The sequence below is a fragment of the Pongo pygmaeus genome, chromosome 3, assembly GCF_028885625.2.
Source record: "Pongo pygmaeus isolate AG05252 chromosome 3, NHGRI_mPonPyg2-v2.0_pri, whole genome shotgun sequence".
Lineage (NCBI taxonomy): Eukaryota > Metazoa > Chordata > Mammalia > Primates > Hominidae > Pongo > Pongo pygmaeus.
Genome location: NC_072376.2, coordinates 196,987,349 through 197,131,527, shown reverse-complemented (window position 1 = coordinate 197,131,527; position 144,179 = coordinate 196,987,349). Strand labels below are relative to the sequence as shown.

The following is a 144,179-nucleotide window of genomic DNA, read 5'->3' as shown; positions in this document are numbered from 1 at the left end:
TAACTCCAACACATTCTAATTCCAACTGGTCCAATTATTAAAATCAGAGAAACGTATTGCAGTTTTATGTTTTTCAATTTATAAAATAAGAAAAATAATATTGACCTCTTTTACCCCTGTACTAAAAGTGTGAACAGAGTTTTACAGACACAACCTGCTAGTTAATTGCTTAATAATCTTGCATTGATTTATGCCACTGTAGCAATTTTATGCTGGTTTTTCCAGTATCAGAGCAGAGGTGTGGCTATTCTGTTAAAATGACCTTTATGCAAGTTCCAACTTTAAACAACTCTGCTTACCAGTATTTGCAAACTGAAACATCCCATTAAAACCAAAGCAAACATCCAGGGGAGGATGTTGTATATATATAAACTTTACTTGAAGAGATTTTCATTTTCTCCCATAAAGTGTAACAATAGTAAATCCCATTGTTTGACAATCACTATACAGTAAATATTTATACTAATTTCTCATGTACTCAAACAAGCCAAAAATTTTTTAAAGTTCCACACTCTTGAACTTCCCCATAATGTTTCTGATTTAATGGCAAGATTATAAGCTGTAAAGATTAGGAGGATCTTATAAAGCATCCAGTCCTTCTCACCTCTCAGCATTTTCTATGATTTTCTGTAAATTTTTTTTTTTTTTTGAGATGGAGTTTTGCTCTTGTCACCCAGGCTGGAGTGCTATGGCTCAATCTTGGCTCACTGCAACCTCTGCCTCCCGGGTTCAAGGGATTCTCCTGCCTCAGCCTACCAAGCAGCTGGGATTACAGGCACCCACCACCAAGCCCAGCTAATTTTTGTAATTTTAGTAGAAACGGGGTTTCACCATGTTGGCCAGCCTGGTCTCGAACTCCTGACCTCAGGTGATCCACCCACCTCAGCCTCCCAAAGTGCTGGGATTACTGGCGTGAGCCACTGCACCCAGCCTGATTTTTGGAAATTTTTAATAATAAAGCTTAAAAGCTATTTTTTCCACCTTGGTGGCTACAAGTAGAATTTTTTTAATTAACATTAAATCAAGAAGTTCTCACTCTCAGTTAATTAAGCTTTTTTGATGCCCAAAGTATATAGAAGTCTCTTTAAATCTCATTTAAATGACATCACATGAACTATTTCTTCTTACTCTTGCTGTAGATTGATGCTTTCTGAGACATTTAGAAGCATAAATAGAGTTGCCAAATAAAATACCAGACACCCAGTTAAATTTGAATTTCAAATAAACAATGATTTGAATTTCAGATAAACAATGAAAATATTTTTAATATAAATATGTCCCAAATATTGCTTGGGATATACTTATACTAAATTTCTTTTCATGATTTATCTATTCATAAAACTCAAATTTAACTGGGTATCCTGTGTTTTATAAAACAGCTTTAAAATACTCATGGATTATAAAATTCCACCACGTTTAGTGTGCAGTTCAATGGAGTTTAGTATATTCACAGAGTTACTCGACCATTACCACAATCTAATTTTAAAACATTGTTATCACCCAAAAAGACACCTGTGACTGTTATCAAGTCACTCCCCATCCCTGCTGCGTCATTCTGCAGCCCTGAATGGCCAATAGTTTATTTTCTGTCTTTATAGACTTTCCCATTCTGGACATTTCACATACATGGACTCAGGCGGTATGTGGTCTTTTTTGTGACTGGCCTCTTTCACTTAGCAGGCTTCCACGGCTCACCCATGTTGTAGCATGTGTCGGCGTGTGCTGCACTTCTATTTGCGAAGCCTGGCACCCCTAATCATAGGCAGACAGAACAGAACCCTTTTGCCTACAAGAAGGCCGAGGACTGATCTTTACCACCAGACTCAGAGCCAAACTTCCCGGAAGCTGCTTCCATATCTCTTCCCTCTCCTTTGCACTCTCGGAGTTTCTCATTCTGGATTTGGAGACCTGGGCTCAAGAAAAGCCCCAAGGAAACAGCACTGGGGCGGTTAGTGGAGAAGTCGCTGGGAGGCCGAGGGAAAGGGTGGAGAAAGGCGGGCGCCCCAGTTCAGGACCTGAAGCGGCCTGGGTTAATAAGCGGTCCGCCTTCCATACTGCCCTGGGGTTTTGGGGGTGGCTTCTGCCCTCCTCTTTTAGATCTCCCCTTGATGTCAGCTGTCGCCAGATTTTCCCTCTATGGAATGTTAGGGAGGAAGGGTAAGTTACACGGTGGGACTACCTCACCATCCGGGCTTGATTTCGAATCCGCCACCGTTGCTCTTTCCCTGCCCTGTCCCCAGCCTTCCCCACGCCCCGTCCCCAGCCTTCCCCACGCCCCGTCCCCAGCCTTCCCCACGCCCCGTCCCCAGCCTTCCCCACGCCCCAGCCCAGACTCCCCACCGAAGCTCCCTCCCTGCGGATGTCAGCGACTCTCACGGATGTGGCCATGAAGACCCACGGTCCCGCCTTTGATCCTGACAGCGCCTCCTGCTCACGGTCTTGGGAACTGCAGCCCACGCACAACCAGCCACCGCTGTCACCGCGCCAGGACGTTGCTTTCAGGTTCAGGAGGACAGCTTTAAAACCTCAGCAAACAGCTCACCCAAATGATTTCTTTGTTTTTTGTTTGTTTGCTTATTTGGTTTTTTTTCTTCGTGTGACTTGACTTTTTGCTTTCCTCAGAGTTAGAGACATTCACTGTCTTCGCCTGGGCAGAAGGTAGGTGGCTTTGCTCCTGAGGAGGCAGGCGAGAGGCCTTGCCTGGCAGAGATTTGAGGTGCAAGGCCAGCCTCCCCTTCTGCCTTGTGTGACAGGACACTTGGTGCGGGCTCGGCAGAATCCAGGACACCGCCCCACACCCTCCACTTGTAAAACATGTATTTCAAATTCCATGTCGCTTTCCGTTTAAGCCTTCCGCAAAGCCATAGCCAGCATCCCCAGCTCCCCCGGGACCCTCACTCTAACATATCTGTCTCCCGCAGAGAAAGTAACCTGCTCTCACCCCAAACTACATGCTCAGCTGATGGAGTGCATTGCTATCAAACTAAAAGAAAAAAAAAAAAAAAGAAAAGAAACCACTAACTATAGGTCTTATAAACTCTTTTATTTTTTTCCCCCGAGATGGAGTCTTGCTCTGTCACCCTGGCTGGAGTGCAGTGGCACAATCTGAGGTCAGCTTTCATGCAATGCTTATCGAATGCACTTCATGGGAGTCCCGGCTTGGCTAACTTGTTCCCAAACTTCAGTTTGTTTGTTTGCTTGCTTTTTTGAGACAGGGTCTTACTCTGTTGTCCAGGCTGGAGTGCAGTGGCGCGATCTTGGCTCATTGCAGTCTTTGCCTCCCGGGTTCAAGCGATTCTCCTGCCTCGGCCTCCTGAGTAGCTGGGACTCCAGGCGCCTGCCACCATGCCTGGCCAATTTTTTTTATAGAGACAGGGTTTCACCATGTTGGCCAGGCTGTTCTCGAACTCCTAGCCTCAAGCGATCCGCCCGTCTCAGCCTCCCAAAGTGCTGGGATTACAAGCGCAAGGCACTGTGCCCAGCCCCAAACTGTAGTTTCTTAAGGTGTTGTGTTTTTAGTTTCCAATCCACTTCAGATTCCAAACATTTGTGGTTCCCAGGGAGCGGGCTGTCATGCTTTGTGGCTTGGCAGCCTGGAGGCAGCATTCTCACCTGTCAGCATTCTAGAAGTAAATGAAAGACTGAGGAGTAGGATCCACGGTGGCTGAGTTTGGGCTAAAGGAAGTGTAGTTTCTTCTGTGCCGTGGGAACAAGACCAGCAAGCCATGCCACGCATCTGACCCCACGGGGCCACAGAAGCCTCGAGGTTCTGCAGAGAGGGGCTGCCGTCCCGCGTTCATCTCTCCCCAGCCACAGGACTCTACCCTCAGCTTACTCCTCAGAGTCCTGCCCGATTAAGTGAAGAAAACGCTAGCATTTCAAAAGAGTTCATCAGGTTCACAAATTAACAACCACAAAATATATTGGGACTACATGCATATTGTATGGGTAAAAATGAAAAAACCCAAAAACTTAAAAGTGAGAAATGCATAGAAAACAAGACACAAAGACACTGAATTATCTAGATTTACCTTCTTTTTCTTTTTTTTTTTTTTGAGACGGAGTCTTGATCTTGTCACCCAGGCTGGAGTGCAGTGGCTCAATCTCGGCTCACTGGAACTTCCGCCTCCCAGGTTCAAGCAATTCTCCTGCCTCAGCCTCTTGAGTATCTGAGATTACAGGCGCCCGCCACCACACCCCGATACTTTTTTTTTTTTTTTTTTTTTGTACTTTTAGTAGAGACGGGGTTTTGCCGTGTTGGCCAGGCTGGTGTTCAACTCCTGACCTCACGTGATCCACCCGCCTCGGCCTCCCAAAGTGCTGGGATTACAGGCGTGAGCCACCGTGCCCGGCCGATTTACTTTCTATCCATGGACCCATATGTAAAGATATATATATGCATATATGTATCTCAGTAATTTCCAAACATATTATAATGAACCCTTATGTAGTTATCTCAGTAATTCCTGAACATATTTCCCTCAAAAGCCCACTTGTAAGGCACAAATTACAGTTATTTTACCAATCTACCCATCAATCGTTGTACACTGAACATGCCTACAGTTCGTAAGGCACTGTGAAACTAGTACCTGAATTAAAAGTACTAAATGCATTTCTTGCAAGTACATGTAATTCTAAACTATCTCAAAATAAAAATTTTAATTAAGGCCAGTGCAGTGGCTCATACCTGTAAGTCCCAGCACTTTGGGAGGCCAAGGTGGGTGGATCACTTGAGCCCAGGACTTTGAGACCAGCCTGGGCAACACAGTGAAACCTCACCTCTACAAAAAATGCAAAAATTAGCTGAGCGTAGTGTGCGAGCCTGTAGTCCCAGTTATTCAGGAGGCTGAGGCCAGGGGATCGCTTGAGCCCAGGAGGTTGAGGCTGCAGTCAACTATGATTGTACCACTTCACTTCAGCCCTTCACTCAGTGACACAGAGAGACCCTGTCTACAAAAAATTGTTTTTAACTAACAAATACCGAATTCCAACATTTTAAAGAAACCAGTGGCCTCATAAATAAACAGTGAATTCTCATAGCAAAAATTCCTGAGGAAGATAATGGCTCACTAATCCCTCCTATTTGGTAGAATGTTCTAACTTGGGCTCCGCTCACTGAACCAAAAAGAGAAGATCATTTCAGCTGTGTATCATTTACTGGACAGATCGTATGAGACAGTAAATCTTGGATATGGAGTGATTGGGGGGACTCCCCCAAAGCACCTCTGTTGGATATTACTGCGTCATATGCTGCATAATGACAGGATATGTTCTGAGAAATGTGTCTTTAGGCAATGCCGTTGTTGTATGAACATGGCAGTGTGCACTTATACCCCTAGTTGGTACAGCCCACTACACTCCTGGGCGATACGGTGGAGCCTATTGCTCCTAGCTACAAATCTGCACAGCATGTGACTGTACTGAATACCACAGGCAATCATAACACAACGGTATGTATTTGTGTGTCTAAACTTAGAAAAGGTACAGTAAACATACAGTATTATAATCTCACGGGACCATTATTGGATACGAAGTCTGTGGTTAATCAAAATGTGGTTATGTGGTGCATGACTGTACATGTGTGTTCACAAGCATATATACACGTATACGCCTACACAAATGCCAACACATATGTGTACACACAGACCCCTTCTCCCGCTTTTTACTAAAATTAACTCCTCTAATTTATCTGTAGAGCTCTTTCAGCTTGAAAATCCCAGGAAAGGCCGGGCGCAATGGCTCATGCGTGTAATCCCAGCACTTTGGGAGGCCAAGATGGGCAGATCACCTGAGGTCAGGAGTTTGAGACCAGCCTGGCCAATGTCATGAAACCCTGTCTCTAGTAAAAATACAAAAATCAGCCAGGCCTGGTGGCGGGCACCTGTAATCCCAGCTACTTGGGAGGGGGCTGAGGCAGGAGAATTGCTTGAATCCCAGAGGCGGAGATTGCAGTGAGCCCAGATTGCACCACTGCACTCCAGCCTGGGCGACAGAGCAAGACTCTGTCTCAAAAAAAATAAGTAAATAAAAATTAAAAAAATCCCAGGAAGCTGTGTCAGGCTAGTCGGGGTCCCGCTCCACCTTGAGGAAACAGAACGCAGGACAGGGCAGATCCTTTAGAAACAGGACCCTCTGCCCGCCGGGCGCGGTGGCTCACACCCGTAAACCCAGCACTTTGGGAGGCCGAGGCAGGCGGATCACAAGGTCAAGAAATCAAAACCATCCTGGCTAACACGGTGAAACCCTGTCTCTACTAAAAAATACAAAAATTAGCCAGGCGTGGTGGCAGGCACCTGTAGTCCCAGCTACTCAGGAGGCTGAGGCAGGAGAATGGTGTGAACCCGGGAGGCGGAGCTTGCAGTGAGCCGAGATCGCACCACTGCACTCCAGCCTGGGCGACAGAACGAGACTTCCTCTCAAAAAAAAAAAAAAAAAAAACAAAAAAACAAAAAAAAAAACACTAAAGCTAAATTCCACAACTATAGCAAACATGGAGTTCTGGTTCCTAACTCACAGAAATTTAGAAATGAGAGAGAGGCTCTACGCTAACCCAAATGGCCACAGCAACAAGAAAGGACAAGTTATAGCCATAAATGGAAAGAAAACAGACAAACTCTAGTATGCCAATCCAAGAACCAGAGAGCATGGGTGCTTAAAACCTTGTCACAGACCTCTGTGCCAGATGACTGACAGCCTAGGTCTATAAAGGAAGTGCGACTGGAATTGGTATCTTTGATTTCAAAAAACTGAAAAGTGAGCAAAGACATTTGGAAATATTTTTGGCCAAAGGGTCAAAGAAAAATAATTTGTGCCTTCTAGAAAATTGGCTATCTAGAGCAAGTCGTCAAGGAATGTGGGCAATTGAGATATGTACTGGGCTGAATGAAGACTGTCCCCTCCCACCAAATTCATGTCCAGCTGGAGCCTGTAAATGTGACCTTATTTGGAAATAGGGTCATTGCAGATGTATTCCAGTTATGATGAAGCCATACTGGATTAGGACGGGCCCTCATCTAACTACTGATGTCCCCATAAGAAGAGGGAAATTTGGAAACATCACATAGAGGGAAGACAGCTGAGATTGTGGTTATGCTGCCAAAAGCCAAGGAACACCAAGAATGGCCAGCAACTATCAGAAGCTAGGAGGAGTCCAGGAAGGATTGCCCACAAGAACCTTCAGAGAGACTGTGGACACTTTGACTTCAGACTTCTGGCCGCCAGAACTGTAAGAGAATAAATTTATGTGTTGAAAGTCACCACATAAAAGGTACTTAGTTTTGGCAGCCCCTAGGAGACTAAGACAGCAAGGTGCTATTCTGCCTGGTTCATTCAATTAATTCTGACAGTTGCTTTTGAAAAAAGTAGATTTTGTTTGTTGAGTGGTTACCATTCTAAGCACTTTTCATGGGTCAACTCACTTAATCCTTACAATAACCCTCTGAGCTGATATTACTGTTATCAGATGAGAATATTTTCATCTATTTTTGAAACACTGTTGTGACAGATGAGAACACAAGGCAGAAGGGAGTTGAGGAACTTGCTCAAGTCCACTCAGCTAGTACATTTTGGAAAAAGAAATTGACTCAGGCAGGCTGACTGCAGATGACGCTCCACTGCCCATGTGACACACTTTGCAGCCTAAGTCATCTAGATTTGTTGTTTCCAAAGAGCAAATGATCCAGATAATTCCCTTCGCATCCTTGTGGATAATTCAGGTCAAAAGTTAGCACAACAAAATATAGTGGATTTTATGGCTCATTGGTGATTCTCTCCTGCTATCTTCATATGGTGCTTGTCATTCATTCCCTGACCATGCCAGGCCCTCTCATTCACTGGTGCCTTTAAAATAGTTATGCCTATTTCCTGGAATGTTATTCCTGGCTTTGGCATTTTAAAATTGCATCTTATCTTTCAGGTCACAGCTCACAGGCAATGGTGTGGTTAAAAGCATATGCATCTAACAACAGAACTTCAAAATACATAAAGCAAAACTAACACAGCTTAAAGGAAACTTGAGCAAATCCACAATTATAGTTGGCGATGTTAACATGCCTCTCTTAGTAATACAACCAGCAGACAGAAAATCAGCAAGGATTTAGAAGAATTGAACAATACTATCAATCAACTGGATCTAGCTGACGTTTATAGAACACTCCACCCAACAACAAAATACACATTATTTTCAACTGCATAGGAAATATTTACCAAGATAGACTATATCCTGAGTCATTAAACAAACATTTACAATTTTAAAGAATTTGTGCGTTAATTGTATAGATCAAAGGGAAGAAAAATAAGAAAAAATAAAATAAAATAATCTGTGGCTGGGTGCAGTGGCTTATACCTGTAATCTTAGAGCTTTGGGAGGTCAAGGTGAGAGGATCACTTGAGACCAGGAGTTCGAGATCAACCTGGGCAACAAAGTGAGACCTCATCTCTATAAAATTTTTAAAAATTAGTTGGGAGTAGTGGTGTGTGCTTGTAGTCCCAGCTACTTAGGAGGGTGAGGTGGGAGGATTGCTTGAGCCCAGGAGTTTGAGGTTACAGTGAGCTATGATCACACCACTGCGTTCCAGCCTGGGTGACAGAGTGAGACCCTGTAATCCCAACACTTTGGGAGGCCAAGGTGGGCGGATCACCTGAGGTCAGGAGTTCGAGACCAGCCTGACCAACATGGTGAAACCCTGTCTCTACTAAAAAATACAAAAACCAGCCGGGCATGGTGGCAGGTGACTGTAATCCCAGCTACTCGGGAGCCTGAGGTAGGGGAACTGCTTGAACCCGGGAGGTGGAGGTTGCAGTGAGCCAAGATTGCGCCATTGAACTCCAGCCTGGGTGACAGAGCTAGACTCCATCTCAAAAAAAAAAAAAAAAATTAAAAAATGAAGGTAAAAGAATAGAAGTCATACAACATATGTTCTTATGTTCTTGGACCATAATGGAATTAAACTAGAAATCAATAACAGAAAGATACCGGGAAAATCCTCAGACTGTTGGAAATAAAATAATTCACTTAATCCATAAAATACCCATGTGAGGTGGATATTATTGTTATCTTCATGTTAGAGATGAGAAGGTGAGGCAGAGAGAAACTGAGGAACTTGCCCAGGTTCACTCGGCTAGTGAGAGCTGGCGTCAGAAATTGGACTCAGGCAGGCTGGGTCCCGATCACACTCTGCTGTCCCTCTGACACATGTTGGAGCCTAACTTATCCAAACCAGTGCTTCCACAGATCAGATGATCCAGGTAATTCACTTGGCTTCATTTGGGACAATTCAGGACACTTTTACTAGTTATGAAATTCATGTTGACAGGTTTTTCCTCCCCCTATAAGCACTTTAAAGATGGTTTTCCATTATCTTCTGCCTTGTTTCTGATCTTTGTTCTCCTCTATGTAATGTGTCTTTTTACTTTGGCTGCTTTATCTCTGTTTTTTAGCAGTTTGCTGATGATTTGCCTAATGGTAATTTTCTTTAAATTTATCCTGTTTGGGATGTGCTGAGCTTTGTGGGTCTACAAGTTGAATTACTTTTTCTCAGTCTTGGAAATTCTGCCATCATTTTCCTCAAATAAATATTCTGCCACATTCTCTCTCTCTGCTTCTTGTAAGATTCTAATTACATGTTAGATATTGTCCCACAATTATTGAGGCTCTGCTCATTAAAAAATATATATTTTTGCTCAATGTGCTTCAGCTTGAATGATTTCTTTTCATCTGTCTTCAAATTCATGTCCTTTCTCCTGAAGTTAAGCCTATACAATTTTTAAAATTTTTTCAGGTATGTATTATTCCATCCTAGAAGATCCATTTGGTTCTTTTAAAGAATCTCTTAGCAGCCATTAGACTATAACCTCCATAAGGGCAGAGCTTTTTATCCATTTTGTTCATTGCATTATCCCTGTTCCCTAGAACTGGCATAATATCTGTTCACGGACGAACGTGTGACTCCATCTCCCTGGCTGTGACTGATGGGCTAAGGAACATGTGGATGTAGTAATGATTTGGGAACAAATGAGAGTGGCCCAGCTCTTCTTCTGTTCACTTCAAGGCCTGATGATCTCAAAGTCCACCAATCCTTCTCCTCCTGAAAATCTGTATTTCAGATGATGCCGATTGCCTTAGTTCGGGTTCCAAAGAAGCAGACCTTAAGAACCCCAACACCAAGATTCAAGTGCAAGTAGATTAGATTATTTTGGAAAGGATCCCAGGAAATATCTATTGGTAAGCTGGGAACTGAGACAGGGTAAGAAGGGCAGCTGATAAAGGAGGTATTATCAAAAGTGTCATTAAGTGGACAACTGGAGCCTAATCCCAGTGTAGAATTCTGAGAGTCAATGCAGGGTTTTCCCTCATGACACGAAAGGGAGCTGCGGCTTTTATACACCCATTCCCATCAGTCACTGGTTGATGGCTGCTGGGGTTGGGGTGAGAGAGTTAATTTTCCCATGCTTTTGAAACTGACCCATGGATAGTTTTTAAGATAAACATAGAAATTGACCCTTCTGGTCTTAAAAAGCTTGAAACTTACATTTGTTTTCTGTGAGTTCCTTCCTCAGGAAATGACCTTCAGACCTTTCAAAAAAAAAAGTTATCAAAGAATTGAAACTCACCAGTTACCCACATCCAGACAACGAGATGCCAGGCCCCTCACTCCTCATGGGATTGCTTCCTTGCCCCTCCCGTTACTGTTTTCTCACACATTGTTATATTCCTTCCCTGCTATATACACCTCTAGTTTTAGTCAATCAGGGAGATGGATTTGAGCCTGAGCTCCCACCTCCTCAGCTGTAGCACCTGATTAAAGCCCTCTTCCTTGGTAATACTGTTGTCTCAGTGATAGGCTTTCTGTGCGGTGAGCAGCAGGACCTAGACTGAGCCCCCCAGTGTTTCTGTAACACTTTCAGTCTGTCATGTTAGTGTTGCTGGAGAGAACAGGAGCCAGAGATTTGACCTCAGGCAGTCAGAAGCCTTGCTAGTGCACTGCAGTGAGCCATAAGTTGATATGGATAGGGAACTTTCATCAGGTGCTATGCTGATTTGCCCTGAGAACAAGTATCCAGTAAGACAAATACTTAATGCAGTGCTAGGCCCACATAATTATTAGCCTAGAATGGTAGCTAAATCACAGATTTGGGAGTCAACCCAACTTGGGTTCAGTTATTATATCTTCTATCAACCTGCCTTGTGACCCTAACAAAATTACTTAATTTCTTTGAGCTTTGGTTCCCTCACTTAGAAAAAGGTGTAATGCAGAAGAACGATGGAGAGTCAATAACAGATGCCTGGCACCCAGTCAACACTAGGAAGGAAAGCATGTGCATGGCTTCCTGGCATCCCTTCTCCTGGCTGTGAGCCAAAGCAATAAATGATGGAATTTCAGGCATCAGTGAGCCAGGAGGGATTTGTATGAAGGGCATGAGGAAAAGAGAAGACAATTTTCTGGCATTCCTGAATTACAATGTGGAGGGAACACCTCTTTGCCCTGCTTCCTGGTTTCCAGCTTGAGTACCCAGGAGAGTGGGGTACTATTTACAAAAAGGGAGAGACTGGAGAGAGAAGATGCTTCAGTGCAAGGGTGACTAAGTAATTCAAATATTGGGATATTTAGTCCATTAGAGGTCAAAACTCTGAATATTGCCCTAGATTTTGATAAAATACTAGCTCAAATTAAGCATTCTTTGCAAATGTATTTATACTTTAATGTACATCACTAGATTTGAGTTAGAAACTTGAGTTTAAACTCCAGCTCTGCCATTTATTAGCTATAAATGGACAAATTATTTAACTCTTATAGACCTCAGTTTCCTGGTCCACAAAATGAAATTATGCCTGCTCTGTCTCATAAAGGGATTAAGTGAACTGTGAAGTGCTACTATAAAAACATGACAATGTTACTTATTACTGTATCATAAAGACATGAGCACTGTTACCAATCACATTCCAAAGGATTTCCACAGGCTTCCAGTCCAGGTAAGACCATTACCAGTTTTTCCAAATATCCACAGCAATAGGATGACAACATTTAAACAACTCTCAGACAGTATTTTTAATAAAATTAGATGACAAAAGTTTCCCCAGGAACTCCAGAATAACTGTGAGGAGGATCAAACCACCACTATCAACAAAACTGGCTTGGAACCCTTGCAGTGTTAACACCTGTGTGAAGAACCTAAGGGAAGAAAGGAAGGGGAATTCTGATGGGGCTAAAAGCCAGTGAAAGCAGCTCTCCAAGACAAACAAACGCAACACAACCAACCTTGACTTGTAGCGTTGGCTGGGGTTTGTGGTCTAAATACTCCCAATACAGCTCATGTCACTGGCTGCAGATCTGAAGCCAGCAGCACATGATCACCTCTTTTGGGCCAAAGTAAGCTAAGAATTGAGTCAGCCTGAGAGTCTCGTAACACAGCCCTTGCCAACAGCAACTCACCCTACATGAGTGGGCTCTGCTCAGAGGAAACTAGTGAGAGGTGACAGCGTGCTGGTAGCCCTCGCTCCCTCTCGGCGCCTCCTCGGCCTCGGCGCCCACTCTGGCCGAGCTTGAGGAGCCCTTCAGCCCGCCCCTGCACTGTGGGAGCCCCTCTCTGGGTTGGCCCCCTCTGCTTGCGGGGAGGTGTGGAGGGAGAGGCCCGGGCGGGAACCAGGGCTGCGCGGAGCGCTCGCGGGCCAGTGCGAGTTCCAGGTGGGCGTGGGCTCGTCGGGCCCTGCACTAGGAGCGGCCTGCCAGACACCAGCCCCGGGCAGTGAGGGGCTTAGCACCCGGGCCAGCAGCTGCGGAGGGGGCGCCAGTTCCCCCAGTACTGCCAGTGGGCCCGTGCCACGCTCAAATTCTCACCCAGCCTCCGCGGCCTCTGCATGGGGAAGGGCTCGGGACCTGCAGCCGGCCATGCCCGAGCTCGCCCCCGCCCCGCGGTGGGCTCCCGCAGGGCCCAAGCCTCCCCTACAGGTATAGCCTGCTGCCCGGTCCCAACAACCGCCCAAGGGCTGAGGAGTGCAGGCACGTGGCATGGGACTGGTGGGCAGCTCTGCCTGCCGCCCTGGCGCAGGATCCCCTAGGCAAAGCCAGCTGGGCTCCTGAGTGGGTGGGGACTTGGAGAACTTTTATTTCTAGCTGCAGGATTGTAAATGCACCAATCAGCACCCTGTGTCTAGCTCAAGGTTTGTGAATGCACCAATCAGTGCTCTGTGTCTAGCTAATCTAGTTGGGACTTGGAGAACCTTTATGTCTAGCTAAAGGATTGTAAATACACCAATCAGCACTCTGTGTCTAGCTCAACGTTTGTAAACACACCAGTCAGCACCCTGTATCTAGCTCAAGGTTTGTAAACGCAGCAATCAGTGCTCCGTGTCTAGTTAATCTAGTGGGGACTTGGAGAACTTTTATGTCTAGCTAGAGGATTGTAAATACACCAATCAGTACTCCGTGTCTAGCTCAGGGATTGTAAACGCACCAATCAGCACTCTGTCAAAACGGACCAATCAGCTTTCTGTAAAATGTGCCAATCAGCAGGACGTGGGTGGGGTCAGATAAGGGAATAAAGGCAGGCTGTCCGAGCCAGCAGTGGCACCTGCTTGGGTCCCTTTCCACACTGTGGAAGCTTTGTTCTTTCACTCTTTGCAATAAATTTTGCTGCTGCTCACTCTTTGGGTCCGCACTGTCTTTATGAGCTGTAACACTCATCGCGAAAGTCCGCAGCTTCACTACTGAGCCAGTGAGACCATGAACCCACCTGGAGGAACGAACAACTCCAGACGCGCCACCTTAAGAGCTGTAACACTCACCGCGAAGGTCTGAGGCTTTACTCCTGAAGCCAGCGAGACCACAAACCCACCAGAAGGAGAAAACTCTGAACACGTCCGAACATCAGATGGAACACACTCCGGGCACACCATCTTTAAGAACTGTAACACTCACCATGAGGGTCCGTGGCTTCATTCTTGAAGTCAGTGAGACCAAGAACCCACCAATTCCGGACACACTAGGATGACCTAGGTCCTGGAGGACCTCAGATGTACTCAACAAAAATTCTCTGCTAGGAGGGAAAGAACCTACCCTAAATTGAAAAAAAAAAGAAGACTTCTGGTAGTAGAATCTAAATTGATCAGATCAAGGCATCAGGTATAAAGAGAAAGACGATACAAAGGAGAAAGATCTCATAGCTGTGGAGGTGCAGACAGAGAATGGCCACTTTTGGGAAAACTTTGAAATAACAAGAGAGAAGGGAGTTTTCAAGCCAGAAAGCTACCTGGGCCTGTCTCCTACTCTCTATGTGACAATACTGTCCTCAAATTACAGGAAAAAACTGTCTCATATAAGTATAAACATTATGGCCAGGCATGGTGGCTCAAGCCTGTAATCCCAGCACTTTGGGAGGCCGAGGTAGGCAGATCACCTGAAGTCAGGAGTTTGAGACCACCCTGGCCAAAAGGGCAAAATCTTGTCTCTACTAAAAAAAAAACACAAAAATTAGCCAGGCGCAGTGGTGCACGCCTGTAATCCCAGCTACTACAGAGGCTGAGGCAGGAGAATCACTTGAAACAGGAGGCAGAGGTTGCAGTGAGCCGAGATCACATCACTGCACTCCAGCCTGGGCAACAGAGTAAGACTCTGTCTCAAAAAAAAAAAAGAAAAAAGAAAAACTGAAAAAAAATATTGATTGTGCTAACAGATAAAAATGCACAGGAAGGGCAAGAAAAATATGTCCACAAAGCAAATGAAAAATGTGTCCTAATATAAAATGAACCCAAAGTAATTCTAAAAACTGCAGAAACTACAGAAACATATCATAAATACATTAAAAATTAGCTGAACAATAGAAATGTGTCAAAAGAACTCAGAAAAAAATTAGAAAATAATATTTTATAAATTAAGACTAAGCTAGAAGTTACACGAGAGCAACAGACATTACAGAAAGCATAGCAGGGACATTGAGATTAGAAAGGGGGAACCAAATATCAAACGGGACATTTTTTGGTTGTTGTCTCTTGTTTGTTTCTGAGACACGGTCTCCCTCTGTCACCCAGGCTGGTGTACAGTAACGCTATCACGGCTCACTGCAGCCTCAATCTCTCGGCCTCGAGCAATCCCCCTGCCTCGGTGAAACCCTGTCCCTACGAAAAATACAAAAATTAGCCAGGCATGATGGTGGCAGACTCCTGTAGTCCCAGCTACTCGGGAGGCTGAGGCAGGACAATTGGTTGAACTCCGGAGGCAGAGGTTGCAGTGAGCTGAGATGGTGCCACTGCACTCCAGCCTGGGCAACAGAGCGAGACTCCATCCCAAAAAATAAATAAAAATAAATAAATGAATAAACAAACAAACAAACATGCAAGACCTCAGATAATATTGTTCCCACATGCCTTTCCAAGAAATCTATGAAAATGAGCTCCAAACAACCATTCAAAATAATCATAAGAAGCTTCAGCACAAAGTCTTTGCTGAGCCTTAAATATATTTATCCATAGAACTAAGAAAAAATAATGAGAATAAAAATGGAAGAAGGGTAGGCCCTGCATGGTGGCTCACGCATGTAATCCCGGTACATTGGGAGGCCAAGGCAGGAGGATTACTTGAGTCCAGGAGTTCAAGATCAGCCTGGGCAATATAGTGAAATCTTGTCTCTACCAAAATTTTCTCTTTTAAATTAGCCGAGTGTGGTGGCACATGCCTGTAATCCAATTTACTTGGGAGGCTGAGGTAGGAGGGTAGCTTGAACCCAGGAGGCAGAAATTGCAGTGAACCATGATCACACCACTGCACTCCAGCCTGGGTGACAAAGCAAGACTCTGTCTCAAAAAAAAGAAAAAAAAAGGAAGAAGGTATTTCAATATTATATACTCTGAAAATATGGAAATAATAGAACTAATAAAAAATTGAGTTTGGGATGAACGAAGTACTTGGAAAGTAGAATAAGCTCAGTAAGTAACTTGCAGATATTAACTGTGAGTAAAAGGCTATCACTTTAATTTGGAAGCTGGATGAGAAAGAGTAGAGGAAAGAGTGGGTATTAGTTAATTTCATTATTACCCATAGTTGGGAGCAAATAGACAGTGTATTAAAAAAGGGACTCAAAGCTCTTATACAAAGATATGAATACCAAGATAACAATTAGAACAAAAATACAAACCTTCCTAAATATTAAGACATACCAAAAATTTTAAATCTACATTGTAAAAGAACATATATTAAGAGAGATATATGACATAGCTATCAAAAAGTAGTATAATAGAACTGAGACCTTTTGTATAAGAAAAGAGAAATAAATATAATTAGACATTTGCCTAAATTTGCAAAACAAAAATAAAAACAAAGGACGCAAAAACCAAAAACCAATAAAAATGGTTCCCTGTGGGAGTGGAGGTTAGAACACTACAGACAGCTGGGAGGCAAGCAAGGCTTCAGTGAAACTTACCAAGTGGTGTCATTTAGAAACTTCAGGAACATTACATGGTTCACTTGGTCAAAAAAATAAAATTAAATCACCAATTAAAAACAAAGCAAAACCAAAAATGGAAAACAAACTGAAATATAGCTGCCGTACATATAAAGCTGGTAGCACAAGCAGACAGAGAAAGGAATTATTTAAGTGAAACCATTAAGTGAATTAATAAGGTGAATTAACAAATTAAGTGAAATTATTAAGTGAAACAGAATTTTACTGTATATCCTTAGAGATGTATAATCTAAGGACACAAAGCCCCATAGAAATCTGAAATGCAGTTAATAGCATTTTAGTAATAATAGTATTTTTATTTTAAAACTATTTTAGGTGTTTGTAGAATAAAGCCAATAAGTAATTGCGTTATTGTCATTAGGAACTAAGATTGTCAATGATATAAGAAAAGAGATTAATTTTTCAATTTTTTTTTTTTTTTGAGACGAAGTCCAGCTCTGTCTCCCAGGCTGGAGTGCAGTGGCACGATTTCAGCTCACTGCAAACTTGCCTCTCGGGTTCAATTGATTCTCCTGCCTCAGCCTCCTGAGGAGCTGGGATTACAAGCACGTGACATGACGCCTGGCTAATTTTTATTTTCAGTAGAGACGGGGTTTCACTGTGTTGGTCAGGATGGTCTCGAACTCCTGACTTCAGGTGATCTGCCCACCTTGGCCTCCCAAAGTGCTGGGATTATAGGCGTGAGCCACCGTGCCTGGCCGATAAATTTAATTTTTTAAAAGTAAATACTCTGTAATCTTAAATCTGAATTGGAAATATCAGTATGAACTTTTATGAAAGTAAAAGGCATTTCTGAAAATTCCTTTGGAATTTCACATAAAATATATAACAGACTTAAAAATAAAACAAAAGCTATGAGACTTTCAGAAAAAAAAAATAGAAGAAAATCTTTGGGCTCTAGAGCTGGTTGAAGAGTTCTTAGGCTCAACCCTAAAAATAAATCCATAAAAGGAAAAAATGATAAATTGGACCACATCAAAATTAAAATCTTTTGCTCCGTTCTCCTCAAAGATGATGAAAAGACAGGTTACAGACTGAGAGGAAAAAAAAATATGCAAACAACATGTCAAAGAACTGGTATCTAGAATATATAAAGAACTCTCAAAATTCAACAGTGTCGAAATTCCAGTTAGAAAATGGAACAACGATGTTTTCACTGAAAAGGATATACAGATGGCAAATAAGCACATGAAAAGATGTTCAACACCACTAGCTGTCAAGGGAATGCAAATTACAACCATAGTGAGCTACAGGTATCATTACACACTTATCCAAATGGCTAAAATAAAAAACGGTCACAATGCCAAATGGTAGCAAGGATGCAGAGACACTGAATCGCTCATGTATTATGGGTGGAAATGTAAAATGGTACAGCCACTCTGGAAAACAATTTAGTAGTTTATTGTAAACTGAAGCACATCATTACCATAAGACCCAGTAACTGCACTCTTAGAAATTTATTTCAGACAAATGAAAACTATGTTCACAAAAACCTGTAAACAAATATTTATTGCAGTTCTGTTCATAGTATTTAAAAACTAGAGACAACCTACATGTCCTTCAATTTGTGAATAGATAGATAAGTTGTGGTCCATCCATCATGCAGTAGTAATCAACAATAAAAAGAAACAGGTTAGGCCAGGCGCGGTGGCTCGTGCCTGTAATCCCAGCACTTTGGGAGGCCGAGGTGGGCAGATAACTTGAGGTCCAGAGTTCAACACCAGCGTGGCCAACATGGCAAAACACCAACCCTACTAAAAAAAAAAATCATAAAAATTAGCTGAGCAGGGTGGCCCGCACCTGTAATCCCAGCTACTCTGGAGGCTGAGGTGGGAGAATCGCTTGAACCTGAGAGGCGGAAGTTTCGTGAGCCGAGATCTTGCCACTGCACCCCCGCCTGGGCAATAGAGGGATATTCCTTCCCACCCACCTCCAAAAAAGAAAAAAAAAAAAATGGATCGGGTTAATCTCTGGGGAATTATGCTGAGTGAAAAATGCTAATCCCCAAAGTTACATATTGTATTATCCTAGTTATATAACTTTTTTCAAATTATAAAATGAAAGAAATGGAGAGCAGATTATCTGTTGCCGGAGATGAGGAACTATGTGAGGGTGGCGGTGGGGGTGCGGCGGGCAATGGTTAACAACACATGGAATCCTCATAGAAATGGATCTTTTCTGTATCTTTTTTTTTTTCTTAGAAAAAAAAATAGGTCTCACTATGTTGCAGGCTGCTCTCAAAAACTTCTAGCCTCAAGCAATCTTCCCACCTTGGTCTCCCAAAGGGCTGGGATTATAGGTATGAGCCACCGTGCCTGGCCTATTCTGTATCTTCACTATGGTGGTGGATATATCAACCACAGTGATATATCCTAGAATATATTGCCTAGGTGATAAAATTGCCTAGAACTAAATACACACACACACACCAAGTGAAAGTGGGGAAATCTGATTAAGACTGGTGGATTGTATCGGTGTCAATATTCGATTGTGATCTTGTACTCCAGTTTTGCAAGGTACAAAAGATATCCCTGTAATATTTCTTACAAATGAATGTGAATCTATAATTACCTCAATATAAAAAGTTTAATTTAGTTTTTAAAAACTGCAGTGCTCTGGGTTAATCTATGTTCTTAAATCAATATTCAATTCAACATAAAGGAAATTTCACTGATGACAACGATGACAAAGCTGGAGGTGGCAGTGCTGATGATGCTGTCATTTGCTGAGCTGTCGCTGTGGGCTCCAAGATAGCTGAGACCTTGTCTGTGTCATTCACTGCTATACCCCAAACACTAGAGCCTCCTGAACCGTTGTTTGTTAGACAGCACTAAGCAAATAATTGTTGAATAAATAAATGAACAATTCTGCAAGATTTTTATTTTTTATTATTATTACCTATTATCATGTTTCAGATGAGAAAACTGGAATTCAAAAAGTTTAAGTAGGCTGGGCGCGGTGGCTCACGCTTGTAATCCCTGCGCTTTGGGAGGCCCAGGCGGACGGATCACCTGAGGTCAGGAGTTTGAGACTAGTCTAGCCAACATGGTAAAACCCTGTCTCTACTAAAAATACAAAAATTAGTCGGGCATGGTGGTGCACACCTGTAATCCCAGCTACTCAGGAGGCTGAGGCAGGACGATCGCTTGAACCTGTGGGGTGGAGGTTGCAGTGAGCCAAGATCGTGCCACTGCACTCCAGCCTGAGCAACAGAACAGGACTCTGTCTCAAAAAAAAAAAAAAAAAAAAAAAAAAAAAAAAAAAAAAAAAAGTTTAAGTAATACCCCAACGTCAAACAACTTACAAGCAGAGAAGCCAAGATTGACTCATCACCATCTGTGCTATTAATAACTAATCACAGTCTCCCAAAATGCTAACATAGCTTCCAATAAACCAAAACGAATATTCTTTAACAATAATCACTTTAACTGCCTAACATCTCTCCACTGAACCTCCGGATGGTTCTTTAGTTCTTATTTATAGAACGGCATCACCAGCCCTCCTCCCACGCCCTATTGTTCTCTGAGCGTCATTGTGAGAGAGTGTTATTAGTGCTTCATGTGTGTGCAGAAAAGCTACCAATGACTAAAGCATTTTTAAAGCATGTTAGCCACTTTGGCAATGTCCATTAATTTCTGAGAATACACTTAGGAATCTTACCCTATGGGTTTGAATTACTCCAATTTAAGTTGGCCATGTAAACTGCAAATAAGATCGGGCATGGGGGCTCATGCCTGTAATCCAAGCACTTTGGGAGACCAAGGTGGGAGGATAGCTTGAGCCCAAGAATTTGAGACCAGCCTGGGCAACAGAGTGAGACAAGAATAAAAACTAAGAAAGTAGCCAGGTGTATTGACACTTGCCTGTAGTCCCAGCTACTCAGGAGGCTGAGGCAGGAAGATCACTTGAGTGCAGGAGTTTGAGGCTACAGTGAGCTATGCACTGCTGCACTTTAGCCTAGGTAACAGCATGAGACCCTGTCTCTAAAAAATACAAATTAAAAATCTGCAAATGAGTCTAGTGTCAGGCATGAGAGACAGTTTAAAAATAATAGGTCTGGCTGTTTGGGGGACAACTACTAGAAAATGAACACTCTTGATGCAAAGAATAAAAACTGGAAGAAAATTCTCCAAAAAGTTCAAGGTCTTCATCATTCAGTAATGGCTGGCGAATTATTTTCATTTTCTTATTTATATTTTTCTGCATTTTCCAAATTTTCTACTATAAGTATATATTCCTTCTATAAATAATATAGTAAAAATAAGAAGATGAATGGCCTAGGTCAAAAATTTTGCAAACACTGTTTCAAATTGCAAAAAGAATTCAGGGCCCAGAGTGGTGGCTCACGCCTGTAATCCCAGCACTTTGGAAGGCCTTGGTGGGCCAATCACTTGAGTTTAGGAGTTCAAGACCAGCCTGGCCAACATGGTGAAACCCCATCTCTTCAAAAAATACAAAAATTATCTGGGCATAGTGGCGTGTGCCTATAATCCCACCTACTCAGGAGGCTGAGGCAGGAGAATCGCTTGAACATGGGAGGCGGAGGTTGCAGAGAGCCAAGATTGCGTCATGTACTCCAGCCTGGGCGACAGAGTGAGACTCCGTCAAAAGAAAAGAGAAAGAAAGGAAAAGGAAAAAAAAAGGAAAGGAAAGAAGAAAAGGAGAAGAAGTAAGGAAGAAGGAAGGAAGGAAGGAGGAAGGAGGAAGGAAGGAAGGACATTCAAGATCAAGATATTCTGGAATAAACTTATCTTAGCCCAGGTTCTCTGGAAACCAGAACCAAGGACAAGGCATTTGTGCTTATGCTTTACTAGGGAGAGCAATCCCAAAACGTATCAGTGAAGGAAGGAGGGAAGGAAGAAGGAGAAAAGAGGAAAGAAAAAAGGGGGAAGGGGGAAAAGAGGAAGGAGAAAAGGAAGGGGAAGGAGGAAGCGGGGAAGGAGGAAGCAGGGAAGGAAGGAGGGAGAGCAAATACAAGCGCATTGCTGAGCTCCTCACAAAGCCGTGATTTTTCTGCCTTACAGGATGTCTCCGGAGAGGCTGACTAAACTATAACAGTATCATGAAACAGTCCACGAAGGAAGGCTGACTTTATCCACTGACTCCTGTCTGCCATTGACTGAAGTTTGTCTCACAGGACACCAACTCCTCGTCCCCTTATCTGGGCGGTCTCTGCAGGCAGCCACCGGGAAACCGGATCCCAAGCCGTGGTGACAGCCTCCCTTGCCACCTGCAGCCTGCAACTTCCGGGGCCTGGCGAGGTGAGCAGGAGGGCAAATGTGGGCTCCGAGAGGTACAGGAGCCGAGGAATGTCCCGCAGGAGGGCAGAGGAGAGGCAGGCAGCGGGGTGCTATCCGATGGCGAACTCCCTGAGCACCCCGGCAGCCAGAAGCCAAGTGTGCAGGTGCAGCTCCACGTGCCATTGCTGGCATCATGAGGTGCGGATGCAGCTCAACAGGCCTCCCTCCCAAGAAGGCAGAAACGCCGTCTCTGGACAAGTGGGTTGTTAGGGGTCATGGACAGTCCAGCCGCTCCTGCAGTCCTGCTCGGATGGGCCCTCAGTACATGTGGTCAATGAGGGTGGCTTTTCGGGGCTTCAGGGGAGAGTCTGAGGCCCAAGGCTCTGTGTGTCTGTGACGGGTACGCAATCACTTCCCGGCACCTTGCTTTCAATGAGAAAATAAAGTTCATCCTGTGGTTTGCTGCAGAGAAAATAAGAGCAAATCTTTCAGGTAGATTTCACTGAGAGGCAGAAATTACACGTGGCCTGTGGGGATGCGCGGGGCTGCCCAGGCTCACCGGTGTAGCCTGTGATCACCCAGGGCCTCTGCCCAGCGAGCAGCAGTCACAGACTTGGGGGCAGATGGAGCCGTGCGGCGTGGCAGCCCCGGCCCCGGTGCTTACAGTTACTTATGTCAGCATGGAAGACCAGGACTCATGCGCAGGGAATACAATTTTCTCACAAATAGGCGTCTGGACACACAAACAAAACAGAAGGTGAGGGAGACTCAGTCACATCTATCAGGGCCATCGTCCAGCGTCTGGTACAACTGTCCTGGTTATAGGGCTCGGGCAGGTGACTCAATTCCCATTTTTGTGATTGATGAAATACCATAAGGGGTTTCTGAGGAAGTTTCCAAAAAGCAAAATCTTCTTATTGTCTGCATCATACTTTATTTGAAGAGCCCTCCAAAGACGCCATCTTCTACTGTCTCCAGAAGAAAAGATGTCAGCTGGGGTTTTCCCTGGTGGGAGGACAAAGAAACATGGCTTGGGAAAAAACAGAAAAACTTCTGTAAAGGGATTTAGGGCTAGAGCGCCCACGGTGAATGAACAACATGGGCCATCAGCCTGCAGTGTCTGGTAGAACTCTCATTCTTACACTTTGACAGAAATTCTCGGTACCCTTAGGCACGTTATGTAGGCCACGGCACATCTCCAACTTACCTGGAACTAGCCATGAGAATAAAGGGTGCACTCAGAATCACTGTGCTTCGGTTTCCGCTTTCTCTTTTCTCTTTTTTTTTGTTGTTGAGACGGAGTCTCACTCTGTTGCCCAGGCTGGAGTGCAGTGGTGTGATCTCAGCTCACAGCAACCTCTGCCTCCCGGGTTCAAGTGATTCTCCTGCCTCAGCCTCCCTAGTAGCTGCAACTACAGGCGTGCACCACCACGCCCAGCTAATTTTTATATTTTTAGTAGAGACAGGGTTTCACCATGCTGGCCAGGATGGTCTCGATCTCTTGACCTTGTGATCTGCCCACCTCAGCCTCCCAAAGTGCTGGGATTAAAGGCATGAGCCGATTTCTGCTTTCAAAAGCACCAGGACTTTGCTGTGACGGGACTTGGAAGCTTCCAGGTATTAGGGCATTAGATATGATTATGGCCAGTGATTTTACAGGCATTCATATGGGCCCATTATTTATTTATTTATTGAAACAGGGTCTCATTCTGTTGCCCAGGATAGAGTGCAGCGGCATGATCTCAGCTCACTGCAACATCCGCCTCCCGGGTTCAAGCAATTCTCCTGCCTCCGCCTCCCCAGTAGCTGGGATTACAGGCATGTGCCATGACGCGTGGCTACTTTTTGTATTTTTAGAAGACATGGGGTTTCACCATGTTGGCCAGGCTGGTCTCAAATTCCTCACCTCAGGTGGTCCACCCGCCTTGGCCTCCCAAAGTGCTGGGATTACAGGCGTAAGCCACTGTGCCCGGTCTGGGCCTCTGTGGTTTGATTCTGAACAAATGACAAATGGACATGGGGTGGGGTGAGGGAGGAGTTCTCAAATGTAGATGTAAATGTGGAAAATGAAGAAGAAAAGCCAGGTGCAGTGGCTCACGCCTGTCATCCCAGCACCTTGGGAGGCTGAAGCGAGGGAACTGCCTGAGGCCAGGAGTTTGAGACCAGCCTAGGGAACATAGCAAGACCCTGAAGTAAATAAATGGATAAATAAATAAAAAGATAATGAGAAAGAAATGACAAGAAATAGGAAAGAAAAAAAAGAGGAATCTGAAACTGAGGAATAAATCATTTCTAAAGAGTAGGCCCAAATTTACCTATATGTGCAACAAATATTCTTCTCTTCTAATGCCCCATGGATGGTTCTGGGGGAGCTGAAGATGAGGTGGTGAATACAACATGTCTGTTTGGCACTTGCCGTCTAATGGTTCTGCTGGAAGGTCCATTTAGGAAGTTGTGGCAAAACTGAAGCTATCCCCTCCGGTTTAGTTAAGACTCTGAAACTCTTTAGGTCACTTGGCAGCATCCCCTAAGCCAGAGGCCTAAGTCTAGATCTGTCTCCTGCAATCTAAAGGCTGAGACACTTCAGAGTGTCTGCTGTGAGAACCCCTCCTGGCTACATTAGACTGGAAATGTGAAAAGAACCGACTCAGTGAACATGCCAAGCCACAGATCAGTCACTGACATCCTCAGGAACCTTCTAGGTTAGAGAAAAGCATCATGGCTATAATTCCAGCCATAGCTCATCTGCTTCTTCCTGGAGTAGCCATCAGACAAGAGCAGATCTTTATCTTATGCAGAGTAGAAGCTTGCCAGGAATCCACCTCGGGTGCCTTCAGTGTCATACTGGTATCACTAGATGTGCCTTCGACAGAGAAAAAGGGTGTATACAAGAATTTTTGCAAAAATTTCTAGAAATCATATCCAGGTATCAGTGTGTGTAGCAAAGAGTGGATGTCTGATATACTACCTTCTAGCCCCAAAACATTTTCAAAAGAATGGTGCTGGAATGAGATAGCTAGACATATACTCAAATGCATTGATGCCTCCAAAACAACCAAAAATCACATGTGAAACCTGCATCTCAGCATGGCCACGAGGTGCCGAAAGATTGAAGAGGAGGGGTAGTGGATTAAGCATGACATTGTAATTTGGGAGAATTGGGTTCTTACCTGGCTCTACTGCTGACTAGCTGTGTGACTTTGGGCAAGTCACTTCAGTTCTCTCCAGCATCTGAGCACCTCTCATCAGTTCCACTGCCACTCCTCTCTCCAGGCCCCTGGGATCACCGTAATGTCTCCTCCACCTTTGTACCCTGACAGTCCAGGATCAACACAGCAGCCAGAGTGATCCTGTGAAAGCTAAGTCAGAGCGCGTCACTCCTTTGCTCAAACCTCCCAGTGGTTCCCTATTCAGAGAAAAAGCCAAGTCTGTGCAATGAATGGCCTGGAAGGTCCAGCAAGATCCGACACCTCTGTGATCTCATCGCCTTGCTCACTCTGCTCCCCACACTGCTCTGGAAATTCCTGTTGGGCATGCCCCTGCTTCGGGACCTTGGAACTAACTCTTCTCTGTGCCTAGAGCCTGCTTTCTCCAACCACCTCAAAGCTAATGTCTTCTTCTACTTCAAGTCTTTGCTTAAATGCTAGTTTTTTGGTGAGTCCTGCTCTGACCTCCTATTTAACAATGTAATCCCAACTCACCCTGCTCTACTTCTTTTTTGCCGGGGGTTGGGTGGGGAAAAACAGGGTCTCGCTCTGTCACACGGGCTGGAGTCCAGTGGCGTAATCATGGCTTGTTACAGCCTCAACCACCCAGGCAGCAGTGATCCTCCCATCTGAGTCTCCCGAGTAGCTGGGACTACAGGCATGTGCCACCACACCCACCTAATTTTTGTATTTTTTGTGTACAGATGGTATCTTGCTATGTTGCCCAGGCTGGTCTGGAACGCCTAGGCTCAATCAGTCTACCCACCTCAGCCTCCAAAGTGCCAGGATTACAGGTGTGAGCTACCATGCTTGGCACCCTGCTGTATTTCTTTTTTCATAGCATGTATCACCTTCTAAAATACTTTCTAATGTTTATCTATTATATTTGTGGTTTATTATCCATCCTAAAAGACCCATGAGGAGGGGAGTCTTGGTGTATTTTGTTCACCAATGTACTTGAACTGGCTTAAGAGAGCACCTGACACATTTTTAGTGTTCAATAAACATCTGTTAAGTGGCTGGGTGCAGTGGCTCACACCTATAATCTAAGCACTTTGGGAGGCCGCAGCAGGTGGATTGACTGAGCTTAGGAGTTCAAGAAACCCTGTCACTACTAAAATACAAAAAAAAAAAAAAAAAAAAAAAAACAGCCGGGTGTGGCGGCATGCACCTGTAGCCCCAGCTAATCAGGAGGCTGAGGCAGGAGAATTACTTGAACCTGGGAGGCGGAGGTTACAGTGAGCAGAGACTGCGCCACTGCACTCCAGCCTGGCGACAGAGCGAGACTCTGTCTCAAAAACAAACAAATATCTGTTAAGTGAAAGAAAGAATGAACAGTTCAGAGTACAGTAAGAAAAGTCTCCATCCACATGCAAACCTGATTCCGGATGAGATGGTTACAAATGCCCAGCCAGTTTCCCACTCTGTCTTCCCAGGTAGCGGAAAGGTGTATGTGAGCAGATGCCGGACCGGGTCAACTTCCAGGGAAAGCTGCCCCTCTGTAAGTAAGGAACGTTTGTTTCTGGTGCGAGACCCCAACCGAGGTTCCAACAGCCTCGGTGGGATTTGTGCTGGGGTCAGAGACCAGTGAATGACGGATGGACCGATACTGGGTTGCTGTCAATCACAAGATGTCTGCCAGCCCCTCCCTCTCCTTACATACACAGTTTGGAGGCGTTCACTCATGCCATCCCCTTCGACTGAACAGAATCCAGTGGAGAGTTGTACAGAAGGCAGAACAAGCTACTCTTTGGCAAAATGGTATTCTTAGCATTGGCCAAACTGGGAATGTGCCCTTAAACAGCTCCTGTTAAGGTCTGGGATCTAGGCCGGGCGTGGTGGCTCATGCCTGTAATCCCAGCACTTTTGAGAGGCCGAGGCGGGTGGATCACTTGAGGTCAGGAATTCAAGACCAGCCTGGCTAACATGGTGAAAATGTCTCTACTAAAAATACAAAAAAATTAGCCAGGCACAATGGCTCACACCTATAATCCCAGCACTTTGGGAGGCAGATGCAAGCAGATCGCTTGAGGTCAGGAGTTTGAGACCAGCCTGGCCAACATGGCGAGACCCCATTCTCTACTGAAAATACAAAAAACTAGGCGTGGCGGTGGGCACCTGTAATCCTAGCTACTGGGGAGGTTGAGGTGGGAGAATCACTTGAACCCAGGAAGCAGAGGTTGCAGTGAGCCAAGATCGCACCACTGCCCACCAGCCTGGGTGATGGAGTGAGACTGTCTCAAAGAAAAAAAAATTCTGTTAAGGTCGGGATCTCTCCATATCTGTCTCACAAATAGAGAAAGCCAATTCTACAAGAATTGGCTGCTTTTAATTCCATTTTTAGCATTCGGGAAGTACATATTTTTAAAAATTCTGCTTGATCAGTGAATAAATCCTTATTTAACTGCACCAAATAATATGATCATTGGCAGAACACTTAGAACCATATCCTGTAGCTATCCAGGACATAGTTCCCTGAAGATAGCCCGCTACACTTCTGAGTACTCTGGTGGAGAGCTTTCTCCCTGCTGACTGACTCAATAAGGCAGCTGACCTTGGGCCTCTATACTATTTGGATTCTCTCTAGTCACTGTATCCAGTTCAATCACTGAGTTAAACCAGTAAGTGGTTGTTGACTGTAGCATTTCACAGAACTGTTTTTAGTAACAAGACAGCCCAGATTGCACTTTTGAGCAACTAAGTCATCCCCTGGCCATTGATGGCTGTGTCCACCCCATCTGAGCCCCTGCGTTGGGCACTAGGGAGAAAAAGAGATACAGGACAAAGAGCTAGTTGAGAGACAGAACACAGCCTTTTAAAAGGTGCAAGATGAGCTGGGTGCAGTGGCTCATGCCTGTAATCCCAGTGTGTCCGGAATTGGTGGGTTCTTGGTCTCACTGACTTCAAGAATGAAGCCACAGACCCTCGTGGTGAGTGTTATAGTTCTTAAAGATGGTGTGTTGTAGGGAAAAGAAAGATCAGACTGTTACTGTGTCTATATAGAAAGGAAAGACATAAGAGACTCCATTTTGAAAAGACCTGTACTTTAAACAATTGTTTTGCTGAGATATTAATTTGTAGCTTTGCCCCAACCACTTTGACCCAACCTGGAGCTCACAAAAAAGTGTGTTGTATGAAATCAAGGTTTAAGGGATCTAGGGCTGTGCAGGACGTGCCTTGTTAACAAAATGTTTACAAGCAGTATACTTGGTAAAAGTCATCGCCGTTCTCTAGTCTCAATAAACCAGGGGCACAATGCACTGCGGAAAGCCGCAGGTACCTCTGCCCTTGAAAGCGGGGTATTGTCCAAGGTTTCTCCCCATGTGATAGTCTGAAATATGGCCTTGAGGATTAGAAAAACCTGACCGTCCCCCAGCCCGACACCCGTAAAGGGTCTGTGCTGAGGTGGATTAGTAAAAGAGGAAAGCCTCTTGCAGCTGAGATGGAGGAACGCCACTGTCTCTTGCCTGCCCCTGCAAACTGAATGTCTCGGTATAAAACCCGATTGTACATTTGTTCAATTCTGAGATCAGAGAAAAACCACCCTATGGTGGGAGGCGAGACATGTTTGCAGCAATGCTGCCTTGTTATTCTTTACTCCACTGAGATGTTTGGGTGGAGAGAAACATAAATCTGGCTTACGTGCACGTCCAGTCATAGTACCTTCCCTTGAACTTAATTATGACATAGATTTTATTGCTCACATGTTTGTTGCTGACTTTCTCCTTATTATCACCCTGCTCTCCTACTACATTCCTTTTTACTGAACTAATGAAAATAATAGAAACTGAGGGAACTCAAGAGACCAGTACCAGTGCAGGTCGCCTGGGCCCACTGTTGTTACTCTATGCTTTGTTACTTATTTCTTTTCTCACTCTCTGGTCCCACCCAACTAGAAATACCCACAGGTGTCAGGGGGACAGGCCACCCCTTCGGTGTGTCTGGAGTTTCTTCCTTCTGGTGGGTTCGTGGTCTCACTGACTTAAGGAGTGAAGCTGCTGACCTTCACGGTGAGTGTTACAGCTCTTAAAGGCGGCGCGTCTGGAGTTGTTCATTCCTTCCAATGGGTTCATGGTCGTGCTGGCCTCAGGAGCGAAGCTGTAGACCTTCGTGGTGTTACAGTTCATAAACGTGGCACGTCAGGAGGAGTTGTTCATCCCTCACGGCGGGTTGGTGAGTTCGTGGTCTCGCCGGCCTCAGGAGTGAAGCTGCAGACCTTTGCAGTGAGTGTTACAGCTCACAAACACGGCGTGGACCCAAAAAGTGAGCAGCAGCAAAATTTACTGGAAACAGCAAAACGACAAACCTTCCACAGTATCACAAGAAACCCAAGAGGGCTGCCGCAGGTGACTCGCATGGCCTACTTTCTATCCCCTTATTTGGCCCCACCCACATCCTGCTGATTGGTCCATTTTACAGCGAGCTGATTGGTCCATTTCACAGAGTGCTGATTGGTCCGCTTTACAGAGCGCTGATTGGTCCGTTTTGACAGAGTGCTGATTGGTACATTTACAAACCTTTAGCTAGACACAGAGTGCTGATTGGTGCGTTTACAATCCTTTAGCTAGACAGAAAAGTTCTCCAACTCCCCACCCATCCCAGAAGCCCAGCCAGCTTCACCTCTCACCAGCACTTCGGGAGGCTGAGGAGGGCGGATCACCTGTGGTCTGGAGTTTGAGACCAGCCTGACCAACACGATGAAACCCCGCCTACTAAAAATACAAAAATTAGCTGGGTAGGGTGGTGGATGCCTGTAATCGCAGCTACTTGGGAAGCTGAGGCAGGAGAATTGTTTAAACCTGGGAGGTGGAAGTTGCAGTGAGCTGAGATAGCACCACTGCACTCCAGCCTGGTGACAGAGTAAGACTCCGTCTCAAATAAATAAAATTTAAAAATTTAAAAATTTAAAGGTATGAGATGGGCATCCATACAGGAAATGCCAGAAGAGTCCATAGGACAAGAAGGACCCCTGAAGGCTGTGGAGGGAGGTGGAGTTTCAGCTGAGCCCTGCAAGGCTCCCGTGGCAGTGCTAATGCTATGTTTACCATACAGTCCCCTTCCTGAGCACCCTGCCTTCTCTGCAGTCAATCCTGGCCACTAGAATGGGGGTGGACTTTTAGATGGGAAATAATGAAGCCTCAAAAATGTATCTTTGTGTCTTCTCCTGGTTGATCTCCCTCCATACACAAGCTGCCCACTGTGCCTGCCCTTCTGGGCTGGATGCATCTCAGGCAAGTCTGCAGTAACAGCTCACAAGCAAACATGTGTGCTTCAGTGTTGAATAGAACACTCCTTGTCTGAGACACCTAACAATGCTTTCACCCAAAGAGAACTTCAGGGTTACATTTTTAGACAGGCAGGGCCTATGACCTTTGCTTAAACCATCTTGGTGGGGAGCCCTGTACTATTCCTAAGAGTAATATTTGTTCAAATGGGAACAGATTTCAGGGCTGGAAGCAAACTTGTTAATGGCAACCCTCATCCTGGAACATTGATGTAGCTTGCATATACTTTACCTCCTGGGTGACTTGTGGATCACTGGGGAGCAAGATTGTGCATAGGACCCATCTGCTGGGTCTCTTCCCTCTGGTGCTGTGATCTATGTTCCTTTTATTTATTTATTTTTTTGAGATGGAGTCTCATTCTGTCGCCCAGGCTGGAGTGCAGTGGCACCCTCTCGGCTCACTGCAACCTTCGCCTCCCGGTTCAAGTAATTCTCCTGCCTCAGCCTCCCGAGTAACTGGGACAACAGGTGTGTGCCACCGTGCCCAGCTAATTTTTTTCATTTTTAGTAGAGATGGGGCTTCACCATATTGGCCAGGCTGGTCTTCTGACTCATGATCCGCCCACCTCCACCTCCCAAAGTGCTGGGATTACAGGCGTGAGCCACCACGCCCAGCCGATCTATGTTCCTTTCAAAAAATAAACATTTATTATCCCTTCTTCTTAGAAAAAAAAAAATGTTTACTGTGGAAAACCATTCGGAACAGATAAGTAAAATAAAGAAAATTATTATCACCTGTACAATCCAGCAATCCAAAAACTATCTTTCTAGAGAGAGAGAGAAAGAGATGGCGCCCAGCTCTGTCACCCAGCTTAGAGTGCAGTGGCACAATCATAGCTCAGTGCAGCCTTGACCTCCTGGGCTCCAGCAATCCTCATACCTCAGCCTTTCAAGTAGCTGGGACTACAGGCCCACACCAGCGCCTAGCTAATTTCTTTTTAATTTTTGGAGAGATGAAGTCACGCTTTGTTGCCGAGGCTGATCTTGAACTCCTGGGCTCAAGTGATCCTCCTGCCTTGGCCTCCCAAAGTGCTGGGATTATAGGCATGGGCCACAGCCCCCGGCCTGAAAACAGCATTTTTATGCATGATCATTTTCCTTTGGGTTTGTATTTGTATAGTGTCTGTTTTGTTTTGTATTACAAAACAAGATCATTACCATATTCACAGTTCTGTCCTTGCTTTTTTCTTAACAGTACCCAGTGATCCTTTCCCCATGTCATCATTAAGTACTGAATCGCTTTATGACAGATCTCTATAATCCAAATAAAAGTGATTTAATGAAGGAAGAGAGTCCTTCTTACAAAGAAAGCCATGACTATCAAGGTTTCAGGCCCCACTGAGAGTGCTGTCATCTGCCAAACCAAACAGAACAGACAGAAGGAGGGGCACCTCGCACCTGCAGTGTGCACGGCACTAACTTCTGGGTAGGAAGCTCCAGGGCACCCGAGTTTGCAGAGGCAACAAAGCGGTGCAGCTGAGAGGCCAGTTGCAGCCAAGAGGCCAGGTGCAACAGGGGCCAGGGGCAGCAGAGAGGCCAGGCGCGGCAGAGAGAGAGGCCAGGCGCGGCAGAGAGGCCAGGGCCAGGTGTGGCAGAGAGGCCAGGCACGGCAGAGGCCAGATGCGGCAGAAGCCTGGTATGGCAGAGGCCAGGTGCAGCAGAGGCCAGGTGCAACCGTAAGTTTCACACTGCTGCATCTCCCAGGGCGGCTTTGCAAACCCTCACCGGACGTTCTGCATTGTGCTTCCAAAAAGCCACAGGAGTTTCCTGCGAACCGCAGCGGCGCGAGTGCAGGCGGCGACAGCCCCTGTTGAAGGCCCCTGCAGCGTACGCGTCGGACTGGCTTCCCAAGGCAGGTGCTGGCGGCGGGGGGGCGCACCGGAGTCCTGGTCCTGCCGCGGCCGCTCCCTGGCGGCCCCCGCCGGCCGCGTGCCCCAGCCCCAGGGCGCCTGCCTCGCTCGGCGCGCACGAGTTTCTGCAGGTCTCTCCTGCCAGCCGCAGGGGATCCTCTTCGCGGCGCGGCCCGGCTGGGTTCCGGCTTTAAAACAGAAAGGCTCATTGTCCCGAGGTCCCCCGGCCGGTCTAACCGCTGCGGAAACTCCCCGACGCCCCGCCCCGAGCCGAACTGCCCCGCGGCCTGGCCGGAGAAGCCGAGACCTGGCCCTGGGGCCGGGCGGGCGGGCGGCCCTCGCTAGAGAGGCTGGGCTGGTGTGGGTTTTTTGTTTGTTTCCTTTCTTGTGGGTTTTTTTTTTTTTTTTTTTTTGAGATGAGGTCTCCCTCTTTTGCCCAGGCTGAAGTGCAGTGGCGCCATCTCGGCTCACTGCAAGCTCCGCCTCCCGGGTTCAAGTGATTCTGGCACCTCAGCCTCCCCAGTAGCTGGGATTACAGATGTCTGCCACCACGAAAGGCTAATTTATTTATTTATTTTTTTTTTTCCGAGACGCAGTCTCGCTCTGTCGCCCAGGCTGGAGTGCAGTGGCGCGATCTCGGCTCACTGCAAGCTCCGCCTCCCGGGTTCACGCCATTCTCCTGGCTCAGCCTCCGGAGTAGCTGGGACTACAGGCGCCCGCCACCACTCCCTGCTAATTTTTTTGTATTTTTAGTAGGGACGGGGTTTCACCGTGTTAGCCGGGATGGTCTCGATCTCCTGACCTCGTGATCCGCCCGTCTCGGCCTCCCAAAGTGCTGGGATTACAGGCGTGAGCCACCGCGCCCGGCCTAATTTTTGAGACGCGGTTTCACCATTTGGCCAGGCTGGTTTGGAACTCCTCACCTCAAGTGATCCACCCTCTATGTCCTCTCAAAGTGCTGGGATTACAGGCACGCCACCGTGCCCGGCTAATTTTTTTAGTAGAGACGGTTTCACCGTGTTGGCCAGGCTGGTCTCGAACTCATGACCTCAAGTGAACCGCCCCCCCCTCAGCCACCCAAAGTGCTGGGATTACAGGCGTGAGCCGCCGCGTCAGCCTGGGTGGATTTTCTGTGCACGGAAGGGAAGCAGCACCGGAACCCCTCCTGTTCCCCTAAGCACCGGGGACACTGCCACCTGACAGCGGAGGGGGAAGCAGCCGGAAAATAAAATGTTGCAGGGCGCAGTTACGCGTATCTGTTAGTGTTTGTGTGTGGTAAAAGATCTGTTAATGAGCACCCGTTTTCAAAGAATGAACATAAAATGAACATTTATTAAACATAATTTAATCTCTTCTCCATGTCAGGCCCTTTCACTGATTTCCCAAGGTGACCATTCGGACCGTCCGTACATTAATATTGATTTTAAGTTGATAAAGTTTGTGTTTGAAGTCGCCTTCTTGATTTTATCCTTGCAGCTGAAGATACCTTGTGAACTTTTACTTTTCAGAGCAGAGCGTCTGAGCGGTGGGCAAGGCACAAAGCGCGAGGGAAGCCGCTGGAGGGAGCTGCTCTCCCGCACGGAGGGCGCAGGCGCCAGCCGCTGCCAACACCACGGGAAAGCCCTCACCCTAACCTGAGATTCCTGACCCCAGGCTCCTAATTTACATCATTATTCCATAAGAACAGGGGAGAAACGGAGAGGGCACGAAGCACAAACACCGAAGCTCTGGGATAACATTAGAGATAGGAGGGCCACCAACTCATTACACTGAAAATTAAAAATAGAGAGGCCGGCCGCTGGGGCTCACTCCTGTAATCTCAGCACTTTCGGAGGCTGAGGCGGGCAGATCACTAGAGCCCAGGAGTTCGAGACCAGTCTGGCCAACCTGGTGAAACCCCGTCTCCACTAAAAATACAAAGATTAGCAGGGCTTGGTGGTGCGCGCCTGTAATCCCAGCTACTCTTGGGAGGCTGAGGCAGGAGAATCACTTGAACCCGGGAGGCGGGGGTTGCAGCGAGCCAAAATCATGCCACTGCACTCCTATCTGGGTGACAGAGGCTCTGTCTAAAAAAAAAAAAAAAAAAAAGGAAGAAAAGTACAAATAAAGAGAAGGAATTAGGTTATTAAAAATTATCTTTGCTTCCTTGTCTGATGAGCTGAATTAAGAAAAAAAGTTCTCTTTGCTGTAGGAACTATATTGTAGGGTAATTAAATAGACCTAGTGGATGAGGAAAAAAAATCTCTAAGAATTCCAGTCAATGAATGCAGAATAGCATTGTTTAATTACATTTTGCAACTTCCAATTGAAAAACTTCTAATTTTAAAACATTTAAGTTAAATATACAGTTCAGCTAAACAGTGATCAATGCGTCAATGCAATGAGCGTCATTCAATTCAGACAATTGCATTGATGGCTGTTTAGCTGAACCTTAGGATAAAGGAATTAGGCTGTCATCCTCCAAACCCATTGATCAATCTTACCACGAAAAGCGAGACAATGAGACATGAAGTGTGGCGATGGGAAATATCACCTATGAAATAGCCTTATCCTAAAAAAAAAAAAGGAAAGATGGAAGGAAGGAGTGAGGGAGAGAGAAGGAGGGTGGAAGGAAGGAGTGAGGGAGAGAGAAGGAGGGTGGAAGGAAGGAAGTAGAGAAGAGAAGAACTGGAGGGAGGATGAGAAAGAGAATTTGAGCTCAGGCTAGCTTGTAACTCTAACTCCCAGTCCATTGGAAAAACAGTAGATAGAGGAACAAGTTACATAAACACCCTGGGGTTGCAATTAACCAAACCCCGAATGTGGGATATTTTACAAAACAATTGACCCATTTCTTCATCAAGTCAATAGGGGATATAAAGGGGGACGGGACTGTTCTACATTAAATGAAACAATATAATGATGGACCTTGTTTGGATCCATATTCAAACAAGCCAACTGTAAAAAGACTTAGGGAAAATTGAATATGTTATTATACTAGACAATGTAAAGAAATAATTGATTAGATGTAATAATGCATTGTGGTTATGTGATTTTAAAAGTCCTTTTCTTTCTGGTGAAATGAGTTAGGGAGGATGGATGGTAGAGGGCAAGGCATTAATGGCTGAAGCTGAGTATAAGCATGGAAGTGTGTTACAGTCTCTACTTTTGTGTCTGTTCGGAAATGGTCACAATAAAAAAGTAAAATGAAATAAAGGATAGCAATCAGAAATGGAGAGAATATCGTAAATGTAGTCTGACCAACTGGTGTCACTAATGCCTTTGATTAAAAAAAAATCAGCTATTTGATTTTAAAAAGCTATCACAGAGCTCCTCCCATCCTATGACTGAATAATTCCGTATTTCATGTTTTTTTTTTTTTTTTTTTTTTTTTGATACGGAGTTTCACTCTGTCGCCCAGGTTGGAGTGCAGTGGCGTGATCTTGGCTCACTGCAAGCTCCGCCTCCCGGGTTCAGGCCATGCTCCTGCTTCAGCCTCCCGAGTAGCTGGGACGACAGGCGCCCGCCACCACACCCGGCTAATTTTTTGTATTTTTAGTAGAGACGGGGTTTCACCGTGTTAGCCAGGATGGTCTCGATCTCCTGACCTCGTGATCCGCCCACCTCGGCCTCCCAAAGTGCTGGGATTACAGGCCTGAGCCACCGCGCCTGGCCTATTTCATCTTGAATAAAGGGTTTCTGAATTGTTCCTGTTAAATTTAGCATTTGGAATTCAGTCCTTTGTTGAGATAGTGATTTTGAATTATTCTCCAAGATCAAATTTTTTTCAGACTACAGTTCTTCAAGCTGATGAGCATTACCAAAAAGAAGACCAGCTTCCTCCAAAAGCTCCGGGAGAGAAGCCCTGCTCTGCAGAGGCGCAGGGAGACAGCAGCAAGCACGCTTGCATTTTTAAGTGAGTTTCATCCCCCGCCCACCATTCTCTTATCACTGAATATCTAAGGTAGAAAAAAATAAAGGTTAGGTTTACTCAACAGTGGACAAGTCTGTCTATGTTCAAAGCACTGGCATGCCAGCGTGCCGCAGGGGTGCATGCCAACAGTCCCTTTCATCACCTGGAAAGCTCTTCCTTGATCTGTTTATTTTACAAACGTTTCTATGTCCTCCAAAATCCAGTTCACATAACATTATCTGTTCATGGATGATGGAAATGCATTCCCACACAACGAAAGCACAGAATCATTTTATTATGAACACAAAAACAAAAACAACTCTAATGTCAATGTCACTCCTTGAGGAAGCCCTACCTCCCCGCAGCTTCCTCCTCATACTCTATAAAAGTTAATCCTTCCCTGGGGCTCCTGTCTACCTTGTATCCTTTGTTATTTTTTTATTATGGAAATTTCCAGACATATCCAAAAGGAGAGTGAATGGCAAAGCTGCCACACCCACCCATCTGGGTGGACTGTGACCCTAGCAGTGACGTTACGTGATATCGAAGGCAAGGTCAAAAAAAGGTGATGCAGCTTCCCTTGCTGGTTCCATTCTCACTGGAGGTTTGAGCTGCCAGGTAAGTAGTCCAGCCACCTTGAGGCAGCCATGCTGTGAGGAATCCCAGTGAACACACGGAGCGACCCTAACTAAATAAAGAGAGGTGCCTGGCTAGCTCCAAGCTGCCTCAGTTCCCCTGGTTCTCACAGTTGGCCCTATTCTAACTCCAGCTACTGTCTGACTACAACTGCATGAGTGACCCCAAGCCAGAACTGTCCATCTGAGTTGTTCCCAAATTCCTGCCCCACTGAAACCATAAAGATAATGATGGTTGTTTTAAGCTATTAAACATCGGGCAAATTTGTTTTGTAGCAATGGATAACCAAAACACTGGGCAAGTTAACCTTTCTGCGCCTCAGTTTTCACATCTTTAAAATGGGAATAATAAGAGTACCTAAAATCACATTGAGCTTTTATGAGTATTATATGAGATAAAAATATATCCATGCGGCACATCACAGTACTCAATAAATGTTAGCAATTATCATTTGGGAAAGATAGTTTAGAAATCCTGACCAACCTAACAAGGCAATATTTTTAAGTTTCCATTTACCATGCATGATGATACTATTTTTTTTTTCCTGAGACAGGATCTTGCTCTGTCACCCGGGCTGGAGTGTGGTGGTGTGATCATGGCTAACTACAGCCTTGACTTCCTAGGTTCGAGCGATCCTCCCATCTAAGCTCCCCGAGTAGCTGAGACTACAGGACTACAGGCACGAGCCACCACATCTGGCTAATTTTTTGTATTTTTAGTAGAGACAGGGTTTTGCCATGTTGCCCAGGCTTGTCTTGAACTCCTGGGCTCAAATGACTCACCCACCGCAGCCTCCCAAAATGCTGGGATTAAAGGTGTGAGCCACCGTGCTCTGCCTCATGTTGATACATTTTGGATAAGGGTGTATTCTGTAAATAAAAAACCAACTTCGAGGTTACTATGAGTTTTGTGTTCTTTCAACGGAGAGAAAATAGAAATAATGAAAAAAAAAACTGTTTGGAGTGAGCATAGTAAAAAAAGATTAAAAAGTTGCTTGGAGTATAACTTGGAGGGTACACAGACCTTGAAATGCAGCGGTACTTGGCAGTTTTGAGTTTTTTCCTTTTTAACACAGCTCCTTGCAGAGCAGGGCTAACTCAGGCAGTGCACCCTGAGTGGACATGTGTGGCAGTTTTGACATTGGTTCTACTTCCCCCGCTAGTAAAACATGCTTCAGAAAGCAGAAACAATAAGGCCTTGTGATCACCTTCTCTTTTGTTTGCAGACATAAGTAAATAGAGTGGAAGGGAATGTTTTTTCACCAATTTGATCTTTAAGGAAAACTTGAATATAATTGAACTATGCATTTTTTTTCATGAAAAACATGGAATTTTATACTCATTTAGTGAATTTTATGGAGCTCTTCAGTAGGTGTGTCTGAGAACGGCATCGCTTGCTAAAATAAACGGTATGGTTATGGTCACCAAAGAATGCCATGAGTATGGCCAGGCACGGTGGCTCACGCCTATAAATCCTAGCACTTTGGGAGGCTGAGGCAGGTGGATCACCTGAGGTCAGGAGTTTGAGACCAGCCTGGCTAACATGGCAAAACCCCATCTCTACTAAAAATACAAAAATTAGCTGGGCGTGGTGGTGGACACCTCTAATCCCAGCTACTAGGGAGGCCGAGGCAGGAGAATTGCTTGAAACTGAGAGGCCGATGTTGCAGTGAGCTGAGATCACACCACTGCGCTCCAGCCTGGGCAACAGAATGAGCAGAGTGAGACTCGGTCTCAAAAAAAAAAAAAAAAAAGAACAGCAGCAGTGTCACTCATTGGAAATGTTTCAGAACAAATCTGTAAGTGTAAAAAAGGGTATGTAAGAATACTGGGACAATAAAATAACGTAAAAATTTGTTTCCTTATATAACTGAATGCTTTTAGTTAGCATTCATTCATAATGCTTTAGCTAGAGAAGATTTAGTCCTGTGGGGTGAATCCATATGGCATGAAAAACCGAGGAGATGCAATAATGTGTACATTTCTATTTGGTTATCACACATTTGTTGGACCATCTCTAATTACTAATGCTGCATGCACGTAACTGCTTTGAAAATTACTGTCACTGCTATTTATCCACTCTACCATTAAATAATGCAACCCATGTCTAACTTTTAAACTGAGTTGGGACACTTTGGGTGCCTCTTCTGAATTTTAAGGCCAGGTGAAGAGGCTTCAGAAGGGTATTTGCTGGGACTGCATGGACCCTCCCCATTAAAAGGTGAACTTCACTTGTCTGCTTGCTGTCCTTTCCTTAAAAGCACTCCCTTTCTCATTACAACACCAACATGGAAATTACAGCTTGGAATTCTTCACAGCTATTATTTCAGAGTATCAACTGGGGGGCTTTTTATATTCTGGGTGGAAATATAACATGGTCCATGAAAGAAATGACTGAATTCGAACAAAAATAATGAATCTCCAAGTAATGCGAAGACATTTTGAAAAACGTGGAGAGCCATGCTCTGTAAAACCTCTTCATTCTCATAAGAATTCAAAGATAAAGAACTAAAGACATTATGAGGAAAACTGAGTTGAAGGGATCAAATTTGCAAGTTGAAGGATCACAAAAATATAAAATTAAGCAAATTAATAATTTTGTCCTTCCCAAAGACATTATCATCTGCATGCTCCTTTTGGTAATATTTGGATTATCCACTGGTGCTTATCGCATCATGTATACGAGTCAAACTTTTATACACACCTCCCCCACAATTTATAACACTTTATTTAAAAAACTGTATCCCTGGATGGTGCGAACACTGGCAGACAGCAATGTTGAGAACCAAACGTACAAAGACAGAAGGCAGATATTCTCATGAGGGACAGATGGTCGTGGCTGCTGGCAGAGAGAGGGAGAAAGAGGGTGAGGTCCTCCCTGATACTTGGAGCCTCAGTGAATGAAGAGCTCCTGCAACACTGTAACAGTTCTGAGTTTAGAACCCAGGGTAGATGATGACTTCATGTATTGTTGAATCAAAATTTTCAGTTTCAAAATAGGTAGATAGAATATATTCACAGTAGAATTTGTGATATGGGAGAATTCCTGGTTGAGAAAGGCTTACTCTATTGCCAACTCTTAGAGAGATCAAGAAGAAAAAGACCTGTTTGATATCCATACAGAAGCGCACACAGGTACACAAATCCCACTGCCATCCATGTTGATCATTTTAAAGTGCATGTCAGTGGCCCACTGTTCAAACATGTACTTCGTTTGACAATGGCAGTGTTAACACATGGGATCCTTATTATGTAAGCACTGCATCAGACCATCTTAGAATTCAACAGCACCTTCAAGATCTTGGTCCAATATTTTTCAAACTGCACTTTACATCCTATTAGTGGGTCATGAAATCAATTCATCAGGTTTATAACCAGGGATGTTTTTTAAAAAAACAGAGTAGGATACAAAATATGTAAGAGTACACAGAATGCATTCTTCTATGAAACTTGTTTATAGTTTCATGTATTTACATACACGTGTATACTCATATATGTGGTAAATTATGTAAAATGTATCAACAAATTCTGATAACATGGACCTCTCCAGTAGAAAAGTGAATACCCTCTTCAGCCTTCCCATAAAAATATAGATGACACTGGCTGAGCACTCTCGTACGTAACTTTGGGTCTGGCACTGTTCCAAGCTCTTCTCATGTATGAATCTATATCATCCTTCATAACAAGCCTATAAGATGGGTGTTATTTACATCTTATGTACAAGAACGCTGAGATACACAAAGGGTAAGGAACTTGAACAACGTCACCCAGACAAAAGCAGCACAGGAGGGATTTGATCCTAGACAGCTGGACTCTAGAGTCTTGCTCCATGGCCTCTACCTGAAAAGCCATGTTACAACAGGGAGCTCATGTCCTCCCGAGATAGCACTGTCCAAGTCTCACCTAATGTTAGCAGAGCCAGTTCTAGAACACAACCCAATTTTCAATCCTGTGCTTGCCACTGCATCTCATGCAACAGTATTCTTCGTAAAAGCTGTTTCATGAAGCTGCAATCAAACAAGCTCAAAATAAGATATAGACAGACAAGCATACTTGAAAGAGAACATGTTTATTTACATCACTATTTCCTTTTTACAATGCCTCCACCTTTTGAATAATACAATTTTCCGGGAAATCAGGTCGTTGTAAATTATTAAGGTATTTTAACAAATACAATTTTCACCCTATGATTTTTATTTACATGAGTTTTCAAGAGTTTTAAATAGTTCTTTTGAAACTGCACAATATAACCAAAAGGCCTGACTCAGACCGTGCATCTTTTCCAAAAACTTTCAGTCCAGGAAATTATGTTTATAATCAAATCCTTCCACTTTGGATCTTTTCAGATGAGGATTTTATTAACACCTCTAAAATATGAACCTGCTTCATAAACGATCCATATTTTGGCAGCAAGCTGAACCTATTTGACACTTTTTGATAGTAAGCAAAGACATTTTTGATACCTTAATTAAACTGCTTTGATTAAAACTTTCTGGAAGTTTTCTGTATCAGTCATACAACTCCCTATGTTGTTGTGTATGTATTCTGAGTACACACTGAATTTATGAGAATGATTTATTTCCGGTCTGGCCAGCTCTGAAAGAGACACATAGGGGATTCGGAACTTTATGGCACAGGCACTGGTGCATCTGCTCTCTTTGTCCAGTCATACTTGGGATGCTTAATTTTCCTGATATTATACATGCAAATCACTTACTTTTCGTAGAATTTACCATTCATCAAATGACTTTCAGCAATAACAACGGTCTGACATCCTTTCATGTTGTACTGAGATTTCAGATATTTATTAGAGAAACTATAAGACAGATTTTCCTAATATTTTTGAAGTATGAGTTCCTCTGAATAGTTGGTATAACATCCATTAAAAAATAGAAAAGACTAACTTTTTACCATGATCAAAGCTAGAGTTCACAATGAAACACCTGCATAGCTCTGCCCAACGTCTCTGTAACAACAGCCAAGGGCCGGTCTTGAACATCATGCAGCAGCAATAGAGGTATCATCCATGAGTCGACCCTGTGGCTTTAAAGTGGGAAAAACAAAGTGGGTTTACAAAGTTATAATAACAAAAGCTCTATTAACTGGAAGAATTTTTAAATTCTTGAAACTGTTTTACAAAAACAGAATAAATGAGTGTAAGCATCAAAATAAAAATGGTGATATGGTGATTCTCCTCCTTTCACCCCACCTCTTTCTTCCTTCACTTGCACCTGGGGACGGCCACGGCACAGGCCGGCAGCCGCCCTCTCCTGTAGCATCACCAGCTGACTCTGCACTTCCACACGAAGAATCCTCTTCTGCCAGTACTTCTCTCTCAACCCTGCGTTCCAGCAGCTATTGCCAGGCCATCTCCCACATGTGGAACGGAACCTTGTTTATCATTCCTGCTTAACTGACAGTTTTATTCTCTCTCTCTTGCTCAGGGCCCTCCTGTGTCTCAAGCTTTAAGCAGGCCCAGAGCCTGAGCTGACAGGTAAGTTCCTTTTGGGGACTCAAGGTTGCCCAATCTCCTGTTTGAGAAAAAGTGTCTGCAGTGAACTCCAATGCATGCTGCAAGGATAAAAGTGGCAGATAAAAACAAAAACTGCCCTATCTCTAAGATCACTGATTGAAAGAATTTAAAACATCACATCAGAAAAGTCAAGACTAAGAATGAATAAAAGGTATCATAACTGTTTCTAGTTGTAAAATTTCTGGCAGGTCAACAACATCCCAGAGGGATAGCTAGTAGCTAAAAGAATACAACTCTTACAGGTAATTTTATTGTATTACACAGATACACAACAGCGGACCTTTGTGGGGAAAGCAGGAGAAGGATGACCAGGAAATGAAACAGAAGAGTGTCCACAATGAAAAGTGACTTGCTTTAAGCAGAAAGATTCTGAGGAATTCCCGAGGCAGTGAAGACAGCACTCCTGCGTTCAGTCTGTTGCTGCTGTGGTTGTTCAGATGTACATAGCGGTGTGTGTGTACATACATGCATACACATAGCTAAGTATAGCTTCCAGACATTCGCGGCAGGAATGGAGTGAGTGAAATAGGTTCCCGATCCTTGATTCTTGACTTTTTTTAGTACTGATGGAAGCTGCTCAATTTTAGAAACAAAATCATGGCTCAAGCTAGTGAAATCCCTGCCAAATGTAGCTTTTACAAGCAGGAGCAAAAAATGAGTGCATCATACAATTAGAAAACCAAAGTCTTTTATTCAAAGGAAGAAAAGTATGGATTTATCCTTGCCTAGGACGTCACTGTCTGGTATGGCAGTTGCTAGTCACATTTATCTATTGAGCACTTGAAGTGTGGCAGTGTAACCAAGCAAATTTAATTTAAACTGAAATCTCAATAGCCACATGTGGCTAGGGGCTACACCGGACAGCATAGCACTAAAGTTTAATACAGGTGCACTGGGACCTAAAATTTTAGTCAGTGATTGTCCAATAAGTGGGAAAGGGTAATCCTCAGCCACTGTCCTTAGTGTGACAAATAAAAAAAAAAAATTGTAGACATTTACGGTATACAACATGATGTTCTGAAATATGTACACTATATATACACTGTGGAATGGCGATTTTTTTTTCTGAGACAGCATCTCACTCTGTTGCCCAGGCTGGAGTGCAATGGCATGGTCTCAGCTCACTGCAACCTCTGTCTTCCAGGTTCAAGCAATTCTCCTGCCTCGGCCTCCCAAGCAGCTGGGATTGCAGGCGTCCACCACTACACCCGGCTAATTTTTGTATTTTTACTAGAGATGGGGTTTCACCATGTTAACTAGGCTGGTCTTGAACTCCTGACCTCAGGTGATCCGCCCGCCTTGGCCTCCCAAAGTGCTGGGATTACAGGCATGAGCCACCTCGCCTGGCCAAAAATTTTTAATTATAAATTTTCCCTACTGATAAAAGAGCTGGCTCTGCGGAGTCCGGTGAACATTTTTGGCAGCAGTCAAGTTGCTAGAAGGTGGTAGCTGTACTCAGAAAAGGATCCCTGCAGTTAAAAAGGGCATGCTAGTCATGTTAAAAATGTTAGGCGTTGTAGCTCACGCCTGTAATCCCAGCACTTTGGGAGGCTGAGGCGGACGGATCACGAGGTCAGGAGATCGAGATCATCCTGGCTAACATGGTGAAATCCTGTCTCTACTAAAAATACAAAAAATTAGCCGGGCGTGGTGGCGGGCGCCTGTCGTCCCAGCTACTCGGGAGGCTGAGGCAGGAGAATGGCGTGAACCCGGGAGGCGGAGCTTGCAGTGAGCAGACATCGCGCCACTGCACTCCAGCCTGGGGGACAGAGCAAGACTCTGTCTCCCTGTCTCCAAAAAAAAAATGTTTATTTTCTGGAACCTTTCCTTGTGAATTTAAACACTACCCAGAAGAGGTTTACCTTGAGAGAAAATCAAAAGACTGAACTAGCATTAGTTGGGATTAGGTTTGGGTCTCCTGAGCACCAGAGAAAGGAATGAAAGAGAATAATTGATGGGACCAAAAATCTCTCCTTTTCAGTATTAGTTACTCTAGTATTTCAAACAAGCTATTTCTGTGCAGCTAGAATATAATCAAGTCTACATACATCTGAGTGATTCAAACAGTACTTCTAAGTTTAAAAATAGCAAACTTCAAAAAGTCTAACAGCTAAAGGGACATTATGGAGGCCACCTGTTCCCCTCTGTTCCCCCACCCAGTCATGAGACTCGTCCCCTGCAGAATGACTTCACCAGGAGAGTGTGGGGCCAATGGAAGTGTCTTTAGACTGAAGGGATCTGGTGAAAATGTTTAAAAAGCCACTGTTTAAACACAAGGATATCCAAAATTATGAGATTTTTCTTTTACAATTTATTTATTTTGAGACAGTGTCTCGCTCTGTTGCCCAGGCTGGAGTGCAGTGGCACAATCTCCACTCACTGCAAGCTCTGCCTCCTGGGTTCAAGCAATTCTCCTGCCTCAGCCTCCCAAGTAGCTGGAACTACTATAAGTAACTATAGAAATGAACAGCAATACTGCCAAATACATATAATAAAAGGCAAAACTATCACTGTTGGTCTCAAAATACTGTTCAGTGAAGTTTACATGAAAAAGAAGTCTGTTTGTTTTTAAGACTTTGAATTTAAAAAGCAGAAAATTGCTAAGCTTTACCTTGACAAAAATACTGGTAGGTATAAAACGCCTGAGCAGCTGATTTGTGAAGTTAGGAAATCTAAGCAAGTTGATGTTGAGAGACGGCAGCTGCTGGTATCCGGCCATCAGAGGATAGAAATTATATAGCATTTCCTGCTCCGTGCCGGGGAGGATACGTAATCGAATCTGCATCATAAAAAGTCACAGAGAAAGATAATCAAATACACATATGTGCAATATCTATATGTTGTTACCCTCAATTATTTACAAAAGATTGGATAACCAAATCCTTCTACTGAAATATTCACTCTCTCCTAGTCCATCTTCCAAACAGATTCCAAAGTGTAGGGCTGAATTAGTATAAAGTTTAGGACACGGCAGACAGGAAATGTGTAAAAAATATAGGCAAGATTTCTCGGTTTCTACCAAGACCTACAATGGGTAACTTATACCTCCTAAAGAATGAGAACTCAAGGCAGGTGAATATTTTCTCTGTCTTAGCTCAGGTAGTTTTTATGTTCACAATATGTAAAGGGATAATTTGTAAAAAGAGTATCTACTTGTAGACATTATGTCAATACAAGACAAATTAGTTCTTTCTAATTTATTTAGTAGTTTGTTTTGTTTTAAGGATTTTACCTTTGTGTTAAGTAACTGCAGGAGGAAAAAAAAAGATGTTTTGAAAATCTTTGACAATACTTTTAAGAAGTATACAAACTGGTAAGATTTTAGCATCTTTATATTTCCTACGATTTATATAAGTCAACACCGGAAAAAATCAAGACACTCAAGAAAAAAGCTTACTCATTTGTCAATATTATAGTTGGTATATTTAATACTGTATATTATAAATATAAAACAGACCTGAACATACAGCATATTTCGTATAAAATTCTATTTTGCATTTAACAACAAACACAGCACTCAGAATATGCAGAGCAGTTGATTAGTCAGGATAGACACTTCCAGGTGTTAAGACACATTTGTTCTCTAATTATGCCCTTGTTAATTAAAAAGTATTTCCTGACTTTGGAGGGGCATCTCTGTTATCCCTCTGACAGTGGAGGACAGGACTCTCACTGAAGCATGGTTTTGCCTGGGTATTTTGTTTGCTCATTTAAAAACTTGATGAACTTTTCCAACTCTGATTTGACTGAACAAATAAAAAAATCTAGATAATTTAAAGTATAGAAACAAAATTGTATCTAAACACACAAAAGGTTAAGTATATTCTACGCAAAATCAAAATTTCTATGAAACTTCACTGATAGAAAAATGGGCTGTTAACATTAGGACAGTGAAGTCTCCAGGCCTCACACACACACATACACATAAACACACACACTCATCACTAATAAGGGGACATTTTTAAGTTTTCCAGGAATTATAACATATTATAATATAGTCCAAGGATTTGTGGACTTCTGTTTTATAAGAAGAACCCACATGTCTGATCTCAATGATGTGACAAGGGTAACCCACCTTTATAGGTAGCTGTACTTAAGGTGCTTAAAAATTCACTATTACCAAAACAACAGGGACCACAGTCAGCTTTACTCAGTTCATTCATAAAAACTAAAGGTACAGCTCTCCGTTTCCTGGCACACTTTTGTGTCAACATAAGCATCACAAGATATGGCCTGTACCTGTTTGAGACCTGAGAACATGAAGGCATCACTGGGCTCCACAGAAATTTCTACATCTTGAACTAAGTCGGTCTTATTCTGTAGGTGATACTTGACAGGCAAGGACTCTCTGACACGCCCAAATGATGGCAGATCTACAGAGAAAGATGACACATTTCTCTTGGTTTAAAAAACAGCTCCCCACTTATGGCTTCGTTTTGTAAATGAATCTCATTCTATGGACATAGTATCATTTAAAGTAATGATGTTACTGTACTCTTGCCAGATAAGAAAATTCTTTGGACAACAGCAATAAGATTATGATAAAACAGGCTAAGGAAATAAGTGTCCTTCTAAAAATGACTGGCCTAGACAGGGTCTTGGCTATCAGGAACTGAATTATATTTTAGGGATAATTTCTTTTCTTTTTTTTTTTTTTTGAGGCAGAGTCTCGCTCTTTCGCCCAGGCTGGAGTGCAGTGGCGCTATCTCGGCTCACTGCAAGCTCTGCCTCCCAGGTTCACGCCATTCTCCTGCCTCAGCCTCCCGAGTAGCTGGGACTACAGGTGCCTGCCACCGTGTCCGGCTAATTTTTTGCATTTTTAATAGAGACGGGGTTTCACCGTGTTAGCTAGGATGGTCTCAATCTCCTGACCTCGTGATCCACCCGCCTCGGCCTCCCAAAATGCTGGGATTACAGGCGTGAGCCACCGCGCCCAGCTAGGGATCATTTCTTAAATCCATAAAAGATTTCCCAAAATATCAATCATGGTTCCTAAACTAGAATAAGCAAAAGCTGTGTTTCAGTGAAGTTATAAGTAAAACTTTCATTCATTCATTTGTGGATACACTGTTGTTTGGTGTGTGTGTGTGTGTGTGTGTGCGTGTTCTGGCAGTTCTGCCATTTTATTTTTCCTAGGATACAAAAACATGGAAGGTTTCATGAATTTGGGTGTCATCCTTGCATAGGGCCATGCTCATCTCTGCACCGTTCCCATTTTACATATATGCTGTTGAAGTGAGCACTATAAACAGTTTTTTCAAATTATAGACATTAGGATAACCAAACAGTTGATAAAGGGAAGTTTCTCTTGATAAAGTATTCCAGTAAAGAAAGAATGATGGACAGATGTTACCTAACTCCTGGTGGGAGCACACACACTATGAAGTATTCTTGCCAAAAACTTGACCCTGAATCTGATCAAGCCTACAGACAGGCTGCCAATTTATAGGGACACAGAAACATTTAAAAACAGCACCATGTAATCTCCGAAATCCAGGCTGTAGGAAACTCTATAGGACAAATGACTTAGTTTCTTCAGCAAGGAAGAGATGCGGGGAGGGAGGAGATGGACAAAGTGGTAGAGAAAGTGGTACTGGAAGAGGTGATGCAGGGGTTAATGGTGGGTGGGGAGAGGAGAGAAGGTATGGGGGAGGGAGAGGTAGTCAGCCTACCTGCCTACCTATAGGTTATAGGATAGTATAAGACTTATCCATCAGTTGCAGTGTATAATCCTCAAAATAAACTGAAAAAACATCCAGAGTTAACTAGAAAAATTTCAACATTGGAATTTGATGACATTAAGACATTACTGCTAATTTTTAAAGTCGTGATAATGGTACTGTAATTATATTTTTTAAAATAGCCATTATTTTTAAAACAGGCATATGAAAGTATTTATGGCTTTGTATTTAGGGATTTGTTCCAAAATAACAGGGGTAGGAGGAGTGTGTAGAAGTAGAGAGGAAACAAGATTGGCCATAAGCTACTTTTACAAATGTTGAAAAACTTTCATAATAGAATGTTAAAATAACTAAACTCTTAGAGGTTAAAATAACTATTATTATTGGGTCCTTCTTATCAAGTAAAATTTGAATTCCGCTACCTGCATTCACATGGAGAGGGATATTCTCCACAATCACGTGCGGCAGAGTGATGACAGTTGTGATGACGGGGATATTCTCCATTGCTGAGGTCCTGCAGCAGAAGAGGTCATCTTTTTAAACTCTGTTTAAACATCTTTTTAAACTATGAAAGAAGTTCATCAAAAACAGGAAACATGTATTCACCAACTAGTTTCAAAGGAAATATGTTACTTATCCATTTCCCAAAATATTATTATTATTATTTTTTTTTTTTCTTTGAGACAGAGTCTCGCTCTGTTGCCCAGGCTGTAGCACAGTGGCGCAATCTCGGCTCACTGCAAGCTCTGCCTCCCAGGTTTACACCATTCTCCTGCCTCAGCCTCTCGAGTAGCTGGAACTACAGGTGCCCACCACCACGCCTGGCTAATTTTTTGTATTTTTAGTAGAGATGGTGTTTCACCGTGTTAGCTAGGATGGTCTTGATCTCCTGACCTTGTGATCCGCCCACCTCAGCCTCTCAAAGTGCCGGGATTACAGGCATGCGCCTGACCAATTTTTTTTTTTTTTTGAGACAGTCTCACTCTCTCACCCAGGCTGGACTGCAATGGTGCAATCTTGGCTCACTGCAACCTCCGCCTCCTGGGTTCAAGTGATTCTCCTGCCTCAGCCTCCCGAGTAGCTGGGATTACACCACGCCCAGCTAATTTTTGTATTTTTAGCAGAGACGAGGTTTTGCCATGTTGGCCAGACTGGTCTCAAACTCCTGACCTCAGGTGATCCATCTGCCTCAGCCTCCCAAAGTGCTGGGATTACAGGCATGAGCCACCGCACCAGGCCTCCCAAAACATTATTAATGGAAATATTTTGTGAAGTTAAGAGCTTTTAAAATCACACTTCTGGGTATTTCCAATTAACAAACTGTTATAACCCAGGGCTGCTGTGTGTTACCAGTGGGGGATAAGTCAGGAGGTGTGTCAGACTGTCAATCATGATGCACACGATTTAATACAGTGTTTTGATAGCAAGACTTTCTCAATTCAGGAACAGTGCAGTGATTTACATCATGACATAAATTCCTTAACTCACTGAGGATGGTTTACAGGTGGACCCCAGACCACTTTGAAGAGCACTATTGTAACTCACTACACATATATAGTAGAAACTGAAGCACTAAAAGTATTTTACCATCAACAAACATAGTGGTGTTCCAAAATTTATGGAGCTGAAGTAACATTATGAAACTGTTAAATATTTTCTCTGTGGTACAGCTAAAGTGGGAACTACAGGGGTGGTGCCAGGGAAATCCCTTTTGAGCCTAAGGGTGGAGCAGCTGACATGATGTGTAAACTATCACAGAGCAAAAGCAACAGGCAAAGCATCTAAGCCCTCATCAATAAGAAATGAATATACCTCCTGAGCTCCAGCGATCCTCCCACCTAGGTCTACGAAAGTGCTGGGATTACAGGTGTGAGCCACTGCGCCCAGCCCATGAACATTCTTATACATAAACCCTTTGTGTACAGATTTAGTTTGGCTAAAATTTCAATAGCATATAAGTCACAAATTATGACAAGCACAAATTCATACTGTAGTATGATGGAATAATTCAGCAGTGCCTTTAAAATGCTATTTTGACACCTACAAACAAAAAAATAAAACTAAACATCAATATGGTAAATTCAGGAATGGAGAAAAGAAAGACAAGTTTATTTACTTCTTAGTAAAATTACGTATTTCTCCATTCTTAAAAAGTTTCTGCTTTAGTTTCCAACATGGTAAATATTTATGCATATAACTCACATAAATAAGCTGCTTAGGGTTCTCACTGATTTTTCAAAGTGTAAAGGAGTCTTGAGACCAAAAAGTTTGAGAACTGCTGGCCTACAGTTGTCTTTTTTATTTTCTGCCTTTGTCAGGTTTAGGTATGGGTGCTCTTCATGAACAAACCCAGGGAATTTTCCTTCTTGTTCTATGCTTTGCATATAATTTATAACATGAAAACAATAAATCATACCATGTAATTACATATACTAAACATATATTCTTTGAAGGCAATTTCATGAATTTCCTCCAGTTACTGGTTTTTTAGGTTAAAAAATTTTTCCTTTAGTCAATTTTGATAATTTATAACTTTTTCATGACAGCCATAACATTCAGATCTTCCTACTCATTACTCTGAGTTGTATAAACTAATATCTTCTGATTCCTTTCTCATTTTTAAGTAATACATTTTATTCCCTGTTTTAAAATTTCTGAAAATAACTAAGCCTCACCAACAGGATAACACATGAATATCATTTATCTACTTCCCAGTCTAAGAAAGAAATTACAACGATACAATTGAATCTTCCTGCAGAGCCCTTCCTGCTTGTATCCCCCCATCCCAAAGGTAACCACTATCATGAATTGGGTATTTATCATTCCTATGTATTTTACACTTTTCCAAATTATGCATGTAGTCCTAAGAAATACATAGCATGTTTTTCAATGACATATAAATGCAATTTATTCATATTCTCATGAGTAGCTTGCTTTGTTCACTTTACCTTAAGATGTTGATGGTGTAGCTCTGGTTCATTCATTTCACTGAAATATAGTATTCCACTGTACGAACGTGCCACAATTTATTCTCTTTTCTACTGATGGGCATTTACGTTTTTTCCCCCGATTTTTTTCCTATTACAATCAATGCTGCTATGAACTTTTTTTTTTTTTAAACAGGGTCTCGCTCTGTTGCCCAGGCTAGAGTGCAGTGGCACAATCTCAGCTCACTGAAACCTCCACTTTTTGAGCTCAAGTCATCCTCCCACCTCAGCCTCCTGAGTAGCTGGGACTGCAGATGTGCATCAACAAGCCCAGCTAATTTTTGTATTTTTTGTAGAGACAGGGTTTCACCATGTTGCCCAGGCTGGTCTCGAACTCCTGAGCTCCAGCGATCCTCCCACCTAGGTCTACGAAAGTGCTGGGATTACAGGTGTGAGCCACTGCGCCCAGCCCATGAACATTCTTATACATACACGCTTTGTGTACAGATTTAGTTTGGCTAAAATTTTAATAGCATATAAGTCACAAATTACGACAAGCACAAATTCAGCTTTAATTATCTTTTTCAGGTTTGTGTTCATATCCACGTGACTTCTGCTCTTCAGAATGACAGAAACTCTCAAATATTAAGTGACAAAGATGAATAATAAAGGTATCAGAATAACAAAGACATTGAAGAAAAGACAGGATTGACATAATTCTTACCGTTTCCAAGAGATAATATAATGCCCGGTTGCTACTCCACCTTCAACATTTCCAAGAGATGGGCATTGAAGACAAAAGCATTCACTAGCACTCTCTCCAGTCTGTAAGATAACTACAGGGAAAAGTCTTTATACTCCTTATGCAATGGTTTCATCTACGAAAGCAGAGTTTCACATCCAAGTAACAGAACAAAGAAAGAACACCTCACCCACTATATATTACTTGTAGAGACTTAGAAAGTAGGGTTCAGAGATGTTAAATGACTTTTTCAAGGTCACAAAGTCCACTGTTTTTGCTAATGTATCAATATTCCATCACAGTAAAATCCAATGAGGCATCTGTATATCTGCAAGAAAGTCCTATGGAAACTAATGAATGCAAAAAGCTTAGAGACAGAATCAATATCTTATGGTGATTGTTTTTCTTTTTCCAAATTATTTCATGCCTCCAAAGTAAACACTTTGGGGTAGAGAAAAAGAAAATAGAAAATTTCAGTTACTCTTAAAGTACTCAAAATATCATTCCAGAAAATTGTGGCTTTCTCTGAGTAAACATATACAGGTTGACCATCCCTGATCTAAAAATCTGAAACCAAAATGCTTCAAAATCTGAAATGTTTTGAGTGCCAACATGACACGCAAAGGTTTTTCTAAAAGGAACTGCATCCAGGTGTGGTGGCTCACACCTGTAATCTCACTTAGGGAGGCCAAGGTGGGAGGACTGCTTGAGCTCCAGGAGTTTGAGACCAGCCTGGGCAACACAGGGAGATCTCGTCCCTATAAATAATTTAAAAATTAGCCAGGTGTGGTGGCGTGCACCTGTGGTCCTAGCTACTTGGGAGGCTGAGGTGGGAGAATAGCTTGAGCCCAGGAGTCCGAGGCTATAGTGAGCCACGATCCTGCCACTGCACTCCAGCCCAGGTGACAGGGTGAGACCTTGGCTCCAAAATGAAAATAAAATTTTTTTTAAAAGAGGAAATGTTCTTTAAAGCATTTCAGATTTCAGATTTTTAGATGAGGGATGCTCACCCACTAAGTATAATGTAAATATTCCAAAATCTGAAAAATCCGAAATCTGAACACTTCTAGTACCAAGTACTTCAGGTAAGAGATACTCAGCCTGTATTACTAATAGCACTTATACCGCCTCACTATTGCCTCACATGGCCATTCACCTCTGTGCAAGAATGCTTTCCTCCTGCCAATTTTATAGCAAATTCCCTGATGACAAGATAAGTGCCCATTCAAACCAAGTCTTCTCCACCTTTCAGCTCTCCAGAGCCTGCAATGCCTCAGCTTCAAATGCAAGCAGGCAACAGTACTTATTTAACGGCAATTTTAGCAATCTGTGAGTGAAACTCCGAAGGAATAACAACAACAAAGTTTCTAAACATTAGGCTATTTTTATGGTTTTCTAATGAAGACGGTTGTGACAGATTAATGGAGGTCTGATTGTGGACAGATAACAGCAGTGAAGGGGAGAAAAGCTGGATCAACCTTTGCTTTAATTAAGTATTTTTACGTAATGTTAGAGACTTGGAAATAATATTGTAGCCCAGTAAATAAAATACACATCAATTTGAGCCTCTAGAGATCATCTTTTTAAAAACCTGGGCCATTCATATTAAACTCTACCAAAGTTCTTCTTAATTGTAAGAAGTTAAATAAAATGATCACAATGTTTATTAACAATTAACATTGGCCGGGCGTGGTGGCTCACGCTTGTAATCCCAGCACTTTGAGAGGCCGAGATGGGTGGATCACGAGGTCAGGAGATCGAGACCACGGTGAAACCCTGTCTCTACTAAAAATACAAAAAATTAGCCGGGTGTGGTGGTGGGCGCCTGTAGTCCCAGCTACTCGGAGAGGCTGAGGCAGGAGAATGGTGTGAACCCGGGAGGCAGAGCTTGCAGTGAGCCGAGATCGTGCCACTGCACTCCAGCCTGGGTGACAGAGACTCTGTCTCAAAAAAAACAAAAAACAAAAAACAATTAACATTAGGGTCAATTTGTGACAAAGAAGTGCTACCTGCTGGTTTTGAAGACAGAGGAAGGAGCCACATGCGGAGGAGTGCAGGTAGCCTCTAGAAGCTGGAGAAGGCAAAGAAATAGATTTTCCCTGAGAGTCTCCAGAAGGAACGCAACCAGGCTGACACCTTGTTTTTTGGCCTTCTAACCTGTAGAACTTTAATATAGTTGAATCTGTGTCATTTTAAGCCACTAACTTTGTGGTCGTTTGTTACAGCAGCAGTAAGAAACTAATATACTAGAAGTTCAAGCCAGAGATTATTCCTTAATTTAGTAAACACTTATTAGCTAATACTATGATGCTAGTGATATGAAGATGAATAAGACACAACTGAGGTTCTAAGGGAACACACAGTCTAGTAAGGGAGCCATATTTACAATTAAGAAATTGCAATATAATATGGTAAGTGTTACAATGTAGGTGTGTACAAAACACCATGGGAATAAAGAAGGTAGAGTACTTAGTCCTGCTTGGGAGAAACAAGAAGTTCAAGTTTACAAGAGCCCTGAAGAGCAAGCCAGAGTTCAACAGGTTGAAAAAGATAAAGGTTTTAGACAAAAGTTCCAAAGATATGTTCAAAAGTAGCTGGGGGCAATGTTGGACGAATGCCCTAAGTTTGTCTTGGTTGAAACCTGGGAGAGAGCAAAGGGCAGCAGACAGCCTGGGGTAGAGGCAGCTGGGATGGTCAGCCAGAGCCTGACCAGGTGAGGTCCAGTGTGTCACAAAGTCTAGCGGCAATATGAAAGGCAGGATAGGGAAGAGAATGACTGCCAAGGAAGAAAACAGTTAAGGACCTACTCCTATAGACCAGGTGAGAGAAATGGTGAGGATGGCACTGAGAATGGAGATGAAAAGCTGGATTAAAAAAATGTTTGGATGTGGGTGTGAAGGATGGATGTGCGTGTGAAGGAGTGTACTTTTTCTCTGCAGTTTCCAGCTTGGATCAAGTGTACGTACAACAATGCTTCCAACCAGACAACCCCCACAACTGGACAAGGGAATGCAGGCAGCCTAAGGTCATGTGGCAGCTGAAGACTTGTAGACAAAGAATAAGAGAACCAACGTCAGGATACTGGAAATGACCAACACTGAAAGAAAAGGAATCAGCAAGAATGGACAAATAACCACCTTTTATTGAGCTGTTAGAAAATGAGCACTGAGCTATTTCATATTTTCTCATATATATTACTTAATTATTTCACATACATCATCCTCTTTGACTCTAAGAAGTGATGAAAGGAACCATCCAAGTTCACGAAAGAGCAAGTTGTAAGGCTGAGAACTGAATCTAGTTCAGTCTGACCCTAGAGCTCATTATTCCCAATTAGCACAATAAGGACAATAAGGAAAAAGGGAAGGAGACAGAAAAACAAAGTAGGACAGAGACAATGATTTCCAAACACACAAGAGAAAACCGAGTTTCAAGGAGAGATGAAAAAAAACTCATGAAGACATTCTGAAAGCAAAAGATATTATTAGTACTTTTTAAAACCAGAAAGGTGTTGTCCTGGATTTGAATCAGTCTTACAAATTGTTTTAGTAGGGTGACCCAGAAAATGTAACTTCTATTTTTCTATATTTTCCAAAGTTTCTTTAATAAATACCTTTTCTCACTTCAAGTTATGAAAAACAGTAAACATTAAGAGTTAATGAAAAAAAAATCTTTAAAAAGTTCAAAAATGAAAAAAGAATTCTTTTTGTGAAGTACATTTTCAAAGTATAACTTCTTTAGAGTAGGAAAAAAGTCTGACCTTTTAAAATCAGATATACTCAAGCAAATGGTGTTATAAATGACACTAATTCCACCTTAATTCCATATGCATTTGCTTTCACGAGTGCAGGTCTCAAGTTCCCTCACTTAGCAAAAAGCTAATTAACTCTTCCATTGCCAGCTTATACACACACACGCATGCACACAATTCTCCTGCTCTAAGTGAGAATGAACCAAAGACTCACCATTGTCCACTTGAGACTCGAGCTGGTCCACTGTGGTCATGGATGGAGCAAGCTGGAGCTCACTGGAAACAATAGTGAGGGCCCAGGGTGAGGCACTTAAGAGGTCCGTCATCAACAGAAAGGGGATGTCAGCATAAACCCTTTCCAGGTGCTCAAACTGTCAACGAATGAAGATAAAAGGTCTGTTGGGAATTACCTTAATTCATTTTATCATTTCAGTCCATTTTTATAACCTAAATGATTTCTAGTATGCCTCAAAGAAACATACCTTGGTAGAAACAAATTTAACGGCAACATCAAATGGAAAGACCGTTTCAATTGTCACAGTTTCATCCTGCAAGAAAATGTAAACGGCACAGTCATGGATTTTCTAAATCTTTTTATATAAAGTTTTAAAAAACACAATCTATCACTGATCAATAAATAATCCCAAATTATACATACTAAGAAGTAAAGGCCTTTCTTTTAGATAACATTTGTAAAAATCTGTGTCGAGAGAACTCAGTACTATTTTTTTTTTTTTTTTTTTTTTTTGGAGACAGGGTCTCACTCTGGCAACCAGGATGGAGGACAGTGGCACCATCACAGATCACTGCAGCCTTGAACACCTGGGCTCAAGTGATCTTCCTGAGTAGCTGGGACTACAGGCGCACACTACCATGCCCGGCTACCATATTTTATTTTTTTAGAGATGGGGACTTGCTCTGTTGCTAGGCTAGTCTTGAACTCCTGGCCTCAAGTGATCCTCTTGCCTCAGAACCCCAAAGTGCAGGTACTACAGGAGTGAACCACAGCACCTGGCTAAAGTGTTTTCTTATACAATATTTATCTCTGGATCTAATGAAGTGGGCAGGGCAGGCATCATCACCATTTTACAGAGGAGGAATCAGATGTTCCACAAAGCTAGGGTCTTCCTTTTGTCTCAGTTCTTACTACACCTCAACTCAAAATGACTAATAAGAAAGATAATAATAATGTAATGTGACAGACACTGCTATCATCCGTATACATGTATTATGTAACGTTCATAATCACACACAGAAACAAGTGCTATTATGATTGCCACTTTAAGATGAGGTCATGGAGCCTACACTCTTAACCAACATGGTACATCTCCTTTCTAAAAGAGTCTGTTAGAAAAACAATGGGGGATGGGCACGGTGGCTCACACCTGTAATCCCAGCTTTGGGAGGCTGAGGTGGACAAATTTGCTTGAGCTCAGGAGTTCAAGACCAGCCTGAGCAATATGGCACAACCCTGTCTCTACCAAAAATATAAAAAATTTGCTGAGTGTGGTGGTGCACACCTGTAGTCCGTTACTCGGGAGGCTGAGATGGGTGGATTGCTTGAACCCAGGAGGTGGAGGCTGCAGTGAACCAAGATCGTGCCACTACACTCCAAGCTGGGCAACACAGTGAGACCCCATGTCAAAATAAAAAAATAAAAGCAAAAAGAAAAAAAAAACAACGGGGTTATTTCATCTTTCAAAACAAATAACACAACCTCTTGGTAAGAAACCTTTAAAAAAGATCATACTGGTTAAAAGCTCAGGCTGTAACGCCAGACAGAGCCGAATTCTAATCCTGGCTCAATACAGACTTACTAGCTGTGTGACCTTGAATCTAATGATGTGACCTTGGGGAAGTTATACAGGTTATCTGAAATGCTTGGGGCCAGAAGTATCTCAGATTTTTTGGATTTTGGAGTATTTGGATTATACTTACTTGTTGAGCATTCCAAGTCCAAAATGCTCCTGGGAGCATTTCCTTTGAGTCTCATGCTGGCATTCAAAAAGTTTCAGATTTTGGAACGTTTTGGATTTTGAGTATTCAGATTTGGGATGCTCAACTCATGCAGTCTCTTTAAGTCCCAGTTTCATAATCCTCACAGGCTTGTTAGAAAAATCAAATGAGATAATACATATAATGTGCTGAGATTGGCACCCTTATCTCCTAAGCTACCATATAGGACTCTATGTATTATACCAGGCTATGAGAAATTTTCGACAGTACATTACATGCCTTCTTCTCTCACGCTTGGGAAATACTAACAATTTTGAGACGATTTTCTTTCCCAATGACTAGTAAATAGCCCACAGCCCAGACTCTGTGCAGTAACAAAACTACAAATCCCCAAATTGCTATAGGCCTTCTCCTCTGCTGGGCTGAAGACCCAATTCCTAAGAGAAAACTAAGACAACATTACTGTCAGGACCAAGAAGATACCAAATATCATAATGTTCTACTAACAAAAGAGAACATAAACATTATATACAGCACAGTTAAATCTATTTAGAAACATGGCCTGTTAAAAATCTCTAGAAGTAGAAAAGAGACCAATAAGAAATACAAAGAGTTAGCAGTTGCCTTCGAGTTGTGAACTGTAACTGTGATCGTTCCTATTTTCACTTTCATGTGCACTTACCAAAAACAATTTTTACCAATATTTTTTAATAACAGAAAAATGCTTTTCAAAGGGAGACCTCCTTTTCTCCAGAACCTTCTATATATAAGTCAACTTACAGATTTTATCTCACATGTGATTTGCTTGAGATCTCAAACCTACTGATCCTCTATACGAAAAGCCATATAGGCCGGGTCCAGTGGCTCATGCCTGTAATCCCAGCACTTTGGGAGGCCAAGGTGGGCAGATCACCTGAGGTTGGGAGTTCAAGACCAGCCTGACCAACATGGAGAAACCCCGTAGCTACTAAAAATACAAAAAATTAGCTGGGCGTGGTGGTGCATGCCTGTAATCCCAGCTACTCGGGAGACTGAGGCAGAAGAATCGCTTGAACCTGGGAGGTGGAGGTCGCAGTGAGCCAAAATCGTGCCACTGCACTCCAGCCTGGGCAACAAGGGCAAAACGCCACCTCAAAAAAACAAAAAAAAAAGAAAAGCCATATAAGCTAATTTTCTGTTTAATGTTTGAGCAGTGAATGCCAGCCTAAACAAATCTCAATAAAAGTGATTTTAAAAAAAGCTTAATTAAAATTTATAACAGACTATAAGCACCTAAACTGCTTATTTTATGCTTATTTTATAGGTAAACTAAAATAACACAAAATGGGAATACTCTGCATACGATGCTTCATAAAGTAGCTATAAAAAAAATACCTTGTGACACTTGCAAACAATTTCTTTTTCTTCAACGGTGGTATTTATCAGGTAAGAAACATATACAAGAAACATTCTGGAACCCACTGTTCCACAGCGAACATACAACATTTTTTCCAGCTGTAACAAAATAAATGTTGTAATTTAATTAGTATTACGGATATTTCCTCTTGATGTATATTCTAGGATAATGTTCCCACCTTCTAGAGTTTATTTATACCAACTGGCTAAATCCTTTATCACTTTTACAGAATGTTACAATGTAACCATCAGCGCTCCCACTGTAGAAGAGTGCTCTCATTACACTGTGGCCACAGCATAAGGGCGGGATCAGTACTACTGCATCTTTTAGAAATTATTGTTCTTTAACTTCCAAAAGATTTTTCTATCTAGTTTGGAAGCAGAAGTTGACTGAGAAGTTAACTGCACTAAGTTACAAACAACAGTTATTTTATTAGCCCACTAATTCATGTTAAGCATGTTTTCTAAATTCCCTTGTAGAAAAACTGCTTAAGACATTTTACACATTTAAGTATGTAAAATGTGTATGAAATGTTCATTAGTTAAATCACTTTTTCAGTCCTAGAATATGTGTTAAAACGCTCTGAACTGTTAAAAACTCACTATATATTTAACACTACAAACTAATTGATTTCCTCTTCAATCCCAGTTGACCAAGTTTACCTGTTCCCCTGGATGTAAGTCTCCAACAGGAATGTCAGTGAGTAAAGCCGGGTAGGATTCATCACACAGTTCTGTTCCATGAAGAGTCACGTGAGTCTTCTGAGTTAAATTGGCATCCTGTCCTAAAAGAGTTAATATTGGTTCTTCAAAACAAAGAATTCAAACATTATCCCAATACAATACTGTGTGAAGAGCACTATGCCATATCTTCTTGTAAACAAAAGTCCTAGAGTTGACATCACTGATGCTTATTTAATGTTGGATTAATACTGATCAAACTTACAAAAAGGAATGCTTACCTGGTTTTAAGCCAGCGGTGAGCTTCACATCTCTGATTTGGGTCTTTTCATGGGACTGAACAGTCACAACCAAACAATACATTTCATTAGTCAGTGCAGGGGGTCCGTGTTGCAGATGTACAGAAATGTTTGGAACTCTGGATATGATCCTTTGAAAAGAAATCTTAGCTAAGTAACTGATTTAAAAAAAAAAGCAAATAAATTATTTAAATAAAGTATTTAAAAGAAATAAGAGGCTGGGTACAGAGGCTCAGGCCTGTAATCCCAGCATTTTGGGAGACTGAGGCAGGAGGATCGCTTGAGCCCAGGAGTTTGAAACAAGCCTGGGCAGCATAGTAAGACCCTGATCTCTAGAAAAAATACAAAAATTAGTCAGGCATGGTGGCACCTGGCTGTAGTCCCAACTACTGGGGAAGGCAAGGGTAGCGCCTGAGGTGGGAGGATCGTTTGAGCTCAGGTGGTCAAGGCTATAGTGAGTCATGATCACACCACTGCACTCCAGCCTGGGCAAGAGAGAGACTCTGTCTCCAAAAAAAATAGCAAAAGAAATAAGAGGATGACCTTTAATATCAGCTTAGCAAAGCAGACTTACATTGTGCTTGCCTGAATTATAATGCTGTCCCAGTGAACTTCATTGTCAGGTAGCTTAGGTCGCCTTTTGAAAGACCGAGCTGCCTGTAAGGCTTCTTGGGAGGAAGCAGCATCTCCTCCTCCTCCCTGCCAATTTAAAACCACGCATCTTCCTGTCTCATTGCCCAGAGCAAGATCCACTGAAGTAATCTAAAAAAAAAAAAAAAAAAAAGGATGTTGGCAATGTCATCTCCTATGTGCTTGTCACCATCCCCTCTCACCAAAATTACATCGTTGACTGCTAGATCATGGAGTTCATCTAGAGACCCCCAGTGTGACAGAAGTCAGAACACCTGCTATTAGAGGTCTTACTCGGGCTGGGACAGAGACTAACTGTGCTCTGGGTTCCAACTTCTTCACCTTTAAAACAGAGACAATAACCTGACTTTCTGTTGACAGGCTGATTGCACAGTAGTGTTATGATTTTAACATCTGGCATAGTCCCTGATGTAACGAAGGTTCAATTAGTGGTTGCTGAATGAAATAAGTATTGTGATGGCTATGGATACATTATAACCTCATTTCCGATTCCACAAATATTTTTCCCAAAAATATTTATAGTATTAGCAATAAAATGCTTTATTAATTGAATACATGTTCTATTCAACTAAAACCATTAAAAAAAGGACTCAAATAGGATTACTAATTATAATTTATGTCTGGTAGGTTCCCTTAGGTACCATGAAAAAATAAAATATGCAATTAGAGCATTTAGTCAAAACCATGAAAGTTTTTTTTTTTTAATGAATAAGCAAACAATTCTGGATACTGGTGAATAATAAAATCAACATGTTCACAGAAACTGTTATGGGAACACTGGTTGCATAACTTTATATACCATTTATCTTAGCAATGGTCCCAAGTTTAGATTAGCTAACCATTCCCATTCAAGTCGTGAAAAACAAGCACTTAATGAGTGCTTACTGTGTGCTAATCACTATTCCAAGCAAGTTACATTAACTAGCTGATTTAATCCTCATGAAATCCTAAGAGATTAGTACTCTTATGATCCCCATTTTACAGATGAATACACTGAGAAGACACATAGAAGCTAAGTAACTGCCCAGGGCCACAAGCTAATAAGCTAGAGAGCTGTAATTTAAACCCATACAGTTTGGCTCCAGAGTTTATGCTCAATAAAGATATTACTTAGATCCTATATTTCTAAAAGGCATTTCAATTATCTATACTATATCAATCTTTACAAATATATATGTTCATTTTTCTTTAAAAATATGTACTCAGTAATGCTTAAACATCAAAAGATATTCAGTCGGAATAACATAAAAAATATATTTGCTATATTACATAATATACATTGTTTAAAACTCCTTAACTGATTATGTGGTCATTAAAAAACAAGATTGGTTTATGTACTAACAAGAAATAATATCTAATATACACTATTAAATGACAAAAGCCAGCTACAGTTTATTATGTACAGTATATTCTCAATTTTTTAATTGCAAAAAATTTTAAACTACAAATATGTTCACAGAAAAATGTCTGAAGGAAACTTCCCAAACTATTATGAATGGTTTCCTTTAGGAAGTCCAAGTAGCAGATTTTCATTTTTTACTTAATAAACTTTTGTATTATTTAAAATATTGATATAAACATACTACTTTTATTATTAAAAATATTTTAAAACAAAGTTCATAACTAACCTCAATTTTCTTTCCCACATCTTCAGTTTTTGCAACAAACTTAAAAAACAGTTTTCTTGTTTTACCAGGAACTAGGCACATCTTTCCTTGAGTCAGATTTTCTAAAACTTCATTTGCTTTGGATGCTTCTTCTATTACACAGAACTGGTTGTATTCCTGAAAAAGGTGAACAGGGGTCATCAAATGTCAGATGTCTGCTAACCCTAAATGCCAAGTGCTTTGGAGCTCATTTAGTATAGCTCCACAAACACTGAAACATTATGAAGGGTTACTAATAAAAGGAAGTATTTTTATGCCAAATAGAGGCACTTATCCACTTACTGCTGCCATAATATAACAGTTCACTACACACAAACTGTTTTCTGAAAATATTTAGCTATCCCTCTCCCAGAGAAACAGTTTGTTCTTTGTTGCACTGGACACTACTGTTTATCACCTCCTTTTCTTGAAGAGCCTTTTTTTACTTGGCGTCTGTGATGCTATACTCTTTCCTGTTTCTCATCCTGCTTGGTTACTTCCTGTTTTTCCTACCTGGAGTGCAGTGGCACGATCTCGGCTCACTGTAGCCTCAAACTTTTGGACCCAAGGGATAGTCCCACCTCAGCCTCCAAAGTAGCTGGGACCATAGGCATGTACCATCACACTCGACTAATTTTTCTATTTTTTGTAGAGATGGGGGTCTCACTACGTTGCCCAGGCTGGTTTCAAATTTCCTGGGCTCAAGTGATCCTCCTGCCTCAGCCTCCAAAAGTGTTGGGATTACAGGTGTTAGCCACCAAGCCCAGCCCCATTCCTTTGCTTTCTTTCAGGTCTTCATTTCTATGTTCACTTCATTGGAAATGTATTTGTTTCCACAATCACCATACCATTGTTGCTAGTATCTCTCACATACAGTTGTCCTATTCTGTCTTATTTCCTTAATTACAAGCTTATATCCACAACTGTCTAGAAGACAAGTCCACTACCACTGAAACTCAGCATGTCCCAAAGTGAATGTGCATCTGCCTTCCCAGAAGAGAACAATCCTCATAGATGAGTAAAGGAAGACATCTTTCGTGTTTCTATCTGTGGAATCACCATTCTCATCTGTTCAATAAATATCAAGACCTTTCCAAGAGCCATCTTCTATCCCAGCATATAAATTACCTTCTTAGAAATTCTTACACAGTTCAAGTTTTATACTTTGCTGCTAATTTTCATTTCTATTCCATGCTTATAAAACCTACTCTACTTTTTTTCTTATGGTTTATATCGTGAATTTCTTTTCTTTTAAGACGGAGTCTCACTCCATCGCCCACTAGAAATGCAATGGCATGATTTCAGCTCACTACAACCTCCGCCTCTCAGATTCAAGCAATTCTCATGCCTCAGCCTCCCAAGTAGCTGAGACTACAGGCACCCGCCACCACGCTCAGCTAATTTTTGTGTTTTTAGTAGAGATGGGGTTTCACCATGTTGGCCAGGCTGGTCTCGAACTCCTGACCTCCAGTGATCCACCCACCTTGGCCTCCCAAAGTGCTGGGATTACAGGCGTGAGCCACTGCGCCCCGCCCGTATCTTGAATTTCAAATAAGATATATTCAGAATATAATCTAAATTTTAAAACGAATTGCTTTATATTCCATTTTAGTGTTTTTATTAGTTTTTAATCATAGTAGTTTATATTTTTTGTTGGAAAAAAAAGGAAATAAAAGAAATGAAATAGTAGGCTATTAAGGGAAAAGTAAAATAAGAGTCCCCATACTTCACTTGAGCCCAGGAGTTTGAGGCTGAGATGAGCTATGATCACATCACTGCACTCCAGCCCGGGCAACAAAGTATCTCTTTAAAACAAAAAAAAAGAGTCCTTGTGTTGGCCCTCTAATTTCATAATGAACAAAACAAACAAACAAAAAAAACCCCTGCCCTTCTGCCCTTGTGGAACTTAGATTCCAGTAAGGAAAAACCGGTAATTTAGCAAATAATCACACAGACAATGGGGAAACCACAGTGTGATTAGCACTACCAAGGCTACGAGAGCCCGGCTAAGTGATTCAGTCACGTAAGTCAGGGGGGCTTCCCTGAAGAAGTAATGCTTTTCAGTGAGAAAAGGCAAGAAGGAGAGGAGGGCAAACCAGTTCAAGCAGAGGAAAGGGCATGTACAAAACCTCCTGTCCTTCATTCATTCTATCCCCACTTTTCAGCCGCTATATGCACTTGGCAATCCAGATTTATCTATTTTTAAATGCCTCTTGTATCCCTGAATCTCCATTCCCAACACCAGCAACTTAATTCCGATACTTGTACTTTTGTACGTGGATTAATATAAAGAGCCTCTAATTGCCTTCCATGATATTATTTCTATTTTGCTACTAGAATAAAGTTTCTTAAAACTTTAAGAATAAATTGCATGCTCTTGCTTTAAAATTCTCAAACTGGGCCAGGCACGATGGCTCACACCTGTAATCCCAGCACTTTGGGAGGCTGAGGTGGGTGGGCTCCTTGAGCCCAGCAGTTCACGACCAGCCTGGGCAAGACAGCAACACCCCATCTCTATAAAAAAAAATACAAAAATTAGCTGGGCATGGTGGCATGTGCCTGTAGTCCCAGCTACTCAGAGGAGGCTGAGGTGGGAGGATCACTTGAGCCTGGGAGCCTAAGGCTGCAGTAAGTCAAGATGGTGCCACTGCACTCCAGCCTGGGAGATAGAGTGCAGCCTTGTCTCAAAACGAACACACACACACTCTCACACACGCACACACACACTAAAATAAAATTCTCAAACGGATTAGAGGAAATCCCTGGGCAAGAGTCTGAAGTTGAATAAAACATACTGATCTTCAGGTGACCCAGCTTCATCTAATCATTTCTATTACAGAGATATTTCTCATTTCTTATGAATCAAATCCTAATAAAACAGATAACGTTTCTTTATCACCATCCAATAAACAGAACACAGATAAAAGAACAAATAAATCTTCAAAGACATCTGTTTACTAGCCTATCTCCGCTTAACTCTTCAAGGTTCCTTTAAGCCACCTGGCTTATTTCCCACCACCCAGCACTATAAACCCTCTGTTCTAGGGAGGCGTGACTTTCTCAGAAACATAGATTGTGCACTTCTGTTTCCATGCAGTGTTTTCTCATTGCCAAACATGTTCTCCCCCTCCATCTTTTCGACCTATTGTAATTTCATTTTCATTCTTGGAACTCCCTCCCTTTTCTCTGGCATGCCTACTACAGCTGTCCTTCTTTCTAGCCTACACTACGTAATTTAGTCTTCATTACCTACTTGGGCAATCTTTGATTCTGTCCTGGCCCTTGTCCCCAAAATGCCTACATTTTAATGAGGTCGACATATGCTATACTCAGATTCAGCATGTTAAGAATATCATAACTCTCAATAAATGCTTGTTGGTGAAAGACTCACTATACTTTCTGGGTAATCAAAAGATGATTATCTACTAAGTGAGTTTATAATAGAGTTGTAATGAAGTACTTGACTATATACTATATAATGCTTCAAATCTATTCAAATGCAGGAAATATGATATGATCCCAATTCTGCAAGAAAAAAAGTTGCTTATATATTCATGTGCAGAAAATGTCTAGGTTATTCAAGAAGTTAACGTAGAGGGTGTGTGGGAGAATGGAGAAGAAAGAAGACACACATTTACTTTTCACATTATATCCATCTATTCCATTTCAATTTTTTAAATGTCAAACATAAATTAGTTCCATAATCATAAACTAATAACATTAACTAATAATGTTGAAGCAGAATATAAACCAAATGATTTTTTAAATTTTATTCATTCTGAATATACCTTATTTGGAATTCAAGTATACATTATAAAAAAAATTTAAGGCCAGATGTGATGCCTCACACCTGTAATCCTAGCATTTTGGGAGGCTGAGGTTGATGGATCACTGGAGCCCAGGAGTTCAAGACCAGCTTGGGCAACATGGCAAAACCCTGTCTCTACAAAAAATACAAAAGTTAGCCAGACGTGGTGGCAGGTGCCTGTAGTTCCAGCTACTTAGGGGGCTGAGGTGGGAGTCCAAAAGGTTGAGGCTACAGTGAGCTATGATTGCACCAATGCACTCTAGCCTGGGCAACAGCGCGAGACCCCGTCTCAAAAAAGACAAAAAAAAAAGCATATATATACTGTATGTGTACATATATATACACACACACACACACAGAATTCTTAAGACTTTATAAACATGGAGTGAAAATAAAAATTGGAGTAAGCAAAGTGTAAACTTGAATTGCCAGAAGTTTAGAAACATATATATATATATATATATATATATTTTTTTTTTTTTTTTGACACAGATCTTGCTCTGTCACCAGGCTGGAGTGCAGTGGCACGATCTCAGCTCACTGCAACCTCCACCTCCCAAGTTCAAGTGATTCTCCTGCCTCAGCCTCCCAAGTAGCTGGGACTACAGGCACGTGCCACCACACTCAGCAAATTTTTTTGTATTTTTAGGAGAGACGGGGTTTCACCATGTTGGCCAGGATGGTCTCGATCTCTTGACCTTGTGATCTGCCTGCCTCAGCCTCCCAAAGTGCTGAGATTACAGGCGTGAGCCACCGTGCCCGGCCCTAGAGATATATTTTTGAATAGACCTTACCAAAGTTCATTTGTTACTACGAAACCATTAAGACATAAAATTCACTCAGCTCGTTTTTAGTTTAACATAAGCTACAATAAGATAAATGTGGTAAAAACACATGAAATGGCATCATTACCTGATTATTAAAGCTGACACAGAGCTTGGAAAACCTAATAGGATGTGGACAATCGGCCTTCAGATAAATATCAAACTGAACAGGAACATCAACATGAAAACTTGGGGCATGAAACTTGGCTTTGCATCGTACTAGAAATAAAACAAAAGGGCTGTGTTATGCACAACCAGATACCCACGACCCACACACATCCTGTTAACCAAATTTATTCTTCAGAAAGACACATCTGCACTGACCATTCTTACTGACTTCTGCACTTAAGGCACTTCAAGAGACAAATGAGCTAACTTTTTATTATAAAAATAAAATTTAGGCTGAGCGCAGTGGCTCACGCCTGTAATCCCAACACTTGCGGAGGCCGAGGCAGGCGGATCACTTGAGGTCAGGAGCTTGAGACCAGCCTGGCCAACATGGTGAAACCTTATCTATACTAAAAATACAAAAATTAGCCGGGCGTGGTGGTGTGCACCTATAATCCCAGCTACTAGGGAGGCTGAGGCACAAGAATTACTTGAACCCAGGAGGTGGAGGTTGTGGTAAACGGAGATCGCACCATTGCCCTCCAGCCTAGGTGACACAGCAAGGCTCTATCTCAAAAAGAATAATAAATAGGCCAGGCATGGTAGCTCGTGCCTGTAATCCCAGCACTTTGGGAGGCTCAGGCGGGTGCATCACCTAAGGTCAGAAGTTCAAGACCAGCCTGGCCAACATGGTGACACCCCACCTCTGCTAAAAATACAAAAATTAGCTGGGCATGGTAGTGCATGCCTGTAAGTAATCTCAGCTAGTCAGGAGGCTGAGGGAGGAGAATCGCTTGAACCTGGGAGGAAGAGGTTGCAGTGAGCCGAGATCATGCCACCGCACTCCAGCCTGGGTGGCAGAGTGAGACCCTGTCTCGAAAAAGAAAAATAACATAAATGAACAAATAAATAATATAAAATAAAATTTAAATAAATTACAGCTTCAAAACCATCTTTAATTTTAAAAACACAGCTGCTCCTGAAATGTAGATGACAAGATTTTAAATGAAAAAGAACCATTTTATTATTTCAAAATACCTATCTAGACAGTAAAGCACAACCTTTTAAATAACTGTCAAGTGTTTCTAATAACACCTGAACTACAAATGAGCAAAGTATATTTTAAAACATAAATCAAGTATTTAAGATCCTAACTATCTTTGTAAGTCACTGAGGGGACACACAAAAAAATCAGTTTATCTATAACATGATTATACTTTGAAAATTCTTTCTTGAAAATTCTTTCTTGACTTTTATATTTATTATTCTGCACCTATTCATTTTGTAGAAATAAGACAATTTCTCTGAAATAATACTGTAGACGTTAGCTACCTACCAAATGGCACAAAGTCCTGTACTCCTATTGTGAAAATATTGCTGCCAGCCAGAGAAATTCGGTCTGCCCACAGCTTCTGAGCAGTTTTCACAGCTAAGATATCACAGTCGGGTTCTGGATCAGGACTTTCATTCTGCATCAACACAGAGTTAACATTCATTCAACTAGTTGAATAAAAACCATTACTTGCATTAGTTGATATAGATATAAGTACACATATTCCAATAACACACTCTATATAAACAATTCCAACCTACCATTAAAACATTTATGAGGTTCTTTTCTATCCGAGACTTCTGGTCATCTTTCAGAGTTGAAGCTAGTATGAAGAAAGAAGGAAAAACATTGTAAGTACTTATAATTAAGTCTACTACTCCCATTTATTGTTTTAAAAACTTTATATAATAATAAATACCTCTTTAAGATGACTAAGCACAGTGATTTGCACATAGTAAAAGTATACTAATTATCTGGGACTAAATTATTCTTTAAATTTTAAAAAGCTTAAAGATGCTAAATAATTTTATATATCAAGAATTTTACTCAAAAAACATCAGGTTACCTCTGCCAAGGAGTTCTAGGGAGTAAGTAATGTAATCCTTTAATTGGGCCATGAGGTAGGAGCACTTCAGAGCTGTAGTTAATATAGAAGTGAGCAGAGTCCACCATCCTTCACTCCGATAATCACACATCACATAATCCAGCAACCTCAAAGAAGACAAAATATAATACTGAACCGGCTTCACAAGAAAGGGTTTGAAGAGTTCATGGAGAAAAAAATACTTTCCTCATTTTATGTAAGTATAGAAAAATCTTACTGAGATGGTTGAACAGGTATTCTCATATTTAGCTAAACATGAGATTTCTTAAAACGCTGAAAAAGATTGTGCCATCAATAGCACTTGAAAAAAACATTACAGAAATGGAGTTTAACAACAATAGAAATAAACATGAAAATACGAACTCCTTCAACACTGATTTCTATTTCAGTTTCACTTCAGATAATCCAAACACTTGTAAAAGTAAATAGTGAACAGGACTTACTTCAAAGCTTTGGTATAATCCTTTGCGTAATAATATTCCTCTCCCATCTGAACCACTATAAAGGAAAAAAAGATTTATGTATGTAACTTAAAGTCATTCAAAGTTGCATGCAATGGTGACGTTTGTGGATACATACTTAGGTGACTTTTCATTCGCGGGCACTTATACTTCTTGAACTGTGCAACAGCATTGCTCAGAAGAGTTATGATTATTTCCTATTAGAAAAAGTAGAGTGTGAAACATTTCAATACAAATATTTTTCTTAAATACTGTAAAAAATAGTTTATATTGGATACAAAACTTACAGAGTGAACAACATTTCTCTCCTTCAGCTGAATGGCAAGAATTCCCACCTTTTCTTTTTCAGGATCAGAAAGATCAAAACCTGCGTAAGATGAGACACAACTCATTTTAGACAGCTCATTTAATATAAATCTTCACATGAACATTGTATGTGTACACTCCTTGAAACCTTTATTTAATATAATCATTTCAGACTCTTCAACATTCTAGAATTGTAAAGGTGCTAAGAGGCAGCTTTGTTAACATGGAAACTTCCGTGTTCTGTTCTGATGGGAACATTATTGAGCTCAATGTTCCTCTACCTACTGGAATCAACGATCTGAAAAGCAATGTCAATATCATCCTCTATAGAGGATACACTCGCTGGAGATTAAATCATTTCCTTTTTTTCTTTTTTTGAGACGGGGTCTCACTCTGTTGCCCAGGCTGGAGTGCAGCAGTACAATCACAGCTCACTGCAGCATCAACCTCCTAGGCTCAAGTGATCCTCCCATCTCAGCCTCCCAAGTAGCTGGGACTACAGGCACATGCCACTATGTGTGGCTAATTTTTGTATTTTTTTGTAGAGATGGGTTCTCACTATGTTGCCCAGGCTGGTCTCAAACTCCCGGCCTCAAGCAATCCTCCCACCTTGGCCTCCCAAAGCACTGGGATTACAGGCATGAGCCACCTCGCCTAGCTAGTAATTTAACAGTTACAGTTCAATTGCTTGAATTAAATTACATATAAAGTATTAAAAAATATGCAGAGAAATTGTTTTTAAGGTAATACGAGTTAATGCTGTTTTAAAATGTCAAATCAATTGTTAAAGTTAACTGGAATTAAAATATTTAAATAAGACAACAGTGGCATGTGTCATTTAAAACAACAGATGTCCAAATGTTGTATTTTTTTTGAGATGAGGTCTCACTATGCTGCCCAGGCTGGAGTGCAGCGGCTGTTCACAGGTGTGATCCTTCCACCTCAGTCTCCCAAGTAGCTGGGACTATAGGCATGTGCCACCACACCCAGATATATGTTTTAATCACATCAACAACTTTACCTATAAGTCACTCTAAGATGTAGTGATATATACAAAGCATTCTAAAAATAAAAACAATGTTTAAAAAGCACATATTTTTACTTCAACATAATTTCTTATGCATGTGCAGCCAGTGGAAAATCTATTATAGCTATTGTTGCCTTTTGAGGTTGAGAGGAAAGGACAGAGGGAAAAATTATTTACTTAGTATTCCTTGTCGCCATGATCTTTGTCCATAAAAGTCAAGAACGCCTGTTTGTGTTTCTAAGGGATCAGGATTGGGATACATTACAGAAGCCTGTAAATTAAAACACAAACCTAAATAATAGTTTATGGAACTCATCGCAAATCAACTCTTGCCCAATCTTTGGCTGAACAAAAAAGTTTTCATAAATACAACCACCAAACATATATTCAATTATCAAATTTGTGAATATTTTAACATAAATTTTAACAAAAATTAAGCTAAAAATGTTTCATAATATTTAGGTAGTCTCATAAAAATCGATCTGATTCTGACGAATGATTTCACAGTAATTTCTTCACTTTTTTAATCTTTTCTCTAATAAACCAGTAAAAATATATTACAAATTATGCTCTATATTTATTCCGCATGCATATATGCTCTTTGTGTAAATGAAAACAACGTTACAAGGAGTTCTACAGAGAAGACACTATTTTCCTTCTTTATCACTTCTGTATTAAATCTTGCTATTGTGGGGGAATATTTTTGGCACCAGAACTGACAGATTTACAGTGCTTTTTCTTCTTTTTAACTTTTCCCTCTGAAACCGAAATGTAATACATGAAAAATGCAGAAAACATCCAAAAGGAAAAGGATGAAAATCTAAATTACTTATAAACCTACTACCAACTCCCACTGTTAAGAATGTATGTTATCATTCTTCCAGATTTCACATGCACAAATTTGTTAATGATTAATTTTCAACCTGCTTCTTTCATTTAAATATATTCTGTATATTTAACCCAGCATTAAATATTCTTCTAAAACATTATTTTTCATGGCTGCTTACTGGTGCATATTTTAAGAAATTCCCTAGAGCTATTCATCTTATTTCTATTTTACAATTAATTAATAAATCTGTGAGAACAACTTTAAAAATAAATTTTGGTACTTATCTCAGAATTTATTAGCTGCCTTAGTATTTCCAAAAATTAAATTCTAGGTCAAAAGATATGCATAGTTTTAAAACTTCTCAAATTATTATTTGATGGAAATATTATTTTACTTTTTTTTGAGACAGAGTTGTCACCCAGGCTGGAGTGCACTGGTGCGATCTCGGCTCGCTGCAAGCTCCGCCTCCCGGGTTCACGCCATTCTCCTGCCTCAGCCTCCCCAGCAGCTGGGACTACAGGCGCCCGCCACCAACCCGGCTAATTTTTTGTATTTTTAGTACAGACGGGGTTTCATCGTGTTAGCCAGGATGGTCTTGATATCCTGACCTTGTGATCCGCCCACCTCAGCCTCCCAAAGTGCTGGGATTACAGGCGTGAGCCACCGCACCCGGCCCATTATTTTACATTTTAACCAATGATATTTATTAATGCCCAGTTCCTTACATTCTTATAAAACCTAGTTTTAGTCACTTTTTAAAATACTGTGTTCAAAATTACAATATGCCAAACTTTAGAAATATAATACACACAATAAAATTACAAATCATACAAATAGCATGGCAAAAACAGCTAAATCATCATTTTAGAGAAAAAAAGCTATTCATTTTAAGTACTAATATACAACCTATTTGTTTTTGGAACAGTTTTAAAAATAGTACTACTGATAATATTTACTCATCTTCAGAGAAGAGAACTGCAGGTTTTAAGTGAAAATAAACTGATGTAACGATATAAATATAAATATATTTATATATGTATACCATGTTCTTATTTTAAAGGTGTTTATAGGAAAACTGATATCTAAACATAATCTTCCAAGAAAAAGGCAAAATGAAACATCAAGAAACTATGCAATTAACACTACTCCTCAAACAGACTCTTAAGAGTCCAGGCCTCCTTAAGGAGGCCAGGCGCGGTGGCTCACGCCTGTAATTCCAGCACTTTGGAAGGCCAAGGCGGGCGGATCACCTGAGGTCAGGAGTTTGAGACCAGCCTGGCCAACATGGCGAAACCCCATCTCTACTAAAAGTACAAAAATTAGCCAGGCGTGGTGGTGGGCGCCTGTAATCCCAGCTACTCAGGAGACTGTGGCAGGAGCATCACTTGAACCCAAGAGATGAAGAAATGGAGGTTGCAGTGAGCCGAGACTGTGCCACTGCATTCTAGCCTGGGCAACAAGAGACAGACTCCATCGCCAAAAAAAAAAAAAAAAAAAAAAAAGTCTCCATACACGAAAACCCCAGGAAGAGAAAGAAGTCAAGTTATCCTCTCCAGTGGGTCAAAACAGATTTCCAAACTCTTACAGCAGTGATCATAGAAACAAAACAATGGATTTATACTGTGACAAGGATGAAAATGTGGCTTTTACTTTAAAGTAATTTTCTCTTGTCTAAATAGTCACTAACTTACTGCCAAAAATTAGTTCTTCAAAGTAAAACTTCTGCTCAATTCCCAGGTGAAAATAGAGTACTCAGGCTAAAACCAAAGATCAATGCAATTCCTAAAGCTATAAAAAATAAAAACTAATTAAATTTAAAGACTTGGAAAAAATCATCAACACCAATCAGTTCTAGCTTCTTTCAAAAGAAGAATAACTTTTCTATGTGCTAGATAATACGGAGTCAGTAACTTACTTCGTGGTTACAGAGGGTTTTTGCAAGCTGTTTCCGCTCCTGGGCATAGTATGCTGCCTGCTGGTAATAGAAACCAGGATTCTGAGTTTGAATAGCTGTTAACCCTAACTTAATAGCTTCATCAAATAAATCTCCAAAGGCCTGGAATCTTAAAGAAAAGAAAATCAAGAAATAAAGAGGAATGAAAAGAAAAAGAAGCTTATTTCTGGTAATTCATCCTGGGAACCTTAACCTCAGCAGACTGTATTAAAATAGTGCTATTGATGAACAGTTAATATTTGTTGTAATTTCTTTGTAAATATTAATACACACTAACTGTAGGTTACAGATAGGTTCTATATTTAAGTTATCTCTTCTAACAAGTCTTTATAAATATACCATCAAACTAGATCTCAACATAGTTCCTACCACTCAAATAAATACACCCAAGTTTCTGGGAACAATTTCATTTTAGCAATTTTTAAACTTCATTCTCAAACAGTAAGCTCCATGACAGCAGGAATTTTGTTTACCGCTATATCCCCAGGACCTAGACATATGGTAGAGACTCAATAAATATATGCTGAATGAAAAAGATGGTACCATGAATTAAATAATTCCCATTAAGGAACTGTATACAATATCAATGTACAATATTACCAGAAACATACTTATGCTACGTCATCAAAAACCTACTTAGTGACAAAAAACCTGGTTCAGTTTTAGAACCAAAGTCCATGCTATTTCTCCAAATACTATGTATTATTTAAAAAAAATTCTAAAACGACAATGTAAAACATACTGTTTAGACATCCATGCATCATGCTCAAAAGACAACTCTGCACTTCCAATCTTTTTCTTACACAAGTCGATGTGTTTTCGGAACTGAGCAATTGCATCCAATGGGGTGTTGTGTTGAAAACACAGCCTACAGATCTGCAAAATGTAAAATTTATCCCAAAATAAAGGAAAAAAAAGAAAGTCAAAAGGCATATTCATTTCAAAACTATTTTGAGAATAACATTAGAAAAAGACAATGAAATTTCCTTCTCTGAAGCTCTTTGCAATACAATTAATTTTCCTCATCAGAATGGTTATGCTAAAACCAAAGGTTATATATCCCTTTTAGAAATGAAATAAAATAACTCAGTATTTGTACATAATTTATTCTACACTTTAGAAAAGCTTTTAAAAAATATGGAACAGAATTTAAAAATTATCCCCAATGAAGAACATGGACTAAAACAAACTATGTCCAACAGGTAATTGAGATAAGATAGATCAATTTTCAGTTTTAGACTTGCCATAAAGCTAAAGATTTTCTGTAGCATAATTAAAGCAAAGTTACCTCCATATCAAACAAGTATTACAGAAATTCTTGAAAATTTTGTGTCTGGCATGCTATTTCAAAATAGTACTAATATGTATGTATTTGGGGCAAAAGGAAAAAAGGAAGAAACAAAGCCTAAATTTATTTCCATATGCTTGTTACAATTTTCACTTTTATTTTTTAAGTACAAAGGAACACATGAAAAGTCAGTCTCTCATCCATTCCTGTCCCTCAGCCATCTAATTTCCCTTTCTAGAGGCAATCAGTTTCTGCCATATGCTTCCTGATATATTCTACACACAGATAAGTATGTGTGTGCCTTTCTAGAAAACTATTGTTTTTATACAAATAACAACATCACACTAAATATGCTAATCTGTGACTTTATTCATCTTGCAATATATTTTGGGTATCATTCCGTATCACTACATAGAGCGGCCTCATTCTCAACAGCTTTTAATATTCCTTTGTTTACAGTTATAATTTATATAACCAATCACTTATAATTGGGTTGTTTCTAATCTTTTCCTATTAGAAAAAACAGTGAATTAAAGTATCTATTTGGCCATACATCACCAACACAGTGTCAGGCATCTTTAAGATGAACGTGAAAAAACTAAAAGCAAACCAAACAGCCGTTGCTTGACTTCTGAGGGCATCTATTCCTGTGACAGACAATCTCAAAATAAAATGCTCAAATAGTAGGTATAACAGTTTCCTCTGGCCAGGCGCAGTGGCTCACATCTGTAATCCCAGCACTTTGGGAGGCTGAGACAGGTGGATCACGAGGTCAAGAGATCCAAACCATCCTGGCCAACATGGTGAAGCCCTGTCTCTACTAAAAATGCAAAAATTAGCTGGGTGTGGTGGCGCATGCCTGTAGTCCCAGCTACTCGGAAGGCTGAGGCAGAAGAATCGCTTGAACCCGGGAGGCACAGGTTCCAGTGAGCCGAGATCCCGCCACTGCACTCCAGCCTGACAACAGAGCGAAACTCCGTCTCAAAAAAAAAAAAAAAAGTTTCCTCTAAGGTGAATAGATACTTCTTTTCTGTGCCATTAAACCAAGAAGGAGTCACATAGTTCTAATAATTTTATCTTTTAAAACTCAGTAATACAGGCAGCTTTCTTCTCAACTCCTCCTTGCTCCCACTGAAAAACAAAACCAAAACCAAAAAACCTTCCAAACGTTTAAAACCTCTAGAACTTATCAATTCAAAATATAACTACTATAAATAGCCTGCTAAGAATCGACGCCCTTCTGAGAAAAAGGATATATAAAAGGGGAGATCATAATTAATCAAATACTAACTTTTCAGAGCAAGAAATTAATTTTGATGTTCAAATTTTAAAAAGATAATTTAATATTGAAACACAAATTCCCTGTATTTGGAAGCAGAATTATTACCTTGTAGTTTATAAATCCTGCCATAGTCTTAATTTCCAGAATATTAGTTTCATGGGCTCTCAATTCGTGTACAAGATTATAGGCGGTCCTATAATTCCTAAATGGGGAGGGTGGTTAATAATGATATAAATTAGTTTAATAAACGATTTCTAAGAACCAAATCACTAGAAATAACAAAGAATATTTACTCAACATTTCTTAGTGCTCAACAGCTCAATAATGTCAATCTCTGATTTCCTGATAAATGAGCCATTAGTTATTAAATATATGTGAGAGGAATCAATGATTTCATAAAGAACAGAACCATGACATGTGCGTTGTTCTTTCTGTCATTAACATCTGTCAGTAACAAACAGATAACTTAAAAAAGGAAATTGGACAACTGTCCAGAAAAATCAGCATTCTGTTAAAAAACATAAGTATTTTAAAGTACCATTACAAGCTCTCAAACAAATAGAAATTTTATTAGCAAAGATGGTATCAAGACAGCACAGGTCAGCCGGGTGCGGTGGCTCACACCTGTGATCACAGCACTTTTAGAGGCTGAGGTGGGCGGATCACTTGAGGTCAGGAGTTTCCGATCAGCCTGGCCAACAGGGTGAAACCCCGTCTCTACTAAAAATACAAAAGTTAGCCAGGTGTGGTAGCACAAGCCTGTAATCCCAGCTACTCAGGAAGTTGAGGCAGGAGAATCCCTTGAACCCAGGAGGTGGAGATTGCAGTGAGCTGAGATCGTGCCACCACACTCCAGCCCAGGTAACAGAGGGAGATGCCATCTCAAAAAAAAAAAAAAAAGCAGCACAGGTCAATAGCTTTTTAACCCCAAGTACCTCTACAAGTTAAGTGAATATTACTGGCCTCAGGTAAGGTCTACAGAGCAGGGAAAAATGTCCTTAGGGCAGCTCATGCTGAAGGAGAAGCATGGTGAGAAAGGAGGGCCTGCTGGGAACAGGGCCTACCTTGCACATGGAAGGTAATGAGAAAATCTCAAAACAGGCTTTTCATAGAAAAAGTTTGTTCATAGCTTCTCCAGGTGAATGTATTTCTCTCCAGAATTACGTTTGAACAGAACTGAAATTGAAGGATTTAAACTAATACCATCCATAAAAATGAACTATAGGCCAGGCGCAATGGCTCACACCTGTAATCCCAGCATTTTGGGAGGCCAAGGTGGGCGGATCACCTGAGGTCAGGAGTTCGAGACCAGCATGGCCAACATGGTGAAACCGTATCGCTACCAAAAACATAAAAATTAGCTGGGCGTGGTGGCAGGCACCTGTAGTCCCAGCTACTCGGGAGGCTGAGACAGGAGAATCACTTGAATCCAGTAGGCAGAGGTTGCAGTGAGCCGAGATCGCACCACTGCACTCCAGCCTGGGCAACAAGAGCAAAACTCTGTCTCAAAAAAAAAAAAAAGAACTACATTAAAGCCAGTTATATGAAGTTGTTGAGATTCAGGAAACACAACTTGGTGCTTTGGTACTAAAACATCTCAAAACAACAACAAAAATAAGATGTTTCTGCAATATTCCTGTGAATAATAAAATTATTTTTATTTATTTCTATTTTTCTTTCCCCTCCTCAATTTTGGGATAAATAGCTGTTTTTAATACCTTTGTCTTCAAAAACTGAGTTAAAGCTACAAAGAGGTCAAGTTTCATTAAATTCTGCTTGGTAAAAGCAAAGGACTAAAATATTTAACCACTGCCAACACATCTGCAACTAATCTTCAAGGCTCTAAGTAGAGACTTCAAATGGAAAATGATGCAGCTGACTGATATGATTAAAATTTAATTTAAAAAATTGAATTTAATAAATGTACTAGTGTATAAACCTATAAAAATCAATAGTCTGGTGCTCACTTCGGTAGCACATATACTAAAATTGGAGCAATACAGAGAAGATTAGCATGGCTCCTGCGCAAGGATGACATGCAAATTTGTGAAGAGGTACATTTAAAAATTTATTTTGGAAAAAAAGTCCGATTTAGATAATGTTTAAATCAGTCTCTTACAAGAATTTTACTGAGTATACACATAAAAAATAGTCAAGAAGATGGGGAAATTTTAATATTACATTTCTGTGGCTCATAAAATGTAATTACTCAAACCAGAAAACTTTATGACACAATGAAATTTACTTCCAATAATTAAATGAAAATTTTTTAGAATCCTAAAATATTATATTCCATTCATCTCTAGATTAATTCCTAAATGTAAGCAATATGAACACTTTAAAATTAATTATACTTTGGTTGAGATTCAGAAATTGCCATTACATGTTATTGTTAATATAAAAATAGGAAACATTTAGTTTGAAAGCTTAACAACTTACTTCAGCGCATTTTGTGTATCTTGTTTCAACTCACTGAAGAAAGCTATTTTGAACTGATGCCTAACAAATAAAAGCTAAAAAGAGACAAAAAAATTACTATTATACATATTCTATTTAAAATGTGAAAATTATAATAATGTTTATTATGAGGAGACATAAAAGAATGAAGAAAAATATTCAAAACTGAAATCCAAGAATTATTCCCACAAGTAAGGGCACAGTTAAGAAGGCTATAAAAATCTACCTTTAAGAACTTTAAGAGCAAAGAGTTTAATTTAAAAACAAATTAATTTTTAAAAGCATTGAAAAAAACTTCAGAAATGCTGAAACCATTTAAAACATTAAGTTATTAAGAACATGTAATAATCACCTCAAAAATAATAATAATCCGCTCTAGAATGCTTCTATTATTGCAAAAAATCATGTACCTGGTGTGTTGTTTTATTCAAAAATTCTTTATGAGATTTCACTCTTCTGATCTCAGTGTAGTAATAAGTCTGTGCATGTTCATAAAAGGCATTTTCCAATCTGTAAAAAACAAAACCAAATAAGCATTTAAATATTAAAATTATTTTAAACCAAACTTTTCAAGAATGTTTGTGAGACCTGAAAGTAAAATGGTGACAGAAATATCTATTTTACGTTATGAATAAGACAAAGTGAAGCAAAAGATAACCTGAATTTTCAGATCAAAAAGTCTAAAATCAAGACCATCCAAAAGCCATTCAAAATTATTTATAATACAGGATATAACAAATAAAAATATGGTAATCTCTTTTTTTTTTTTTTGAGACAGGGTCTGGCTCTGTCACCACCCAGGCTGGAGTGCAGTGACGCAATCTTGGTTCACTGCAACCTCCACTTCCCTGGTTCAAGCGATTCTTGTGTCTTAGCCTCTCGGGTAGCTGGGACACAAGGCATGTGCCACCATGCCTAGCTAGTTTTTGTATTTTTAGTTTAGGTGAGGTTTTACCATGTTGGCCAGCAGGGCTGGTGTCGATCTCCTGACCTCAAGTGATCCGCCCACCTTGGCCTCCCAAAGTGCTGGGATTAGGATCACAGGTGTGAGCCACTGCTCCCAGACTAAAATTTGATTGGAATCTCTAAAAGTACATTCGCCCCTGTTTTATATTTTTATAAAAGGTCTGAAAAAAAAATTATTACTCAATTAGATTTCACTTTTTTTGTGATTTTAGTATTTAGGATTTAAAAGAATAAGAAAACTAATGGGGAAAGAACCAAAAATGAGAACTGGCAAATGAGGTGAAAACATTTGTGTGATTTAAATCCTCCATCATTCTATAACTTACATAGCAACAAGAAAATCTGACCAGAGATGGATACACAACTCAAGCTTTCTTTGGTGAAAAGAAATTATCAGGAGTTATCTGCCTAGGGCATGAAAGAAAGCAGAACTCATAGCCAGATAAAAGACGAACTTAAATATCAGATATTATATTTTAAATTTGATTTTCTAGGTTAAGATTTTATTTTATTTCACTTTATTTTATTTTTGAGACAGGGTCCCGCTCTGTTGCCCAGGCTGGAGTGCAGTGGTGCGATCAAGTCTCTCTGCAGCCTCAGCCTCCTGGGCTCAAGTGATCCACCCACCTCAGCCTCCAGAGTGGCTGGAACTACAGGCATACACGACCATACCCAGCTAATTTTTGTATTTTTTGTAGACACGGGGCTTCACCATGTTGTCCAGGCTGTTCTCAAATTCCTGGACTCAAACGATCCAACTGCCTACAGGCATGAGCCCTCATGTCCAGCCTTTTAAGATTTTTCCATTTTCAAAACTGTAGTTTTAAAAATGTTAAAATATGACAAAATTAGAATCTAACCTTGAACCAAATAATGTGTGAAGGAATGTATTAACCTAAGCTGTCCTTTAAATTTTGCAAATGGGGGCCGGGCGCAGTGGCTCACACTTGTAATCCCAGCACTTTGGGAGGCAGAGGCAGATCATGAGGTCAGGAGATCAAGACCAGCCTGGCTAACACGGTGAAACCCTGTCTCTACTAAAAATACAAAAAATTGGCCAGGCATGGTGGCGGGCACCTGTAGTCCCAGCTACTTGGGAGGCTGAGGCAGGAGAATGGCATGAACCCAGGAGGCAGAGCTTGCAATGAACGGAGATGACGCCACTGTACTCCAGACTGGGCAACACAGCGAGACTCCATCTCAAAAAAAAAAAAAAAAAAAAATTGCAAACGGGTAGCAACAAGGCACTGACTAGAACGTCTAATGTTATGGCAGCCAGAAATATGTCTACAGGCTATTCTGAATGATTAAAAAAACAAAAACAAAAAATCCTTCTCAATAGAGAATCGGTATTATTAATCTAGATTGTCTCAGTAAATATCAAAGATAAGTGTGGTTTTAGTTTTCAAGCTGAATGTGTACTTAGAGATAAAACACCTGTTAAACAGTCAATACAGAAGACTGAGAGTAAGTAGGCTTGGTAAGTGCTATTACTTCCTCTAAACTGAGGGATACAGAGTCAAATCTTTTCCTTGCTTTAACCGTAACAGGCTACAGAGACATCACGGGATAGAGCATAAGTGTTGTATGGCTTCCACTTTTTAATTCATACACTTCTTTATTATTTGAGGCTTATTTGGAGAAAACCTTATAACCAGTTTCACAAACATAAATAAATAAATGACAAATCTAGTCAAGACGTAAGGCGGTTAGTGAGAAGACCAATTCTCTTACCAGATACTCAAACATTACACTTTTAAGGCAATACCAAACATTAAGAATGCTCTTTTAAGGAAAGAGACCTTGAGTTTTTTTGTTCTACAATAAAAAAAATCCAACTGATTCAGTCTTCCCGTTTAGTGATTTAAACTAGCTGAACTTCAAATGTCTATGCTTTTTTATGACATTCCTCTGTCCAAAATAACCACTACTTCCTCCCACTAATCCACATGTTCAAGCACAGTTGCAGGCCTTTCTCTTCCTTAAAACTTCCCAGATCACATCTATTTATTTCTTCTCTGAAATCCTGTAAGACTTACAAACTGTATTACAGAATTTATACTTGCAGTGCTCTGTGGACTTTAACATGGATGCTTTTGGTTTCCACAATTAAATCAGCTTCTTTATGAAGGTAGGAACCTGATCAACTTGCTTTGAGCTAGACAAGATGCACACGTACGTACACATGTACAAATACGCACACAATTATATATATTTTATTGTTTGACCTGTCTCGAAATAGAATTTATCCTACCAGATAATTTAGGTTAAACTTTTAATTACAAGCTGCTCCCTATTCTAACTTTTTATTAGAAAACATGTATATTTACTCTTAGCAATATTCATATAAAGATCACCTGGAGTCCGTTTTCTGCTACCACTGCACTAGCATATCAAGTAAGCACATTTTTCAGAGCATACAAACATATATTTTAGCCACTGCAACTGAACTTTGAAAAACTAGCACTGATTCCAGGAAAGAGAGCTACCGGTTTTCAGGTGAAGGACATTCTAGCTTCTAAGTTATAGATGCAGATTTATGTCTAAAAGGGGTGTTCCTGAATTTTGTAAAGTACCTAAGAGACAAAAATATTCACACAACTTTGGAGGACAAAAGGAGGAACTACTGTATACTTAAAAGGTAGTTATATTGAAGGTAGATCCTGTGCTAAAGGCTGCAAATAAAAGGCACAAGAGCAGAAGCAGGAGCAGAAGCAGGAGCAGCAGTGGGGGCTGGGGGGGATGAGGGGTGTGGTCCTTACATCCTTTCTTCCTTTCTCCTCCAGCCTTTTCAGTAAAAGGGGACAGAAGGGAGAGTGAAACACTGCTTCAATACTGTCTCGCCCAGCCAAATGCTTACGGCAGTTCCAATTTTTTTTTTTCCAATTTTTAATTTATGGAAAGACGACGATCAGAGATAAAAATCTAACTGCACGGATCTGTACATCTGCATACATCATTTTGTATTTTTAACAATGGAGTTCAGGCCCATTGAAATTCTTTGCTTCAAATAATTTTAAACTAATTAGAAAACCGCTTCCAGGGCTGGGAACAGTGGCTCATGCCTGTAATCCCAGCACTATGGGAGGCCGAGGTGGGCGGATCACCTGAGGTCAGGAGTTCGAGACCAGCCTGGCCAATGTGGTAAAACCCCGACTCTACTAAAAATACAAAAATTAGGCCGGGCATGGTGGCTCACACCTATAATCCTAGCACTTTGGGAAGCCGAGATGGGTGGATCACGAGGTCAGGAGTTCAAGACCAGCCTGGCCAAGATTGCCTGTAATCCCAGCTACTTGGGAGGCTGAGGCAGGAGAATCACTTGAATCTGCGGGGCAGAGGTTGCAGTGAGCCAAGACCACGCCACTGCACTCCAGCCTGGGCGACAGAGTGAGACTTTGTCTCAAAAAAAAAACAAAAAACAAAAAACAAACAAATTAGCCGGGTGGTGGTGCATGCTGTAGTCCCAGCTATTCAGGAGGGTGAGGCAGGAGAATCGCTTGAACTTGGGAGGCAGAGGTTGCAGTGAGCCAAGATTGTGCCACTGCACTCCAGTCTGGGTGACAGAATGAGATTCCATCTTAAAAAAGAAAAGAAAAGAAAACTGGTTCTAATATTTTGCAGAGCCATTTTTGGCATATTCTCTCTATAGCACAACTTTCCTTTGAGAAGCATTTGCTTTCTTACTCATTATTAAACTGTCACCTTTGTTTTGAAAGGCAAAGTATGTGTGTGGTTTTTAAACAGTTGCTAGTAAGCATGACACAGACAGCCTATTGTCCTAAGAGAAAAGGTCTGAACGTTGGGAACACTTACTTTTTAATAAAAGAAAAATGCTTACTCGAATCATTAACTTGGACAACTCCTGTATTTTGCCTTGAAATGATCAGCAAACTTCTCCAATATAAAAGATTTTCACAATCACTCCCAATGCATTACAGAAGTTTTATCAAGATTCTAACATTTTGACACTTAAAAAAACACTAATGAAATCATTGTAGCATGTATAGGTAATATCTGAAAAGGCTCTGAAAGCACAGGAGTTAAGTGTGCCATCAGTAGCTCTGCTACTTCCCTCCCACATCATTGAGATGAAGATGTCCTGATATTCAGATTTACTCTCTCTCTCTCTGAAGATAAAATATATATATCTGAAGAAAGGGTCTATGAGTTTCCTCATCTCCAACGGACTGTCTTATGCACTCCCCATCTTATATCCACATACTGGAGGCTATGGACCCAGGGCACTTGCTTTTTACATCAGTTATTTTGACAATGTACTCCTTATTGAAATGTTTCATCATCCACAACAAAACTACAAGTGATTAAGGGCTGAGGCCCATCCTCTGTTTCTCTTGAATCCATGACCGCCTAAATTTGAAAGCTGTGGCGGGCAGGATCACTGATGGTTGAGGCAGGGTTCTCAAGCTCAGCACTGCTGACATTTCGGCCAGGTAATTCCTTGTTGTGCAGGGCTGTCCTGTAGGCTGTAGAGTGTGTGGCAACATCCCTGGCCTCTACCCACTGGAAGCCAATACAGCAACCCCCTCAGTTGTGGCAATCATAAAAGTCTCCAGGCATTGCCAAATAGTCTCTGGAAGGTAATGCTGCTCGGTGAAGAGTCATTATGGCAGGGTATAGCACAGAGGACAACGGCTTTCTAACAAAGGCTTTGTTGAAGCCTTAAATGTTGAGTAAGAGAGAGCCCACAAAAGGAGAGCTGGCAAGTGGACATGACTGTGAAAGCATCTGACAAGGAACAGCACCGTGAATAGGAAAGCACTGAAGTGCAGAGTCAAAGGGGAGCTATCCAGGCCTGGAGAGCTGAGGCCAGGTGTGATGCCGGGATGAGCCTCGGTGGAGAGAAAAGCTGCCTGCGTGTGCTACCAGCTGCCCCTCTCTTCTCTCTGTTCCCTATTGGTCATATGTCTGCATTTAAGGAACAAAACTCATTCTTTTCCTCTGAATTCCAAGAAATTATCTCAATGTTATCCTGGGCACCACTGACTTATTTTCTGTGGTGTGAATTCTACTGTTTACTGCCAGTGTGAAGATTTATTTTGCTAATTGCATTTAAGTTTCTTTGCAATTCATCTTTTCATTTGATCCTATTCCTCTGCATGTTCTCTGCTAAATGTATGCTTCTTTCTTAGAAGCCTGGTCATTTATATACCAGTGAGAAGGCCAGGTAACCTCCTGCAGCGGATCATTTTCAGAGGTTTGCTTCTGAGAAATAAACAAATGCAAGAGAGGCAATACTCAAAAATAAATAAAACTGTTCATGAGTTAACAAAGGACACTTACGCAGAATGAAAAGGAAAACCATTTTACAGTCAAAGTCAATGAAAATATTCATATCTAAATAGATCCTAGCATAAAATGTACTACTACAAAACTTGTGTGTGACAAGAAAAGCTACAAAACAATGAATAATGGCCACATAATTTTTGAGGTAATGTTGTGTCTCCAGGTAATCTGCCCTTTATACACAAAGGCTTCAAGATATGATAGGGCTCAGACCTTCCTAAAAAATTAGTGACATAGATACATCAACAGCTCAAGAATGAAGCAAAAACAGGCCAGAATGGAATGGAGACTCTCATAAAAAAGGACAGACATGTCACTCAAGGAAAGTATAATGGAAAAACATATAAACTTTGTTTCTTTAAATAAAGTTGACCTAGATGCACATATGGAAGCATGTTAATGAGGTAATGTTAAGTGGAAGATCACTGTGTATCATATGAGCACATTTATGTTTTTGTGTTTGTGGGTGTGGTATGGATACTATAAAGAAATACATATATTTGTTCCTATACAAAAAAGACATTTTTTTGGAAGGGAACTTGAGAAACTGTTGAGACTGGTTACCTCAGGGAATTGGAGAGGGTTAAGAATTTAACAAAAAAGACTTTTATTTTTATCCCATAGCCTCTGTATCATATGAATGTTTTTCATGAACATGATTTTTTAAAAAAATAAATGGGTCTAAGCTACCAATTTCTCAATTCTTAATAATCTAAAAAAAAAAACAAAACTTCAAAAGACCTCTACTTACCTTATAATATAACCCACAAGGTGGTCAGTGTGCGGCAGTACAAACAAAGACTTCCCTGAGAGTTCACATGCATTGCATAAAGCTGCAGCCCTTTCGGAAGCAATGACATCTTCTCCTGTTGATAATCCCCATCAAGATGAATGAGAAATAAAATAACTAATGTAGCTTCCCAAATATATATTTCCCCAAGTCTGAAAAATAGAATTAGGAATAAAAACCCAAACGGCTTTTCATCACACCAACAGGACTCATGGGCTCCTTGAGAGCTCTGTGTGGTTCTTAGAGGTTACACAGTATATGCCTTTTAGGAAAACACTGTGGAATTTTCTACTGAGCCAGGATAGGCGGCCAAGTAATGCCAACAGATATACCACATAACTATTTCAAAAAACATAACTAAAACTGGAAGCAATAATTCATGAAAGAAGTCTCCAAAACCATTTTGGATGCTATAAGTTTCAACACAGAAACAAAAATATATTTTGGTCTACAAAAGTCTTGGAAAAGTGGAAATAAGAATCTGAAACTAAGACATTTTCCAAGAGAAAACTACAAATCCTGTAGCCTTTTTCTTTGCCCTACAGAAAATTAATGAAAAAATTTCATATAAGGAATACAGTTTCAAATAGATCTTAGATAAGTAAATTATATTCTTTTTCGGAAAGCTTTGGAAGCCAAAAATATATATATACTCTTATAAAAAAATCAAGCCAATTGTTGTGTGAATTAAACTCGCCTTCCTATATCCCCTACATAAGAAGACAAGTGGAACTAGAAGAACAGGATTTAAGATTTGCATTCTTTACTATCTTTAATTTTTTACAATAAGCATTTGTTCATGTATCATTTGTGCGTTTTAAAGTTAACACACTATCAGCCCCATAACTGAATGCATAAAAGATTTAAACATCCAAAAAAAACCCCATCTCCCTTCAATAAGAATTGGAGGTATAAAACAATTAATTAATTAATTAGACTTTTGATACCTGGGGGCAAAGGGGTTTTCTTCTGAATCAGAACCACTGCAACTTTTGTGTTTCTTCCTTGTAAACTTTGCCTACAATGAAAAAGCAAGAATAAAATTAATTATTTTAACTTAAAAAATGTATTCATGACTTCACATAAAATACAACCTTGGTAATTCAACCGAAGATAAATTTCAACTAAAAAACCCAAGATCAGAAGAAATCTTTTCCTGCACACAAAGCACATATATGTCACAATGATTTAAATTCTAAAAGTATGATCTCACATCTTCTAATCTTAAAAATCTTCCTTAAAAGCAAAAGATTAATGTATACTTTTATGTAAAAGTTATAATGCAACTTACTTCTTTATGGTGATACACTGCAGAGTAGTCATCCAAAAGAATTAATTATTTGAAACTTAAATAGTGATAAAGCAAAGCGTTTTAAGAGACTAAACAGTAAATTACTATGTCTCCAAAAAAGATAGTAAATACAAGAAAAACGTTTGGAAATTCAGACCAATTAGTCTTCTAAATTTCTTCACATACCCAGCATTATATACAGTCAATAATTTTGCTACCTGTGAGGAAGTGAACAAGATTCACTGGAGGTCAATCTGCAAAGTGACCACTGCAGTCTGAATGGTACTCCATTGCCTTCAAGAAATGTTAGTGAATAACACACATGTGCAAACTGACATAGCTGCCCTGACACAGAAGATCATACCTGACTATTTCCACTCTGGTGGCGCACTCAGACTGCTTTTCTTTCCACTGAGGCTCATCCCAGTCCAGTTCATAGAACACAACCACCAGGGCTGGCACCAGATTCAGATGCTTATTCATCCAGCCAGTCTTTAAGATCCCTTTAGGGATGTACCACTCATATGAAGTTCTCTGCAAACATTGGCAGAAATTGAAAAGTTACCTGACAGGAGCAGAAACCACCTGTTACTGAGTGCCAAGCACTTTATGTGCATTGATCTCATTCAATATACACACCTCCCATTTTTGATTAGGAAACTCAGGCTAACAGATTCAGTAAGAACTAGTAAGTGTTGAAGGCGGAATCTCAACCCTGGAGAAGCTATACTTCCCATTTAAAGAACGACTAAAGCGAGAGAGTTTCTATCAGCCCCATAACTGAATGCATAAAATGATGGTGCATGTCTAATGATGTAAAGGGTCTCAAATACTTTGTAAAAAAAAAAGTAGCCCATTTCCAGGTAAATTCTACATATATTCTTCACCATTCCAGCTTCTGTTCTTATAAAACTGCTCAAATAAAATATTATCTAAAATCCAATATGGCTTTGTTTATTTCAAAGACATATTGCTGTGATGGCATTTCACCTCACTTGTGGACGAAGTAAAAAGCAGAGAACAATTCTTAAACAGAAGCCTCACAGCAGCCACTTGGGTCTGAGCACTGAGTGCCACGCAGTGGGAAGAGGATGCTGTAGATTTGAGTGTTAGCCCTGAAGGATGCAGTTGAAACCTCACATTCCTTCCAAATCACCTGTGCTGGCTCAGACTACTCCACTTCATGTTGATCCAATGTCTACCTCCAGTAAGGAAAGATGAGGGCAATAAGGAAGCCTGACACAAAACAACATGGGGACTCAGCCAAAAGCTGGGAATAGAGAAATGAAAAGCAGCTTGAATTCAAGCACTAAAAGAGGAGAAAAGAGGGCTTGTGCTGGGCTCCCTGCCTTCTTGACACAAACATGACACTAAAGAAAAATAACCGTGTAGGCTGGGCGCGGTGGCTCACACCTGTAATCCCAGCACTTTGGGAGGCCGAGGCGGGCAGATCACGAGGTCAGGAGATCGAGACCATTCTGGCTCGATCTCTACTAAACCCCGTCTCTACTAAAAATACAAAAATTAGCCGGGCGTGGTCGCGGGCGTCTGTAGTCCCAGCTACTCGGGAGGCTGAGGCAGGAGAATGGCGTGAACCCAGGAGGCGGAGCTTGCAGTAAGCCGAGATCGTGCCACTGCACTCCAGCCTGAGGGACACAGCGACACTCCATCTCAAAAAAAAAAAAAAAAAAAAAAAAAGAAAAGAAACATAATCGTGTAAGGGCCAGGGCTAGGATGCTATTACTTGCACAGTTTCAGACAGCTCAGTTTCCAGGGCTGGGTATATGAAATGGTGTCTCCTTTGTGTGGTTCTCAAACATACACAAAAATAATCAGCTGGTGACCAAGTCCTATATTCCCAGAAACCAACTGAGGAGGCCTGCAATCTACATTTTTAATAAATACCCCAGGTTATGATGACATACTTGGTCCAGAGACTACTGTGACAGAGACACTGCTCTAGGGCAAAAGAAAAAAAAAGGATAAACTGTTTTACTGTTTTTTTACAACTATGTTAGCTATTAGTGATGCTATCGTCATGATAATAATTATTGTCTAAGGTAAAGTAGTCTTTACTATGTTGTTCACCTTAAAAGTCAGTTTTGAACTTAATACCTTTCTTCATTCCGCAATGAATAAACTGCCTTAGTTTATGTATAACTCCTCAAGAATAGGGAACCTGTCTTACTGAAATTCATATCACTAGCTTGTTGCATGGTTCCAGGTACCTGTCACAAAGCAAGTGCTCAAAAAATCTGTGAAATTGAGCCAAATTGCACAGACCATGGGATTCAAAAACGACATTAGTAATGATGGTGGGGAATGCAAGACCTTCCTTTTAGAGGTGACTATGTTGGGTTTTTTTCCTAAAAACAAAAAAGGAAAAACCTAGGCTCATAGGATAGAAAACTTTATAAAGTAATTATTCCTCTGGAGTTTAAAAAAAAAAGAACTATTATTAAATATACATGCAGTGTATTACATGAAAATGCCTAAGGCTTTCTTTATGCACCACTGTGACCACTGTCTTGATAAACTCCGCACACACAACAGAACAAAAAAGACACACACACACACACACACATAGAGAGAGAGGGAAAGAACACATGCCATCACAATGCCATTACCTTGGGTCTACATTTGGGATACTCATGGTCACCTGGGAGCACCTTGAAAGAAATTGGTACTCGATCAGCTCTCCGATTGGCACAGAAGGCATCCCAGACAGCTCGATGGACTGCATTATAAACTACATCCAGGCCCGTAAGAGTAACAAAGGCCATAGGCCGGCAACATAATTCCACAGGGAAGTCCCACTGTGTGGGGCTCATGTTTACGATGTCACAAAAAACCTGAAATACAAATGTTAATACACTCATAATTAATTTTTAAAAACTCATATTCATTTCTTCAGCCTGGGCAACAACAGCAAAACTCTGTCTCAAAAAAAAAACAACTCATATTCATTTCCAATATATGAATCTCTATTTAAAAATCATTACAAAAAAATAATCATTACAAGGCCAGGCATGGTGGCTCACGCATGTAATCCCAACACTTTCGGAGGCCAAAGCAGGTGGATCACTGGAGACCAGCCTAGCCAACACAGTGAAACCTTGTCTCTACTAAAAATACAAAAAATTGGTTGGGTGTGGTGACTCACTCCTGTAATCCCAGCACTTTGGGAGGCCTAGGCGGGCGGATCACAAGGTCAGGAGATCGAGACCATCCTGGCTAACACGGTGAAACCCCATCTCTACTAAAAATACAAAAAATTAGCCAGGCGTGGTGGTGGGCGCCTGTAGTCCCAGCTACTCAGGAGGCTGAGGCAGGAGAATGGCGTGAACCCGGGAGGTAGAGGTTGCAGTGAGCCAAGATCGCGCCACTGCACTCTAGCCTGGACGACAGAGCGAGACTCTGTCTCAAAAACAAAAAACAAAAAATTAGCTGGACATGGTGGCACACGCCTGTAACCCCAGCTACTTGGAGGCTGAGGCATGAGAATCGCTTGAACCCAGGAGGTGGAGGCTCCAGTGAGCCGAGATCACGGCACTGCACTCCAGTCTGGGTAACAGAGTGAGACTCTGTCTCAAAAATAAATAAATAAAATAATCATTACAAAAAGGCAAAAGGCTTTGAGTATCTGCAAACTGTCAAGCAAACAGAAGAGAGAAAAAGGGAAAACTTTAATTCCTGAATTAGATCTATTAAAATGTAATAACTATATGACATTTAAGAAAAAATCTTTCATGTTAAAAACGTTGAAGTCAACTTTAAGACAAATCGGTGTTTTCAGTAATGTCTCAAAATGCACACAGAACTTTGAAATTAGTAGACCAAGAAAGCAAGGTGATAAAATTAAAATAGATCTACATGATCTATTTCAACTATAAAAGAAAAATATATTGAAAGAAAAATATAAAAGAAAAACAGTTGACTTACACATAATAAACTTCCTCTAATTTCTCTGTAATTGCTAATATTGAATTTCTGAATACCTAGGATATTATTAAAATAGCCTTTAATTTATGTAATTATCTAAATAGTAGCTATGTTGTCTCATTTCCCACAATATAAAATTTACTCTTTAAAGAAAAATCTGTAAGGGAAAAACTAACAATGAATGGAAACCTCTCAGAGGATGTTTCCACTACGTTCTTTAGCTAAGAATCAGTCCATAATAAATCTAAAGTATGCCCTGACTTTGTAAGTACATAAAACTATGTTTATCCCAAACAAGATTGTCATTAAAATATTTTTAATATAATCTTACTTGCAAAAGGATGTAACAACATGAGGTTCTTTTTTTTTTTTTTTTTTTTTTGAGACGGAATATCACTCTGTCACCAGGCTGGAGTGCACTGGCCTGATCTCAGCTCACTACAACCTCCATCTCCCGGGTTCAAGTGATTTCCCTGCCTCAGCCTCCCTAGTAGCTGGGACTACAGGCATGCACCACCACGCCCAGGTAAGTTTTTGTATTTTAGTAGACAGGGTTTCACCATGTTGGCCAGGATGGTCTTGATCTCATGACCTCAGGCGATTGCCAGCCCTGGCCTCCCAAATGAGGTTCTTTTAAAAGATAATCTATACCAGCATATTACAGAGAATTCAGGTAAGGCACAAGTGACTCGTGCCTATAATCCCAGCACTTTCGGAGGACAAGGCCGGAGGATTGTTGAGGCCAGGAGTTCGAGACTGGCCTGGGAAACATAGTGAGATCCTGTCTCTAAAAGAAATAAAAAAGAAAATAGCCGGGCATGGTGGTGCGCACTTGTAGTCCCAGCCACTTGGGAGGCTGAGATGGGAGGATCACTTGAGTCTAGGTGTTTAAAGTTACAGTGAACTATGATTGTGCCACTGCACTCCAGCCTGCGTGACAGAGCAAGATTGTGCCACAAAAAAAAAAAAAAAAAAGTTATTCCAAACAAAATTATCACTATATTTTAAATATAATCTTATTTGAAAAAGAATGTGTCATGAGGCTCTTTTAAAAGGTAATCTGGCCAGGCGCAGTGGCTCACGCCTGTAATCCCAGCACTTTGGGAGGCCGAGGCGGGCAGATCACAAGGTCAGGAGATCGAGACCATCCTGGCTAACATGGTGAAACCCTGTCTCTACTAAAAACACAAAAAATTAGCCGGGTGTGGTGGTGGGCACCTGTAGTCCCAGCTACTCGGCAGGCTGAGGCAGGAGAATGGCGTGAACCCGGGAGGCGGAGCTTGCAGTGAGCGGAGATCGCGCCACTGCACTCCAGCCTGGGCGACAGAGCAAGACTCCGCCTCAAAAAAAAAAAAAAACGTAATCTACACCAGTATATTATAGAGAAGTCTAATACAATCTTTGTGAAAAGTGAGGCACACTTAGGCTAATACCTGATCCCCAAAACATGGAATATTTTCAACTGAAAGGTTAATTTAGGAAAGACTATTAGTTTTCTCATGTTTACGTACTGAAAGAACAACAGGTATTGAATAAATGATTTGCAAAGCTTGCCAGAAATGTCTACAACAGATTGTTTTAGAATTGTTTAAATATTTCTAGGGCAGGATTAAGTTATGAGGGCAAAGGATTGCATGTTCAGAGAAAGAAACAGTCTAGTTCTGGGTAATGTAGGAATGAAAATTAAAAAGGGGTGACCAGGCTGGGTATGGCGGCTCATGTCTGTAATCCCAGCACTTTGGGAGGCCAAGGCGGGCGATTCACGAGGTCAGGAGTTTAAAACCAGCCTGACCAATATGGTAAAACCCCGTTTCTACTAAAAATACAAAAATTAGCCGGGCATGGTGATGCGTGCCTATAGTCCCAGCTACTCGGGAGGCTGCAGCAGAAGAATTGCTTGAACCCAGGAGGCGGAGATTGCAGTGAGCCGAGATCGCACCACTGCACTCCAGCCTGGGCAACAGAGCAAGACTCCGTCTCAACAACAACAACAAAAAAAAGGTGACCAAAATACAATACGGGCCCCTTTGCTTAATACGAACAAGTCTAGACTAGAGACCATTTCCTGTAATAACTCCAGAGGCCCAAAAGACATAGCTGTGGTCTTTGAATATGGAGTTGAAATAAGAGGAACTAAAAATGACTGTCATCCAATAGAAATACGAATCACATAAATAAACTAAAATTTTCTAACAGTCATATTAAAAAGTAAAACGTGGATGGAATTCATTTTAATATTCAATTTAACGCAGTACAGTATGTCCAAAATATTATCATACTGACACTAAAAGTTATTAATGACATATTTTACCTTTTTTTGTACTGAGTCTTCAAAATCTAGTGTGTATTTTACACTCACAGCACATCTCAATTCAGACTAGCCTATTTCAAATGCCTGATGTAGCTACTGGCTACAGAACTGGACAGCAGAGATCTAAATTATGGGAAATGTGTCCCAAAATTGCTGCATGAAAACTGTATCAGAAATTCTTGCCACGTTCTCCTATGTCACCTGAAATGGTAGTGCTTATTCTGCAGCAAAGGAATTTGAATGAGAACACCGATAACGCACAGACGCAGATTGAATGGATCTCAATGACAGGCTGGAAGGAGAAATTTTCAGATATTCAATGGAGCAACCAACGAAACTACACACGAAAGGAGGCGCAGCTATAGGTCAGTAATGGATGGGAGATCAAGTAATGCAAGGGAAGTAAACTGGAAACTAGCGTGAAAGATAAGAAAGGTGACCCAATCAAATTGGCAACTAAAAAAACCCCAAAACCTAATGTGGTTACTTTTTTTTTGTTTTAACTAACTGGAAGTTCAGGGTGTAGGACACAAGGCTGCTAAGAATGGGATTCAGAGATGTTCAACTACAAAACGAACAAAAGAGGAACGACAGTGTGGGGACGAAATGATGTTTCGATGTTAAAGATGAGAAGCAATAATCCAACCTAGGAGAAACACCGTCCCCATGGTCCCAGTATCTGCTCTGGTAGCTCCAGTGAGGAAAGGTAGAGAAATAACCTTGCAGTCCCTAAAGGCAGATATCTTCCTCCTCTTATTCCCCTGTCTTAAACCTGGGAGGCCCTAGAAACGGGTGCGTCTTTCCTCGGGTCTAAAAGAGAAGTGCCAGGATTGCACGCGTCGAAGGGATTGCAAAACGCAGGCCCCCAAACCAGCATTGTTAAGAGCTAGCTCTCTTCCTCGGCGGTCCCGCCTGGCCCCGCGGGTCTCCGGGCCCGGACTCACCCAGGCCCCACGCCCCGGGCCCGCTGCAGCTGAGGCCGGTTGCCGCCAGCCGGGACAAGACGAGGGGAGGCGGGGGGATGTCACAGAACGCCGGGGCCCGTCCCCACCGCCGCTGCCCGTCCCCACCGCCGCGGCCCCACAGCCAGTTCCAACAGGCGAGACTTCCCGGTACCCACCTCCCCCGGCACAGGAAGCACTTTCTGGGCCTGAGTGACAGCGCTCTACACCAATCGCTGTCCCGGAACTTTACGCCGCTCCTCCAAGCGTCAGGAAGACGCTGCACTTCCCAGGCCCCACCAGCCGCGGCTCCGGCTCGTAGCCCACAGCCCACCGCCTGCAGCTGGGCGCTGCCGAGGCTCGGGGCGCGCGCAATTGGCGTCTGCCAGTGCCAAGACTGTGCCGCCCCCACAGCCGAGGCGCGAAAGGGGGACGCCCGGCCTCTGGGCCGCTGCCCTCGCTTTCTCTTCGTTGTTGCGAACGCCGTCCGCTCAGGAGGCGCCCCGCGACCGGCGCGATGAGTGCCAACGAGGACCAGGAGGTGAGCCCCCCGGCTCAGGGCCCTCTCCCAGCGCGGGCGCGGCGCGCAGCCCCGGGCCCCGGTGACACCTGCTGCCCGGACGGGCTGCCCGGCACGTGCCCTGTGCCCTCGGAGCCGGCCGGGGTGCCCCGAGTTCACCGGCGTTCCACCCAAGCGCGCGTGAATGGGCAAGAGTCCGCCTCTGCCTCTCTTCCCCCCTCATTTTTCATTTTTGCAAACCCGGGAGTCTCCCCTGGTTACTTAATAACAGGGATGAGCGTCCTTGGTGCACGATCCAGTGCTCTTGGCTCTCCTTGAATCCCATGTGTTCAGTGCCTGTTTACTGAGTTAGGCTGATCACCTTTAAATTTTAGTCTGGTCATCTTTAAATCTCTTGGCTAGTAGAGGGCTAATTGAGTTAGTTACATTTCTCATGGAAGAAAATGACACTAGTGGTGCGTCTGAGTTTCTGTCCATATTGTTTGGGGAAATCTTTTACCCATCTGTCAGTTTTGAGCATTCATGTACCACCTGAATTTATGGTTTATGCTCAGATATTTCCTTGTGAGATGCCATTTTGACATTGAATCATATAATATTAGAGTTGAGGGGTGGGTGCTACAGGCCATCTGTAGGGGAACCTTCTAACTTTGATAGGTGGGTCGATGATAGCCGCAGGGCTGCACAGTAAGTACGTGGTAGAATCAGGACTAGAAACCAAGGTCTTATTGGGTGGTAGATAAGTTCACTGTTAATTTAAAGTATAATGCTTGAAACTCACTACTTTTACATGATAAATGTAATAGAATCTCTGGATTGGAAGTTAACATTTAAAGGACCCAAAGTCCAACAAGCTAGCTAGTTGATATCTGAATCTCTTCTAAAATATTCTTACCAGGTGAATTTCTAAGTGAATGCGTTAATAGCTTCGTCTCCCTGCAAAGCAAAGAACATACAGTGTAATGTTTCTCAGAGTTGGACCATAGTCCCCTACCTTAGAACCATTTAGATGGTTGCTAGAAAACAGATGCGTGCACTCCACCCAAGACCTACTGAATAAGAATTTCTGTGGTGGGCCCAGGAATCTCCAGTTTAACAAGAAAATTTCATTCTTCTTTCAGATGACCGATGTTCTGATCTTTGAAGATAGTTTCCTGCCCAGTTTCTCAGACCTTCTCTGAGGAAGTGGTTCCTTTTAGCTTGTCTTCATATATCCATTCTTTGTTAATCTCTTCACTATCCTGGAACCACGTGTTTGTGGACAGATTTTAATTTTTTAAATGTCCTGTTTCAAAATTGTGGCATCATGCTGTTTTGTCTAGTTAAATTTACTGTCAACTGAAACCTTTTAAGTGCTTTATACAAAGCAATTTGTCTTTCATCTTCAACTTCTACATTTAGGTATCTGAGTATTAATACAAGTTCTACTTACCCTGCTAAATTTCATCATTAGCTTGCTTTTCAAAGACTTTTTGGATTCTTATTCAGCCATCAGCATTATTCACTGTCCCAACAAATTGTCATCCACAAATTTAATAAAGTTGCCTCCTATTTTTGTACCTGTCCAAGTCATTAATTAAAATATGGGAAAGGATTAGGGACAGAAGGAGTAGTACTATATCTTGAGTAAGGTTTTTGTTCCAATCTAATCTTAGTTATTCTTGAATCCAGCTTGAATTTCTGTATTTTGTTTTGTTTTGTTTTTTCTGTAAAGGTAGCAAGAGAAACCTGTGGAGCCTGGCTGAAATCTATATAGTCGGTGTTTTATGCCTTTCTTCATTGTGCCAATCAAGTTTCCCTTTCTAAGAAGGGTATATCTTGTTTTTCATATGCTTACTAGGTCTTGGGGACTACTCCTTAATCTCCCAATTCCTCACACATTATTTCTTCAACAATTTCTTTTTGCTGTTGTTGTTGCTGTTTTTGAGACAGAGCCTCGCTCTGTAGCCCAGGCTGGATTGCAGTGGCCCGATCTCAGCTCACGGCAACCTCTGCCTCCCGGGTTCAAGCGATTCTCTTGCCTCAGCCTCCTGAGTAGCTGGGACTACAGGCGCCCATCACCACACCCGGCTAATTTTTGTATCTTTAGTAGAGATAGGGTTTCACCGTGTTGGCCAGGCTGACCTCGAACTCCTGACCTCAGGTGATCCGCCCGCCTCGGCCTCCCAAAGTGCTGGGATTACAGGTATGAGCCACCGCGCCCAGCCAATAATTTCTATTCTAAAATTTTGACCGTAGATCAAGCCCACTTTCACCATCTTTAGTTTGTAGAATTTATGACATGCATCTTTTTGAAAAACTCAAACGTGTACGCAAGTGCTTTCTTTCTTTACTTCTTTTCTCAGGTATTCATCGGTGATCACAGTGATGAACTTCTCAGTTGTAATACCAAAATGTTCTAAGAACTATGTCCAAGCAAGGATTACTAGTTACATTTTCTCTGACAGTCCTGTCTCATCTTGGGTAGATACTTGTCAGCCTTTTTCTTAAGTTCTTTTTCTTGCCCTTAGGTGTTTTTTAGAGCTTTGTATCACTGTGGGAAGGATTACATATAAAAGAAATAAGTATAAAAGAAGTATGTAAATAATGGGAAAGTATTGTTTTTCATAGTTATTATCTTCAGGTTTAATGCTCTTTGCACCCAGGTTCTTCTTTAGCAGAGTGCTAAGAGCACTTGCTCTGGAGTGGCTTTAAACGGAGACTTCCTTGCTTCTGTAGGAAGGAGAAAATAATAGGAGCCTCTTGACAGGGTTGATTTGAGAAGTCAGTGCGATAATACATTGTACAATGCTTAGCAGTCCCTGACACAGAGTTTGAAAGTAAGTATCATTGGTAGTAATATTGTCATGTGTTGCTGCATGCACCTATGTGGTGAGTATCTAAGGTTATGTAAGTTAAGCTTTTACATAGTTGAGTGGGCTTGAATGAGAAAGTAAAGACCCTCTATTTCTAATTCATTTATACCACTAAACAAAACTCATTCAGTTCTTTATTTCAGATGGAACTAGAAGCATTACGTTCTATTTATGAAGGAGATGAAAGTTTCCGGGAATTAAGTCCAGTTTCTTTTCAATATAGGGTAAGACATGGCATGAATAAGAGCACTTAGAACTTTGCTAGAAAAGACTGAAAGTGGCTAAAAATGCTTATTTTGTTTTTTAAACTTGTTTATTATGTCTGTATTTTCTGTAGCATTTAAATGGAAACATCATCCTAACATCAGTCATTTTTAACGTTTGAAAACTTAATTCAGAAACTTTTAAAAACCAGGATAAACTTGTTTTTATTGTACCAGAATCATAAGATATTAGAAATGGAAAAAACCTTAAAAATTATGTGATCTTATCTTTAACATAAAATAGTAATGGTGGGGTTGGGCGTGGTGGCTCACACCTGTAATCCCAGCACTTTGGGAGGCCGAGGTGGGTGGATCATGAGGTCAGGAGATCAAGACCATCCTGGCCAACACGGTGAAACCCCACTGTCTCTACTAAAAATACAAAAAATTAGCCAGGCATGGTGGTGGGTGCCTGTAGTCCCAGCTACTCGGGAGGCTGAGGCAGGAGAAGCATGAACCCGGGAGGTGGAGCTTGCAGTGAGCCGAGATCAAGCCACTGCTCTGTCTCAAAAAAAAAAAAATAGTAACAATATTTTATTTTGTAAATAAGTCATATAAACCTTTTATTCAAATGATTATAAGTAGGCAGGGCACAGTGGCCCACACCTTTAATCCCAGAACTTTGAGAGGCTGAGGCAGGCGGATCACCTGAGGTCTGGAGTTCTAGACCAGCCTGGCCAACAAGGTGAAACCCTGTCTCTACTAAAAATACAAAAATTAGCCAGGCATGATGGTGCATGCCTGTAATCCCAGCTACTTGGGAGGCTGAGGCAGGAGAATCGCTTGAACCCGGGAGGCAGAGGTTCCAGTGAGCAGAGATTGTGCCACTGCACTCCAGTCTGGGCGACAGAGCGGGACTCAAAAAATAAAAAAAACAAAAAAACACACAAATGATTATAAGTAGCAGAATGGGGAAGTTTTTTTGTAAAAGATTTAGTTATTATTAACATTGTCACAGTTTAAACTATTAGAAATTATCCTTATGCATTATCGATGGATGACCATCACAGAAAATAAGTTTCTGTTCTCAATTCCCTTTCAAGTTTAACAGTCCTTACACCATCTCCAAGTATGTAATAACCAGGGACCTCAAATGTCCAAAGTTAACAGTGGAGCTAAGTCCTAGGCCCTTCGGTTTGAATCCAGTTGCTACTCTCTCCTTAGCAAATGGGAAGTTGAGAATTTCCCTATACTTTCCTAAATGTCTCATTCACAATGGCAGTGATTTAGAGCACATTGTGCAGAATGCTCTAGGACATTTATATATACTATAAGATGGACACTGATGTGACCCATAGGATGGATTTAAGAGGAATGATACATGAGATTAGGAGACAGTGTGTTGATAGTCAAAGGGCCAGGGTTTAAAGCTCTTCCTGTGTCCTAAGTCACACCCCTCAGTTCTTGCACAGAATAGTCTGGTAGCCTCTTGGTTGACTTCCCTGGTTTAGTACTTTCTTTAGCTTCCCCCTTATACTCCACCATGAGTCCTCCAACAGTACTAGTTGGCGTTCTGAAACATTTAAGTCGTCATCCCATTCTGTTCTTTAAAAATGTTTTTCCCTGGGTTCCTCTTACCTATAAAATGAGGACGAAATTTTTTCACTTGACACTCCAAATCCTTCTGTTTGTTTCTGTCTCTCCAAACTTTCCCCTCCACTCACATGCCTTAGACATAATGGGTTGTGACATTTTCCCCTGTGTATTTTTTTCTAGTACTATGCTTTTGCGCACATTGTTTGATCTTTCCCTCACCTCAGGTCCATTATCCTCCTGCCTCTCCTTTAAGGCCTAACTCAGGCCTCTTCTGTGAGACATTAATATTTGGGCCATGTCGCTTGTCTCTGCTCTGACTTTGAGTCAGAATTAGCCATTCCCCATTTCTTCATACTTTGTTTTGTTACTTTTGAACTATTATTCATATTGCAGTTTTGTAAGTTATATAAATATCTGTCTTGAAGATAGGAATAGCCTTGTCTCTATCTTTGTATCTTCGGTACCCAGCACAGTGTGAGGCATTAATTTATTCCTAAATGCACCATGAGTAAGGACGTAGTGATTGCATCAAGCAGGTAACTTTTATCACTTTTTGTCATCTATATTTAAAACATAAACATAAACCAATGACATCTATTATGCAGATAATCCTTATCCAGGTCTATCAGTAGATCCCTACATTTATTTTAATAACAATACAGAGGAGATTAGCATAGCCCTGTGCAAGGATGAGATGTTGATTCATGTATCATTCCACAGTTTTACTAGAAGATCACCATTTTGCAACCACCAGTATGATAATTGATTCAGTTACAGTTAAGGACTGTTAATGAAGGCTAAAACCTTTGGGTGAAAGGTTGTTGAGAAACAAGGTATTCATACAGTTTTGTAGTGTTGCCCCACAGACGATGATGATTTTTTTTTTAATAGAGACAGGGTCTTGCTATGTTGCCCAGGCTGGTCTCTAACTTCTGGCCTCAAGTAATCCTCCCACCTCAGCTTCCCAAAGAGCTGGTATTACAGACATGAGCCACCTCACCCAGCGAGATTATTCCTTAATTACAAAATGAAAAGGTTTACGTTGAAGAGATCTGGAGAAGATCCCCTTAACCATGTGATCAATCTTAGTGTCACCAATGATGATTCTGGAAGATCTTGTGTGCCTCTTTATATGATGCTATGGGAAGATGCCACATCACCTCTGTAGTTTTCTTACCAAAAATGTTTAATTTGAATCAGTTCAGATCTGGGGACATTATACAAGAAAACTAGCCTGTATTCTTTTTGGCTTAAAAGGCAGGGGAACCAGGCACAGTGGCTCATGCCTATCTATAACCCCAGCACTTTGGGAGGCTGAGGCAGGAAGATCACTTGAGCTCAGGAGTTCAAGACCAGCCTGGGCAACATAGGGAGACCTTGTCTCTACAGAAAGTTTTTAAAAATTAGTCTGGCATGGGGCACATGCCTGTAGCTCCAGCTACTTGAGTGGCTGAGGTGGGAGGATTTCTTTTTCTTTTTTTTTTTTTTTTTGAGATGGAGTCTTGCTCTGTCGCCAGGCTGCAGTGCAGTGGCGCTATCTCAGCTCACTGCAACCTCTGCCTACCAGATTCAAGCGATTCTCCTGCCTCAGCCTCCTGAGTAGCTGGGACTACAGGCGCATGCCACCATACCCAGCTAATTTTTGTATTTTTAGTAGAGATGGGGTTTCACCATGTTGGCCAGGATGGTCTCGATCTCTTGACCTCGTGATCTACCCGCCTTGGCCTCCCAAAGTGCTGAGATTACAGACATGAGCCACTGTGTCCAGCAGATTTTTTATTTTTTATTTTTTTACTTTTGCCACAGACTCTTGCTCTGTTGCCCAGGCTGGAGTGCAATGGCACGATCTCAGCTCACTGTGACTGCCCTGTGATATGCTGGACCCCAGCCTGGGCAATGGAGTGAGACCCTGTCTCAAAAAAAAAAAAAAAAAAAAAGCCAGGTGAGAGCACTGGGGACTGTTCTAAATTAAAGCAGGATAAAGAGGCATTAACAACTCAGTGCAATCCATGATCCCTCAATGGATTATGGATTTGTGGGTTGAGTGATGTCTATTAAAGGACACTTTAGATATGATTGGGTAGTTTTCAATATGGTTTATGTATTAGATAGCGTTTTTGTACCAATGTTGAATTTCTTGGGTGTAATAATGATCTTGTGGTTATGAAGAAGATTGTCCTTTTCTTAAGATACTTTACTCAAATATTGAGGAAATTTCATTACTGTTAGATGTTTAAGCAAAAACCAAAGGGGAAAAAAATCACATTGGGAGAGTAGGGGTTGATTCTATGGTGGAAAGGGGGAAAGATAAAGTAAATGCGGCAGAAAGTATTTGGTGAATAAGATGAATGTCAGAGTGTTCGTTATACTATTTCAGTTTTTCTTTAAGATTAAAAAAGTTAACAGCAGAGCGGAAGAAACAAGGGCGTCTTTATTCAGAAATTGTTATCAGCTGAAGGCATTCCTTTCCCTTATCCTTTGCCTTTTCCTTCTTTCTCTCAGTTTTAAATTTCATTTTCTTGACTCTTAGGGTTGTGCCTCCTAGGATTTAGCAGTTGGATAACTTAAAACAAAGATGAGGTGTGTCAAGTTTGTGAATTATTTTTGTCCATTCTCTTTCTGTATCCCACGGATAAGTTGATGTCTTATTTTCATCCTCAGAAAACTGGTGAAAACACTAAAAAATACCTAAGATGTAGGCGTGGTACTAGGAAAGCTGCTAGGCTGGTTAGGGACAGGATATGGGCGTAAACTGAACCTTTGAAGGCATACTAGGACTAAATTAAAGTCAGACTGTCCTGAGACTCCCTTCACCCCTGCTCAGTACTAGCCTGTGTCCCTGGACCTTTCAAAATATTACATTTCTGATCTGAGCATGAGTATTGGAAAGAATTCACCATTTTGAAGATTATAATTTCGTTTTCTGTCTTTTTATCACTTTTCACAAGCCTAAGATTTCCCCTTCTCTTCAGATAGGTGAAAATGGTGATCCCAAAGCCTTCTTAATAGAGATTTCCTGGACAGAAACATATCCCCAAACACCTCCAATTCTATCTATGAACGCTTTTTTTAACAACACCATGTGAGTAGTGTCTTGTTTTTACTGCTTTTCATTTCACTCTCTGTTACACTTTTCTCTCAGCAAGGTATTTTTGTTGTGCATTGTAGATCACCAGCTGTAAAGCAGAGTATATTAGCCAAGCTACAGGAAGCAGTAGAAGCTAATCTTGGAACCGCTATGACCTATACATTGTTCGAATATGCCAAAGACAATAAAGAGCAGTTCATGGAGAATCACAATCCCATTAATTCCGCAGTGAGTATGTGATTATTTTTTTGCCAGATTCTTTTGTTGTTTTGGTTTTGCTGTTAGCAATAAATTTGTACTAGTTAATATATATTCAAAGTTGGAAGAAGACTTTTGTTAAAGTGAGAGTTACACCTGAGTTAAATGAGAACAATGGATTTCAGATTTCTTCTATTTAACCTAGAAAATGATATTCTCTAGATTTTTATCCTTTATCAAAGACTAGAATACGTCTCATGCCCACCAAAACTGAGATATCGTAGAACCTAGTATTTTTAATATTTGTTTAATCTCTTCATAAAGCTTAAACAGCTAAGGGATCTCTTATGCAGTGCTAAAATAAGTATGAAATTGCCTTCTCCATGAGGCTTGTTTCATTGTAAATAGTCTTGCCACAGTTCAATTTGTAGATGTTGCAGCATGTGGAAACTTTATTGAATAGAAAAAATTGTTTTATTATTATTTCTGGAATAGTTTTAGGAAATATTTCTTTCATGACATTAAGCATCTGTGTATGAGACCCCTTTGCACCACGTCACTCACTAAAATACTTTGAGTGGTGCAGTATAATTTAGTGTTGTCTTGTAAACCAAGTGATAAGCTTTTGGCAGCAAGGCCTGTCTTCTGTGTGAGTGGTTTTGGCTTTCACATTCCCAACAGGACACAGAACCCCAAGAGGCAACTGGAGGAGCAGTGGAGGGTGGTAGCTAAGATCATGGACTCCGGGCCAGACTGCCTGGGTTCACATCACTGCACCACTTACCAACTCTGTGACTTTGGGCAGGTTTCTTAATCTTTCTGTACCCAGTTCCTCATCTATAAAATGGGGGTTATATAGTATCTACCTTCTAAGATTGTGGTGAGGATCAGATGTGTGGTATATGGAAAACATTTGCAGCAATGCTTAGACCTAGTAAGCATTTTACATTTTAGCTATCATATACCCTGACTGCATTAACCCAAATGTCTTAAAATTTTTCTTCCGGGAACCAGGATGTTTTAGGTAGGTACACGTGATTTTTCTAAAGACATGTTTAAATTGTCAAGTGTTCACACTGAGACAAGCTCTGTAAAGAAAAAAAAGGTTTTAATTAAATTTCCAAATAATAGCAAGTTAACTGAATTGTAAAACTACCTTGGAACCTCAGATCTTCAACATAATGCTGATAATCAGATCTTCCTTCCCAGGATTTTGGTTATAACAATTGAACTAATATTACGTCCTTTGATCTGAACTTTTAAAAGAGTGAAACCAATAATGTGTTAAGGGCACTTGATTTTAAAAATGAATCATAATAATATAGGATTCTTTTATTTCATAAGCGTAAAAATTATCAACCCCACTTCAGGATATAGCTGTATTTAGTATAACACAAGTTGTAAGGTATGAGGCTGAGAATTATTTCTTTTTTTTTAGACATCAATAAACAATATCATCTCAATTGAAACTCCTAATACAGCCGCATCAAGTAAGAAAAAAGACAAAAAAGAACAACTTTCAAAAGCCCAGAAGCGTAAGCTGGCAGACAAAACAGGTTTGTGTGTGTTTCTTTTCTTTTCTTTTCTTTTCTTTTGACAGAGTCTCACTCTTGTTGCCCAGGCTGGAGTGCAGTGGCATGGTCTCAGCTCACTGCAGCCTCTACCTCCCAAGCTCATGCGATTCTCCTGCCTCAGCCTCCCGAGTAGCTGGGATTACAGGCGCACGCCACCATACCTGGCTAATTTTTGTATTTTTAGTAGAGACGTGATTTCACCATGTTGGCCAGGCTGGTCTCGAACTCCTGACCTCAGGTGATCCGCCTGCCTCTGCCTCCCAAAGTGCTGGGATTACAGGTGTGAGCCACCATGCCCAGCCGTTTTTTTTCTTTTATAACCCAGATAAATGGATTGCTTCTTAGTGTGATATGGTGGATATATTTAGATTAATTCTCTACTCTTTCTTCTTGGAACATTTGGGCCAGTGAACTTTTGGGTCACTGACCTTTTGGGTCACATATGTACATTGAAAATATTTCGGGAGGCTGAGGCAGGAGAATTGCTTGAACCCAGGAGGCAGTCGTTGCAGCAAGCCGAGACTGTGCCACTGCACTTCAGCCTGGCAACAACAGCAAAACTCTGTCTCAAAAAAAAAAAAAAAAAAAAAAGAAAGAAAGAAAATATTTACTACTACTTCATCACAAGAGGTCACCATTTGAAAAAAAAAAAGGTAACTGAGTGGCAAAGTAACTATAAATGAGTCTAGAGATTGAGGAACATTTAAATAGTCTACAAAAACATGTTCTACCTGGAGCTCTAACATGTTTGGGATTTGTTTACCTCTTTAGTAGGTAAACAAAAAATTTTTTGAAATACAGTTTTCATTTGAAATGGATACTGGTATACCATTAGGTCTTAGTGTGATAAGTAATTTAACATTTTTGCCTGTAGTTAACTTAATTATACAACAATAATATTTAAGAATAGAATTCTCATATGTTCTAAACAAGAGTTCTTTAGAAGATTATAAACTCCAGCTCATATCAACAATAATATTTGATTGCTTTTCTTTATTTAACCTGAAAACTTGCAAATTGATAACAATCTGTAAGCTTTTTCACAGTTAGGGAAAATGAGGACGTTGTCATTTGTGCACTTGCGCATTTACACTTGTGTAGGTATCTATGTGTGCACTACTACGTGAGGTTAAAAAGTTTCTCTTTATTGAGAGGAACTGACCCTTTTATTTTGGTGAGGGCCTTTTTTTTTTTTCTTTTTCTTTTGAGACAGAGTCTCACTCTGTTACCCAGGCTGGAGTGCAGTGGCGTGATCTCGGCTCACTGCAACCTCCGCCTTCTGGGTTCAGGCAATTCTCCTGCCTCAGCCTCCCGAGTAGCTGAGACTACCAGCGCGTGTCACCACGCCTGGCTAATTTTTGTATTTTTTGTAGAGACGGGGTTTCACCATATTGGGCAGGCTGGTCTCGATCTCCTGACCTCGTGAGCTGCCAACCTCGGCCTCCCAAAGTGCTGGGATTACAGGCTTGAGCCACCGTGTCCGGCCTGGTGAGGGCCTTTTAAATGTCCTTTCTTTAGTAATGGAATGGCAGTTTTTTTATGGTTTATGTTTTGTTTAATGTCTGTCTGTGGCAAATAGCAACTCTGTGTTTGTTTCCAAGATACATTTTTGAAATGGTAATGGTTTGTGAAATAAAAAAATCTAGGAATTCATTCTACCTAATGTCAGAGCAGCATTAAACTATAAAAACAACTGAAGCAGTAAGTTGTTAGCCATTACAGTTTGTTGTCTAGAATTTGGTTTATCTCTCTTTGAATGTTGTAGCATCTATGTCAGTTAGGTACTATTGCTTTCATACATAATGACCTGTGATCACTCTATTTCATTAATATCTCCCTACCTTCATCTCTTTGATGATGCCCACCTAAAGCCATTACCTTCCCATAATGACAGTATAGGAGTTTGTGACTTGGAGCTTTCATTCTAAATAAAATTTTAATGGGACAGCCATGGCACTGTGGCTAAGTTTTAGTTAACCAAAATTGGTGCTGTGCCCCCTATAACCAGTAACCAGGGGGATACGATTCTTCTTGGCGTTAAAGAGAAAAGAACCGATAGCATCTAAAATTGAGCTCCAGTAATATTGCTTCTCTCCTGTAAGTATCATGGGTTAATTTCTTTTTCCCTAGCTGGAAAATTCATATAATGTACTTGTTTTGAGTTTAAATTTTTAAGGTTTCATAAAGTTGAGACATGCATGGCATACATCAAGCATAAAGGAAATCAAGCCATTTTAAATTGAAGAATTTTTAGATAATATTTGTTAAACTATTCTTTAAATTTGAATATTCTGTTAAAAGAATAAAAGCACTTTGCAAACTATGAATTATAAGCTAGTTTCCAAGCAATCCCAACAGATTAAAGCCCTTTTTAAAAAATGTTAGATTAAATAATGAATATTTTATCAGAGCATATCAACTAATACATAAGTTAGCCAGCCCTTCTCTTAGTCTTGAAGCCAGGCCAGACGTGTATTTGTGAGTCCGCCTGTCTTGAGCCTAGCTTCTGGGTTTGAAACGCTAATTTATTAAACAGAACAATACAACTTATTACTTAAATAAGCAGTGACCTCTTATATAAAGCAGTAGCTTCATGCAAATGCATGAAACTAATAAATGGATTAATTGCTTTTCTTGGCATTACCAACCCATCTCCATATTTTTTCCTTGTTATCAGGTTTTGTCTTGGATAGCAATATCATACATGTAAAAAAGGAGTATACCTAAAATATTTTGCAAGTATTCCTAGGAGAACAGTATCGATTCATAATGATAAACTCTTTTTCCAACTTAGTAATATGTCATTTAAATTTTTAACCTATTTGTTGTGTACAATAGTATATAAAATCTTATATTATTATAAAACTAGCTGGTTGGTCTTAGAAATAAAGTTACTATTTTTTATCTTCTAGATCACAAAGGAGAACTTCCTCGAGGCTGGAACTGGGTTGATGTTGTGAAGGTATATAACATTTATATTCTAGTCTTTAAACTTGTTATAATTATTACCAGCAAATAATGAAATTCTTATTTTTTGTTTTCCCCTTCACAACCTTTGGAATTCACTGGGATGTCTGTTTCCTTTTTTACATTCAGCATGTAAGTATTTTTGAAATACCTTTTACATTCTTCTCTTCCCTACACTCTCAATTTTAGATCTTTTTTTTTTTTAAGTAATGGAAAATTTGCAGAAGTTACAACTACAATATAGTATGACTATGTAAGCACATCTTAAGAATGCAGATGCTTAGGAGACAGTGGCTCACACATGTAATCCCAGCACTTTGGGAGGTCAAGGTGGGTGGATCACCTGAGGTCAGGAGTTCGAGACTAGCTTGGCCAACATGGTGAAACCCGGTCTATACTAAAAATACAAAAATTAGCTGGGCATGGTGGCGCACACCTGTAGTCCCAACTACTCAGGAGGCTGAGGCACGAGAATTCGCTTGAACCCAGGAGGCGGAGGTTGCAGTAAGCTGAGATCGTGCCACTGCACTCCAGTCTGGGTGACAGAGTGAGACTCCATCTCAAAAAAACAAAAAAAGAAAAGAAAAAATAATGCAGATTCTTAAATATGACTCCAAGTTATCAACAATATATGGAAACTGAAGAAAACCAGATATGGAAAAGAATGTTTTACTTTCTTAGTGGAAATTACTTTTAAGTTTTCGTTTTTTGTTTTTGAGACAGGATCTTGCCCTGTCACCCAGGCTAGCTGGTGGCATAATCACAGCTCACTGCAGCCTTGGACCTCCCAGGCTTAAGTGATCCTCAGCCTACTGACTAGCTGGGATCAAAGGCATGTGCCACCATGCCTGGCTAATTTTTTTTTTTTTTTTTGCAGAGACAGATATGTTGCCCAGGCTGTTCTCGACCTCCTGGGCTTAGGTGATCCTCCTACCTCGGCCTCACAAAGTGCTGGGATTACAGGCGTCAGCCACCACACCTGGCCTCAGTTGTTGTGGGTTTTTTTAAGGACAGATCTTAAATGTAGTTGGTCATCATACCAAGAACAATTTTCTGTTTTTGCTTACAATTGTTTGCTTTCATTTTGAATTTTTCTGCCTACATGTCTCAGATTTTTCTTGTATTAGCTGTAGTTTCAAATACGTTACACTAATATTTAACATAGTAAATTAATTCTCTTTGTAGGACTTCATGAAATAAATTTTGCATTCCATTTAGTGCCACAGCTCCTGTGAGAAGTGTTTAATGTGATGCAAGGGTAGTTAAAGATTAGGATTTTAGTGAGGACCCACAAATACAGGTAATTTACAAGTAGTGTATTCTTAAACCTTTTTGGTTTTTGTTTTGGGTTTTTTGTTGTTGTTTTGTTTTTGAAGACAAGGTCTGGTTCTGTTGCTCAAGCTGGAGTGCAGTGGCGTGAACATGGCTCACTGTAGCCTTGACCTCCCCAGATTAAGCGATCCTCTAACCTCAGTGTCCCATGTAGCAGGGGCCACAAGCATGCACCACCACACCCAACTAATCTTTTTATTTTTACTAGAGACAGGGTCTCACTTTGTTGCCCAGGCTGCTGGTCTCGAAGTCCTGGGCTCAAGTGATCCTCCCACCTTGGCCTCCCAAAGTGCTGGGATTACAGGCGTGAGCCACTGCTCACACTGCTCAGGGCTATTTTCTTTTCTTTTCTTTTCTTTTTTTTTTTTGAAGCCAAGTCTCGCTCCGTCACCCAGGCTGGAGTGCAGTGGCGTGATCTCAGCTCACTGCACCCTCTGCTCCTGGGTTCAAGCAATTCTTGTGCCACAGCCTCCCAAGTAGCTAGGACTACAGGCATGCACCACCACACCTGGCTAATTTTTGTATTTTTAATAGAGATGGGCTTTCACCATGTAGACCAGGGTGGTCTCAAACTTCTGGCCTCAAGGGATCCCCCTCGCCTCTGCCTCCCAAAGTGTTGGTATTACAGGTGTGAGCCACGGTGCCCGGCCCTGGCCATTTTCTTAAACTTTATTTTAAAGCCAGCTGTTTGTTCCATTGAATGCATTTTCTATTGAAACTTTAAAATAATCTTAGTGCTCCTAGTAACTAGTACAAAAATATTTCCTGGGAGTTGGGCCCTACCTTACAATTGGAAGAGACACAGTATTTCTTCCTCCCCTGTGTAAGATACTGTATGAGTGAAGCCTCTCCGGCATTCTCTCATTTCCCAGGACTTTCTCCGCTGGTGCTTGATGGATACTTCATGTTGTCCTACGTATACCAACATACAGCCTAACCAGCTAAATTCATTCTTTCCTCCAAATATGCTGTGATCCAGAATGAGCAATTTTCTTAGTCAAAATGTTGCCTCTCTTAGTGCAGCTCTAACTAAGCCGAAAGTGAGAAGAAAAAGAATCTGATCTAAAGGTGTTGATAGTGCTCCTCCTTCCCTAGCTCCAGAAGTTTTTAAGAGTCCCTGATAATAGAAATAAAATTCCAATTTGTAACAAAGAGTAAAATTCAAATTATCCAGTAATCTTGGGAGATAAAAGAAGTTTTTTTTTGTGGTTTTTGTTTGTTTGTTTGTTTTTGAGACGGGGTTTCGCACTTGTTGCCCAGGCTGGAGTGCAGTGGTGTGATCTCGGCTCACTGCAACCTCCACCTTCCGGGTTCAAGTGATTCTCCTGCCTCAGCCTCCCAAGTAGCTGGAATTACAGGCGCTCACCACCACGCCCGGGTAATTTTTTGTATTTTTTAGTAGAGACGGGGTTTCACCGTGTTAGCCAGGATGGTCTCAATCTCCTGACCTCGTGATCCGCCCGCCTCAGCCTCCCAAAGTGCTGGGATTACAGGCATGACCACCGCACCCAGCCAACCCATTTTCTTATGAAACTTCTCTGGCATTTTCCAGAGGCTGCATGACATTTGATGATGCCATCACTAATACTCTTAAAGCACTAAGAGAATGTGTGCTTGTATTTTCTTGTGTTTACCAGAATTTTCTCGATCAGTAGGTTGAGGATGTGCATATTAACCCAGGTTGTTCTTAGTACTTCTACTGTGCTGTTGTTAGCTGTCTTCCATTATACCTGATTAACTGTTGAAGCATATTTGTGAGAAGCCAGCTGTCTTCCACTGAGCTAGATAATAAAGAGATTTGGGGTGGGGCGTGGTGGCTTACGCCTGTAATTCCAGCACAGCACTTTGGTAGGCCTAAGCAGGAGGATTGCTTGAGCCCGGGAATTCAAGACCATCTGGGAAACTGGTGAGACTCCCTCTCTACAAAAAGTTTAAAAATTTTAAGAATGGGAAGAGGTCCTCAGGCCGAAATATTTGAGAACCAGCACCTTTAGTAGTTTCTGCTTTTCACGGCTTCCCACACTCTCTAGTGTTCTTGGAGTTGTCAGGTGCGGTGGCCTTTCTCAGTAGTTGAAGGACTAGTCTGATCAGAATCATCTTTGTATTTTATCTGCCTCCCCTTACCCCAAATTTGCCAACCCCTGCCAAAGATTTTTCTTAGAAAAAAATTGCAATGCAAAAATAAGACTTTTATCATATTTTCAAAACTAAGAATTTATTGTCTGGTTAAGATGGTAAATCTTATGTTACATATTTTTTTATTTGACCACAATTTAAAATTATTTTTAAAAAATTTTAAAAAGAATGTGTGATGGAAAACAAGAACTTTTGAAGAGTGTCATTCATTTTATAGATGGTACCTTCTATTTGTATATTCTTGGTTCCAGTTTACTTCCTAGAAAGCTTCAAGAGTGTCCCGCTCACCCACCCACACACCACCTTGTTCTGTTGAGTTTAGATTTTTGTCGAGGTTACATTTTGAAACCCGTTTGAAGTAGCTGAGCTTGAAGTTGAAAAGTAGCTACATGTGGTAAAAACTGTAGGTGATTTAAGTTACTTAAACCTTGTTGCCTATGGTTTAATTTTGATACTCCATGGAAATAATGAACTCAGAAAATACCACTTAAACTTGTTGACTATTTTCTCTCCTTTTTTTATAGTTAAGCAAAACTGGCTCTAAGGATGATGAGTAGCACTTGGAATTTGAGACGAGGAAAGAGCATTCTTTAAAAAGTAAAACTGGGCTCAAAGTCTTTCATTACTATTTTCTGGTATTGAGGCGGCTTTTTATAAAACACAATTTTTTGTATGTTTCTTACATTAAAAAGGTTGTAAGTTGAAAGTTCATGAAGAGATCTGGTTGTATTAAATTATTTTCACAAACTTGCCTTAATAAAAGGTGAAAATGTTACTGTTCAGTATACTTTATGAAGCCTCTTGAGCTTTATAAATGGACAGGCATGGGGAATAAGAATCAGTGTTAATTTAAATGATCTTATCCTGGTGGATGTGCTATTTTCTTAAAGGAGTATGAAGCCCTTTTCAAACTATCATCCCAGTGGAGCCGAGTACTCAGTGAACAGTTACTCCATAGTGCAATCCATATTAATAGGCTTCTTATTTTAAATAAAGTCTTCATCTCTTCTTTTGCTTAATTACTGAACCGTAAATTGCTTCAGAGAAATTTAAATGCTGATATTTGAACTTTATACATGATACTTTTTGTAGTTCCTTTTAATTTTTGAAAGGTGAACTGCTTCCCTTTAATAAATTAATATCTATTTATACTTTTCTCTTGATTTGGGTCAAGATGTTTGATCATGAGTGCTTTGAGTGATATGTGGAATAGGAGAATATAAAAACAAATCTGCCAAATACACTAGAAAGCATTTTAGTAAGAAATGCTGGCCCTTCCTTAAAACATTTCTCGTGCATATACCAGGATGGGAGTAAAAGATGCCTTAATATTTAGTTTTTGTATTGTTGGAGACATTGATTTTAATAAAATCCTATTTATCTGCTGTTGTGTGCTTTTAGTTGTTGGATAACTGAGGTCTCCTAAATGGTTCAACATAAAACCACATTTCAAGTCTTGTTTCTTTTTGGAGTGTCTTTTCGGAGTGTCTTTTCAAGTATTCAAATGTATTTCTCAACCTGAGCATCTTTTTAATCATATACATGGGAGTCTTTTAAATGCTGAACTGTTACACATGCTTGATTTAAAAATAATAATAATAGAGGAGACTATTGGTCAAGTTGTGCCAAGAAAAGTTTCTGATGTTTGTGTGATGTAAAGTGATTTTGTATATGCACCCAGCTTTAAGAACACATAAAACTGTTATGTCTGGTAGGGAGATTGTTAGTGCCTCACGTTACACCTGTGCAGCTTGGGTCTGAGTGTTGATAGAACAGTAAACATTTAAAGAAGTTAAGAGCAGTTTGAGCTGTATCCGCGGTTTTTACTCGTTAACTGACTTCAGCTAAATAGTTTGAATTATAGACTAAGTATAATTACAGCAAAGGAGTTAATCTCATTTACAGAGCTGTTTCACTTTTTATTTCTTGAATTAATGTAGAGCAAAACGTTAAAATTCAGGACCACTGGAATATGGCAACTTATGTTTCAGGGTTGTGTGTGGGTACTATTTGTGGTTGTATTGGTTTGTTTTTTGTTTTTGAAGAAACATCTGCTAGTGGAATAAAATACTTTGTTTTGCTCTGAAGAGACTGAAATTGTTCAGGCTTATTTTGGCTCATAGATTACAGAGAATGATGCTAGTTACATGCCAATGAACTATTTTTACTCTTTTTATATGAAATGTACAAATTTCTAGGGGTGATGGTGATGGTGGTGCCTCTTATTACCTTATGTAAAACACCTGGACAGCCTCATCAATATTGCCGTCATCTGTTTAACACTCCCAGTATATTTTCTCAATGTCTGTTTACTTAAAATTTTGTGGAGTGACATAATTAATAAGCAATAAAGTCTGAATTATACACAGTGATTTTTCTACACATTTTATTTCAGATCACTTCAGAGAGAATTGTTGATTTTATAAATCTGTATGGCCTTATGGTGCAAGATGTACCCTCCTACTAGAAACTATTCAAAACGTTGGATTAAAAAATGTTTTTCAAATGAGCTCACAGGAGATAAGGAATGCCTAGAGGCTAAAAAATTCAGTGAATGTTGGAACCTAGAGGTTAAGGACAGCTTTAGTTTTCAGCTTCAAGGGCCCAGAAGACAAGAGGTGAAGGCCAGGATCAGCCTAGGTTAGGGAGTCATACCCCTGAAACATCTGTAAGACTGAGGCCATCCTCCAGTGCGAGCCCTGAGGAAATTTCTGTCTTGGAACTGTGGTTCTGGATGGAAGAGTAAAATACAAGTATATACATATATACACATATACAAGTGTATATACACACACACTCCTGACAGTTTGTGCCCCCAAGTTACCTCCCACTTGGATTTCAGCCCAAATTCCTTCCCCTATGTATGATTTTAAAACAGACAAAACCTCAAGCCAATATTTTAGTTGAAAGTAGAACCAAATCAGTAGGGGCTCTAGGTAACTGTTAGAAATGAACACACATCTCTTCTTTAGAACTCAACTTGAACCCAGGCCACCAGTGAGGTGCCCCATAAAGAGTTTATGGAATGTGTCCTCACAGTCAAAAATCACAATACATAAAAGCAAGGCATGAGAGCCTGCCAAAAAAATCTTAGGGGAATAGGAGCCACAAGGGTATAGTGACACTATACAGACTCGAAGTGTGTTTTAAATAAATAAGAAACTGAATAGCGAACAAGACAATGATCAGAAGATTTGAAAACCAAAGAGAACTTCTTGAAATGAAAAAATTGAAATTGAATTTAAAGATGACAAATACGCTTGCAGTGAACCTTGACAAATCTGATATGTTTAAATATCCTATGGAATGAAACTGGTACTAGCCGGCATTTTGGATTTTCTCTTTTTGATTGCAGCATTAGAATCATTCCACACCATTTCTTCACAGGCCACAGCTTTTTTTTATTTGTTGCTTGATTCAAGCTTTCACCAAGCCCTGCTTGGTACTGTAGATGTGCCTAACCCTGGATCTTGGAATTTTTTTGGAGGGTTTTTCTTTTCTTTTCTTTTTTTCTTTTTTTCTTTTTTTTTTTTGTAGAGAGATAGGGTCTTGCTCTGTCACCCAGGCTGGAGTGCAGTGGCACTATCATAACTCACTGCAGCCTCCCCAGGACCTAGGCTCCCGAGTAACCAGGACTCCAGATTCACAGAAGAGAGCAGTTTTGAGGATTCAGCCAGTGTTTCCAGAGGGCTGTCTGTGATTGCTTTAACCATAAATTTGGCAGGGTGGGGTGGCTCACTCCTGTAATCACAGCACTTTAGGAGGCCGAGGCAGGCAGATCACTTGAGGCCAGGAGTTCAAGACCAGCCTGGCCAACATAGCAAAACCCCGTCTCTACTAAAAATACAAAAAAACTAGCTGTGCGTGGTGACAGGCGCCTGTAATCCCAGCTACTCAGGAGGTTGAGGCACGAGAATTGCTTGAACCCGGGAGGTGGAGGTTGTGGTGAGCAGAGATCACACCATTGCACTCCAGCCTGGGCAACAGAGCAAGACCCTGTCTCAAAAATAAATAATAAATATAAAAGTCATGCTATGTAGTAACAATAGAGATTTGTGTTTGCGTGCTTTTACCTTTGAATATTCAAGAATGAAAACAGAACAAGAGGGATTGTCTGGCCATCTAAGAGTCAAAATTTCAGTATTTTCAGTTAATGTGACAAAAATATAAGTAATATGTAACCTAGAGTGATTTTCAAATTTGTGTTCCTTTAGTGAGGAAATTAATTAGGGGTCTTACTAACATTTTTTAATGGAATGGGAGACAATAAAATTGAACAGAAAATACCAGCATGCACTACCTGTTGTAAGAGGTTTTTTTTTCCCTGTGAAAATTTTAGTTTGGGGTGTGCGTGTATGGGTACTGAGTCACTATGTAAAATTTTTATTAAAATGAGTCATGAAAAAAGTGTGAAAGCCACTGATCAGAGCACGCGAAAGATGAAATGACTTTTATATGAAGATTGTTAATTTTCAGAGGCACAAAATGTGCCTGTCAAAGGGCTAAGGACTTTTATCATTGATTTTTGGATTATTCCTGAAGATCAATTAAGTAAAGCTACATTGCACAGTATGAGGAGAGGAGCAAGTGTTTGATTGAGAATGAGATCTTTAATGACTTTGTAAATTTGTAATAATGAAAATTCTTGCATGATAATTTTTGCTTATATGAAGAGCTGAGAACATTTTAAGAGGCAATGCCTGAATAAATAGATAAGTAATTTTAATAGCCTTAATTTCTCACTAATGAGAACCAAAAATAAGAAAATTAGTTTAACTTTCCCATTTCTAGAAGAATACCATTTTTGATTGCTGAGCTTCCTGTATAAATCTAGTTTCCAGAATAAATTGTCGTAATAGGTTGATGGTGATACAGTAAGGCAGGAAGCGTCCCCACCCCTGCCCGTTTTCTGTTTGTTATTGCTGGCACCTGGGAAATTTTAAGTGCTCTTGCCTGTTTGGCTGCAGCCTTCTGGAGCTATAATAGGTCCTTTTCTCTGCCTGCCACGAAGTCTGGCCTGTTGGGAAACTATTCTTGATATTTTAAATAACAAACCACGTCTATGGTCTGTTGTTAGTGAAAGAGAATCCAACTTAGAAAAGGAGGAAACTGTTGGGGAGTGGAGGGAGGATGCAGATCTAAAATATTTTGCTTCATAATTGGTGATTAGAAATCAACCTTAAAAGTTTAACACTGGGACAGTTTTTTAGAGTACACAAAGCAATCAGGGAAAATCTTTGTGTTTAACGTGGCTGTGGAATTGACTTAGGAGGAAGCTTTTCCTCCTAACTGCTTCGTCTCTTCACTCTCCTGCTCCTACGGCAAGATGAAGCTGCATGCCGTATGTTTGTTTTTACAGAGGGCAGTAGGTGTTCTGTGTTGCTTACAGTCAGTCTCATCTGTGAAGGAACATACGAAGATTTGGACCCTGGAGCCTATGGGAGATTTTCATCTCTGGGGCTTCTTCACAGAAAGCCAACACTTTAGCTTTCATATTCTCTTCACTATCCTTTGTATTCCTAAAATCACACTTTTTTCAAATATCCACCCAACAGTATGATTATTTTTAAAACACAAAACTATTGGCCGGGCGTGGTGGCTCATGCCTGTAATCCCAGCACTTTGGAAGGCCAAGGCAGGAGGATCAGCAGAGGTCAGGAGTTCGAGACCAGCCTGGCCAACATGGTGAAACCCCATCGCTACTAAAAATAAAAAATTAGCTGGGTGGCCTGCAGTCCCAGCTACTCGGGAGGCTGAGGCAGGAGAATCGCTTGAACCCAGGAGGCAGAGTTTGCAGTGAGCCGAGTTTGTGCCTCTGCACTCCAGCCTGGGTGACAGAGACAGACTCCATCTCAAAAAACAAAAACAAAAAAACTAGCAAACCTTTTCCTCCCCCTTCTGTTTTTCTGAAGATCGCTAAACCTACCATTGTCACTTTGCCATTTCACTTGATAAATTACACTAACAAAATATTCTTTACCTCCCAGGGGCATCTCACAAATTTTAAATTGATAGATGTTAGTTTTTTGTTTGAAATCCTCATGATAACTGAGGAATCATGCAGTTTTGGTTATAAGAATGTCCGTCCATCTGCTAAAGGAAAGCTGAACTCCCACTGCATGCTGACAAATACCATCTGTTACATTTTTCCGTTGGTTTCTATATTTTTCTTTTTGTATGTCAGTGTTTTAAAATTTCTTATTTTTTATTTTTATCAAAGTCATACATGTAGATAGTTTTAGAAGGCAAGTAGTTCTGCAAGGCTTTTAATTTTGTTTAAAAAAAAAAAAGATCTTTTTCCCTTCTCTCACAATCTCCACCCCGCGGGGGTAACTAGTTTCGGCACTTTTAGCGCGGACTGGTCTCTAAGGCCATAGACTCCTGCTAGCCCTGGCCCTCCCCTCCTGCTCTTCCCCAACATGATCCTGCCTGTAGCCTTTGTTCTGGCTGTTTCCTCTGCTCCAAGTCCGCTTTTTACCGAGTGAGGCGGAAAGCCTCCAGAGCGTATGTATTGAGTGGAGGAGTGAGGGGATCTGACTTGTGTGTTGAGAATAGTCAAGCAAGAGGGAAGGCAGGAAGGCCAGTTAGGAAGCTGTTGAGGAAGTGGGTGAAGAATGACGATTCCTTACAAGGGTGAGAGGTGGGAGTGGATGAGAAGCGGTCAGTTTCTGGATATATAGTGAAGGAACTGCTGACGGGCTTGCTGGTGAATCAGATGAAGGATGTGGGAGAGCTAGAGGCATTGAAGCTAACTCCAAATTGGTTTTTAGCCTAAGCAATTGAAAAAAAATCAATTGATAATGATACTAGTTCTGTTTAACTGATCCTATAAATAAGGCCATCCTATAAATAAGTAAGGTAATCCCAGTGAAACTGCAACTGGATTTTTAAAAGAAGGAAAAGCTGATTCCAAAGTTCTTAAGGAAAACTAAGCATACCAGAAGAGACAAAAAAAATTTTTTTTTCAAAAACAGTGATGATGTGAGTTTAGTTCTTTCAATTAGTCAAACATGGCCCAGTGCAGTGGCTCAGCCTGTAATCCCAGCACTTTGGGAGGCCGAGGCGGGCGGATCACTAGGTCTGGAAATGGAAACCAGCCTGGCCAACAATAATGAAACCCCGTCTCTACTAAAATACAAAAATTAGCTGAGTGTGGTGGTACACACCTGTAGTCCCAGCTACCTGGGAGACTGAGGTAAGGAATTGCTTAAACCCGGGAGGTGGAGATTGCAGTGAGCCGAGGTCACACCACTGCACTCCAGCCTGGCGACAGAGCAAGACTCCATCTCAAAAGAAAAAAAAAAAAAAATTTAGTCAAACATTTCCAGCAGCAAGAATTAAAGTGATACTGTACTGATACCTGCTCAGATCAATGAAAGAAAATAGAGCCCAGAAATAGACCTAAATATATATATATGAGAAAATTTAATATGCAGTTTCTTCAACGTATGGTATTGGAGAACCAAAGAGCCACTGAGGGAAAAAGGAAAGGTACTCCTGTCTCACTCTTAACATCGCAGTAAATTCAGAGAGATGAAAAAAACTTTTAAAATAAAATGGATTTGTAATCCCAGCATTTCGAGAGGCCAGGATGGGAGGGACGCATCAGCCTCGTAGTTCAAGACAGCCTGGGAAACATAGTGAGACCCCCATCTCTATGAAAAATTTTAAAAATTAGCCTGGTGTGGTTGCATGCGCCTGTAGTCCCAGCTACTCAGGTGGCTGAGGTGAGAGGATCGCCTGAGCTGGGAAGGTCAAGGCTGTAGTGAATCTGTGATCATGCCCATGCATTCCAGCCTGGACAACAGAGCAACACCCTGTCTCAAAAAAGAAAAGAAATGGAGATTTTAAAAATAGTTTCAGGATGAGACAACCTTCCCAAAGGATGACACAAGACTCTGAAGCCATAAAGAAAATGTTACATTTGATGACATAAATGTAAAAAATTGTGCGTGGAAAAAAGTTGCATAAATAAAACTAAGAAAAAGTACTTTTAGTATACTTAAAAAACTCTTAGATGTGACAGTTTCAGAAAAGGAAATGTAAATTTATCTTAAAAGGACACACCCTCATCACAAGAGAAATTAAAACCGCAGGGAGATTGTTTTTCTCCTGTGACGTTGGCGAAGACTGAATAGCTTGGTGACATATCAAAGGTGTGAGGAAACCGGTTCTCTCTCACAAGTTGTTTTGAGTGTAAGCTGATGCAACCTTGACAAAGGACAATTCAGCAATATCCATCAAAATCACAAAGGCCTTTGGTCCAGAAATTCCACTTCTAGAAATTGTTTCCACGTCTATGCTTGTCTGTGTGAAATGATCCCTGTACAGGGATAATGTCTTGTGTCATTACTTGCCCATACTCATCAGTATCTTCAGGTATGTCCTGGGTCAAAGGAGCCAGATTAGACAGGGGATCAAAGAAAAGCATTTGCATCAGAATAAGGGGGATTTACAAGAATGGATACCCTGCCACATTATTTGTGTAGATGTAAGAAAATGATGTCTTTCGGCCAGGCAAGGTGGGTCACACCTGTATAATCTCAGCACTTTGGGAGGCCGGGACAGGCGGATCACCTGAGATCAGGAGTTCGAGACCAGCCTAGCCAACATGGTGAAACCCCGTATCTACTAAAAATACAAAAACTAGCCAGGCGTGGTGGCAGATGCCTGTAATCGCAGCTACTCAGGAGGCTGAGGCAAGAGAATCGCTTGAACCCGGGAGACGGAGGTTGCCGTGAGTCGAGATTGCGCCACTGCACTCCAGGCTGGGCAACAGAGCAAGCCTCAGTCTCAAAAAAAAAAAAAAAAGAAAAGAAAAGAATGTCTTTCCACTATAAAGTGGAGAATTATTGAGAGAGTCAGTCCACCACAGGCCCCGGGACCCTGCATGTCTTTGCAGACTATGCCAACCTGCAAGGCCCACCACCCTCTGACCAGGGTGTAGCCATTTGCGTAGCTAGTCGTAGAGGCAACCACAGCACGACTGCCAGGCCACTGTTTGCCCCATGGGGAGGAGACTGGCTTGTTACCACTTGCTATCAAAGGTGCAGAGCCTGTGCCGTGGGACTTGGGGTCAGGAGACCAAGCTCTGTCATGCTGAGCTGCTGTCGTGTGCTGTGCTGAGAGTAATGAATTGTCTCGCTCGGATCCACCGAGTCTCATCTACTGCCAACAACCGTGCGCTGTGGCAAGTCCATCGGCTTGCTTGCTCGGTCGTCTCCTTTGGGTCTTGTTACTTCTGGCCATGCTCTGTGAGGTTGGGGTTCATCCCTTGATGGGAATGAGAGTACCGTAAATTACAAGGTTGTTTAAGAGATTCGAGAAAATGTTTGTAAAGAGCCTAATACTATAAGAGGAGGCAATAAGTGGTGGTGATTATTTTTAAAATAAATACTTTGTCACCTTTGTTCTTAATCAGATGTCCTTGAATATTAGTATCAAATGTTTTCCAGTTTATAAAATCTTGGCTGTTATTCTAATACATAAATGATTAAAATAGAGAAAAATACATTTTCTAAACCTGTGTTTTTCAGGCAGGCTGGTTTGTAACCCAATAGTGGATAAAAATTCAATTTAGGGCCGGGCACAGTGGTTCACACCTGTAATCCTAGTACTTTGGGAGGCCGAGGCAGGCGGATCACCTGAGGTCAGAGTTTCGAGACCAGCCTGGCCAATATGGTGAAACCCCTTCTCTACTAAAAATACAAAACTTAGCCTGGCGTGGTGCCAGGTGCCTGTAATCCCAGCTACTCAGGAGGCTGAGGCAGGAGAATTGCTTGAACCCAGGAGACAGAGGTTGCAGTGAGCTGAGATCATGCTATTACACTCCAGCCTGGGCGTCAGAGTAAGACTCTGTCTCAAAAAAAGAAAAAAAAATCAATGTAGTAGATTTTTAGCAACATCTTTTTTAATGAACAAAACAGAGTTGAATAGAATATATTGATCGGAATGCAATACGTGTTCTAAGAGTAGATACCGTTTGTGAAACATTTTTGGCTTGCTTTAGAATGAGCGTGTGTATGTTTAAGTACTGGGTTGTGACATAAAATCTACTATGAGGTCTATTTTAAAAAATTGAAAACCACTTTTCTAAATCTTAAGTTGCGCTCGACTTCAATGGTTGTGAGGGTTTCAATGGAATCAAATCAGACGACCTTGAATTGAACCAAAACAGTGCTTAGATTGGGCCAAAGGTGGCAGGCAGTCAGTCTGGTGAATTCTAACAGTCCACTAGTTGGAGTGTCCAGAGCGTTTTCTCTCCGGCAGCAACCCACTTAACAGGGCAAGTGTCCTAGAGAGTCTAGTCTGAGACTGAAAAAACAAAACAACATGTAAAAAAAACCTGACCACTTTCCACTGTCAGCAAATAACCTCTTTAAAATTTTATTTTTTTCTACCTATAAAATGGAGCAAACTATAATATAGAGCAAAATCCTGCATTTTACTTAAGCCTCCTGTTTCTTTCTTTTTTTTTTTTTTTTAAGACTGAATCTTGCTCTATCGCCCAGTCTGGAGTGCAGTAGCACAGTCTCGGCTCACTGCAACCTCTGCCTCTGGGGTTCAAGCGATTCTAGTGCCTCAGCCTCCTGAGTAGCTGGGACTACAGGCGCCCACCACCATGGCAGTGAATTCTTGCATTTTTAGTAGAGACGGGATTTCACCATGTTGACCAGGCTGGTCTCGAACTCCTGACCTCAAGTGATCCACCTACTTTGGCCTCCCGAAGTGCTGGGATTACTGTCATGAGCCACCGCAACTGGCAAGCCTCCTGTTTCTTAATAAGCTGCAGAATTTGTTGTACAGTGTTTTCCACTTGAGCTGTGCCTGTCATTCCAACTGCGTCATGCTTGAAATCAGGACATCTGCTTGACTTCTGCATTGAGTCAGTGATTAAAAACAAAAATATATTCAATTTCTGCACTTATGTTGTAATTCTTTTTTTTTTCTTTTTCTTTTTCTTTTTTTGAGATGGAGTCTTGCTCTGTTGCCCAGGCTGGAGTGCAGTGGGGTGATCTCAGCTCACTGCAAGCTCTGCCTCCCGAATTCACGCCATTCTCCTGCCTCAGCCTCCCGAGTAGCTGGGACTACAGGCGCCCGCCACCACGCCCGGGTAATTTTTTGTATTTTTTAGTAGAGATGGGGTTTCACTGCGTTAGCCAGGATGGTCTTGATCTCCTGACCTCGTGATTCGCCCGCCTCGGCCTCCCAAAGTGCTGGGATTACAGGCGTGAGCCACTGTGCCTGGCCCTTTTTTCCTTTTTTTTTAAATTTGCAACCCTATTGACTGACAAGTTGTGATTTTTTTTTTTTTTTTTCATTTGATACAGAGTCTCAGGCTGTGTCACCCAGGCTGGAGTGCAGTGGTGTGATTTCGGCTTACTGCAACCTCCGCCTCCTGGGTTCAAGCGATTCTCCTGCCTCAGCCTCCCGAGTAGCTGGGATTACAGGCACACACCACCATGCCCGGCTAGTTTTTGTATTTTTTGTAGAGACGAGGTTTCACCACGTTGGCCAGGCTGTTCTTGAACTCCTGACCTCAGGTGATCCACCTGCCTCGGCCTCCCAAAGTGCTGAGATTACAGATGTGAGCCACCACGCCTGGCCTCCATGTTGTGATTCTTTAAGTGAAAGGAGAAATGTCATTCTGAAGAAGTTGAAAATCAGTTTAAAATTTCCTCATCTTTCTAAATGTCACCTTTAAATCATTTCCCTTTTGCACATTCAGTGATATTTGTTATTGAAAGAAATGCTGAGTGACTGTTTCAGACGGGAAGACCCGGCAGACGTCTCCACTTAGATAATGGGCCCGGGTCTGGCTGCAAAGTAAACACTTGACCCCATGTCTAAATCTGGCTCCAGGGAATTCTGTCCCTCTTCTGAGGCCATTGGGCTGGGCAGCTTCCCTAGCAATTTTCTTAACTCTTCCCCGTGGTGGAAACTTTTTTTTTTTTTTTTTTTTGAGACAGAGTCTTGCTCTGTCGCCCAGGCTGGAGTGCAGTGGCACAATCTTGGCTCACTGCAACCTCCGTCTCCCAGGTTCAAGTAATTCTTGTGTCTCAGCCTCCCAAGTAGCTGGGATTACAGGACCACACCACCATGCCTGGCTAATTTTTGTATTTTTAGTAGAGATGGGGTCTCACCATGTTGTCCAGACTGGTCCTGAACTCCTTGCCTCAAGTGATCTGCCTGCCTCGGCCTCCCAAAGTACTGGGATTACAGGTGAGAGCCACTGTGCCCAGCTGAAACTGATGCTCATTGACTGGCTCAACAGAATTTGGTTTCTTGGATTTACAGCTTAGATCAGGAATAGGCAGATCTATGGACACTTAAGTAAAAGATTTCGGTGAAAAGTCATTAACTCAAAATTTGCAGCACTATCATAGACAGCCTAGGCAAAACTTACTGTAAAGAATGGCAATTCTGGTTCCCACCTCTCTTCCCTGTCCCAGCACAGACGCACTGTTCCATAGACACTCAGAGCCCACATGCTACAGTAAAACCCCAGATTCCAACTTCATGTCCCATCCCCTTACCTGCCTCTCTCAACCGTATCCTAAGTTCATGTCCCCTTTCCCCATGAAACTCATATTAATGCCTCTGATTAAGTGCCATTCTATGTTTGGAGGAAAACAACTATTTGCTTTAAGTAACTCATCTGCCCAGCACCACAGCTACATCCTGGTTACAGGAGTATCCATATTTGATTTCCTGGTGCACAGGATCAAACGCCTCTGCTCTTACCCGAGGCCCACATCTTCACTTGGGTTCTTTCTGTTTTTTTTTTGAGATGGAGTCTCGCACTCTCGCCCAGGCTGGAGTGCACTGGCACCTTCTCGGCTCACTGCAAGCTCTGCCTCCTGGGTTCACACCATTCTCCTGCCTCAGCCTCCCGAGTAGCTGGGACTACAGGCAGCCGCCACCACACCCAGCTAATTTTTTTTGTATTTTTAGTAGAGACGGGGTTTCACCATGTTATCCAGGATGGTCTCGATCTCCTGACCTTGTGATTCACCCGCCTCAGCCTCCCAAAGTGCTGGGATTACAGGCGTGAGCCACCGCACCCGGCCATCTTCACTTGGGTTCTAAACCCCATTGCCTCTAACGTTCTCAAAGGCTTCCACAAATCAACCCTTTCTCTCTTGTATCTGCTTTCTATCTACTGAATCATTCCCTTCAGCAAACAAGCATGCTCTAGTATCTCTCAACGAAAATGGAAGCCCTTGGTTGATCTCCCACCCGTCTCCAGCTCACTACCCCCCTTTCTGCTGACCTGCACAGCAAAGCTCCACTTTAATATTAATAACTGCCCAGTCTGATCTCCACATGGGGTAGAAACCGGTATTAATCCCACTTCACGTGGATCCGTTTATTCTGGGTTGCCTCTGACTTGCCCAGGCTGGTGCGTCTTTCCATGACACACAACAGCTGGCATTTTCGTGCCTCTGAAGACCTGCCGTTTCATGTCACTGGGGACTCACTGCAGTGCAGACAAGCATGTTCCCTGAGTCAAAAGGGACACACCAGCTCACACAGCGCGACCTCTACCTGATTGGAGCCCATAGTGTACCGAGAAGGACACAGCAATGTCTTCCCTGATTCTGGACGTCCACTGGAGGCCAAGGGCTGTCAAAGCCCCAGAGGATCCATGTCACGTCTGGCTTCCTTGGAGTAAGTTCATTTTTGTGTGTGTGTTTCTTGGGAGATCCCAACAACCTCGCATTCAGCATTCAGAACAGATGGCCTTTATTTCAGCAGGTGTTTCTGGCTGACAGCTTATAGAAGATGGGCATCACAAATAGCATCAGCCTCTACACAAAGGGGGAGAAAGACAGCCGGGAAAGTTGTAAGGAGCCCCAGAGTAGCTTGTTCTCCCTCGCTACGGGCAGTTGGTTCTCCCTTGGCCCACGTCCTCAATCTGAAATACTCATCCCGCTCCTCTTGTTCTTTACCTTCCTCTAAATATGGCTCAGGAGCAATGTCCTCCTAGAAGCCTTACTGTCCCTGAAATCTAAACACAAACACAGTGGATACATGATCCTTCCTCCAAGCCACCAGAACCCTAAAGACATGCATCAAAAATCTGAGGTTGCTAACAAATGGAAGTACAAAAATACAACATTCGTGTGCTGTTGGAAGGTTTGGTCTGGGCTGGGTGCGGTGGCTCACATCTCTAATCCCAGCATTTTGGGAGGCCGAGGCAGGTGGATCACCTGAGGTCAGGAGTTCAAGACCAGCCCAACCAACATGGTGAAACTGTGTCTCTACTAAAAATACAAAATTAGCCAGGCGTTGTGGCGCATGCCTGTAACACCAGCTACTCGAGAGGCTGAGGCAGGAGAGAATCGCTTGAACCCGGGAGGCGGAGGTTGCAGTGAGCCGAGATCACGCCATTGCACTCCAGCCTGGGCAACAAGAGCAAAACTCTGTCTCAAAAACAACAACAACAACAAAGGAAGGTTTGGTCTGGACTTAATAAGAACCAGTAGTATGCAATGAGATTTGGCAGGACTCCAAGTAAGATGCTTTTCCTTTCTGGCTTAAGCCAAGAGGCTGTAAGGTTTGAACTTGCTGCAGTCTGACCTTGTGACCAATGGAGAGTCAGATAGTAGCAGGGACTGAATGCTAAAAAACCGACAGGGAGCTGGGCACAGTGGCTCAACCTATAGTCCCAGCTACTCGGGAGGCTGAAGCAGGAGGGTCGCTTGAGCCCAGGAGTTTGAGGCTGCAGTGAGGTATAATCACGCCACTGCACTCCAGCCTGGGTGACAAAGCGAGACCCTGTCTCAAACAGACAAAAACCACAAAGCCTACAGGGGCTGGGCTGTCACAAAATGTAAGCAGGTTCGGTTTAGAGAAAAAAACAACACAAAGCACTAGGGAATGATGAGTTTCTACTTAGCCTCCAAGTCAGTGACAGTCGGGGGTAATGGGGAGTACAGTGATTTGTGGAGTTCAAAGTTAGCCGCCGCCATGTGACTCCAGCCTGTTGTTGCCATGGAAGAAGAAAAGTAGAGTATTACTAGATCTTTTAAAGAGTAGCCAAAAAGTCGTGTTTTTATTTTTATTTATTTGGAGACGGAATTTCGCACTTGTCACCCAGGCTGGAGTGCAGTGGCACAATCTCGGCTCACTGCAACTTCCACTTCCCAGGTTCAAGCCATTCTCCTGCCTCGGCCTCCAAAGTAGCTGGTATTACAGGTGTGCACCACCACACCCGGCTAGTTTTTGTATTACTAGTAGAGACGGGGTTTTGCTGTGTTGGCCAGGCTGGTCTTGAACTCCTGACCTCAGGTGATCCACCTGCCTTGGCCTCCCGAAGTGCTGGGATTACAGGCATGAGCCATCACACCTGGCCTAAAAGTTGTGTTTTTGTGTAGACTCTCCGGAATTTTACACATTGGTACTTAAAATATTCAAAAAATAGGCCTAAAAAAATATGGCCATCGGCTAGAATTCAACCCCTGGATCATGAGTTTGTGATCCCGACAAAGCAAGGCCATCCTGTATGTTTGTACTTGCTCAAGGGGCTCACATGAATCACCAAACTGTATGCCCAGGCTTGAGACAGTCTCAATGTGGACGAAGAAACCTTTTTCCTGGTTGGGCTGCCAAAAGGATGGGTCTCCTTTTCCCAGTTTGTACAAAGGTGCCTGTGTGTACCAGCAGTTGTCCTGCAGCCAAGATAAACCGCCCAATAGTAAGGCTACTGAGGGGTTTCCCAGGACACAGGACTTTCAGTGATAAAACAGGTGCAGTGGCTTGTGCCTGTAATCCTAGCACTTTGGGGAGGCCAAGGTGGGTCTGACAAGTTGGTCACCCTCAACATGACTGTGCCCAGCCTCTGTTCATGATGTTAATTTCTTTGGTTCTTTGGTTAATTTCTTTGAGGGATCTGTGCAAGCTGTTCTGTTAAAAGTTAAGTAGAAGCACATTTGCTTATAATTACAACTTACAGTAGATTTTATGAAGGAAAATACAGGGTTTTATGAGCTAGATTGATGGGAAAAACCCACACTTGTTTGGCAGTAGCCAGGTGGCAAGTACTCATGCTGAGAAAAGGGTGCCAGGTGCCTGTAGCCAACCTCTGCATCCCCTATTCCTGCTCTAGGCAGGCAGCCTCCTGCCTAGGCCCCTGTGACTCCAGCTGGGCCAGGCCAGCCTGGAGTGGCACGTAAGACATCCAGGTCAGCTAGTAAATACTCCTTTTTTTTTTTTTTTTTTTTTTTTGAGATGGAGTTTTTGCTCTGCTGCCCAGGCTGGAGTGCAATGGCATGATCTTGGCTCACTGCAACCTCCACCTCCTGGGTTCAAGCAATTCTTCTGCCTCAGCCTCAGCTTCCCGAGTAGCTGAGATTACAGGCACGTGCCACCATGCCCAGCTTATTTTGTATTTTTAGTAGAGACCATGTTGGCCAGGCTGGTCTCCAACTCTTAACCTCAGGTGATCCACCCGTCTTGGCCTCCCAAAGTGCTGGGATTATAGGTGTGAGCCACTGCACCCGGCCTACTCCTGCTTTTTTTTATTGTCATTGGTGGGTACTAGTGTTTGGCCCAAAGACCACATTTCTCTACTCAGCCTCTCCCCTGCAGACAGTTTTTAAACTTGTGTGTGTGTATGTGTGTGTGTGTATATATATATATATATACACACACACACATATATATATACACACATATATATATATACAGTCAGCCCTCCGTGTTCATGGGTTCTGCATTGCTGGATTCAACCAACTGTGGATCGAAAACGCTGGAAAAAAATTGTGCCTGTACTGAACATGTACAGACATTTTTTGGGGGCTTAGTATTCTCTAAACAATAGAATATAACAATTGTTTACATAGCAATACATTGTATTGGGTATTATAAGGAATCTAGGGATGATTTAAAGTGTACGGGAGGATGTGTATGGTTCTAGGCAAATACTAAGCCATTTTATATCAGGGACTTGAGCATCCTTGGATTCTGGTATCTGAAGGGATCCTGGAACCAATCTTCTGTGGATACTGAGGGATTCCTATATCTATATTGGTCTTTTTTCCCCCTACACAACAGTAATGGAGAGAAACAGCCAGCTCTCCTACTGCTTTAACATCTTGGATTAATCAAAACAAGTCAGACAAAGACTTACCTGCTTATTCCAGCTCAGGGTGGGGAGTGGCCACACAATCCTTCACAGCAGCCGAGGGCACCAGGTGGGACCCGCCCTAGCCAGAACACCCTCCTGTCCTAGGGCGACTCATAGTCACCCACATTCACTCACACTCGCTCACACTCACACTCACCCTCAGTCACACACACACCCACATTCACCCACATACCTTTGCCTCGTCTGTGACTCCCTAACAATATTTCTCTAGCCTGGAAGTCCTCCCTTCCCTGACCCAGTTCTTCCCTGGTATCATATGTGAGAGCATCATCAATAAATGTAATGGGGGCCGGGCGTGGTGTCTCATACCTGTAATCCCAGCACTTTGGGAGGGCGAGGTGGGTGGATGCAGGCAACTGAATCCACAGAAAGTGAAACTGCCAATAAGGGGGGATTACTGTATATACGTACATGTATATATAGAGAGAAATACATTGGGAGAGAGACAGAGAAGGAGAACAGTAAAGTAAATATATGGGAGGCCGGGCACGGTGGAGTTGGAGACCAGCCTGGCCAACATGGTGAAACCCCATCTCTACTAAAAATACAAAAATTACATGGGCGTGGCGATGTGTACCTGTAATCCCAGTTACTCAGGAGGCTGAGGCAGGAGAATCACTGGAACCTGGGAGGCAGAGGTTGCAGTGAGCTGTGATCGCACCACTGTACTCCAGCATGGGTGACAGTGAGACTCTGTAAAAATAAACAAATAAAACCCCAAAAAATAATGTAATGTGTTTCAATTATTTATACAAAAATTTCAGGAAAAATATCCTTTATTTTGCTAAAATTCTTCTTTTATTATATATTTCCACATGCTAATTTTAAAATTGTTGCAATAGGCCGGGTGCGGTGGTGGTGCACATCTGTAATCCCAGCACTTTGGGAGGCCGAGGTGGGCGGATGGCTTGAGCCCAGGAGTTTGAGACCAGCCTGGCCAACATGGCGAAACCCCATCTCTACTAAAAATACAAAATTTAGTGGGCGTGGTGGCGGGCGCCTGTAATCTCGGCTACCCAGGAGGCTGAGGTGGGAGGATCACTAGAGCCTGAGGAAGTTGAGGCTGCAGTGAGCCCAGAACACACTACTGCACTCCAGCCTGGGCAACAGAGCAAGACGCTGCCTCAGAAAAAAAAAAAAAAATTGTAACAATATAATGTGGCCGTGTATTTATTTTCAAGATGTTTAACTTGCCTCAGCCAACTCTGCACTGAGATCTTCGTGCAAACGTGAAGAGAGCTCGCTCCCTCTGTGATTCTCACCTTTGAATGGTGACGTGGTTCCAGTCTGTTAACAGTGCTGGCTGCATGGGTTCCACCCTTGGCTCTCGGGCTTTCTAAGCTGGTGAGCTTGTGTGCTCCCTAACTTCTCAGTGCTTCAGTTTGCCCGTCTGTAAAGTGGGGACAGGAGCATGAGTCGCCACCTGGTGGGGTTTTATGTACAGTATTTTGTATTTTTAGTAGAAACGGGTTCACCATGTTGGCCAGGCTGGTCTCGAACTCCTGACCTCGGATGATCCACCCACCTCGGCCTCCCAAAGTGCTGGGATTACAAGCATGAGCCACCGTGCCCAGCCTACAGAATGTTTTCTATAGGGTCCTCCATGGTCACTATAGTTAGCTAGAAACTACAGACACTACTTAGCCCTGAGCTTTCTGAACATCAAGGATAAAAGGGAAACAGTTTCATACTTTAAACAGGCAAAAAGAGAAACTCTACAACCTTTGGAAAAAATTAAAGCTTTTATAGGTTTTAATTGTAAGAATTTGCTCATATGGAGTTTCATAATTGGAATGCAGAGGTTTAAGCCTTCCACAAGTATAGTAATGGATTTCATAAGATTATTTCTTCTATTCATTTCATTTTTGAAGTAATTTCAGACCATAAACAATTGCAAAAAAGGTACAAAGAAGTTGCTAATACTCTTCATTTAGATTCCTCAATGTTGTATTTGTTGTATTTTCCCATATATTCACTTTTTTAAATTTTTTTGAGATGGAGTTTCACTCTTGTTGCCCAGACTGGCGTGCAGTGCCTCAATCTCGGCTCACTGCAACCTCTGCCTCCCGGGTTCAAGAGATTCTCCTGCCTCAGCCTCCCAAGTAGCTGGGATTACAGGCATGTGCCACCACGTCTGGCTAATTTTTGTATTTTTAGTAGAGATGGGGTTTCACCATGTTGGCCAGGCTGGTCTTGAACTCTTAACCTTAGGTGATCTGCCTGCCTCAGCCTCCCAAAGTGCTGGGATTACAGGCGTGAGCCACCATGCCCAGCCTCCCATATATTTACTTTACTGTTCTCCTTTTCTGCCTCTCTCCCAATATATTTCTCTCTCTATCTCTCTCTATACGCGTACATATATACAGTAATCCCCCCTTATCAGCAATTTTACTTTCTGTGGATTCAGTTGCCTGCATCAACTGGGGTTTGACAATATTTTGAGAGAGAGTGAGAGACAGACCACATTCGCATAACTTTTATTACAGTATATTGTTATAATTTTTTTAAAATTAACTATTGTTGCTAATCTCTTACTGTGCCATGTTTCTTCTAAACTGACTTTTACCATAGGTGTTCCCATACAGGAAAAATATAGTATACACATGGATTGGTTCCAGACATCCACTGGAGATCTTGGACTGTAAGAGGGGATTACATATTTCTGAACCATCTGAGAGATAGCTGGAGACACTATGCCCCTTTACTCCTGAACGTTACAGTGCATACTTCCTAAAAACAAGAATGTTATTTTCTGTAACCACAGTGCAATGACCAAAATCAGGAAGTTAACATGAATACAGTAGTATTTCCTAATATACAAGACTTTTCAGATGTTATCATTTTTCTTAAATACCTTTATGGCAAAAGAAAAAAAGTTTTGTTTTTTTTTTTCCTGCTCAACAATCTTATCTAGGCTCAAATTTGTACTTGTTATCATGTCTCTTTGGTCTTTAATCTGGAACACTTCCTAAATCTTTCTTTGTCTTGGAAGCCCTTGACATTTTGGACAGCACAGGCCAGATGCTTTTGTAGAGTGTTTCTGAGTCTGGGTTTGCCTGTTCTTCCTCATTAGATCCAGATTCAGTATTTTTGGCAGGAACATCTCAGAAGTAGTAGTGAGTCCTCAGTGTATCCCATCAGGGGGCACAAGATATCTACTTTTCCCATTACTGGTGATGTTATCTTTGAATGCTTGGTTAAGGTAGCGTCTGCCGTTTCTCCACTGTAAAGTTACTATTTTTTACCTTTATAATTAATAAATACTTATCAGGAGACACTTTGGTGTCATAAAAATCTCTTGTCTCATATCCAACCCACCAGTTTCTTTGCTGACTCTTCCATGAAACAATTATGTCTACAATAGCCAAGTGGTGATGTTCGAATTCCATTATTCCCTCTGCATTCATTTGTCGGCATTCCATGGTTAGAAACAACTTCCCATTCTCCTCCATATATTAATTTACGTCAGTACAGGCTATTTCTTTTTTTTTTTTTTTTTTTTTTTTTTTGAGACAGAGTTTCGCTCTTGTTGCCCAAGCTGGAGTGCAATGGTGCGATCTCGGCTCACTGCAACCTCTGCCTCCTGGGTTCAAGTGATTCTCCTGCCTCAGCCTCCCAAGAAGCTAGGATTACAGGCACGTGCCACCACGCCTGGCTAATTTTTTGTATTTTTAGTAGAAACAGTGTTTCACCATGTTAGTCAGGCTGGTCTTGAGCTCCTGACCTCAAGTGATCCACCCACCTCAGCCTCCCAAACTGCTGGGATTACAGATGTGAGCCACCTCGTCCGGCCAGTACAGACTATTTTCATGCTGGGTTAATTCTGTAATCCATTTCATCATTATTTATTTTGCTGCTCAATTTCTTTCAGATTTGTCCAGCAAATGCCACATCAGGCTAGCACATCTGTCCTTTGACAGGTCCCCATGATGCTTAATTCTTTACTTTTTGCACAGCAATACTCATGAGGTTATTTCTTAATGAGTTCTTGGACAAAATCCTAAAATGTGGCTCCATGAAAACAGTTTTCTAGAGCGCCAAGACTCTGTGATCCAGAAACACTGCTATGGTCTTGCTTGATTCCAAGCTAAAACTCAAATAAATTATAGAGATGGGCACCCTTCCACCAATCGTCCATAAATATTGCTTCTCCTAAGCAGGCTTTTTCTTTTCTTTTTTATTCTGCCCATTTCTGGTGTAAACAGGCTTTTTATGAAACCTGGACACCAGACAATTCAAGACTTTGTTTCCTGCCGAAGGTCAGCAACGCTGTCCAATGTAACTTTTTGCTATGATGGAAGTGTCCGTTAGCTGTGTTCCCTGATAAAGTAGCCACTAGCCACATGTGGCTATTGACCACTTGAAATGTGGCTAGGGTGACGGAGGAACTAACTGTTCATTTAAACTAGTTAATTGTAATTTTCATTTACATAACCACACGAGGCTGGTGGCTACCTTATTGGACACACAGGTCTAGAGGGAAGGTTTGCTATGGTGTTGATAGAGGATGGATTAAAATATAACAGAGATGAAATAATGAAATGTAGCCCTAAATGATTAAACAAAGAGTTCTGTGGCGTAGTGAACATACACCACTTAAGTAGTTTGTATTTATTGCATTATTTAAACAGTAAATTGTAAAACTACCACACTCCATTGAGGCCACTCGTAATTTGTGACAACATCATCACAGCATTTGCTTATGGGATATTTGTCCCTGTTGTGTGGTTTTTTTTTTTTTTTTTTTTTTTTTTTTTGAGACTGAGTCTCACTCTGTTGCCCAGGCTGGACTATAGTGGCGCCATCTCGGCTCACTGCAACCTCCGCCTCCCAGGTTCAAGCAAATTCTCCTGTCTCAGCCTCCCAAGTAGCTGGGACTACAGGCACGTGCCACCATGCCCAGCTAATTTTTGTATTTTATAGTAGAGAAGGCGTTTCACCATGTTGGCCAGGCCGGTCTTGAACTCCTGACTTCAGGTGATCCGCCCGCCTCCGCCTCCAAAAGCGCTGGGATTACAGGCGTGAGCCACCGCACCTGGCCGTCGCTGTGTTTTTTCTTGCACGCAGATCGTCTAAAAGTTGTTTCAAATCAGTAACATCTTTGGGCAATGATGAGAAGGGGACGGAAAAACAAGCCCTATTTTATGTTCCCTCAACAATCTAAGTGTTAACTTAAGCTATGCTTTGTTTATGGTTGTCTGTATACTTTGTGGAAAGACAAACAGGACAGTCTGACCCTGAAGATACGGGTTGCCTGGCAACAATCTAAATGGGACCAGAACCTCCCCCCTCCCCCTGCAGGAGGGGCTGTGCCCAAATGGAACTTCTCACAAGGTCAACAGGTGCTGGCAACAGGCACTCCAGACAGCGAACTGCCTGAACAGCTGTCACCTAAGCCCAGCCTGCCCGATGCCCAAGCAGACATTGTGTTCCTCCTGGCAAGGCCACTCGGGTTTGCTCTTTAAAAAGAGAACGCAAATGAGTGGGGGCGGGGGCCTTGAGGCCTTCTCTTGCAGTCCAGGGCTGTATTAGTCCAACTAGCCAGACCCAAGTGTCCCTCCGCAGAGGTCTGAGGGGTGGAGACTGATCTGCGGCATCTCTGCGTGTGAGTGTCAGCCTGCACCAAAAGACGCACTGTTGTCTGCCCAAACCCTTTCAGTGACGCATTTTGTAAAAATCATCTATGTTTTCCCCCAAATAGCTGACATCAGTGAAAAGCATCAAAGAAAATCCAATATATGACCACAGAAGAGATAATGCAAAAACTAAAACTGTTCCAAAATAATGCAATAAATATGTTTTCTAACACATGTAAATCAGTTTTCTAATAAGATTTGTATGTATGTGTTAGCAAAACTTTATTAGGAACTAAGAGTTAATTTAATGTTAGTTAAACAGTGCGTAGGAAATACTAAGTCAAACTTCTGGAAGTGATTGCGAAAGAAAATCAATGTTTCTTTGAAAACAGAGATAGTTACAGAGATAGTGATGGTTCATTATGTGTCATCTTGGTTTGGCTGTGGGGCCCAGCTGCTTGGTTAAACACTAACTTGGATGCTGCCGTGAAGGTATTGTGTAGATGTGATTGATACGTACAATCAGCTGACTTTGAGTAAAATAGATTATCCTCTTGAATGTGGGTGAGCTTCATCCAATCAGCTGAAGGCTTTCAGAGCAAAGACTGAGCCTTCCCCGAGAAAAAAGGAATTCTGCCTGGAGCCTGCAGCACAGAAACTCTGAGTGTTTCCGGCGGGCTTGGCCTGCTTTGCAGATTTCGGACTCAAGACGGCAGCATCAACTCCTGCCTGAATTTCCAACCTGTGGGCCTGTCCTAGAGATTTCAGACTTGCCGGCCTCCACAATTACTTGAGCAATTCTTTAAAATCTCTCTCCGTCTCTTTGTATGTGTATGTATACATACACACATACATATATATCTCCTATTGGTTCTGTTTCTCCAGAGAACCCTGACTGATACGATTATATTCTATTAAGCATTTTACAGAAGTTATTTGAGCAAGAGATGTTTAACAGCTGAGTTTTTCTTTTTCTTTTCTTTTTTTCTTTTTTTTTTTTTTTTTTTTTTTGAGACGGAGCCTCTCTGTGTCACCAGGCTGGAGTGCAGTGGCCCGATCTCGGCTCACCGTAACCTCCGCCTCCCAGGTTCAAGTGATTCTCCTGCCTCAGCCTCCCGAGTAGCTGGGATGACAGGCGCCCACCACCACGCCCGGCTAATTTTTTGTATTTTTTAGTAGAGACGGGGTTTCACCGTGTTAGTCAGGATGGTCTCCATCTCCTGATCTTGTGATCCACCCACCTCTGCCTCCCAAAGTGCTGGGATTCCAGGCGTGAGCCCCCGCGCCCGGCCTCTATGTTTACTGTAAATGTCATGAGTCAAGGAAATTCCTTAACTGCACTTGGTCACTTGTTTCAATGTCAAAATATATTTAATGTAATTTTGTCTGAAAGTCTAATTTGACTTTATTTTACTGTCATCTGAACATATTCTCTCTTATTTTCCACTCAATGTGAAGATTAAAGTCTTAATCTCTGTGGACTATACAGTAAAGGAATTAAGCCATATGTAATACTACGTTTTCCAGCCAACAGTAATTATCTTAATCGAATTTAGGATAATATGATATTTGGATGATTTCACATTTAGTTCTAAGATAAGTAGTAGTATTTAAGAAAAAAACAGGCTTGGCCTAGTAGCTCATGCCTGTAATCCCAGCACTTTGGGAGGCCAAGGTGAATGGATCATTTGAGCTCAGGAGTTCGAGACCAACCTGGGCAACATGGTGAAACCCTGTCTCTACAAAAGACACAAAAATTATCCCGGTGTGGTAGTGCAGCCCTGTGGTCCCAGCTGCTTGGGAGGCTGAGGCAGGAGGATAGCTTGAGCCTAGGGTGGTCAAGGCTGCTTTGAGCCAAGAACGGGCCACTCTGTACTCCAGCCTGGGTGACAGAGCCAGACTGACTTTGAAAAAAAACAAAGAGGAAGGAAAGAAAGAAAGAAAGAAAGGAAGGAAAGGGGAGGGAAGAGGAGGGAAGGAAAGAGACAGAAAGAGAGAGAAAGGAAGGAAGGAAAAGAAAAAGAGGAAGGAAGGAACAAAAAGAAAGAAAGAGAAAGGAAGGAAGGAAAGGAAGGAAGGAGGGAGGGGAAAAAAAAGAAAGAAAAATAAAAGAAAAAAAGTAGAGCTTAGTGGCAGTCCCTGTATTGTTTTCACCTGGCAGGCCGCACAGGGTGAGGAGAGTGGAGAGGTCTGGCCAGGAGGGGAGACTGAACACACATGAGGGATTAGTCCAATAGTGAAACACATTGAAAGTGGTGGGAGGTCAGGCTTTTCATTGTTGGAAATGAGCTGCAGGGTGAATGATAAGACAACTAATCTGAACCTTATGGTGTTGGATTGGAATTAAAGGCATTGGTGCAAACTCATGGTTTTGAATGTATAGATAAGGGTGGGGTGCAGTGGCTCACACCTGCATTTAATCCCAACATTTTGGGAGGCCAAGGTGGGAGGATCACTTGAGGCCAGGAGTTTGAGACCAGCCTGGGCAACATAGTGAGATTCCCTTCTCTACAAAAAAATTAAGAATAGGCTGGGCGTGGTGGCTCACGCCTGTAATCCCAGCACTTTGGGAGGCTGAGGTGGTGGATCATGAGGTCAGGAGCTCAAGACCAGCCTGGCCAAGATAGTGAAACCCTGTCTCTACTAAAAATACAAAAAATTAGCTGGGCGTAGTGTCAGGTGCCTGTAATCCCAGCTACTTGGGAGGCTGAGGTAGGAGAATCACTTGAACTTGGAGGGTGGAGGTTGCAGTGAGCCGAGATCGCGCCACTGCACCCTAACCTGGGTGACAGAGTGAGACTCCGTCTCAAAAAAAAAAAAAAATATTAAGAATTAGCCAGGTGTGGTGGTGCACACCTGTAGTCCCAGCTACTTGGGAGGCTAAGGTGGGAGGATTGCTTGAGCCCAGGAGGTTGAGGCTGCAGTAAGCCAAGATCATGCCACTGCATTCCAGCCTGGGTGACAGAATGACACCCTGTCTCAAAAAAATTATATAGATAAATAAAGATATAATACATGTATTATACAAATATGTGTCTATATTATGTATAATATGTAGATTTAAATGCAGATGAGTGTGTATAATCCTGGATTATGGGGGGAGGTCCCCAATGTGGTCACAAGGGTCCTTACACAAAGCAGCCATGAGAAGCAGAATCAGAGAGAGGATGAATGGATGAAGGCAGAGGTCAGAGAGGAGGGAAGGTGCTATGCTGATGGCTTGAAGATAGAGGAGGAGGCCATAGCCCAGGAATGCAGGCATCCTCTAGAAGCTAGAAGGCAAGGGAATGGGTTCTTCCCTGGTGCCTTCAAGAGGAACACAGGCCTGCCAATGCCTTGATTTTAACCTAGTGAAACCAATGGGGAACGTCTGGCCTCCAGAGTTATAAAATAATACATTTAAGTTGTTTTAACCCGCTAAGGTTATGGTAGTTTGTTATAGCAGCACTAATACAATATGACACACAATAGGACACTAATGCAAGTGGCAACAAGTAAATGTAGAAAAAAATGATGCAATTAGAAAAATCACTGTTTGGTCATTGATAGGGCAATAATTAATTCATCCAAAAATATCAATGGAAGCTAAAATCAGTGAGTCAATATTTGATAAAAAATGGGATATTGAGGCCGGGCACAGTGGTTCATGCCTGTCATCCTAGCACTTTGGGAGGCCAAGGTGGGCGGTTCATCTGAGGTCAGGAGTTCCAGACCAGCCTGGCCAACATGACAAAACCCCATCTCTACTAAAAATACAAAAACTAGCCAGGCTTGGTGGTGGATGCCTGTAATCCCAGCTACTCTGGAGGCCGAGGAATGAGGATAGCTTGAACCTGGAAGGCGGAGGTTGCGGTGAACTGAGATCACGCCACTGTACTCCAGCCTGGGCAAGTGAGTAAGACTCTATAAGAAAGAGAGAAAGAGAGAGGGAAAGGAAAGAAAAGAAAAGAAAGAAGAAAGAAAGAAATGGATATTTAAATAGTCTCACGTTTCCTTACTGATTCCAAAAGATTAGTCATGCCCAGTGGAGAAATCTGACAAATACCACCTTAATCAAGTTGATCTCAGCAGAAACGGACAAATCAGAATCATTTGCCACCTGATAGAACGCAGCGAGAAGACAGCCTCTAGATCGAAAGTGAGTAGAGACATGACCAGTGAACGCAGCGGGAGACCCTGTCCTGGATCCTTTGGCTATAAAGGATATGATTGGTGCATTGGAGAAACTGGGGTGGAATCTGTAGAGTAGGTGGTAGGAAGATTTCATCGTTAATTTCCTGATTTTGCTGGCAGTATGTTTGCTTGTGTAGGAGAATCTCCTTGTTTGTAGGAATTACAAACTAAAGAATTCAGAATGATAGGGCTTTGTGTCAGTGTTACTGTAACGTGGTTCAGGGAAAAAAAGTCCTACTACTCTTGAGAATTTCGGTATGTTCGTAATTGTTTGAAAATCAACAACAACAAAAGAGGTATAGGCTCCAGGGAAGATTTTGTCTCCTTGCCTCTTCTGGCTTTTGCATTTCTTTGCTCAAGGCCCCTTCCTCAGTCTTCAAAGCATCTTCTCCTCTCTCTGACCTCTGTGTCCATCCTTACATCTTCTCTCCAACACTAACTCCACTGCCTCCTTCTTGTAAGGACACTTGTGATTACTTTGGGTTCATTAGGATTATCCCGGGTGCACATTGCTTATTTTTTAAACAATATATCTTAAGGGTCTTTCCCTGTCAGATCTTTAAAACATAGTTTTCCTTACTATAAATAAACTGTAATTTATCCATTTCTCTATAAATTGTTTCTAATTATTAGCCATTGCAAACCATGTTACGTGGTATATTCCTGCACTTGTATTCTTCTGCATGTGTCAATGTTTCTGTAAAGTCAAAGAAGAATTGCTATATGAAGACATGGGACATTTTGTTAGATGATGACAAATTGTTATCCCAAAAGACTGTACTTTTAGACTCACTCTGGGTGCACTGCCTAGGAGTTAGCTCTGGAGCAACTAAGAAAAAAAAAAAAAAACAGAAACAACTATACATTTAGATTCCTACCAACAGGCAGAGACCATTCACCCATACATTTACTGAAACAGGATAGTATCAGCTTTCAAATGAGTAAAATATGGTATATTGTCATCATTCTTTTTGCACTTATCTACTAGACTACTAGAGAATTTGAGCATCTTTTTATGTGCGTAAGGGCCACGTGTATTTCTCCAACTATTAGTATCCTTTACACACATCTCTACTTGATATTTATGTTTCCTGTTTTTATATGCAAAGTGGCAGCGAGACATGACAATCGGCAGTCAGCCTTTGAACTAAGGTCTGTGTTCGTTTCTGTTGACCCTAAGCTTGGAGTTTCTCTGGGGCTCTGTTTGGGAGAATGGCACGCCTCTGACAATGCCTGTGTTTAGTGGTGGAACTCTCTGCCTTAGTTTCTTCATAAATTGAGGCCATTTGTTTTCAATGTTCCAGAAATCTGTACCACCACCCCCACCAAATTCTGCTTTAATGGTGACAGCCTTTGTTCTTTCCCAGCTCTGTGATGGAGAATGGATTGATTCTCTTAAGAACATATATGGTGTATCCTTTTCATTAGATCTTGGGAGCTAGGGAGGGAGGTAAAGACAAGCACTGACTGTGTCACCCTCAAACAGGAGGCTCATTGCATTTTCTCCTGGTCTCTTGGGTCATTTTCAAGGACAAGTTTTCAAGTACTGTAGTAAAGGAACGGATTGTCACCCTCAAAAGAAAAGTAGCTCCAATACCAAGAAGAGCTCATGGCAATTTGTGCATTTTACAGAAAAGAGGAGAGGTGAAAGTCATTTATTCCTGAAGATTAGAGCTGCTATATACTTACTTGATAAGTTATAATAGACTAAACAATTATTAAAGAAGTATCTTCCCAGTTGCATTTAATTAAATGTGAGCTTCCCTAGGCTGCTGATAGAGCATCCGATGTTTCAGTTTCCAAATGATGGTGAACTTAACATGAGGATCAGCATATCCAAAATCAAAACTAAGGCATATAACTGAGTATACAGGGGCTCAGGAAATAACGTGATGATTAGAATTCACATTATAGTCTATATCTAGAGACTCAGAAAGAGAATCCATCTGAATATACACGAAGTCCTCATTTAATGTCATAGGTTCTTAGAAACTGTAACTTTAAGCAAAACAATGTATAATGAAACTGATTTTTTCCCCTCATCGACATGACAACCAACGTTATTCAAGGACCTGCTGTACACGTTGCTTAAAGTCACAGTTTCCAAGACCCTACCTATGACGTTAAGTGAGGACTTACTGTATAAATGTACTAATTTTTTCAGAAAGGAGGTTTTGGTGATAACCTCTGAAGGTAATTAGAAATGATGGCTTCCCCTAGAAATGTCTTTCAAAGAGGAGTTAGGAAACCAGAAGGAGCTGTGATGCTGACGTCTCTGAGAGCTGAGTGCAAGTCGGCGATGCTTGGTAGTCATCAGCTCAAGGACAGCTCAAGGGGCAGAGTGTGTCTGAGCAGGGGATGGAGAGATATGAGACAATGACAGCATGTGTGAAAACGACCCCTGTACTTGGTAGGACCGGCCTACGTGGGAAGAGACAAGATACAGCAGAGCCCATGCGCCCTGGGTGGGTGACGTGACAGAGAAACAAAGCAGCCATGTGACCAGTGAAGGGGGAAAGCAGGCGTCACGGGGCAGCCAGAAGCGTGTGTGCAAGGATGTGCTGGAGGGAACAGAGCCAACAGGACGTGTAGAGATTTATATTCAGAGATCTGTGCCAGGGAATTGACTCACACAGTCCTGTTGGAGGCTCACACTGCACTGTTGGTGAGCCCCCAGTCCGCAGGGTAGGCTGGCAGCCTGGAGACCCAGGAAAGCATTGATGCTGCAGGTCAAATCCTAAGACAGTCTGCTGGCAGAATTCCTTCTTCTTCAGGGGAACCTCAGCCAGTTTTCTCATGAAGCCTTCAACTGCTTGTGTGAGGCCCACCCACGTTACAGAGGACCATCTACTTTACTCAAAGTCTAGTGATTTAAATGTTCATTTCATCTTTAAAATACCTTTGCACAGCCTGGGAAACATGAGGGAACCCCCTCTACAAAAAATACAAAAACTAGCCGGGCATGGTGATGCTCACCTGTAGTCCCAGCTACTTGGGAGGCTGTGGTGGGAGGATCACTTGAGCCCAGGAGACGGAGGTTGCAGTGAGCCATGTCTGCACCACTGCACCCCAGCTTGGATGACAGAGTGAGACCCTGTCTCAAAAAACAAAAGAGGAAAAAAAACAAAAAAACAAACCTTTGCAGCAACAAAGGTGTTTGAGGCTAAGTGTGGGACTCATGCCTGTAATTGTAGCACTTTGTGAGGCTGAGGAGGGCAGATCACTTGAGGCCAGGAGTTTGAGACCAGCCTGGCCAACATGGTGAAACCCCGTCTCTATTGAAAATACAAAAATTAGCTGGGTATGGTGGCAGGTGCCTGTAGTCCCAGCTACTAGGGAGGCTGAGGCAGGAGAATCGCTTGAACCCAGTTAGGGGAGGTTGCAGTGAGCTGAGGTCATGCCATTGCACTTCAGCCTGGGTGACAGAGTGAGACTCTGACTCAAAAACAAACAAACACAAACAAACAACAGAGGTGCTTAATCAAACACCTTTGTTGCTGCAAAGGTTTGTGTTTGCTTGTTTGTTTGTTTTTAGGCTGGTGTTTGATCAAATATGTGGGTACCATGACCTACCCAAGTTGACACCTAAAATTAATCCTCTTCTCCACCCTTTTTCCTGGGTTCCTTTTCAATTGTTCAGGAGGCCTGGGATGAGGCAGATGGCAGAAATTCCCGCAATTCTGCAGATAGTGAAGAAACGCTGTTTGGTTTCTGTTGCTATTGCCTGGGAACTAATTACCCTGCGGGAAAATTAACATTGTTACTTCATATGCCACACCACATGCATATGCCCACTAAGTGCATGGGCACACCTACACACAGATATCTTCCCAAGTCCTGACGAGTCCCTCCTGTCACGACTGAAGCCCATCACCCAAAGCCTCAGTCCTCAAAGTTCCAGAGGAGAAAGGAGCCATACGTGTGTGTGCGCGCACGCGCGCGTGTGTGATGGAGTCTCGCTCTTTCCCCCAGGCTGCAGTGCAGTGGTGTGATCTCAGCTCACTACAACCTCTGTCTTTCAGGTTGAAGCGGTTCTCGTTCCTCAGCCTCCCGAGTAGCTGGGCTTACAGGCGTTCTACTACGCCCAGATAATTTTTGTATTTTTTTTTTGGTAGAGATGGAGTTTCGCTATGTTGGCCAGACTGGTCTCGAACTCCTGACCTCAAGTGATCCCACTGCCTCGGCCTCCCAAAGTGCTAAGATTACAGGCATGAGCCACCGCACCCAGCCTGTTGTTTTACTATAAGGAGAAGACGATATCAAAGCTCCCTGTTTTTTCATTTTCTAGAAGAGAGCAAAGATTGATTCTTCCGCAAACCTCTGAGCTTTGCATTTCTTTGGAATGAGAATGTGTGTTTCTGAGGAAGAAAAATGTGTTTGTGAGACCAAAAGTTTGTCTTAGCGTCTCCCAGCAAAAGAGCAACCCTGTGTCATGGAGAGGCTGTTTGAGGGAGGACAAAGTGTTCTCCAGAGTGCTCTCCTGGCTTTCAAGGGATCCCAGAATTGGGCCATTATAATAAGTGCAGAGGCTGTTCAGGAATCAGGCGGGTCTGGATTCTGAGGCTGGTTCTGCACAAGCTGATCATGTGACCTCAGGCAAATGTCTTTCGTGTTCTGCCCCTCCGTTTTCCAGATCCTCGAAATGGAGATAATAGCACATGCCTGTCTCCCGGAGTCACTGTGCTCATCAGTTTTGATAATAGATATGAACGTGCAAAGTGCTATGTCAGTGTGAACAACTATCACTTCTTTGAACACAGTCAGTTGATTTTATGGGTAACAATTTTGAGATGGAGAGACTAAGGTTTAAGTCCTTTATCTGAGAATTTTTATCTTTTATTAATAGGTAGTAGGAACCCTGTAACTAAAGCTTGCTAAGTCTGTGGAAAGAGGGAGTGTTTGGGGGCCAGTTTGCTATAAATTTTATGAACTATGGAAATGTCAGTTGCAATTTTTATTTTTCCTTCAAATCTGAAACCAGATGAGTCGTGGGGATATTGAGGGGTTGCAATTATATCTACCCAGCATGCCTTCCCTTTGGGAAAATTCCCTTCTCTATCCCATGTGACTCTGGTGAAGCTGTCAATCATGTGACTCCTCTTTCCCCAATGCACATGAGCATGTGACTCAGGCTGGCCAATCAGAATGCCCGCCTCCCTTGACACAGTCCAGGAGTGGTCACATGACCCAGGCTGACTCCAGAGTTCCTTATGGGACTGATATAAATGTTGGGGAAGCGAGATCCCCTCTCTCTTTGGGATTTTGAGCATATTGTCTTTGGCAGCTCACTCAAGCAAATGAGCATGTAGGGGATGGAATAGTGTCCCTCTGAAATCTAGTCCACCCAGAACCTCAGGGTCTGACCTTATTTGGAAATAGGGTCTTTGCAGAAGAAGGAAGCTAGGGGAGACACTTGGGGCAGTTTCTCCTTAGAAGCCCCCAGAAGGAACCAATCCTGCCCACACCTTGATTTTTTTTTTTTTTTTTTTTTTTGAGACGGAGTTTCACTCTTTCGCCCAGGCTGGAGTGATGTGGCGTGATCTCGGCTCACTGCAACATCCGCCCTCCAGGTTCAAGTGAGCTGGGATCATAGGTGCCCGCCACAACACCCAGCTAATTTTTGTATTTTTAGTAGAGATGGGGTTTCGCCACGTTGGCCAGGCTGGTCTCAAACTCCTGACCTCAGATGATCCACCCATCTCAGCCTTCCAAAGTGCTAGGAAGACAGGCATGAGCCAACACCTTGATTTTGGATTTCTGGCCTCCTAAACTGTGAGAGAATCCATTTCTATTGTTTGAAGGCACTCAAGTGGCGGTAGTTTTTATGGCAGTCCTAGGGCGCTAATACACAGTGTTTCACAGGAACTCCAGGAAGAGTTGATGACAATGGGCCTCAGAAAAGGTGGGAAGCAGAAAAGCCCCAGAAGCCCAGCAGGGCACTGTGGACCTTGAGTCTCATGCTCTTCTAAGTGACACAGTTCCCAACTCTTTCAGGCTCAATCTCTCAATTCAAATAAAACAAGAAAAAAGTCTGACTCAGCTTATGTCAGATACCTTCTCTTGGTCAAATCACCGTGCCCCAAAAGAAAGTCATGTAGCAAAATTAAACTTGTCAGGACCCACTACTTGTGGATAGAGAAATAGTTCTCAGAAAAGCAGGTCTGCAGGGGCTCGGTATTTCTAAACTCATCTACTGCACACCTATTTAGTACTAGAAGATTGAGATGGACAAGTGGCTTCTAAATCTGCCTGATCATCATAATCCCCAAAGGAACTTTTACAATTGTTACTGGGCCTATTCCAGATTTACCTAGGGGAATCTTTAGAAACCTGGCCTGGGAATTTTTTTTTTTTTTCCCCAAAAACTCATAGGTGATTATGATGATGAACCAGTGGAAATACTAGGCCAGGGAATGTCTTAGTCAGTTCAAGCTGCTATACCAAAGTACCATAGACTGGGTGGCTTGTAAGCAACAAATAAGTATTTCTCACCATTCTGGAGGCTGGAAGTCCGAGATCAAGGTGCCAACATGGCTGGGTTCCTATGAGGGGTCTGTTGGGATGCAGGCTGCCAACTTCTCATTGTATCCTCACTTGGCAGAAAGAGGGTGAGGGAGCTCTCTGGGGTCTTTTGCATAAGGGCACTAATCCGATTCATAAGGGCTCCATCCTCATAACCTGATCACCTCCCAGAGACTCTGCCTTCAAACACCATCACATTGGGGGCTAGGATTTTAATATATGAATTTTTGGGAACACAACACACAGTCCATAAGAAGAGTTACATAAGATTTCTGGTTAAGTAAAATTAATGGGAGGTGTGACTTGAGCTGAGTCTTAAAGGAAGTGTAGGTCTTTGCTTGCACAGAGCAACAAATTCCTAGCAGATCCTTCAAAAGATTCTAGGAATTCTCACAAATTAAACTGAGCTCCTCATAAATTAAACTGAAGTACATAAAAATGGCTGCAAATGAAACAAGTGGATGTGTAAGAAAGATGGTTAGTTTTTGTAACCTGATTTTCCTGTATGGGTTTGTCTTTGAATTTATTACTTAGCATAATGTCATGATGAGTTTAATGAATCAGCCAGTTTTATCCCTGTTTCAAGGAAAACTGTAATAACCTGAAAGGAATCAGGGCACACACACCCTTGAAT

General features: G+C 41.7%; 2 protein-coding genes, 2 non-coding genes and 1 pseudogene across 5 annotated transcripts; 3 read left to right on the top strand and 2 right to left on the bottom strand.

Annotated features, from left to right (window-relative positions):
• Positions 1–40,615: 40,615 nt before the first annotated feature.
• On the bottom strand, positions 40,616–93,838 carry TRAPPC11 (trafficking protein particle complex subunit 11). Its single transcript, XM_054485191.2, has 30 exons — positions 93,657–93,838; positions 89,087–89,311; positions 86,824–86,993; positions 86,116–86,186; positions 85,130–85,244; positions 78,516–78,615; positions 78,088–78,161; positions 75,754–75,850; positions 73,821–73,954; positions 73,040–73,187; positions 70,473–70,566; positions 69,250–69,329; positions 69,081–69,159; positions 68,945–68,999; positions 68,463–68,608; positions 68,158–68,219; positions 67,901–68,033; positions 66,545–66,675; positions 61,807–61,962; positions 60,102–60,289; positions 59,510–59,658; positions 59,211–59,332; positions 58,527–58,646; positions 55,679–55,744; positions 55,411–55,567; positions 51,428–51,539; positions 48,199–48,290; positions 46,335–46,468; positions 44,707–44,874; positions 40,616–41,605 (listed from the first exon to the last, which is right to left on the bottom strand). Exons 2-30 carry the CDS (start codon positions 89,288–89,290, stop codon positions 41,561–41,563), a joined length of 3,402 nt encoding a protein of 1,133 aa, XP_054341166.1. The 5' UTR covers positions 89,291–89,311; positions 93,657–93,838; the 3' UTR covers positions 40,616–41,560.
• LOC129035925 (U6 spliceosomal RNA) lies at positions 47,237–47,338 on the bottom strand. The gene has a single exon (XR_008502412.1). It is a non-coding gene; the product is annotated as a U6 spliceosomal RNA (small nuclear RNA).
• On the top strand, positions 77,608–77,720 carry LOC129035875 (U6 spliceosomal RNA; annotated as a pseudogene).
• A 70-nt stretch (positions 93,839–93,908) lies between the features above and the next one.
• On the top strand, positions 93,909–112,494 carry RWDD4 (RWD domain containing 4). Of its 2 annotated transcripts, XM_054485722.2 has the most exons (8): positions 93,909–94,194; positions 97,172–97,252; positions 101,800–101,909; positions 101,996–102,143; positions 103,552–103,669; positions 106,600–106,649; positions 106,784–106,786; positions 110,647–112,494. In XM_054485722.2, exons 1-8 carry the CDS (start codon positions 94,171–94,173, stop codon positions 110,677–110,679), a joined length of 567 nt encoding a protein of 188 aa, XP_054341697.1. In that variant the 5' UTR covers positions 93,909–94,170; the 3' UTR covers positions 110,680–112,494. The 2 variants fall into 2 exon arrangements, with proteins under 2 accessions (XP_054341697.1, XP_063520392.1); XM_063664322.1 differs by lacking the exon at positions 106,784–106,786 and having other exon boundaries at positions 93,922–94,194.
• On the top strand, positions 99,447–99,551 carry LOC129035926 (U6 spliceosomal RNA). Its single transcript, XR_008502413.1, has one exon. It is a non-coding gene; the product is annotated as a U6 spliceosomal RNA (small nuclear RNA).
• Positions 112,495–144,179: the final 31,685 nt, after the last annotated feature.

What these genes read in the sequence shown, in the direction of transcription:
- TRAPPC11 (XM_054485191.2), bottom strand. Translation starts at nt 89,290, where the DNA reads ATGAGCCCCACACAGTGGGACTTCCCTGTGGAATTATGTTGCCGGCCT. An exon ending in GTGTCAGCTTTAATAATCAG is followed by an intron (nt 61,963 to 66,544) that starts GTAATGATGCCA and finishes CACCTTTTTCAG; the next exon opens with GAATACAACCAGTTCTGTGT. An exon ending in ATAATTCAGGCAAGCACAAT is followed by an intron (nt 59,659 to 60,101) that starts GTAAGTCTGCTT and finishes TTCTTTTCAAAG; the next exon opens with GATCATATCCAGAGTTCCAA.
- RWDD4 (XM_054485722.2), top strand. Translation starts at nt 94,171, where the DNA reads ATGAGTGCCAACGAGGACCAGGAG. An exon ending in GTGCCAACGAGGACCAGGAG is followed by an intron (nt 94,195 to 97,171) that starts GTGAGCCCCCCG and finishes TCTTTATTTCAG; the next exon opens with ATGGAACTAGAAGCATTACG. An exon ending in TAAGCTGGCAGACAAAACAG is followed by an intron (nt 103,670 to 106,599) that starts GTTTGTGTGTGT and finishes TTTATCTTCTAG; the next exon opens with ATCACAAAGGAGAACTTCCT.